Here is a 144,179-nt window from a genome sequence, read left to right as displayed (position 1 = left end):
CTAGGGGGATGGGGTTACTGCTGCTCGAAGAGCCAGGTCTTGAGTTGCCTCCGGAATGCGAGGTGGTCCTGGGTGGTCCTGAGGTTGGTGGGGAGGGAATTCCATGTCTTGGCCGCCAGGTAGGAGAAGGATTTCCCACCTGCCGTGGTGCGGCAGATGCGAGGGACGGCGGCGAGAGCGAGGTTGGCGGAGCGAAGTTGACGGGTGGGTGTGTAGAAACTGAGGCGGCGGTTGAGGTATTCGGGTCCCTTGTTGTGGAGGGCTTTGTGTGCGTGGGTGAGGAGTCGGAAGGTGATCCTTTTGTTGACGGGAAGCCAGTGCAAGTGTCTCAGGTGGGCGGAGATGTGGCTGTTGCGGGGTATGTCGAGGAGGAGGCGGGCAGAGGCGTTTTGAATTCGCTGCAGTCGTTTCTGGAGTTTAGCGGTGGTTCCTGCTTATAGGCTGTTGCCGTAGTCCAGGCGGCTCGGGACGAGGGCGTGGGACACTGTCTTTCTGGTGTCGGCGGGGATCCAATGGAAGATCTTTCGGAGCATGCGGAGGGTCAGGAAGCAGGAGGATGATACGGCGTTGACTTGTTTGGTCATGGTGAGAAGTGGGTCCAGGATGAATCCGAGGTTGCTTGCGTGGTCTGAGAGGGTTGGTGCAGTGCCAAGGGCCATGGGCCACCAGGAGTCGTCCCAGGCGGACGGGGTGTTTCCGAGGATGAGGACTTCCGTTTTGTCTGAGTTCAGTTTCAGACGGGTGAGTTTCATCCATTCTGCAAAGTCTTTCATTCCATCTTGCAGGTTGGTCTTGGCGCTGGTGGGGTCCTCGGTGAGGGAAAGTATCAGCTGAGTGTCGTCGGCGTAGGAGGTGATGATGATGTTGTGTTTGCGTACGATGTCGGCGAGGGGGCTCATGTAGACATTGAAGAAAGTCGGGCTGAGCGAGGAGCCTTGTGGGACGCCGCAGATGATCTCGGTGGGGTCTGAGCGGAAAGGTGGGAGGTAGACTCTTTGGGAGTGGTTGGAGAGGAAGGAGGTGATCCAGTCCAGGGCCTGTCCTTGGATCCCGGTGGAGCGGAGGCGGGATATTAGGGTTCGGTGGCAGACGGTGTCGAAGGCAGCCGAGAGGTCGAGGAGGATGAGGGCGACTGTTTCTCCGTTGTCCATCAGAGTTCTGATGTCGTCTGTGACTGAGATGAGGGCGGTTTCTGTGCTGTGATTGGCTCAGAATCCGGACTGAGAGGGGTCGAGTAGGTTGTTGTCTTCAAGGAAGTTGGTAAGTTGCTTGTTGACGGTCTTCTCTATGACTTTGGCAGGGAAGGGGAGGAGCGAGATGGGGTGGAAGTTCTTCAGGTCGCTGGGGTCCGCCGTAGGTTTCTTCAGTAGGACGTTGACTTCTGCGTGTTTCCAGGTCTCGGGGAAGGTGGCAGAAGCAAACGAGCTGTTGATGATGGTCTGGAGATGCGGGGCGATGATGACGTCGGCTTTGTTGAAGATGAAGTGTGGGCAGGGGTCCAGGGGGCACCGGAGTGGATGGAGTTCATGGTGGCTTTGGTCTCTTCCGTGTTGATGTGAGTCCAGGCGTTGAGGGTGATGGCTGGGGTTGTAGGATCTGTGGTGGTTGGCTGGGTCTGGTGTCCAAAGCTGTCATGTAGGTTGGTGATCTTACGATGGAAGAAGGTGGCGAGGGAGTTTAGAGGTCTTGTGAGGGCGTGATGGCGTTGGCGTTAGGGTTGGAGAGCTCTTTGACAATGTTGAAGAGTTCTTTGCTGTTGTGAGTGTTCTTGTCCAGTCTTTCTGTGAAGGAATTTCTTTTGGTGGCGCGGATCAGTTGGTGGTGTTTGCGGGTAGCGTTCTTGAGGGCAGCCATGTAGTCTGCGGTGTGGTCCTTGCGCCAGGCTTTCTCGAGGGTGCGGCAGGTTTTTTTAGATTCCTTGAGGGTGTCTGTGAACCAGAGAGGTTTTTTGGTGTTGGTCTGTCTTGGGAGGCGTCTGAGGGGAGCAAGGTTGTCTGCGCAGTTGGTGATCCAATGCGTGAGGCTGAGGGCTGCGTCGTTGGGGTCGGTGGAGAAGGTGGGTTGGTTGTCGCTGAGAGTGGAGAGAAGCTGTTCCGCGGGGATTTTGTTCCAATGTCGGCGTGGGATGGGTTGTGTGCGGAGGTGGCGAGTCTTGTGTCGGAAGGTGAAGTGGACACATCTGTGGTCGGTCCAGTGTATTGCGGAGGAGTGGCTGTAGGATACGTGGTTGCTGGCGGAGAAGATGGGGTCGAGCGTGTGTCTGGCGATGTGGGTGTGGGTGTTCACTAGTTGCTTGAGACCGAGGTTGGCGATGTCTTTCTTATGTGGACCTCGTTTAGAGTTCTTCATCATAAATTAATATAAACTTGAAACTTGTGTTCATAAAAAATTAAAGCAATTGCAGGTGTTAAATAACAATAAAGATCTCTCAATTGTTTCTCAGAATTCGGACTAAATCAATGTACAGGTAGTGCGTTCACTCTTTAAATGAAAAAGTACTTTAGTTCACGCACAGCTAAGCACAAAACATGAAATTGCAATCATACACAATCAAAAAGCCAGCCCACTCTAACACCACTGCTTCTACCACAGACTTGTGTAACAATGTCTCTGCATTGACACATTTTAAAACCTCTTCCTTCGATGTTCATCAAGGTTTAGACAGTATAGAACTCATTCATAATATATTTGCACAGGGTTCACAATGTAAACATTTTCCAAAGGTGTTTACATCAGAGTTCACAATAAAAACAATACCATTCTTATTATAATAGTTGGATGGTTCCCCCCTTTCTATTGCATTTGTCAAAACCACATCCTATTATATTAGTCAGAGGGTTCACAAAATAAAGTGTCTTTCACCTGTATTTGTCAGAGATGTTACAATGTAAAACCCCTTTTACAAGGTTTTCAAGGCAGCCCAAGCTGCTGCCACCCCACAGACAGGTTTCTGCCCCCCTGTTGCTTGAGCAGCTCAAGCCCAGGAAAGCAAAATAAAGAATTTACACCCTCTCCCTTTGGAAAATATGTGTTACAGCCTTGGGAGGGGTTGCCTCCCCAAGCCAGTGGTAATGCTTTGAAGGGCACATTTGGTGCACTGCTTTCATAAACCAGTCTACACCATTTTTAGGGACAACAGAGTCCGTGCTCTGGCACAAAACTGGACACAGGAAAGGGGAGGGACCACTCCCCTGTCCACCACCACCCCAGTGGTGGTGCTCAGATCTCCTCCAGGGGGTCCCTCGGCTTGGCCATCTTGGATTCAAGGTTGGCAGGGAACTCTGGGAGCATCTGAGTGGCTAGTGCAGGCAAGTGATGTCAGAGTCCCCTCCTGATAGGTGGTCACCCAGCTAGATGACCAGTCCCCCTTTCAGTGCTATTTATGGTCTCTCTCTTCAGTGGTTCCTCAGATTTGGCTTGCAAGACTCCAGCAGGATTTCTCTGCAACCTCCACTTTGACCTCTGACTAAAGAAACTGCATCTGGGTGCTCCGAGACCTGACAAGCTGCAACAAAGAAGCAAGACTATGCCTGCAACATTGTATCCATGGCTCCATCCAGCAACTGCAACATTTCCCTGGTCGTGCATCCTCTAAGGACAGCCAGTCTTCAGCCTGCACAAGAAAGAATAAGGAATCTTCCTTGGAGTGAAGAAGTCACTCCCCTGCAGCTGCAGGCACCAACTGTAATGACAACTGGCTGTGTGGATCCCCTCTCCTGCTGAGCCGTGTGGATCCTGCAACATGGTGGTGGACTGAAGTGGTTCTGATGGTCCTCTCTTCCAGCTGTCCAACGTGGGTGGAGGTAAGCCCTTGTTAGTGTCTTGCAGTGCCTTCTGAGCTCTGCATTCTTCTTCTTTTTTTCTAAGTGGGTGTTCTGGGGAATTTACAGTGAGTTACTTATGCTTTCCTGGTCGCTGGGGGGTGTTGTGGTACTTACCTTTGGGCTTTCCTAGTACTCCCAGCTCCCCTCTACATCCTACACTTACTTAGGTGAGGTACCAACTCCAGCATTCCGTTTCTTTAGTATATGGTTTGTGCTCCCCTAGGGCCATTATTCCCTACTGATATTTTCCCTATATTGCACTGTTTTCTAACTGTTTTTATGCCTATTTCTGCATGCTAGTGTATATAACTTGTGTATTACTTACCTCCTTTGGCATTTGGCATTTGTGTCACCAAAAAAAAGTACCTTTATTTTTGTACCACTGGGTGTTTTCTTTCATGTGTATAAAAATTCTGTGTGTGACTCCTGTGGTAGTGCGTGAGCTTTGCATGTCGCCTAGATAAGTCTTGGCTGCTCATCCACAGCTATCTATAGAGAGCCTGACTTCAATACACTGACTACACTACACTAATAAGTATACCTGGACCTGGTAAAAGGTTTAAGTAACTTGGGTATCCACCACACACCAGGCTAGCCTCCTACATTGGTGGTGCAGCGGTGGGATAAGCACCTGCAATTGCCTTATCACTCTGTCACCTAGTACTTTCCACAGGAAAGACCACTTCGTACCTAGAGGTATACATAGTACCTAGTGTAGAAAACTAGTCTCTAACGTTTAGGTAAGATAGGGTCTAGGCATAGCCCTTGCTCTAAACCTCTTTCAGACAGATTAGGATTTAGGTAGGTTAGGTACACCCTACACTATCCTAACACACACCAAGTCTGCAGCTGGACACACCTCTGATGTCATGGACTACCTATGAGAACCTGATCTCAAAGGAATTCAAGGGGTTGTGTGCAGAGAGAAAGTTAGACATGAGGAGGAGCCCTAATAAGAGTCTGCTCTTGGGACTTCTCCTCCAGGATGACCAAGACCAAGTTGGTGGTCAGGAGGAAGAGGAAGAAGAAGTAGGCCCTAACCTCTCTCAGGTAGAACATGACATTCTAGATCTGGGGGAGGGTACCTCAAAGGGGCTTAAGGTTCTTAGCAGACCCACTAGCATAGCTGTGAGTGGGAACGGAAGCCATACTGGTAGGTCCCTCTTTACATCCAGAGGCCAAGTAGAAAGGGTTACTAAGTCTAGGAATACCTCCACCTCTGTTCACTCTCATATCACTTCAGTGTCTGAGTGATCACACAGCACAACTCCAGGAGATGACTCTGAAGATAGGGAGCTCAGGAAACAGACTGGGGGAGGCCAGGCTGAGGCTGCAACAGCAACAGCAGCAGCTAGCCCTAGATAGGGAGGCCTTGGCAGTGGAGAGAGAAAGGCATGGGTTGGGGATAACAGCCAATGGTGGCAGCAGCTCAGGCTTCAGGGACCACATGCTCAAGGAGGATTCCTTTGATTCCCGAATCCTTCACAAAATTGTCGCCTCATACAAGGTGGGAGATGACATCTACAAGTGGTTGGCTGCACTTGAGAGGGCCTGTAAAGTTCAGAGGGCCCCTCAAAGGCAGTGGGTTTCTATCCTCTGGTTCTCCTTCTCTGGCAAGGGGAGGGATAGACTTCTCACTGTTAGAGAAGAGGATGCAGACAATTACACCATTCTCAAATCTGCACTCTTAGATGGTTTTGGTCTCACCATTGAGCAATACAGAAAAACGTTCAGGGAACCCAGAAAAGAGTCCTCATAGTATTGGGCAGACTTTGAAGACTGTTCTATGAAAGCTTTGGAGGGCTGGTTGAATGGCAGCAAAGTGTCTGACTATGAGAGAGTTTATTTTGAATAATTTTGTGTCTGATTTGTTGCAACAGTACTTGGTAGACCCAAATCTGACCTATCCCCGGAATTGGGAAAGAAGGCAGACAAATGGGTCAGAACAAGGGTGAGCAGAAAAGCCCACGCAGAGGGTGACAAAGCCAAGAAAAAGGACGCAGGTAAGTCTCATGGCAAGGGCAGGGACAAAAATGAAAAAGTCTTCATCAGGCCCACAGAACTCTTCTAGGGGTGTGTCTAAATCCTCTTCCAATGACGATCAGATCAAAAAGCCTTAGTTCCATGTCTGTAAAAACAAAGGCCATCCGGCAGGAGACAGCTCCTGTTCTAAGTAAAGCGCCAAACCTCCCACCATCTCAACCCCCACTCCTACAACTAGTGCCCCTAACATTAGCAGTTGTGGTGAGAAGACTAATACCGCTAATATTCAAAGGTGTAGCAGGGCTAATTCTTGGAAGTGTAGTGAAGGCTAGTTTAGTTAGGGAAACCACTAAGGCTGTTTTAGTCTCTGATGGTGGCATTGACATGGCATTGTTGCTTGTCCCCTTAATATGGATAAATACAAGTGACAACCCCTAATCAATGGTGGTCAGGCTGAGGCCTACAGGGACACAGGTGCCAGTGTCACCATGGTGACTGAAAAACTGGTCTTCCCTCAGCAACACCTACATGGTCATCAGTACCAAGTGACTGACACCCACAAGAATACTGTGAGCCACTCCATGGCAGTTGTTGATCTCAGCTGGGAGGGAGTGCAGGGGTTACTGGTCCTAAAAATGTTGTAGTGTTCACAGACCTACCTGTAGAATGTCTACTAGGGAACAACTTGGAGACTTCAGCTTGGGCTGAAGTAGTGTTGGAGGCCCATGCAGCAATGCAGGGCATTCCTGGGCATATCTTTGCTCTGACCAGGACTCAGGCCAAAAAGCAAAAAGATCAGGGGAACTTGGACCCTGGAAGTATGGACGAAGAGCTTCCCAAAAGCAGGGGTAGAAAGGGTAAGAAACGATCCCATATCCCTCCCTCCACTGATGAGTCCCCCTTTGAGGAGTAGGAATCTACTCCTTGGGCAGAATCTACACCTGAAGAACTCCAGGCTGGCACAGCTGAGCTCTTACGTGCAGGGGGGCCTGTCAGGGAAGAGTTAAATGTAGCTTAAAAGACCTGTCCCACACCTGAGGGATTGAGCCAGCAAGCTGTCAAACAAGAGACAGGGGATGTCAATGGCACCCACAAGGAGTACTGGGAAGACAACCTCCTGTATTCAGAGCCTAGGGAACCCAACCCTGGTGCCAACAGAAGATTGGTAGTGCAATACAGAGAGTTTGTGTTAACCTTGGCACATGACATTCTCCTAGTTAGTCACCTGGGCAAAAGCAAAACTTGGGACAAACTTGTCTCTCACTTTAACTATGAACACACAAAGGTGTTTGTACGCTCCTGTGTCACCTGTCAAGCCAGTGGCAGGGCAGGTGGCCCTCCAAATGCCCCCTTAAATCCACTTCCAGTGGTTGGGGTACCCTTTGAAAGGGTAGGGGTTGACATTGTTGGCCCCCTAGACCCTCCCACAGCTTCTGGAAACAGATTTATTTCAGTGGTGGTTGACCATGCCACCTGGTATCCAGAAGTCATACCTCGTAGGACCACTACAGCTCCTACAGTTGCCAAAGCCTTCCTGTGAATCTTTTCCAGGGTAGGTTTCCCAAAAGAGGTGGCAACTTCATGTCTGCATACTTGAAAACTATGTAGAAAGAGTGTGGTGTAACTTATAAATTCACCACCCCTTACCATCCCCAAACAAATGGGTTAAAACACTCAAAGGCATGATTATGAGACTCTCTGAAAAACTCAGAAGGAGATGGGGCGTCCTATTGCCTTGCCTCCTCTTTGCCTACAGGTAGGTACCCCAGATGGTAGTGGGCTACAGCTCCTTTGAACTCCTTAATGGTCACCCAGTTAAGGGTCCACTTGCTCTTGTGAAGGAGGGACGTGAACAACTTCTCAAGCCCCCTAAACAAGACATAGTGGATTATGTACTTGGACTCAGATTAAGGATGGCTGAATAAATGAAGATGGCCAGTAAAAACCTTCAGGCCAGCCAGGAATTGCAAAAGCACTGGCATGACCAGAAGGCTGTCCTAACTGTGTACCAACAAGAACGGAAAGTGTAGGACCTGGAGCCTGTGGCTCCCAGGGTACTCTGGGACAAATGGAGTAGACCACACACCATAGTGGAAAAGAAGGATGAGGTCACATATTTAGTAGACCTTTTCACTTCAAGAAGTTCCCTTGGGGCACTTTATGTGAACTGCCTAATGCCCTACTATAATAGGGCTGACTAAACCCTGCTTATTACCCCTGATGAGGGACAGGAAAAAAAAAGTGACCCTTTCCCTGGTCTCATCTCAAACTCTTCAGTTGATGTTTCAGTGGACTTGTGGATCTCATTGACACTAGCACTTGGGGTGGGTGTACCTCATTGAGTTCTACTTCATGGAATTCCGCCGAGTTGGTTTACAACTCCGTGGAATTCCGCAGAGTTCCGTGAGTGGTGGAGTGATGCCTGCCCTGGCTAGAAAGCATCCGATCTCAGAAGCGCCAAGAAGGATTGGCCCTGCTTAGCGCATCCAAGATTGGGTGCATTCAGGTCAGGGCAGGGCAGGCAGCAGCCAAAGCTGCCGTTTTCAGGCCTCTTATGTACCGACCTGCACTGTGTGTAGTGCACACAGGGCAGGCCAGTACACAAGAGGCCTGAAAGGGGAGCTTAGGCTGCAAGAGCTGCCGTTTCAGGCCTCTTGTGCACCGGCCAGCCCTTTGTGCACTGCACACTGCGCAGACCGGTGCACAAGGGGCTGTAATTGTCCCGGCCTGAAATCAGACCAGGGCTGTAAGCAGTGAAAGATGTCTTTTCAGGCCTCTTGTGCACCAGTGTGCACAGAACAAAAAAACGAGGACTTACCTAGGTCCTCCCAGGGGGTCCTCATTGCCAGTGGCCTGGCTCTCTGCTTCCCTTTGCCTCCTGCTTCCGGGATGCTGGCAGAGGGAGGCCTGGATCCGGAGCTGGAGGTAGTGAGCAGCTCCATCGCTGACGTCAGGCCGGATGTGCACTGCAGCCCAATTCTGGGCCACACAGTGCAAGCAGAGACTGTCCTTAAATGGGCTGCAATGTGTACATGGTGAGCTCTGCTCCGCTGTCAGGGCTAGCCGAGTTTTTTGTCAAACTCGATAATCCAAGTGGAGTACAGAGTGCTAAAAACTCTGTTAGCTCTGCCAGTGGAGGAGAGTTCACCACCCACTTATAGACAGCACCAACAGTAGCAAAGACACCGTTGCCATAATGAAAGATTTCATCATCCCCTAACAAGATCTCTTCAACAGGCTCTCTCAGTTCTTCTACTGCAAGGTAACCAGCATATATGAAATCTTGGACCCCCAAATGGACCCATCAGACCTTGCAACCATGATGTTGTGACATGGCTCACCCATCCTCCATAGACAAATTGATTCTACCCTGCAGTTCATTAACTCAGGGGCTCTATTGGTCCCTTGCACCAACTACGTCTTCAATAAAGGGTTAGAAGACATCAGCTCAGCCCTCATACCAAACTTGAATACCTCTGTCACAACAGTCATATACCCAGATGCCTGGAACTATGTCACAGTAATCCTGCTCAAAAAGTCACCTGCGAACTAAACAATGCTTGCCAACAGAGACCCATCTCCCTTCTACCATACCCAAAGTCCTGGAAAAGCTGATCAACAACTGCCTAGCCAGCCATTGCAACACACCCCAACTCCTCATCGCCACAAAGTCAGGATTCTGTCTAAACCACACCACAGAAACTGCACTCATTGCCTCAACAGATGACATTCATATGGTCTTGGACAGAGGAGACACAAAAGCCCTCATCTTCCTGAAGCTCTTTGTAGCCTTCGACACCATATCCCACCCTATCCACATAGATGTCTACATGAGTTTGAAATACAATCACTAGCACGCTGATAGATATGCACCTTCCCGACTAGAAGAACCCAATCAGTCAGCTGAGCGCTGTATTACTCCAACATCAGCAACATCACCTATGGGGTGTTACATGTATGATCCCACAGCCTGACCCTCTTCAACACATACATGATCCTGCTCGCACTCCCATAAGATCAATGTTCTGTCCTATGTTGATGAAACTCAACTAATCCCTCTCAGTAAAAATCTCCAACACTAAGACCAAGTTTGGTACTGTATTACCAAAATTGACAACTGGATGAAGACTTACTGTCTCAAACTGAACATCAACAAAAGAGAAGTGATTTTCAGAAATAACTCATCTCTCTGGAACTCCACCTGGTGGCTGGCTGAAGTCAGGCCCACACCCTCCCCCACAACCCAGACCAAGAACAGACAGCCACCTGAACGTGGTCATCCTAGTCAATGCCTCCACAGACTCCTGCTTTCATACTCTGAAAATGCTGAGGGAAATCTTTAAATGGCTCACCACTACAACCCATTAACAAGGCCTTCAGCACAAGCAACCTGGACCAAGGGAACACCCTTATAGCTGGTATCAGCAAGCAACTTACTTGGTGACTCCAAAGTATTCAGAAATTGGCAGCCCGGCTTACACTCAATCTTCCACACAAAACACATCAGACCACACCCTAAGGAGTTCCACTTGCTTTCAGTACACAAATATGCCGAATTTCAAACTTCTCACACACACTTTCAAAGCTCTACACAACACAGGCCCAGCTTATCTAAAAAATCAATCTCTTTCCACAAACCCACCAAGCATCTCTGTTCTGCCAGACTTCAGCTTACACAAATCCCATGCATATGCAGAGGCAGAGATGGGAGTCAGACCTTTTCCTACATCACTGCTAAAGTCTGGAATGACCTAGCAGTACATATCAGAGCTGCCTCTTTAATTCTGGAATTACATACAATACTGAAGAGTTGGACCTTTGAATTCAATCCCAGTCACCAGCGTTATGCCAGACCAGACTTGCTTCTGCTTACAGCATCAGGATAACCTCCCCAGGACACCTTTCCAGGATGTAGTGTGCGTTACAAATACAAACAACATAACATAATTTGCTCATTGTTGTCAGCAGCATTTCAGACATTTCTTTTCTACTATTCCATTCCATTTTCCTTGTGTGCACGCCTACATTTGTCTTCTACTCCCTTTTTGCTATTTCTTGGTAATAGAGTTGTACATATAAGATGGTATGTGATATAGGCTATGACGTCACCTTTAGATATCCCTTTACTGTAACACATTGTACTCTAGCTAGTATATGTAAAACTACAATGTACAACTTTCAAACATTTTTAATTTATCATTTATTTTCTCTACATGTATGCATAATGCGATTTATGTATTTTTAAGTAAAAAATAAGTTTAAAAACACTAAGGGCTTGATTTAGAGTTTGAGGGCAGGGGTTACTCCATCACATATGTGACAGATATTCCGTCCACTGTATTACAGTATTACGATCACATAACAGCCTATGGAGATTGTAATTTGGTAGATAGAATATCCATCACATTTGTGACGGAGTAACCCATCCACTAAACTGTAAATCAGGCCGTAAGATACAATTCAATTTCTGGTGTGCACTCTAAAAAAGGGGATATCTATGTGAAACCCAACAATCATGGTTTTCAAACAGGACTAGTCACCTGCCCAGAAAAATATAACACTAAGGGTGGGGCATATATTACCATGTACAGACATAAATAAATATACTATGTAAAGACATAGATGAAGAGGGACAGTCTATGACTATCCTGGTAAAATCAGTTCAACCTCCTGTTTAGTTAACCTTAGTAGTTCTGAAAAAACATATGAGACTCTGTCTCATTATAATTGTGTTAAGAATATAGAACATGTCATGCAAGAGTGCCCTGCCTTGTAGGTAATTTCTGGATGTTTTACTGACAAAAAGATAATCTTATTTTTAATGTCAGTTACAAGTGCATCTCCTTGCAAATGACCCTCTGTGATACTTTTCATCTCCCCTGGAAAGCAGGGGGAAATGTTTCAAAAATTTATATCGGAAAAGGCAAGTAATGATTTGTATTTGTTCTGCTATTAGGCCTTTCACTAACCATATTCTCAAAATAGCTGTGGTGTTTCATACATGGCATAAAACAATACATACTGTAACCACTTTACTGTACAAAACTCATCTCCTGAAATATTGAGTGGGTCAGTGGTAAAATTGTTCTGCCTTACCCAGACTGATGATCCACAAATGTAATGGCTCTACTCTTGTAGCTATATGCTAATAATGTGCGAATGATAAGGGAAAGGATCTTCTCACACTAAATGCTGTTTTGAGGTATACAATGGCCTTGTCCTTCTTGCTTGCAAATATTACTGTTCTCTGTTAAAAATTAGATGAGAAGTGGCTTACACAGAATATACAAAGGACTTTACCTTAGACAGCTATGCCTTCCACAAAGTACAATTTCATTTGACACACTTTGTATTAAAATGTGTACTGCTCATGAGAAAAACTGTGGCATTCTGTTTGGCTAAAATGGGGAGACTTTATTTAAATTATCAAAGTCCCCTTAAGTGTCAGATACTTCGAGTTTGTTATCAAAGTAAATGTTGTAATAAATCCCACAACTTACAATTTTTGTATTTAATATAACTAGTTCAGGTAAAGAGTTTTAAACTCTACTTGAAAAGTTGCCAACTTCAGTTCTGTAGTTCCCTTCTCTGATTCGCTAGCCTCTGGCAGCCTGGCCAGGCTGCCTTGGTGAGGTGTGAAGTGGCCTGGGCTGAACCCAAAGGAGGTGCCTGGGGGGGAGAACTACCTCAGCAAATGTGGAAGCAGGATGGGGATAGGGCTGCCAAACTGTTCTTCAAAGTCAGGGAAGGACATTTGAGGCAACCCAGCAACTCCCTCACATCCTGCGACCCCAGACAATGAGGTACCCTCTTGATTAGATTAGGAGAGTGAATGAGAGGGGTGTGTTTAGGATTTTTAGCCACACCAGTGGGTGGGCTCAGCCAGATGTAACCTCCAAAAAGCAGTTTGAGCCATGATGGATTTTTGAAGAATGTTGCTTCCTGGGATAGATTTTTGCCACACTTCCCAGGAAGAGTTTATCTTAGGGGGAGGGGCCATGCACCTGATTGGAGAACCAGGACCCCTTAATTCCACCCAAGAGCAAGGATAAATAAGGCAGAGCTACATCCACACCACAGATCCCTACCAGATCCCTACAAGGAAGAACGTCAGAAGAAGGACTGCCCTATTGGACCCCTGACCTGCACCTGGACACTGCATTCTGAAGGACTGCACCAGCTGCACACTTGGGCTTCACCACAAGAAGGACTTTGCCTGGCTTCAACTGGCTCAAGGAGTGACTCCCTGTTTGCTACAGGTGAAAAAATGTTAACTAGAGTCCCCTGCTTCAAATCCTGAAAAAAATGACCAGCTGACTACTGTCCAGTGGGCAATTTTGAGTTTGAGCCAGGTGCATTCTGTGACTTGTAGTCTGCACCCTCAAGGAGCAACTCAGAGCTTCTGGAACCTTGGGGTGAGCTGTGGACTCCAAAAGAGCCTTAAAATACCTTCTGGAAGAAGATCCAGATGTTTGGAGAACTTTTTGGAAAAAGCTTTATAGAGGGAGCGATCCACGCGGCAACTCTAGCCGGCTTGCCTCAACCGCAACCCGGCCTGACTTGCAGGTATGTCCCGCTGAAGAAAACCTCTGAAAAAGTGACTAAGTCTAAACGTAGAAAGTTGACTTGGACCTCCAGAGCAGGATATCTGAACAGGGCTCCAGGAACGTCAGATCAAGATTCAGGTTCGGCCAGGTCAAAATATTTTTATCTCGAAAAATAGTCTACGTCAGAATCAGCTGACGACTTCATCCCGCTGAAGAAAATCATCAAGAAAACGACTAAGTCCGAAGGTAAACTTTTGACTGGTTGTTGTCGCCGAGCAGGGCTCCATCGCGGTCGGCCTTAAGCTTTGACTTTGCCCTGGTCGGGGTGCGACCAGATGACCAGATTCGTGCTTTTTGTTTCTAGGCGCTAAAAAACACGAAGGCCCTCATTATGACATTGGCGGTAAGAGCCACTTACCGCCATGCTGACAGCCGCCAACATACTGCGGCGATATACTGCTACGGGTATATGACCTACACATAGCAATCCGCCACTATACAGACACACACACAAGTCCGCCAGACCAAGGGTCAGTGATAAAATGGCGGTACCAAAACCCACACTTTTACGCCAACAGAACTACACCCACAGCATTATGACCCACGAATCATCCCAGTGGACATTCAACCGTGGTAAACCATTGGCGGTACACACCGCCATGCACCATCGCCCATCCACCATCCATGCACCTCACAGCACACACCCCAACACATCACCCCACACAGCCTCACACACACCACTCACACTACATCCATGGCACCACAAAGACACCCCAGGTTCTCAGAGGAGGAGCTAAGGGTCATGGTGGAGGAAATCATCCGGGTAGAGCCACAGCTATTCGGATCACAGGTGCAGCAGACATCTATTGCAAGGAAGATGGAGCTATGGTGGAGAGTCATGGACGGGGTCAGTGCCATGGGACAGCACCCCAGAACAAGGGATAACATCAGGAAGCGGTGGAACGACCTATGGGGGAAGGTGCGTTCTGTGGTAGCAAGACACCAGATAGCTGTACAGAGGACTGGCGGTGGACCCCCACCTTCTCCCTCACAACTAACAACATGGGAAGAGCAAGTCTTGGTGATCATGCATCCTGAGGGCCTGGCAGGAGTAGTAGGAGGACTGGATTCTGGTAAGTCAAATCTCTATTACTATCACCCCCTACCTGCATGCCATCACATACCCCCAACCCTGCCCTCACCCCATCACTCCACCACCTCACATATACCCCACCATCACAACTCACCCATCCCAATACCAAGCCCTGCATGCAACAACAATGCATGGACACCTGTCACAGACCTGCATGGACACCCATCACCACAGCATGCAGACTAGTGACAATCACTTAGCCAACCAAATCACAACTCACACAAGCCAAAGCTGCCTTGCCAATAACAACCATAGAGGAAAACAGACCCATGCACACGATGACACACACAGAAACAATTACACTGCATTTACATCCCCACAGGACCCCTAGAACATCACCAGAGAGGAGGTGCCACCAACATGCAATCCCCCCCCGGAAGAGGCCCACAGTGATGACAGCAACTCTCAACGTCTGGATCTGGAAGACCAACCTGGCCCATTAGGGACCTCTGGAAAGTCAGTGACTCAGCCACATTCCCAAACCACCACAGAGCCTCCCCTCTCAGGAAACACCAGCACAGCACCCACCCAGCGGGCCCACCCCTCTGTCCCCAGGACATGTCAATCAGCAGTGTGTCCACCACTACAGGGACCCCAGGCAACCCCACAAACACAGGGACCTGGGATCAGTGGCAGTGGGCACACGGTTCAGGGGACAGAGGCACAGGACAACAGGGAAGCTGGGAGGACTGCTGTGCAACAGGGGGAGGACAGGACCAGGGAACAGACTCTCCATGAGGCACTCACCAACATCCTGGGAGCAGACCATCATTCCCAGGAGACCATGGGCCAGATACTGGCCAAGTTGCAGGAGACCCAGCGGCTGCAGGAGGGACAGTACCAGGGGATCAGGGAGGACCTAAGAGACATCCACACCACCCTGGTCACCATTGCAGGGGTGCTGGCTGACATAGCCAACACCATGAGGGAGGCAGTGGCACACCAACAGGCCCCTGCCACTAGCCACACCAAAGAACAGCCCTCCACCTCTGATGCTAGTGGACAGGAGGCCCCGCCACTGGAACGACAGGCCACCAGCACCCCACCCCCTGCAGAAGGTGAACCACTATGCAAAAGGTCCCTGCAATCCATGCAGGAGCCAGAGAACATTGCCAAGGCCCCCACCAGGAAATAGGACTCCCCTGATTGTCAACCTTGTGACCCACCCTGTCACCCTGTCCACCTTTAACTGACATTGCTCCACTTCCTATGCCCCCTTGGACAATGAATCTGTGATACCAATAGAATGGACTCTATCCTGCACAGTTCTCCGCCACCAATCCAGCCCATTGCACATCCTCATTTACTTCTCAGCACTGAAATAAACACCCTTGGAACTAATACAAGTATGGAGTCTGTCAATTGATTGAAATATGTATTAGTTTAACAAGCTGTAAATATAGCAATTTAAATGTACTGTAATATTTACAATTGTATGACCAGTAGTGGGCAGCAGTAAACACACCAGGAGCCAGAGTTGGGCACAGAGATCTGAAAATAGAGAAGCCAAAGGATACAGTAAGTGGTCATAGACATAAGGAAATCAGGCTGCCATGTTCAATGTCCAACACAAAACTGCAATGGAAGGTGAAGTTACAGTGTCTTACCTGTGTGTCACTGGAAGTACTGTTGAATTATTGTAGTTCTGCTGTCCACATCCTCTTCCTCTGCCTCCTCTTCGTCACTGTCCACAGGCTCCACCGCTGCCACATGACCATCCCCAGGCTCATCCTCCTGCAGAAAAGGCACCTGGCGTCTCAAGGCCAGGTTGTGCAACATGCAACATGCAACGATGATATGACACACCGTCCTGGGTGAGTAGTGCAGGGATACACCTGTCAGATGGAGGCACTGTCATCTGGCCTTCAGGAGGCCAAAGGTGCGCTGAATGATCCTCCTTGTTCGCACATGTGCCTCATTGTAATGTTCATCTGCCTTGGTCCTGGCATTCCTCACTGGGGTCAGTAACCATGAGAGGTTAGGGTAATCAGAGTCACCTGTAAATATCGAGGGAAATCTGTTAGCCACACACTCACCCTTAGGGCCAATACCACACCCATATACCTACATCAACTGGGTGGGGACCATAAGCTCACCTATTAGCCACACCCGGTGCCTCTGGAGATGAGACATCACATATGGGATGCTGCTATTCCTCAAGATAAAGGCATTATGCACAGAGACAGGATACTTTGCATTGACATGGGAGATGTACTGGTCTGCCAAACACACCATCTTCATATTCAGAGAGTGAAAGGTTTTTCGATTTCTGAACACCTGTTCATTTCTCCGGGGTGGGGGGGACAAAGGCAATATGTGTACCATCAATGGCATCAATGATGTTGAGGATATGTCCCAGTGCATAGAAGTCAGCCTTCACTGTGGCCAAATCCTCCACCTGTGGGAAAACGATGTAGCTGCGCATGTGTTTCATCAGGGCAGACAACACTCTCGTCAGAACATTTGAGAACATAGGCTGTGACATCCCTGATGCCATGGCCACTGTCGCTTGGAAGGAACCACTTGCCAGGAAATGGAGCACTGACAGGACCTGCACTAGAGGGGGATACGTGTGGGGTGGTGTATAGCTGAAATCAGGTCTGGCTCCAATTGGGCACACAGTTCTTAGATTGTGGCCCTATCAAGTCTGTAGGTTAGGATAATGTGCCTGTCCTCCATTGTCGCCAGGTCCACCAGGGGCCTGTACACGTTGGGATGTCTCCATCTCCTATTCATCCTCAGTGGTTGAACTCTAGGTTTAAAAATGTGAGTTGATGGTCATATTCAAACATATTCTCCGATTAATATGCAGTTTTTGCTCTACAGAAATAGTATGTGAACTTTTTTAAGTCAGTTGATGTGCCTCTGTCTGCTATGATGCAGTTAGTTGCCATGGCCTCTGCCCCTCTGAAATGGCGGCTACCTGACCTGTGAGGAGGGACAAGTGTAAATTATGTAATTCAGCTGGCGTTGTGCACCGTTGCGGTCAGCACTCGAGGACCGCCGTGCAACAACGCATTGGTTATCATTGGGGCATAGGGGTTCCAGGAGCCAATGGTGATGTAGGCTGGTGGTGACGGTGCGCACTGCCGCAGACGTGACAGCCATTTTCTATCTGTTCACTCACTTGCTAACTGACCTTCAACAGGAGAGGACCTACGCTGCAAGTGCTGCTGTGACTTGTGTCTGGAAGTGACCATGTCTCGAGTGTCTGGGGAAAGGTTCCCTGCTTTCACTTCGGAGGAGTTGGAGAGACTGGTGGATGGGGTCCTACCCCAGTACCCTTTACTTTATGGTCCTCCAGACCAACAGGTGAGTACACAGTGAGCATGATGCGTCGGGCATGAATATAAGGAGTGCTGTGTGTGTAAGCCTCACGAGGGGGGGTCCGAGGGGTCCTGGGCAGAGTGCTGCATGTATGGTGGTCAATGCATGTGCGTAAGGGGATGGGACGGATATGGTGGGCCATGAGTGTAACAGTCCGGACGGTATGACTAATACCTTTTGTTATGTATCTTTTTCTGCAGGTCAGCGCCCATCAGAAAAAGGGTATTTGGCATGGCATCACCAAGGAGGCGCGGACCCTGGGGGTCTTTGACAGGTGGAACACCCACTGCTGCAAACGGTGGGAGGACCTGCGCCACTGGGCAAGGAAAACGGCGGAGGCCCAGCTGGGGCTGGCCTCCCAACGAGGAAGGGGTGCCATGACGGCGGCCTATCCGGAGTTGGATGGGCGCTTGAAGGCATCACAGCAGCCACAAGGGAGGGAGTACAGATTCAGAATCATGACTTTGCGCGCACTAAGGAATTTACTGGGTGGGGGATTTGGGCTGTGGGTGCCCCTAGGCCAGGGAGAACATGGCAGGGTAGGTTCCATGATGGGCAAGCTCAGATGCACTCCAACCCAAACTATGTTAGTGGGCTTCTACTACTGGGCAGGGTCTTGTGGGTTTCAGGTGTGCAGCTAATGGCGTTAGGCATTGTACCCTATGGCCTGGTGACTAACATGGTAACTGGTAGTGCATGGCCTGGTGCATAGGGCTGTTCCCTGTGAGTGGTACATGCCAACGGTAGTGTTGTTGCTGGTATTGACCATGTGTATCCTCTGTCTCTCCCTCCCCCTTTTTGTTTTGTTACCCTGTCCTTGTGTGCATCAGCATCATTTAGTGGAGGAGCAGAGGCACCGGCGACCGAGGGAGCTGCATCCCACATGGGCCTGGAGGCCGAATCCACTGATGGTGAGGGCACCAGTGGGACGGAGGGCGAGGGGAGCTGCACCACAGAGACAGGAGGGGACAGTACTGACAGCGACTCCTCCTCCAATGGAAGCTCCCTGGTGGTGGCGGACACCTCTGTGCCCACCCCAACTACAGGTACAGCCGCCACTCCCCAGACCAGCACCACCCTCCCAGCAGCCCCTCAGCGTGCTTCCCGTGCCTGCTCACCCAGGAGGGTGGGTGGACATCTCCTTCGCCCCAGGTACCTCAGGCCCTGCCCCAGTTAGCCATGCTGCCCTCATTGAGGAGACTATTGAGCTCCTGAGATCCCTCTCTGTCAACCATAGTGAATGTCATCCAGGGTCTAGCAGGGCATTTGCAATGAACAAATGCATACCTGGAGGGCATTCACTCTGTTGTGGCGGCCCAACAGAGAGCATTCCAGGCTCTGACCAACTCACTGTTGGCAGCCATTGTCCCTGTCTCCAGCCTCCCCCTCCAACTTCTTCTACCCAGTCCCAATCCCCCCAACCCCAGCCTATCCCAAGCACACCTTCAGACCCGCATGCACCCAAATCAACACACAGAAGTGGCTCAGGCAAACACAAGCACCACACTTCATCCCACAGGCACTCACACAAGCACCTACCAGATGCAGGCACACCAACATCCGCTGCCTCCACTGTGTCCCCCCTCTTCCTCCTCATCCACCTCCCTCCCAGTTGTGTCTCCATTCACACCTGCATGCACTACATCCTCATCCACTACCTCCATAACCATCACACCTATCACTACACACCCCTCACTGGCAGGTACCACCCCCACATCCATGCACATGTCCCCTGTGTCTTCTCCCACTGTGTCTGTGACCCCTCCTCCCAAAGTACACAAACACAAGCACTCAGACACCCAACAGCCATCCACCTCACAATAGCGTCCAGCCCTATTCCCTACCCCTCACCCCATCCTTCACTTAGGGTCAGGGTGGCCAGAACCCAGCCGAGCACCTCAGCCACCAAGTCCACGGCCACTGTGGTTTCTGCAGCTACTGCAGGTGTGAGAGGCTCCAAGGAGGCACCCGTACCACAGCCAGTGTGCCAGCACCACCTGCTGAGGCCAAGAAGGGGCCGCCATCTAGCAAGGGCAAGAAGGGGACACCAGCCAGCAAGGGCAGGAAAGGTACACCAGCTGGCAGAAGCAAGGAGTCACCACCATCTGGTAAGGTCAGGAAGGGGCACACAACACCAGCCATGGCACTGCAGCTATCCAAGGCTGCAGGGGAGGGACTGGAGCATTCCCCCACCACTGCCAGCACCGCCACCTGCACCATGGTTAGCACCACCACCTGCCCACCGCCAGCATCTCCACCTGCCCTGCCACCAGCAGCACCACTGCCTGTAGCAGCAGCCCCAGTGGGCAGCCGTCTGCGGCTGCAGGAGAAGGGTTGGAGCATCCCCCCATCACTGTCAGCACCGCCACCTGCACCGTGGTCAGCACCACCACCTGCCAACCGTCAGCACCTCCACCTGCCCTGCCACCAGCAGCACCACTGCCAGCAGCAGCAGCAGCCTCAGTGGGCAGCTCTCCGAGGCTGCAGGGGAAGGGCTGGAGCCTACCCCCACCACTGCCAGCACCGCCACCTGCACTGCAGCCAGCACCGCCACCTGCCCTGCCGCCAGCACTGCCAACTCCCCCGCCGCCAGCAGCACCACTGCCAGCAGCAGCAGCCCCAATTAGCAGCCATCTGAGGCTGCAGGGGAAGGGCTGGAGCCTCCCCCCACCACTGCCAGCACCGCCACCTGCAGCGCAACTGCCATCCGTCACCGTCGGCGAGCAGTGCGTAGTCGTGACTACATGGGCTGCAGTGCGTCCTGGCCTCTGCAACACCTGTAAGTGTGACACACAGGTGAGAGACTGTGACCTTGCACCATCCAGGATGAAGCACACTGGGCACAAAGCCCCCTCCAGAACCAGTGGAAGAAGGCATCCACTCACCCCCTCCCTGGCAGGATGAAGCACACTGGGCACAAAGCCCCCTCAAGAACCAGTGGAAGAAGGCATCCACTCACCCCCTCCCTGGCAGGATGAAGCACACTGGGCACAAAGCCCCCTTAAATAACCAGTGGAAGAAGGCATCCACTCACCCCCTCCTTAGCAGGATGAAGCATACTGGGCACAAAGCCCCCTCCAGAAACAGTGGAAGAAGGCATCCACTCACCTCCTCCTTGGCAGGATGGAGCACACTGGGCACAAGGCCCCCTCCAGAACCAGTGGAGAAGCCATCCACTAGAGAGACTGTGGTTTGCACTCCCCAGGACCAAGCAGTGGGCAAACCACCCACTTAAGAGACTGTGGCCTTGCACTCCCCAGGACTAAGCAGAGGGAAAGCCACCCACTTGAGAGACTGTGGCTTTGCACTCCCTAGGATGAAGCAGTGGGCAAACCTCCCAGTAGAGAGACTGTGGCCTTGCACTCCACAGGACCAAGCAGTGGGCATAGAGCCCCCTCCAGGCCAGTGGCGCTGTACCATCTTCCGGCTGAGGTGCCCCACATCCCCCTGGGGTGCCTGTGTTTTTATGACCTGATGCCCCTGCAGTGTTCTCTCCGTATTGAGGCAGGAGTCAAGTGTGGCCTTGGCCTATGTGTTATGGCCCCATGGGTCACGGACATTTTGGAGTGGGCACTGTCCCTCCTTTTGTATATATTGTACATACTGTTTATTGATTTAAGTACGTATTCATCTAAAATTGTACTATTTCACTCATTTCAATCAATTCCTTTTGTCTTTGCGTTATTCCTGAGGGTTACGGAGTTTATATGTAATGTTGTTGCATCTGTTTGTGTTTTTTATGGTGTTGGGGGTGAGGGTGGGGATTGGGGTGTTGTGTGTTGCGCGTATGTGTCACTCTCTTTTTCCTCCCCCCTCCCTTGTGTGCCAGGTGCAGTACTCACTGTGATCGTCTTCACCAGCGTTCTTGTTCCTGGTATATGAGGAGGTACACCAGCATTGAAAAATGTGAGCTCGGTCTCCATGGGGTTGTGGTTCTTCCTTAAGTGTTGAGGGGTGAGTCGTTTCCCTTCAGAGTACTGTTTCCGCTGTGCTTTTTATGGCGCTGGTACAGCCCCAGAAAAGCTGGTGGATAGGTGTGTCATATTACTGTGGGCGGTACATTGTCTTCAGCCTGGCTGTTGGCGGTTACCACCGCGGTATTTGTTGCTACCGCTGTGGTAGTCAGAGTGTTAAAGTGGCTGTCTGTGTTGGCAGTTTCTGCCGTGGTCATAATTCCATTTTTTTTACCGCCGGCCTGTTGGTGGTATTACCGCCACTTTATCACAGACCGCCAGGGTTGTAATGTTTGCATAATTCTTTAAAAATTCAGATCTCCGGTTCCCTTAACCCTATTTCATTTGTTTTTTGGTCATTTTAAAGATAAATATATACTCTATTTTTATAAATTCATTTTTATTGTGTTTTGTGTTTTACTTATTTACTGTTTTGTGGTTTTTAAATGCTTTACACACTGGTCTCCTAAGTTAAGCCTTGCTGCTCGTCGTCAACCGACCAAGGGTTGAGATGGGTCTAATTTATTGAGACCTAACTGGACCGAAGTGGAGGTTAGTGGCCTGCTGTTAATTGTAGGTACTTACCTGCCCTTAACAATAATCAGATTTCCAATATCCAGTAGTATTTTTTACTTACTACAAAATCAATTCACAAGCGTTCAGATATCTCTGCTTCTGCTATCCTTTCTGCAGGTTGATTTCAATCACTTGTTCAGAGATCTCCCCAAATGTATGGGTACCCTTTTGTTGTAAATGTAGGAGGGATAGGGAGCACTTAGAAAATGGGTGATGTTTATGTAAATTTAAGACAAATTTTAGAAACTGACATGTTAATACAAAAAAAATCCACAAAAGTGTAAGACAATTGCTATTCCAAAAATACATGGCTAACTAGATCACAGCTCTAATGGAGACAAACCATGCTCAAATGCAGTCCAATTACTCAAGTCAAGCTCTACACGATCAAACACAACTACTACAGCAGGCTCCCTCAGAAAACAATGGTTTAAGTAAATAACACTTGAAACGTTAGGAAAAACTAAATTTATCTTTAGCCTCTAAATATATATTAACATTTTAACATAGTAATTAATTATCAGACATAACAAAACAGGGCTCCCAACACATGAACACACCTTCTAAAGCAAGTGGGAAGGAGTGCTGGTTAGTTCTATCCCACCCATCTACAGGTGAAACTCATTTCCACACTGACAAGCTGACCAGCCTTTTTGGGTTCACCTTGTTGGTGAATGTTTTTAAATCTCTGCCCCTCAATTTGAGGAACAATTAGTTGATTGGGAGATAATTTACAGGTAATGGATCAACAACTTTGGTACTTCCAGGGAAGCTGTCATTGTCAAATACAGGTTCTCTCCTGAAGTGACCCTTGACATGATTTCAGGCTAGGAGCATGAGCTAAATTCACCTACAGCCTACCCCCAGGGTACGTGTGCCCATGTCAACATATAAGCTGCACTTCATTTTATGGCCACTGGGCCTTTCTAGGTTGTCACTTCTGACCATGTGGACATCTCACAGGCAGGTCAATACTGATGCTTACATTGGGTTTTGAGATGTATCACCAGCACCAGTTAACTGCCATGTCATAGTCAATGATGGAAATTAAAAGGGTAGTAATAGAAGCCATCTTGTTTTCCCTCTTCCTTTATGTATTGGTGGCACTCAGTTGACCCAAACAGCACTTCAACTACAACATCAAACAGATACCTTTTCTGCAACAGACAGCCCTAGTACTCTATTAATGAGTGAGATAGCTGTAATGGCATGGGTGCCTTTAATGGAAGGACAAATGCTAATAGATATGTTACAACAACTCACACCAGGGCTGCATGTGCATCTGGGAGATTGCTGCTTAAATAATCACCTCTATGGCAAAAAAAGAAGCACACACACACAAAGACACCCACACACACACAAATGAGCCTTCATTGAATGCACTTTTGGTTTACTCACAGGCGATGCTTATTACACCCCAGAAGATGTATGCAAGATAGCAGTAGCCTATTGAGTGTTGCACAACATTTCCCATAGAGAAGTCACTCATGATCTAGGCCCACATGCAGGTTGCTGGAGTAGGGTACAGAACAGAAGTCAGGGTCTACAGGGGCATGATTGACTAGTTGCCTCAATTTTCACACTAGTTTCTATATTGGTTGCTGCATTATTACGGTTGGACAGTGTCTTGTCAATGATAAATGGTGGACTATTATACTATCCACAAATACCACAGTGAGACAATGGAGTAAAACTACCATAAAGTCACAATCAAACAAGCTGTGCTCTATTTATTAATACACTTGCCTTTCACTTTCACATTCATTTTATCTCATATACAAATATACATTAAACTAAGCTCATTCCTATAGTTTTCACAAGTATGTATATCATTAGAAGTTTTTACAAACATTATAAAACAGCTACTTTTAACATGAAACCACCTTAGTCTATGTTTTAGAGTCCTCCTCATGCAGGGTAGGCACCTCCTGATTTGGGACTGAGCCTTCTCCATACAGGATGGAGACCTAAATTCTTGGAATGGAGATGTCTGCCTAATACCAAAACTGGAAATTACATAAAGGCACACTAAGGACCTGATTACGTAACCTTGGGTTCCGCCCATCAGCACAGCAGGAAAGTTGTAATGGGCCTGGCAGGGAGGTAGAGAATATGGTGGCAGCCTTTCCGTCGGAAGTTCAGCGGAGTGGTCATCCCGTCTGCCGAACTCGTAATCAGGCCCTAGGTTTCTGGCCATTCTGAGCCATCCTCTCATAGTAAACATATTCTCCTCTATACTGCTGTTCTTTTGGGTATCTCAATTCCCAAAATGGCTGACAGAAAAGATTAGAGAGCCCCAAACTTTGCTCATAGGAACCAGACTTCATTTATGAAGGGAACATCCAAATATTTACCTCCATTCTATAGGGTTGCAGAGGTCCAGCTGAGCATTGCACTAGGGGTTAGATTTTGAGGTAAACTAGCACACTCTACAGTATAGTCACTGTCCACACCCACGGGGGGAGGTGTCATAAGTGATAAGAGTACCTTAAGTACTGGGCATGTATAAAGCCGCAGGGTGTACTTGGCCAGTCTAATAATATAAATGTGTATGTATTTTTAAAGTTATGTCCAGTTAGATGTCAAATCTAATGTTTTCCTATTATGTCCTGTTGTCTGTACCATATGTTGTCCTGGGAAACAGGAGGACTAAATGGTTGTTATTTGTTTGCATGTTTTTTTTAAATCACTTATATTTAAAAAGTAACAATGCATTGGCATAATGGAAAATTGTTATAAGCATAACATATTGAGTACTTATCCCATCAGCTACCAGAGTTTGAACATTGACTCATGTTACTTTTTATTTTGCTGACATCATTGTATGAAGGGTTGACATTTTGTAACTTTACTTTGCTATCCCACATTAAATTAATTCTTAAAAACACCAATAACAGCATGATAGGGGAACTCTTACCTGGATAGGATTGCTTGCCATGACCCAATCCTAACTATGTGACCCAATTCAACAAACGAAGTTCCTCATAGAAGGGATGGGATAATGTTTTTAAACTTATGGCTGATACTTAAAAACAAAGAGAGGGCATAAACAATGTGACAACATTAAAAGTTCACTTTAGCCATTAAAATGCAAAGGGTAATCAAGCTCTTAACACGTCCATCATTTTCATATTTAATGATATATTTATTTAGAAAGGATTGCTATGTATACAAATTGGTCTACATATGTAAATATTACTTAGTGATTTTGTCTTCATGCCTGGGAGAAAATGTTCCTTTTGGTGTGATGACCTCTATTTTTGGCTACATTTTATTAATTAATTTTAGCCTTTGCACACTAGGACACTGCTGTCCAGTGGTTTCTGTATGTGTTCTGACCCACTCCTGCATATAGAAATTGGCTAATCCTTGATTGGTTTATTTAATTTTTCTATGAGGCCATAATACAGAGCACGCAAATGCACACATGGCATGAAAAGGTAAGTGTCACCTGTGGACTTCAGCATTTATTAATATGTCATACACTAGTGTGACAAAGGAAAACATGGCTTCAGTCCTACCATTGTAGCATGAAAGTTGTTGTGTAAAACCTGCAGAGTGACCTGTTTAAATAACCCAATTTGAAAGGCAAAAACCTTCATTTTAAGTGTTAGTAGGCCACCCCTATGTGAGTCTGTAGAAAATTAATGTTACCATGTTACCATGTCCCTACAGTGACAAGGCCATACCATATATTCTCACTGTAGCAGGCCTAGCTATCCAATGCAGAAAATCAGAGCACAGATTAATAATCTAAGGGCTGACTTCACAAAGGTAATTTACGCAATTAAACATGTGAATTTATTAGTTGCATGCTACATTTGTGTCTCACACTAAAATTGTTTGCTAATATTAGAGTGGCATGGATTTTTATTTGTGATCTTTCCAAAGGACCTAATACCAAGTTTATTATCAAACTTTTCTCACATAAATTAAAGAGAGACTTCTTTAATTTGCTATTCTGATCACATTAAGATAGTTAGCCCAAAACAACACTTATGTTTAAAATTCATATAACATAATTGTAAGAAAGTTAGCTACCGGGATGGCGTAAGTTCAACCACAAGGACAAGGCTAAGGGTGGGTGTAACTCATGTAATTTCGTGAGGAATTTGTATGCAGAATTACCAAAATATTCTGCAAGATTATATGATATTATGCAAGATGAGTATTTATGGATTTAATGCTATTCTCTTAGCACAATCATGCCCCTTGCATTTAAAACAAACGTGAGAATGCATTTTTTGCCAAGAAATAGTGCTACAGAACATGTATCACTATTAATTGAATTAACATAATGGCTAGGGTTTCTAAATGCACCACACAAACAGAAACAAAATGGATCAATTGGAATACTCCAACTGCTGCCAATCCTCAGGATATACTATTTGAAAATGTTATGTTTAGTATAATTAAAATTAATTTATATTAGTCACAAATTAGATTATTATGGGTTGTCAGCCAAAATACCTTAAACAAAGAGAAGCATATTTAATTCTATAAAAAAGAGAAGAGGTTTCAGGGATGGCAGCTCTTCCTTGCTGCATATTAACCCCATATTTCATTTACAATATAATTTAAATGTATTTAAATTAACTAAAAATGTGTTTTATTATTAGGGATAAACAATGATTATTTAATAAAATGAAATATGATTTGGTTATGGCTAGGATTGGGCATAGAATGATTACAATGTTTGGTTAATTATAAATTAAATACATAATTATGGATATGACTAGGGTGCTGTCAGGGAGAGCTAACACATTTAATTAATTACAAAATAATTAAAATATTCAATTTTTTGGGTTCGTATTAGCATTAGGGGCAGAATGTAAAACAATAATAACTAATTTAATTCATTTAAAGGTGTTATTTTAGAATTAAGATTCGAGCAAAGCTATGGGCATTTAGGCCCTCATTACGACCCTGGCCAACGGTGCAATGATGGCGGTAGGACCGCAAACAGGCAGGCGGTAATTACCGCCCCATTATGACCACATGCCAAACCGCCAATGTACCACACCGTCCGCCACGGCAGTAATGACCGCCAAGCTGGAGACACCGGTCTCCAGCCCTGCGGCAGTCACTAGTCCATCGGCGGGATCATGACCCCACATACCGCCATTAATTTTGTGGAGTTTTGAACCGCCATGAAATCCATGGTGGTAGGCACTATTAGTGCCAGTGAATTCATTCTCTGACGCTGATTGGGGTCTCCCCCTACCCCTGCCCCTCCCCTGAGTCCACCCCCAACACCCACGACCCCACTACCACCCCCAAAGGTGGTAGGACCCCCTCCCCACCCCGACCCCCGTAGACCCTCCAAACATACCCCCACACGCATGCTCACACCACTCACACACATACACTCGCACATACATGCACACATGCACACATATAGACACAGAACACTTCCCCTACACACATCACACCTCCCGCATGCATACACACACTCACACACCCCCTCTAAACACTCACACTCACATCCCCATGCACGCACACATCACACAACACCCCCCACCCCCCTCCCCTGTCGGACGATCACCTTACCTGCTTCAGTGGTCCTCCGGGATGGAACGGGATCCATAGGGGCTGCTCCGCCGCATCACCCCGTCACCAGAACGCCACCACGCCGAATACTGGGACGTAATTCGGTAGGCGGTGTTCTGATGACGTGGCGGTGACGGTGCAGAAGCCTCAACTACACCGCTGACCGCCAGTATGGCTGCTGGCTGCTCTCTGTCCAAAAAAGGGCGGAGGGTCGCCAGTAGTCATAATTTGGTTGGCGTTAGACCGCCAACACTGGCGGTCTTCGGCTCGGCAGAACCTCAAAGGTCTTACCAAAAGACCGCTAAGGTTGAAAAGAGGGCCTTAATTTCCTAAATTAAATAAAATTAAAACAAAATATGGTAAGCATTCATGAGTTCTTAAAAATTAAATAAATAAAACCAATTTAACTTTGGTTAATGTTAAAGACTTGCAACTGAAGTTAAAATGCGTAAGAATTAGGTAGGGTAGGTACAGAGGGGACGTGGTAATGGTAATCAATGTAGTGTCAACATTGTATTTATTTGAATATCAATGTACTTGTTTTAGTGGTAAAAACATCCTACAACATTTCACATTTTTGTAATTTATTTTCAAAAACTTTTAATTAAACATTTTAGCAATTGCAGAAGTAGTCTAAGAGCAAACTTAAAGATATATCTAGTGAGAAGACCTGGATTAGGTGGGAGTTGCATTGAACATTTTAAAGGCTTTGATACAGAGTAGAAGCTGTTTTGTCACGTCTGAATTAAAACTTAAAACTACTGCTAATCCACCCCAAACAAACTTCTCAGGGGTAGTGGGGTACAGTGTGGACTATGCAAAAAGGATATCTTGCACATATTGTATTTCTGGCATTGTGATGTGGCCAGCTAAGTTATAAACTCAAACGGGGAGGTGCCCAGGTGTACAGGAGGGCAAATATCAAGGTGATGGGATTTGCATGAAACAATGTGTCATAGAGAGCCTTTACAAAAAAGAGCTTCAGAGCACACTGTCTGGGGGTGAGAAGCAGGTCAATTCCAGTTTGTTGACAAAGTTGAGAAGTGGCTTTCACTCATGAATGGAGTAACCTATGGCTTATTTGCTCCAGAAGGAGAGTGATCCAAAGCCAAAAATAAACATCAATATAGTGGTGCACCAACAAAGATCATAAAGGTGAAAAAGTCCAATTAAAAATGGTAGACTGTCTCCAATATTCCATTTCAAGGCAGTTGTTAAAACTTCATGATTCCACAATGTTGCAGTAAACCACACCGCAGCCATTTTGTTTACCACTGTGAGCTTCATCAGAACTGTGATATGACAACAGAAATATATACAATTAATACAAAATATGATAGCCATTGTGTATGCAAATAACTCACCCTCCATCTGTGTTCAGTAAATTTTTCCTATAGACATACAAAAATGTGCTGATTCAAAACCAGTTACAAACCATTACAAAACTTTATATAGGCATAACCAACAATTTGATTTACATGTTGTCGTTCTGTCCTACATATACCACAGACCACATATTTACTACAGCAAGGGAATAGATGCACATTGTAGAGGAAAGGTCATCACCCACCATTGACTCAGAATGGTTTTAATACAAGACCATCATTATAAGCATACAAAATTCTATCCATAAGTATCATCTTAGCACATTGCAAATTTTGCCCAAAATACTGCTATAATTTATGTCATACACAAAAGCATCCAGATAATATACAAAATGAATAATTCACACCATCCACATTTATATAGATGGTCAATCATTCATTTGGACACAACTATGTATGTTTCAATTTTCAGAAATATTGTCATCCGCATTAGAGGTCCCAATTGTATTTCAACTCAACATCCCACTCTTGTTTCCAGTGAGGTAAACCCCACAATGGGCATCTATTAAGTATAACAGTAACAACATAAATGTGCAAAGGTACACAAAAAGGAGAATCTTCTCAAAATACCCCCTCTTTTTCAAAAACTCAATACAAAATAAACAACTTCAGAAATTGAAAAAGTAACAGCTAAAGGAATTATAACCAACTTATAATTTTATACATTCAAAACCTGTGATGAGCTGTTCAGTTTATATGCACACCCACTGAGAAACAGCATCCGAAACACACCAAAGAGGAAAGACTCCCAACACTATCAATCTAGCCATTGTAAGAGCTGTTTCTTATGATACATCAAATTAGCCATCTAACTGAACAATGGACAGTTGCTCACAACACATCAAATTTGCCATGTGATGAGATGATGAAGAACGGTGTTACAATCATATCTGCCCCACTGTCAAGCACTTCCCAACACACCCAAGTGAAAATGGCCTGCAACATTGTATTAATGGTATGGCCTCACACCACCAGGAGCCATTCCCTTTAAACACTCATTGCAAAACTGCACCCCAAAAACACCAAGAAGAAAGGCTAAATAAATATAGCATCAGCCCAGCTAAACTAGAAACCATTACTTGTAGCACTGATTCAGTGACTGTAAGTAAGTGAAAGAGTGTTACTTTTAGCACATTGTATCAGCGATGTGATGAAACATTACAAAACGATGTTCAATATGTGTCTGCCTCTTTGCCGACCAGACCTAATTGAAAACTTCTTGTAACAATGTATACTCCAACCCAAATAAAGAATTGTTGTCCAAAGCACGTTCCAACTACAAAGTATGTCTTAATTGAAAACAGCTTATAACAATGTATCCTCCAAGCCAAATAAAAGGATGTTGCACAATCCAACTGCAAAGTGTGTCCCAAATCCAGCAGCACCCCTCCAGTTATTGTATCAGAGAAAAAATAAAATAAAAGATGTATCCCTGCACATATGAACTGCATAGCACATCTTAGTTATCATGCCATTTATTATTTATGCACTGCACCACTAATCATCCGAATCTGCACCAAAGCATTAAATTCTAAACTACCAGCATTATGCCATTATTAAAAGGCTCATCCCACCTAACAGTGCACCAATTAAATAGCCCACTATAATTTGTTAACACCAGACACCTGCATTCGAACCTGTAAGACACCTCCACTGTGCATAAGGTAATGGGTCCACTATCTTCGAAGGTCCCACCATTCGTGGCAACCCAACCAATATTTAAATTCAAAATCAAAATCATAATCCTAAGCTAAACAACTAAACTATTCAAAAACAATTTTGATTGAACCTTGCCAATGTGAAAAGAAACAGCATTGCAACATTCTTTGCATATCAAGCTCCATATAGTTCCCTGTTGTAGAACTCCATAAAAAAAGTCCATAACAAAATAACACCCCCATCATGTTGAACATAGGACATTGCTAAATCTTAGTACTGATTTACTGTGACCACTCATCCCTATGATTTGATGATATTAAGGAAATTCCTTCAAAAATGTAGAGATTTATAGTGTCCATCCTGAGCACACCTTTCAAATACAGGCACCCCACAACCCTGTTGGCAATACAAACAATGTTCAATATTGGGGTTTGGGCACCTTACAGAATATTTTATAGTCACAAAATGGGAGTTTATAAACTTCCACTGCACAGTACGTATCACAAATCGAATAACGGCATCCCATAGGAAGCCACCATAATCAATAATGAGGCCATCTTCCCATGCCAACGTACAGCACCAGACCAAATATACTCGGCCCCTTGAAGACCCATTTCTCCCACAATTTTATTTCCATTCCGATCATTAAAGTAAGTGCTCACTTCAGCGCAGGTAAATAGTTAAGATAAATGCATGTCAACAATTCTCCCTAAACAGTCATGAATAGCAGGGAATATAACCACAAAGATGTAATTTTAACATTGCAAATCATCATAATTTATTCAGCAATAACCCAAGCATTATGTTCCCCATTGTGGCACCGTAATGCATCACTGTGAAAGGGATACCTAAGCCCACAGGATCCCTCTTCAATCAGCTATCAGCAAAAATTCCTAACAGAACCCACCAAATTTCACAATCAATACAACCAGTTAGTCAAACTAAAAAGAATAATGCAACTCATTATCAATATTTTGGCACATTTCGATTGCTCTTCAGATGATAAATCCATCCTGCTTCCATGTGCCGTAACAGTAACTCTCTGTCCCCTGCTCTTTCACTAAATGGCATATGATCAGTTCCATGGAACCATATGTTACAATTATTTTCATGGTGCTTCATATAATGAGGAGTCATTAGATACTGTGTATCTCTATTCCTCAATGCCTGGACATGTTCCTGAAGACATGAGTTATGGGGCCTGATGGTACTGCCCATATATACCTTCTTACAGTCACAACCAATTACATATGTAACAAACGTAGTATTATAATTAATAATACATTGCCTGATCTCATAAGTCTATTCCGTGTTGTAATGGAATTGTTTTGTTTTATTTATACCCTACTGACAAGCAATGCAGTCATTCCATGTAAAAAAGCCCTTCAGTGGCTGGGGCAACCATGATATACCCTCCCTTAATGGGGGAATGAAACTAGAACATAACCAGTCCTTCAAGGTCCTACCCTTAGGAAAAATCATCTTGAGTTTGGGCAAATGTCATTCTTAATGCTGGGGATCTCCAGTGATAAATGTCTGTATTTACGCAGATTCCTTTGTATGTTATCTCTATGAATGGTGTACTTGATGATAAAGGCCAAATGGCTCTATTCATCACCCTCTTGTCTCTCCTTCTTTCTCACTTTACATCTCAAGTAACCTTCTGTATCTTATTTTCACTTTGCTATAAGATCTTTTCATCATAGCTCCTAGCTAAAAAACGTTCTTTCACTTTGTTAATATTTGGCAATAATATATTGGGTTTGCTGCAGTTCCACTGATTTGGACCATCCACCATAAGATGTGTTGTTTACCACACATCTGGGCTGAGCACTCACAGCATGCAAAATACTGTTGCAGGTGGTAGTCTCTCTGAACATGGTATTCTGTAGCATTCCATTTTCTATGTAACACTGAAGATCCAAGACATCAATTTTCCTCCTATTATAATTTATTTTATATTTAATAATCAATCTAAAACTAAAGGGTCTATTATTAAGAAATACATAATAGTCATTCAACTGTGCCTCTGACCCCTTCCACAACACTATGGTGGCATTAAGTTACCTCGAGCAACACAAAAGGAATATGGACAGAGTGTTGGAACTTTTCAAACACTCATCCCCAGTCACAAATCTGGGTTTAATCCATCGTTCTTTTGCTCACCATGCCACCCCAGTTTGGGTCCAGCCAAATGCACATCAATCTTGACCCTTTCCCCATGGGGACAGTCCAGCCCAAACTGCCAGGCTAGGTCCTCCCTGGACCGGAAACAAGCATCCTGGGACCCGTTTCAGGGTATAACTCTTCATCAGCCAGGCTAGCTTGAATCCAATGGCACAGAAAGTCAAGTTTCATGCACCACCCATAGGTCTTGGTGTGGAGTAGGCTATTTCACCTCAACATGGATGTTGTTCTGAGATTAGTGTGCCTGATATGAGTGTGCAGTCTAAATTATGAAATAGGGAGCATGTGTTAAATAGGTAATCTATGCAGGAATATGTGTGGTTGACACAGGAGTAGAAGTAGTCTTTCACATTAGGACTGAAATAGTGCCATGTCCCAATGATCTTCAGTTCAGTAATTCCCTTTTTTGAGGTGCAACAACATGGCTACCATTACCAATGAGTCAAAGAAGTCCAAGATCTATCCACCACCCTTTAAAAATGTGGCCAATCAAGGGTGGTGCATGAGTTGTATGGTAGTTTATTCCATTAGTGTTCGCCCAGGACAGATTAATTTAAACAACCAGTTGGGATGTGATACAGAACTCCACATAGGTCCATTCTGCAGGACTAAGACACTGGAAGGTTGCAAATAAGGACAGTTCGGAGGACTTAACCCCAGCCCTGGATCTGCTGTGAGGCCTCTGGCCTGCTGTCATTAGAGGGGAGATGTAAGGTGAATGAAGATTTCCAAGAATCTTTTTAGAGGCCTACAGGAAGGTTGAGGCTGGGGGGGACAGTACTATGTTAGTGGGAGGTGATGGGATGTCAGTTACCACCAGGGGCATCACATTGAGGATGGCAACAGGGTCAGCCGATGACCAAAGATGCATGGGGGGGTCTCCTGCTGCACCACCAGGCTACCTCCATGCAGGCACAGTCATTGAAGAGTTTTAAAGGGCAGTTTCAGAAATGAGCAGGCAGATGTTGGGGTCTAGAATAGCAAAAACTGCAGGTGTCATTACCTGAAGACTGTCTACAGGGTCCATGGCTTCCCCAGAGCCTCGTAATGACCTGGGAAATAAAGTTTCCCCCTCTGCAGAGAGTGCCACTTTGGTAGCCATGCACTTGGAACAAAACAATCAGAGGTGTTACCCTACTCCAATAGGGCATCCCAATGTGTTCATCAAATTTCCGAAGTGGGGCAGGAGGATTAGGATGTCATCACCTCTCAAAGGTCTGAGGGGTCCAAGAAGTCGATCATGGAGGCTCAACTGAGGCTGCGCTGATTCAGTAGGTCATCCACCAGAGCAATGGGGTCACTATGGGGCGCTGTCAGGGTCCAGTAAACGCTGCCCCAAGTGCCTCAATGCAGGCCTGCCACACTTACCTGAGGCCGCAGGCAGAGCCATCCCATTAGCAACATCCCAGGGCCAGGTCTTAATCTGCTACACAAGATGGCATCTGCACAACAGAATAATGTGAGATTGCTCCAAATCAAAGTAGCTCTAGCCCTGAGGTGCCCGCCTGGGGACATTGAATATGGTATGTGGGATCCTGATTCTCCAGGCAACAAAGTCTGGCCACTCACCTGGAGTGGGATAAATTCAGGCCCTGTTTGACAGCTTAAAATGTCAGATGTGGCTCTTTAGGGTGCTCTTGTGTTCAGGTCCCAGTTAGCTTCAGCTGCCTTCAAAAACAATTGTCGCCAACGCCACAGGTTCCAACCTCTGAGAGTCATGGTAAAAATGTTTTGGCGTTAGTCTTGTAACATACATTCAGGTCGTATTGGAGAGGAGTCATAGCACCCTTGTCTTACCACATTCCTGGATAAGTCACACCCTCTAACTTTTGTAATTTAAGAGCCACTGATGAGTTTTAAGATGATTAACTTTGTTCTAATATATAATATTGTAGTGTAGCCATTTTTAATGTAGCTTTCTGCGCATTTGCTTAATGTATTAGGCCTCTGTGCACTTTGCCCTAGATGCATTTTATTTAGCCTTGCACTGTTATTTTACAATAACCAGTTTCACTGTCTTGTTTTTATTTCCTTCTATCACACTGTTTAGCTTACTTAGCACTGTGTTCTCAAACAATACATTCTTGCTCGCTCTGTGCGTCAGTCAAGGATACAGTCTGGGACATTGCCGATAGACGTGGTAGAAGTTTAGTCTTTATGGTTCGTAGAAAGTACACATCCTTACGTAGGGACGTTTCTTAGAACACCAGCGTGTTAGTTGTAAAAACACTTTCTAGTCTGGGTACATATAAGAGGGAGATTCCGACCAGGAACCCACAACTAGATGCTGACTTTCAGACCCAGGACCTCCTCACATTCAGAAGGCTCCTCAAGACCTGGCTCTTCGACCGCTAATCCAGCAGCGCTCCCCCCCCCCCCCCCTCAGCGCCTCGAAACCCTGACGGGTACATAGCGCGCTCTATAAATACCATGATTGATTGATTGATTGACTGACTGCCCTGTTGCAGCTGCTAATCCAGATCACAGGCTTTTGCTCAGGTATGAGGGTTGATGTCCTCCCGGGGGAACCTGAAAGGCAGGCTTAGAGCTTCACATGCTGTGCTCAAAATATAACTTAGAGAGAACATAACTTAGTTGCAATATGATAGCCTTATTCTTATGTTTCACTCTCCTCGTTACTATTTCAACCTTACTGTATTGTATGGTTCTGGTTATTGCGGCTCGCGCCTTGTTATCTAAAATGCAGTCGTTTTATTAAACCAATCTTTAAAACTCAAACTGCCTTTGTCATTTATATTTGAGACCGCACTTTGTACGAGAGAACTGGTTGTGACCTGAGTGACCATGACTTCCCTGGGAAGCACTAAGATGTCATGCGCTCGGCTGCCCAATTGTCTCTTCCCTTTGGGAGAGATAAGGCACTGCTAGTTAGCCAGAGCATAACCCGGATTTAGGGTGACAAGAGTCCTTCACCGTGGGTCAGACGTAGTCCCCCACACTGCGAACGATCTTGCCGCCCAAATATCCAGTAGTCTCATTACGATAATGAGAGCATACGCGTCAATATTAATGGTTTAAAATATTGCATAAAATAAAGTAAACATTTGTTATTTAATTAATTCATTCATTCTAACTTACACTTCTTGTTAGTATTTATCTAAAGTACATAAGATGTAATGAACAGAAAGAGCAGAGCCCATTTAATGGCAATTATTAATTGCTGAAAATCAGGTTTGTTTCTCAATCACACACCTTAAATATTCCCTCTTTTAACAGTATAATTATGAAATATGCCATATTCGCTACTGGGCCTTTTCCCCCCGTGTTGAGCTCTGTTTTTGGCTATTTGGGGTAGTTTGTGCTTAGGACACCATAACCTTTTGTCCACATAAGCTATCCACCACAAACCTGTGGCCTTTTTCAATATTCTGAGGTTTGTAAAGGTACACAGAGTTTGTGGGTTCCCCTGGAGGAGACCAAGAAAGTAGCCAAAATAGAGCTAGAATTTGTTGCTTCTATAAAAAAATTGGGAAAAGTGCTGCAGAAGAAAGCATCTGTTTATTCCACTGTACATGGCATCAACAAAGGGTTTGCAGTGCTAAAATCACCATCTTCCCAGCTTTCAGGAACAGTCAGACTTAGATCAGAAAACCAGTTTTTTCAACACAGTTTTGGCATTTTACTGGGACACACCACATTTGTACTATTTTTGTGCTTTCATTCTCCTTCCTGTTGGTGACAAAAATGGGTGTAAAACCAGTGCTGGACCCCGGACAGCTAAACATTTACGAAAAGTAGACAAAATTCTGAATTTAGCAAGAGGTTATTCGTGGAGATCCTTTCAAGATTTTCCTACAGAAAGTAACAGCTGAAATTAAAAAATATTGAAATTGAGCTGAAAAAACCCAGCCATTTCTGTCTATGTTTTCTTCTGTCACTTTTTCCAGCTATGGTAAATTTTTTTAATTATATACCGTTACGTCTGCTGTTTGCTTCTGATTGCAGGAATATATAGGTTTTGTAGGTTCAACAGGAACCCAAGTTACCCAGAGCCAATAAATGAGCTGTACCTTGCAATGGGTTGATATTGTGTACCGGGTATACAGCAATTCATTTGGTAAAATATAAATTGTGAAAAATAGGTATCAAAGAAACCTATGTATTTCCAGAATGGGCACAAGATAAGGAGATAGGAAACCTAGCAAATATGTAAAAAAAATTAAATTAGACATCTAGGGGAATCCAGGATGAGGTGACTTATGGGGCTCTCACTTGATTCTGTCTCACAGAATCCTTTGCAAGCCTGAAAGGTTAATCAAAAAATACTTTTTTTTATAATTTCAGTCCTGCGAAGTACTGAGATCTGGGTGGAGCCACAAACTTCCTTCCACCAAGGCATTTCCCCAAGTCTTCCTATATAAATGGTACCTCACTTGTGTTGGTAGGCTTAGTGCCCACGACAGGAAATGCCCCAAACCAGAACGTGGACTCATCACATTTTTCCAATAAAAACAGCTGTGTTTTTTGTAAACTGCCTAGCTGTGGATTTTGGTCTTTATCTCAGCCAGAACCTAGGGATACCTACCAAGCCTAAGCTTTTTTGAAAATTAGACATCTAGAAGAATCCAGGATGGGGTGACTTGTGGGGCTCTCATAGGATTCTGTTTCCAAGAATCCTTTGCAAACCTGAACATTTGGCTAAAAACACCTTTTCCTCACATGTTGGTGGTGCAAAGTTCTGGGATCTGAGGGAAGCCACAATTCTCCCTCCCACCCAGCATTCCCCCAAGTCTCCCAAATAAAATGATACCTCACTTGTCTGGGTAGGCCCAGTGCCCGTGACAGGAAATGCCCCAAAACACAATGTGGACACATCACATTTCCCAAAGAAAACAGATGTGTTTTTTTAAAAGTGCCTAGCTGTGGATTTTGGCCTCTAGCTCAGCCAGGACCTAGAGAACCCTAACACATCTGAACATTTTTAGAAAGTAGACATCTAGGGGAATCCAGGATTGGGTGACTGGTCGGACTCTCAATGGGTTCTTTCACTCAGAATCCTTTGCAAACCTGAAAATTGGGCAAAAAAACATTCTTTCCTCACATTTCAGTGCTGCAAAGTTTTGGAATCTGAGGGGAACCAAAAAACATCCTTCCACTCAGCATTTCGCCAAGTCTCCCGATAAAAATGGTACCTCACTTGTGTGGGTATGCCAAGTGCCCATGACAGGAAAGCCCCCAAATCACTACGTGAACACATCACATTTTTCCAACAAAAAGATTTTTTTTTGCAAAGTGCCTAGCTGTGGATTTTGGTCTCTAGCTCAGCCAGAACCTAGAGAAACCTAGCAAAACTGTAACGTTTTGGAAAGTAAACACCTACGGAAATCCAGGTTGGAGTAATTTGTAGGGCTGTCACCTGGTTCTGTCACCCAGACTTCTTTGCAAACCTCAAAAGTGAGCTAAAAAACATTTTTTTCTCCATATTTTGGTGCTGCAAAGTTCTGGAATCTGAGGAGACCCACACATTTCCTTCCACCTGGCATTCCCCCAAGTCTCCTGATAAAAATGATGCCTCACTTGTGTGGGTAGGCCTGGTGCTTACAAAAGGAAATCCCCCAAAACATAATGCGAACACATCACATTTTTCCAACAAAAATGGATGTGTTTTTTGCAACGTGCCTAGCTGTGGATTTTGGCCTCTAGCTCAGCCACCTACGGAAACCTAGGAAACCTGTACATTTTTGGAAAGTAGACACATAGGGTAATCCAGGATGGGATGACTTGTGGGGCTCTCACTGCGTTCTGTCACCCAGAATCCTTTGCACACCTCAAAAGTGAGCTAAAAACACTTTTTCCTCACATTTTGGTGCTGCAAAGTTCTAGAATCTGAGGGAAGCCACAAACGTCCTTCCACAGGGCATTCCCCCAAGTCTCCTGATAAAATTGGTACCTCACTTGTGTGGTTAGGCCTAGTGCCAGCAACAGGAAATGCCCAAAGCGTACTGTGGCAAACGTGATAACCGAGATGAGTGTTCTAATTAGTCCTGGGATCTGGAACCATTTAGGGAAACCTACCAGACCCAGATGTTTCTTAAAAATAGACACCCAAGAGAGTCCACAGAGGTGTGGCTCATGTGAATTCTCCAAACTTTTTGTACACAGAAAACTCTGCAAATGTGAAATGTAAAAACAGTATTTTTCTATGCATTTACCCGATGTAAGCTGCAGGAATATGCATGGATCCACAAACATCTACTACCTAGCAGTCATCCAGTATGAGTGCAAGGTAGTTTTCTGCGCTAACCACCTTGTGCATACATTTCATTAAAATTAAAGCACAGCTATCGCCTGACTTTACTAATCCACTCATCTAAATACATATCTATCCTTTGCAGCAGGCAAATAAACCATCTGCGCTACTTTCAATACTACCACTACACAAAAGTCAGATCTCTTTCTATATAGAGAGAATCTATCTCTAGGGGGAAATTAAAAAAATATATATATAAATATATATATATATATATATATATATATATATATATATATATATATATATATATATATATATAGAGAGAGAGAGAGAGAGATAGAGAGAGTCTCTCTCTCTACATCACTTTGTTTTATACGTGTGCTTTCCTTGCTGCCAACCACGACCCCACGGCAAACCCATGTCAGGATGGCCAACCCCAATATTTTCAATTACCCCCGCCATTTTGATTTTTTTTTTTTTTTCAAAATCACATTTCTTTCCTGGGGGGGGCATGATCACAAAAGCACCGGAGGATTTTTAAAACCCCTCCCTGACATCAGTCACTAATCGTGGCCCACACTAGAGAGGGTGTGCGTGTGTGAGCCCTTGGCTGACACATGCACCCATGAGGTTAAGGAAGTTGTTGGTAAAACATGTGGGTAAAATAGTGAAATATAAACGTTTATTTGCAGAAAAAATGACCCACAGGCAGAGATGAGCAAATTCCATAAATGTTGTATCTTCATGAAGCTATGAAAATGTACAATTCCACCTACTTGCCCATTTCTGCATAAGCCAGTCTACACCGGTTCAGGGACCCCTCAGCCCTGCTCTGGCGCGAAACTGGACAAAGGAAAGGGGAGTAACCACTCCCCTGACCTACACCTCCCCTGGGAGGTGCCCAGAGCTCCTCCAGTGTGCTCCAGACCTCTGCCATCTTGGAAACAGAGGTGCTGCTGGCACACTGGACTGCTCTTGTTGGCCAGGGCCAGCAGGTGACGTCAGAGACTCCTTCTGATAGGCTCCTTCAGGTGTTGCTAGCCTATCCTCTCTCCTAAGTAGCCAAACCCTCTTTTCTGGCTATTTAGGGTCTCTGCTTTGGGGAATTCCTTAGATAACGAATGCAAGAGCTCATCAGAGTTCCTCTGCATCTCTCATTTCACCTTCTGCCAAGGAATCGACTGCTGACCGCGCTGGAAGCCTGCAAAACTGCAACAAAGTAGCAAAGACCACTACTGCAACATTGTAACGCTGATCCAGCCGCCTTCTCGACTGTTTTCCTGGTGGTGCATGCTGTGGGGGTAGTCTGCCTCCTCTCTGCACTAGAAGCTCCGAAGAAATCTCCCGTGGGTAGACAGAATCTTCCCCCTGCAACCGCAGGCACCAAAGAACTGCATTACCGGTCCTCTGGGTCTCCTCTAAGCACAAAGAGCGAGGTCCCTTGAACCCAGCAACTCTGTCCAAGTGACTCCGACAGTCCAGTGACTCTTCAGTCCAAGTTTGGTGGAGGTAAGTCCTTGCCTCCCCACGCCAGACTGCATTGCTGAGAACCATGGGCCTGATTCTAACTTTGGAGGACGGTGTTAAACCGTCCCAAAAGTGGCGGATATACCACCTACCGTATTACGAGTTCCATAGGATATAATGGACTCGTAATACGGTAGGTGGTATATCTGCCACTTTTGGGACGGTTTAACACCGTCCTCCAAAGTTAGAATCAGGCCCCATGTCTTTTGCAGCTACTCCGGCTCCTGTGCACTTTTCCAGGATTTCCTTTGTGCACAGCCAAGCCTGGGTCCACGGCACTCTAAGCTGCATTGCACGACCTCCTGAGTTGTCTTCCAGCGGCGTGGGACTCTCTTGTGCAACTTCGGGTGAGCACTGTTTCACGCCACTTTGTAGTGCCTGTTCTGGCACTTCTGCAGGTGCTGCCTGCTTCTGAGAGGGCTCCTTGTCTTGATGGACGCCTCCTCTGTCCCCTCACGCAATTGGCGACATCCTGGTCCCTCCTGGGCCACAGCAGCGTCAAAAAACCCTAACCGCAAGTTTTGTAGCTAGCAAGGCTTGTTTGCGGTCTTTTGGCAAGAAAACACTTTTGCACAACTTTTCACGACGTGTGACATCTATCCTCCAAAGGGGAAGTTTCTAGCCCTTTTCGTTCCTGCAGAATCCTCAGCTTCTACTGTCCAGTAGCAGCTTCTTTGCACCCACAGCTGGCATTTCCTGGGCATCTGCCCACTCTCGACTTGATCGTGACTTTTGGACTTGGTCCCCTTATTCCACAGGTACTCTAGTCTGGAAATCCATTGTTGTTGCATTGCTGGTGTTGGTCTTTCCTGCAGAATTCCCCTATCACGACTTCTGTGCTCTTTGGGGAACTTCAGTGCACTTTGCACTCACTTTCAGCGTCTTGGGGTGGGCTATTTTTCTAACCCTCACTGTTTTCTTACAGTCCCAGCGATCCTCTACAAGGTCACATAGGTTTGGGGTCCATTCGTGGTTCGCATTCCACTTTCAGAGTATATGGTTTGTGTTGCCCCTATCCCTATGTGCTCCCATTGCATCCTATCGTAACTATACATTGTTTGCACTGTTTTCTATTGCTATACTGCATATTTTTGGTATTGTGTACATATATCTTGTGTATATTTGCTATCCTCATACTGAGGGTACTCACTGAGATACTTTGGCATATTGTCATAAAAATAAAGTACCTTTTATTTTTAGTATATCTGTGTATTGTGTTTTCTTATGATATTGTGCAAGTGACACTAGTGGTACTGTAGGAGCTTCACTCGTCTCCTAGTTCAGCCTAAGCTGCTCTGCTAAGCTACCATTTTCTATCAGCCTAAGCTGCTAGACACCCCTATACACTAATAAGGGATACCTGGGCCTGGTGCAAGGTGTAAGTACCCCTTGGTACTCACTTCAAGCCAGTCCAGCCTCCTACATTGGTTGTGCAGCGGTGGGATAAGTACTTTGCAACTACTTACCACTTTTGTCATTGTACTTTTCATAAGAGAAAAATATACAAAAGAAGTTCAGTGTATGTACACCTAACCAAAAAGTTTTGCTTTTCTCCTTTCACTTCTTTGCTAAGTCTTGAAAAGTACCTCTAAACTTTCTAAAAAGTTCTTAAAAAAAAAAAAAAAGTTTTTTTCTGTCTTTCCAAAAGTTCTGAAAAACTTTTTTTTTCTCACTTTTTCTATCACTTAAACACTTTCTAAAATGTCTGGCACAGGCCAAACTGTTGATCTGTCCAAACTTGCTTATGATCACCTTAGCTGGAAAGGAGCAAGGAGTCTCTGCATAGAAAGAGGTTTAAGTGTAGGGAAGAATCCCTCTAGAGAACTGTTGGTTAATATGCTTGTTGAACAGGATAAGGCCAGAGGTGGCACTTCTGTTGAGAAATTAGCTGATGGTTCCCAATCTGACCCTGGGGCACCCCTAGCAAAAGATTTAGAAGGGAAACTTCCTAGCCTGCCCATTAGCAGACCACCTAGCATAGCTGGTACTGATGTAGAGTCACATCATAGTAATAGTGTTCCTTCTCATCATAGTAGAAGTGCTGTTTCTGTTAGCCAGGCTGTTAGAGTGCCATCTGTTAGGGTCAGGTCTCCTTCTGTTCATTCTCAGCATACTTCTGTTTCTAGACATGCCTCTCCCACCCACCCTGATGACAGAATGTTAGAAAGGGAACTCAATAGATTGAGAGTGGAACAATCCAGGCTGAAGCTCAAGAAGCAACAGCTGGATTTAGATAGGCAGTCCTTGGAAGTGGAAAGAGAAAGACAGAAATTGGGTTTAGAAACCCATGGTGGCAGCAGCTGTATTCCCCATAGTCATCCTGCAAGAGAGCATGATTCCAGGAATCTGCACAAGATAGTTCCCCCTTATAAGGAGGGGGATGACATTTACAAGTGGTTTGCTGCACTAGAGAGGGCCTGTGTTGTACAGGACGTCCCTCAAAGGCAGTGGGCTGCTATCCTATGGCTATCATTTAGTGGAAAGGGTAGGGATAGGCTCCTTACTGTGAAAGAAAGTGATGCCAATAATTTTGCAGTTCTTAAGAATGCACTCCTAGATGGTTATGGCTTAACCACTGAATAGTACAGGATGAAGTTCAGAGAAACCAAAAAGGAGTCTTCACAAGACTGGGTAGACTTTGTTGACCATTCAGTGAAGGCCTTGGAGGGGTGGTTACATGGCAGTAAATTTACTGATTATGAAAGCCTGTATAACTTAATCCTGAGAGAGCATATTCTTAATAATTGTGTGTCTGATTTGTTGCACCAGTACCTGGTGGACTCTGATCTGACCTCTCCCCAAGAATTGGGTAAGAAGGCAGACAAATGGGTCAGAACAAGGGTGAACAGAAAAGTTCATACAGGGGGTGACAAAGATGGCAAGAAGAAGGATGGTAAGTCTTCTGACAAGGGTGGGGATAAATCTAAAAATGAGTCTTCATCAGGCCCACAAAAACACTCTGGTGGGGGTGGTGGGCCCAAATCCCCTTCTAATCAAAACAAAGAAAAGAAACCATGGTGCTATTTATGTAAAATAAAAGGCCATTTGACAACAGATCCCAGTTGTCCAAAGAAAAGCACCAAGCCTCCCACCACTACAACCCCTACCTCTACACCTAGGGCCATATTTATACTCTGGTTGCGCCGAATTTGCGTCGTTTTTTTCGACGCAAATTCGACGCAGAACTAACGCCAACTAACGCCATATTTATACTGTGGCGTTAGACGCTTCGGGCGCCAAAGTGCCCGGAGTGTGCGTCATTTTTTAGCGTGAACCCCTTCCTTGCGTTAATGATATGCAAGGGAGGCGTTCCCGTCTTAAAAAATGACTCCCAGGCCTTTACGTGGTATTTATACTCCCGGGCAAAAGAGACGCCCGGGAGTGGGCGTGGCCAAAAACGGCGCATTTGCGCCGCTTTTTAACGCCTGGGTCAGGGATGGCGTTAAGGGACAAGTGGGCTCAAAATGAGCCCAGAGTGCCCTCCCCTGCCCCCAGGGACCCCCCCTGCCACCCTTGCCCACCCCAGGAGGACACCCAAGGACGGAGGGACCCATCCCATGGACATTAAGGTAAGTTCAGGTAAGTATTTTTTATTTTATTTTTTGTGGCATAGGGGGGCCTGATTTGTGCCCCCCTACATGCCACTATGCCCAATGACCATGCCCAGGGGACAGAAGTCCCCTGGGCATGGCCATTGGGCAAGGGGGCATGACTCCTATCTTTACAATGATAGGAGTCATGTTGATGGGGGATGGGCGTCGAAAAAAAATGGCGCAAGTCGGGTTACGACGATTTTTTCGACGTAACCTGACTTGCCCCATTTTAAGACGCCCATACGCCATTTTCCCCCTACGCCGGCGCTGTCTGGTGTACGTGGTTTTTTTCCACGCAAACCAGGCAGCGCCGGTCTGCTTGCGCCGGCTAACGCCATTCCATAAATACGGCGCCCGCATGGCGCTTCAGAATGGCGTTAGACGGCGCAAAATTTTTTGACGCTAAACTGCGTTAGCGCAGTTTAGCGTCAAAAAGTATAAATATGGGCCCTAGTGTCCCTACTAATAGCAGTGGTGGTGGGAGCAAACCTACTAATAGGCAATCCAAGGGAGTAGCTGGGCTCACTATTGGTAACTTAGTTGGGGTTGGTCTAATTAGGGAGACCACAGAGGCTGTGTTAGTCTCTGAGGGGGCTATTGATTTAGCCACCTTGGTTGCTTGTCCCCTTAACATGGATAAGTACAAGCAACTACCCCTAATAAATGGTGTTGAGGTTCAGGCCTACAGGGACACAGGTGCCAGTGTTACAATGGTAATAGAGAAACTGGTCCACCCTGAACAACACCTACTTGGTCACCAGTACCAAGTAACCGATGCTCATAACAACACCTTTAGCCACCCCATGGCTGTTGTGAATCTCAACTGGGGGGGGGGGGTTACTGGCCCAAAGAAAGTTGTGGTTGCCTCAGATTTACCTGTAGACTGTCTATTAGGAAATGATTTAGAGACATCAGCTTGGGCAGAAGTGGAGTTGGAGGCTCATGCAGCAATGCTGGGCATTCCAGGGCATATTTTTGCTTTGACCGGGGCTCAGGCCAAAAAGCAAAAAGGACAGGGTAATTTGGATCATGGAAGAATGGACGAAGTGCTCCCTAAAGCTAGGGTTAGTAAAGGTAAATCTCTACCTACTATCCCTCCCTCTACAGTGGATTCTACTTCTAAGGAAGAAGAATTTCCACCCTGTGCAGAACCTACACCAGAGGAGCTGGAAGCAGACACTGCTGAGCTTTTGGGTGAAGGGGGGCCTGCCAGGGAGGAGCTGAGTGTAGCACAGCATACCTGTCCCACACTAGAGGGTCTAAGGCAGCAAGCAAATGGGGATGTCAGTGACTCTCACAGAGTTTACTGGGAGGACAACCTCTTGTACACTGAAGCAAGGGATCCAAAACCTGGAGCTGCCAGGAGATTGGTGATTCCTCAGGAGTACAGAAAGTTCCTCCTAACTCTAGCCCACGACATTCCCTTAGCTGGACATTTGGGGCAAATGAAAACTTGGGAAGGCTTGTTCCCTTGTTTCATTGGCCTAGAATGTCAGAGGACACAAAGGAATTTTGTAAGTCCTGTGAAACCTGTCAAGCCAGTGGCAAGACAGGTGGCACTCCAAAGGCACCCCTTGTTCCACTGCCTGTGGTTGGGGTTCCCTTTGAAAGGGTAGGGGTTGACATAGTTGGCCCCCTTGACCCTCCTACTGCTTCAGGCAATAGGCTTATCTTGGTGGTAGTGGACCATGCCACCAGATATCCTGAAGCAATTCCTCTAAGGACCACTACAGCTCCTGCAGTGGCAAAGGCCCTCCTGGGAATCTTTTCCAGGGTGGGCTTCCCAAAAGAAGTGGTATCAGACAGGGGAAGCAATTTCATGTCTGCTTACTTAAAGGCCATGTGGAAGGAATGTGGTGTGACATACAAGTTCACCACACCCTATCATCCACAAACAAGTGGACTGGTGGAGAGATTTAACAAAACTCTCAAAGGCATGATTATGGGACTCCCTGAAAAACTCCGCAGGAGATGGGATATCCTGTTACCTTGCCTCCTTTTTGCTTACAGGGAGGTACCCCAAAAAGGAGTGGGCTTCAGCCCCTTTGAACTCCTATTTGGACACCCTGTGAGAGGTCCTCTAACACTTGTTAAGGAGGGTTGGGAACAACCTTTAAAAAGCTCTAAAGCAAGACATAGTGGACTATGTACTTGGCCTCAGATCAAGGATGGCTGAGTACATGAAAAAGGCCAGTAAAAACCTTCAGGCCAGCCAAGAGCTCCAAAAGCAATGGCATGACCAGAAGGCTGTTTTGGTTCAGTACCAACCAGGGCAGAAAGTGTGGGTCTTGGAGCCTGTGGCCCCAAGAGCACTCCAAGATAAATGGAGTGGACCCCACATAATTGTTGAAAAGAAGGGAGAAGTCACCTACTTAGTTGACTTAGGCACTGCCAGGAGTCCCCTTAGGCTCCATGTCAATCGCCTGAAACCCTACTATGACAGGGCTGATCTCACCCTGCTCATGGCAACAGATGAGGGACAGGAAGAAGAGAGTGACCCTCTCCCTGATCTCTTCTCTTCCACAGAACAAGATGCTCTAGTGGAAGGTGTAGTACTAGCAGATTGTCTTACTGCTGAGCAGAAAGACCACTGCATAAATCTCCTGGGTCAGTTTTCTGAACTCTTCTCTACTGTGCCAGGCACCACTTCTTGGTGTGAGCACACTATAGATACTGGAGCTTGTCTGTCAAAAGTAAGATCTATAGGCAGCCTGAACATGTCAGAGACTGCATAAAGCAAGAGGTGCAGAAAATGCTTGAACTGGGAGTGGTTGAGCACTCTGAAAGTCCATGGGCCTCTCCTGTGGTACTTGTACCAAAACCTCATTCCAAGGATGGAAAGAAGGAAATGCGGTTTTGTGTAGACTACAGAGGTCTCAACCAGGTATCCAAAACTGATGCTCACCCTATACCCAGGGCAGATGAGCTAATAGATACACTGGCATCTGCCAAGTATCTAAGCACTTTTGATTTGACTGCAGGGTATTGGCAGATCAAATTATCAGAAGATGCAAAAGCAAAAACTGCATTTTCAACCATTGGAGGCCATTACCAATTCACAGTAATGCCTTTTGGATTGAAAAATGCACCTGCCACTTTTCAAAGGTTGGTGAATACAGTCCTGCAAGGGCTGGAAGCTTTTAGTTCAGCATATCTAGATGATATAGCTGTCTTTAGCTCCAGCTGGGATGATCACCTGGTCCACCTATGGAAAGTTTTGGAGGCCCTGCAAAAGGCAGGCCTCACTATCAAGGCTTCAAAGTGCCAGATAGGGCAGGGGAAGGTGGTTTATCTGGGACACCTGGTAGGTGGAGAACAGATTGCACCACTTCAGGGGAAAATCCAAACTATTATAGATTGGGTTCCCCCTACTACTCAGACTCAGGTGATAGCCTTTTTAGGCCTCACTGGGTACTACAGGAGGTTCATAAAGAACTATGGCTCCATTGCAGCCCCTCTTAATGACCTCACATCTAAAAAAAATGCCTAAGAAGGTATTATGGACAGCAAACTGTCAGAAAGCTTTTGAGGAGCTGAAGCAGGCCATGTGCTCTGCACCTGTCCTGAAAAGCCCCTGTTACTCCAAAAAATTAATTGTCCAAACTGATGCATCTGAATTAGGGGTAGGGGCAGTGTTATCACAACTTAATTCTGAGGGCCAGGATCAACCTGTTGCTTTTATCAGCAGGAAGTTGACCCCTAGAGAAAAGCGTTGGTCTGGCATAGAGAGGGAGGCCTTTGCTGTGGTCTAGGCACTGAAGAAGTTGAGGCCATACCTGTTTGGCACTCACTTCATTGTTCAGACAGACCACAAACCTCTACTTTGGCTAAAACAAATGGAAGGTGAAAACCCTAAATTGTTGAGGTGGTCCATATCCCTACAGGGACAGGACTATACAGTGGAACATAGACCTGGGAGTACCTACTCCAATGCAGATGGACTCTCCAGATATTTCCACTTAGACAATGAAGACTCATCAGGTCATGGCTAGTCTTATTGTCCTTCGTTTGGGGGGGGGGGGTTGTGTAGGAAAGTACCATCTTGCCTGGCATGTTACCCCCACATTTCACTGTATATATGTTGTTTTAGTTGTATGTGTCACTGGGACCCTGCCAGCCAGGGCCCCAGTGCTCATAAGTGTGCCCTGTATGTATTACCTGTGTTATGACTAACTGTCTCACTGAGGCTCTGCTATCCAGAACCTCAGTGGTTATGCTCTCTCATTTCTTTCCAAATTGTCACTAACAGGCTAGTGACCAATTTCACCAATTTACATTGGCATACTGGAACACCCTTATAATTCCCTAGTATATGGTACTGAGGTACCCAGGGTAATTGGGGTTCCAGGGGATCCCTATGGGCTGCAGCATTTCTTTTGCCACCCATAGGGAGCTCTGACAATTCATACACAGGCCTGCCATTGCAGCCTGAGTGAAATAACGTCCACGTTATTTCACAGCCATTTACCACTGCACTTAAGTAACTTATAAGTCACCTATATGTCTAACCTTTACCTGGTAAAGGTTGGGTGCTAAGTTACTTAGTGTGAGGGCACCCTGACACTAGCCAAGGTGCCCCCACATTGTTCAGGGCAAATTCCCCAGACTTTGTGAGTGCGGGGACACCATTACACGCGTGCACTACACATAGGTCACTACCTATGTGTAGCTTCACAATGGTAACTCCGAATATGGCCATGTAACATGTCCATGATCATGGAATTGCCCCCTCTATGCCATCCTGGCATTGTTGGCACAATCCCATGATCCCACGGGTCTCTAGCACAGACCCGGGTACTGCCAAACTGCCTTTTCAGGGGTTTCACTGCAGCTGCTGCCAACCCCTCAGACAGGTTTCTGCCCTCCTGGGGTCCAGCCAGGCTTGGCCCAGGAAGGCAGAACAAAGGACTTCCTCAGAGAGAGGGTGTTACACACTCTCCTTAAGGAAAAAGGTGTTAAGGCAGGGGAGGAGTAGCCTCCCCCAGCCTCTGGAAATGCTTTCATGGGCACAGATGGTGCCCATTTCTGCATAAGCCAGTCTACACCAGTTCAGGGACCCCTCAGCCCTGCTCTGGCGCGAAACTGGACAAAGGAAAGGGGAGTGACCACTCCTCTGACCTGCACCTCCCCTGGGAGGTGCCCAGAGCTCCTCCAGTGTGCTCCAGACCTCTGCCATCTTGGAAACAGAGGTGCTGCTGGCACACTGGACTTCTCTGAGTGGCCAGGGCCAGCAGGTGACGTCAGAGACTCCTTCTGATAGGCTCCTTCAGGTGTTGCTAGCCTATCCTCTCTCCTAAGTAGCCAAACCCTCTTTTCTGGCTATTTAGGGTCTCTGCTTTCCTTAGAATAACTTAGATAACGAATGCAAGAGCTCATCAGAGTTCCTCTGCATCTCTCTCTTCACCTTCTGCCAAGGAATCGACTGCTGACCGCGCTGGAAGCCTGCAAAACTGCAACAAAGTAGCAAAGACGACTACTGAGACATTGTAACGCTGATCCAGCCGCCTTCTCAACTGTTTTCCTGGTGGTGCATGCTGTGGGGGTAGTCTGCCTCCTCTCTGCACTAGAAGCTCCGAAGAAATCTCCCGTGGGTCGACGGAATCTTCACCCTGCAACCGCAGGCACCAAACAACTGCATTACCGGTCCTCTGGGTCTCCTCTAAGCATGACGAGCGAGGTCCCTTGAATCCAGCAACTCTGTCCAAGTGACTCCCACAGTCCAGTGACTCTTCAGTCCAAGCTTGCTGGAGGTAAGTCCTTGCCTCCCCACGCCAGACTGCATTGCTGGGAACCGCGTCTTTTGCAGCTACTCTGGCTCCTGTGCACTTTTCCAGGATTTCCTTTGTGCACAGCCAAGCCTGGGTCCACGGCACTCTAACCTGCATTGCACGACCTCCTGAGTTGTCCTCCGGCGGCGTGGGACTCTCTTGTGCAACTTCAGGTGAGCACTGTTTCACGCCATATTGTAGTGCCTGTTCCGGCACTTCTGCGGGTGCTGCCTGCTTCTGAGAGGGCTCCTTGTCTTGCTGGACGCCCCCTCTGTCCCCTCACGCAATTGGCAACATCCTGGTCCCTCCTGGGCCACAGCAGCATCCAAAAACCATAACTGCAAGTTTTGCAGCTAGCAATGCTTGTTTGCGGTCTTTTGGCGGGAAAACACTTCTGCACGACTCTTCACGATGTGGGACATCCATCTTCCAAAGGGGAAGTTTCTAGCCTTTGTCGTTCCTACAGAATCCTCAGCTTCTACTGTCCAGTAGCAGCTTCTTTGCACCCACAGCTGGCATTTCCTGGGCATCTGCCCACTCTCGACTTGATCGTGACTTTTGGACTTGGTCCCCTTGTTCCACAGGTACTCTAGTCTGGAAATCCATCGTTGTTGCATTGCTGGTGTTGGTCTTTCCTGCAGAATTCCCCTATCACGACTTCCGTGCTCTTTGGGGAACTTCAGTGCACTTTGCACTCACTTTTCAGGGTCTTGGGGTGGGCTATTTTTCTAACCCTCACTGTTTTCTTACAGTCCCAGCGACCCTCTACAAGGTCACATAGGTTTGGGGTCCATTCGTGGTTCGCATTCCACTTTCAGAGTATATGGTTTGTGTTGCCCCTATCCCTATGTGCTCCCATTGCATCCTATTGTAACTATACATTGTTTGCACTGTTTTCTATTATTATACTGCATATTTTTGGTATTGTGTACATATATCTTGTGTATATTTGCTATCCTCATACTGAGGGTACTCACTGAGATACTTTGGCATATTGTCATAAAAATAAAGTACCTTTATTTTTAGTATATCCGTGTATTGTGTTTTCTTATGATATTGTGCAAGTGACACTAGTGGTACTGTAGGAGCTTCACTCGTCTCCTAGTTCAGCCTAAGCTGCTCTGCTAAGCTACGATTTTCTATCAGCCTAAGCTGCTAGACACCCCTATACACTAATAAGGATACCTGGGCCTGGTGCAAGGTGTAAGTACCCCTTGGTACTCACTACAAGCCAGTCCAGCCTCCTACAGGTGCTAATCCACTTCTGAGTAGTGTTGTGGGGGAAGGACATTGGTATGGCTGTGGAGTGTGACATTAGACAAAAGATGTCAAAATAGGTCTTCTTCGTACTGTGCCTCATACCATATATGAAAGAAAGGGGTCTGGCTAGAGCGTGTAAAATGAACTTTCCTTTGACTATTGAGTGAGCTTCCCAAACCAAGCTAACTTTCAGACTTTTCCTGTGATGTCACTTTTGGTTTAAATCATATAAAAAGGAAACATTGAGTGGTGTATGCATCACAGCTCACTCATCCTCTTATTTTTCATCACATTCATTGCTCACTTGTTACTTTTATTGTTCCTCATTCCCACTCCTTAAAACCACAATTGACTTTGGATCTCATTTTGGATGTCTTGGCTTTGCTCTTTTCTTTGCTGTGATGTCAGAGAGAGTCTGGTGCATTACCTATCTACTTGTACCTTAAATGTCATCTTCAACAAAGACCTACAAGATTGCTAAAGAGATTTAGGGGCATCTTTACAAGAATGTGGCGCATCAGCTCTGATGCGCCACTTTTATTGTGTAGTCTTGCACCCTCTACTGTCACAATGGTATTTACTGTACAGCACACCATCGCTCACGTTAGGACAGTAGCAACAACATTTTGTACACTATTGTGGCACTTTGTTGGACTAGTGTCAAAAATGTTGACGCTAGTCCAGCAAAGCTAAGGGAAGACTATAGGGAATAGTGGCAGCATCACTTTAATGCCTGCCCTGATGGAAAAAATAGTGCAGTGAAATCTTGTCAATTTCACTAAGCCATTTTTTGGGCCTCTGCAAAGGAATGTCCCCCTTGCATACATTATACCTGTTGCAGGTATAACTTGATGAAAGGAGTTACAAAGTGGTACAAGCATTGCACCACTTTGTAAATTAGGCGCATTGTGGGGGACTCCTTAACGCCACCTTAGCATCCAAAAAATGAACGCTAAGGTGGCACTAAGGTGTCACTAGGGGCACGTACATATGCCCCTTCGTGTCTTAGGGCTTTTTCTTCTAAATTGGGACTCGCATAAGATGATACCTTTGACATGTACTATTAAAAGTAAAGTGGCACTGTGGCTGCTGGGAGAAGTGTTCCTTTATCAAGCGATTTTTAGGGAAATTTGACAGAGCTTCACAGGGTACATCCTGTGACTCATTTGACAAATTAATCCCTTATTGCTATGTCAGGCGTGTCTGATTGATCACTGTACATTATTTGGTATGTGCAGCTGTACTTTTTGAGTGATGTTGGAATGATTTGCTTATTCGATGATTCTCACTTTTTGTGATACAGTTACAATGTATCGCTGTTGAGTACCCATCCACGAAGGCAGACTGCCATTTAGTATTATTTGATGTTGTCGATAATCAATGCTTAAAGATCTGAGTATGTGAAAACATTTTGGCACAAATATGCAATACCAGTTTATGCCTGTGGCGCAGTTATCTATTTATGGTCAAATGCAGAATAATGTACATGCCAAAACAGCATTATGAATGTGTGGAGGATTCTACTGTGGATACTTCTCTTCTCTTGGTTCCTTAAAATAGAGAGAGCTTCCAGTATCTGCTTAACATTTCATGGGCACACAGGCAATGGAAACCTTCTTTTCTACTGATTAGTTCATCATCGCACATACAGACTAGCTTCCAGCTCTGATCTTTTGGGTCCGCACTACATGCCAGCTCTAGACATTCTGCAGTTATTTCACCACCGTTGGTTCAGCATTGTAGAATCTGCCCTATCGATACTTTTATTTTACTAACTGGTTGCTCAATAAGCTGTTATCTATTGAGCTGAGGTCGTGTAACATGGATCTGAAAAAAATTCTAAGAACTCTTTCAGTAGCCATCAACATTCCCTCCTTTTTAAATGTGGCCTAATGGCGAGCCTTCCAGGGCCTCACTGTATCAGTAACCGCCCTTTTTATGGTATGATTCATCACCGTCAAAGGCGTAAATTGGGCCTCAGATTAAACTTCTGATTTAAACCTCAAATAATTACAGAAGTAATTGAAATATACATGCTACTTACGTTCTTAAGCCACACTCTAGACTATTTCTACAATATCTTCTTTTTCATAAACAGTACTGCTAGGGCAATTACAATCTCATGGATGCAAATGAAGTAAGGCTTCTCTGTCACTAGGACACTACCAAATTCGAGATACAAACAAGATAAAAATATTTAAGCTGACTATAAAGTAGGCCAAGAACCAAATGCAATATAAGCAACCAGGTTCCTGCCTACCCATATATTAAAGCAATGGACACTTCTTTAATGTACTGAAATGTTCAAGTCTGTTCAGTGTTGAGATTTGCTCAGTGGCATAATTTTCTTCCTAACAGGTCGGGGAATGCCAACGAATATACCAGTAATAACAGAGAGTATTACAGAGTGCCCAATGATTTTGAAGGCATATGTATGAATAGTAAAAGTTTGACGTAATCCATCTTGTAGATTGCTATATTTTGCTATTGATATTTTTCTAAATTACACAGAAAATATATTGGAAGACGTTTTAAGTGCAAATATCATAATTCTCTTTTCCTCTTCCCAGGAGGTATGATCTAGACAGGTGGTATTCCAGGAGGCACTCACAATCTACCTTTTCACTTCACTTTGTTTAACACCGCTGTTGAAGTCACTTCATTGTCCTTGCTTCCTCGCTTTCCTTTCACATATCCGAATACCACCTCATGCGCTCTGAAGTTGTTTTTCAACTGCATGTTATCAAGCAACAAATACAAATGCCTAAAGTTTCAGAGCAGTATTAGACAAAAGATCATCGTTTTCTCATGCTGAGGCTCTTGTGGTTCACGCCTATTTGTCCCTATTCATGTTAAATCTCTCTTGTGACTCCTTTGTCTAACTACCTGACTTCAGAGGACTTTCTTCGTAAGTATATTTGTATGCATCATTTGGTATTTCTAAGACATGCGCATAGCTGGCTAGCAGTGGAGCACTACACAGTGCAGAGAGTGAACCCCAGTGGGTTCATTGAGGTTGGAGAGCAGAGGGGGGAAGTAAAGCTAGTCCAAAGGGTAAAAAATCAGCATATCTGGGATCATCTTCCTGAGACTGATTTGGCTGCAGAAAGAGAGGGTATGCGCTTCCCCACACCCAGATCACATCTTAATATGAAAGAAAGGAACGCAACTTGTATTGTTATGCAAATGAGACATTCGAGACCATCTGTGTCATTCACTACATGGGATGTAGATAGCTGTGAAATCAACAGGTGGTATTTTGTTTCTCACTTAGAGGTGGGGCTGTAGCAGCCTTTAGGGGTGTTTCAAAAGAGAGAAAGTGACAGGAAATTAATGTGGGCTCTCCGACTACAATGGCTGTAGTGAAATTATTCAGATTCCCCTTAGGGCACTACAGAATTCCAAACAATTCTAAACACTTCTCAAACACACAATCCCACAGACTTGAGAGCAAAGGAAGCTAAATGGGAATACCAAACATCTAGAAAAATAATAGTTATAATCATTAAAAATAGATTTATACAACATGAATGATTCCACAATCTGTCTTTACACAATTATGCACCATATATATCACTGAGCATTTATGAAATTCACACATCATGCATTAATGTCCAGTGTAGATGGATTGTAATACACTTATTCGTTGACACGTTTTGGAGGGTTGCATATTTTATTTCCATCTTCTTGAGGACTAAAAACTATTTATCAATCATGAGCAGCATCCATACTGGAGCCTCTACTGATCCCTGCCCCCACTATATCTTCAAAAAGGCCAGTACTTTGATTGCACCCGAACTCTGCAAGACCATCAACTGCTCCCTAGAGTCAGCAACCTACCCAGAAGACTGGAAGCATGCTGAGATCCTGAAGAAACCCACAACCGACTCAACGGATCTCAAGAACTACTGCCCCATCTCGCTGCTGCCTTTCCCAGCTAAGGTCTCCAAGAATACAATCAACACTCAGCTACCTCAACACAACAAGGACAACAACTTCCTAGACATCTCCCAATCAAGATTCAGAAATAACTACAGCACCAAAACCACCCTGCTCACTGCCACAGATGACATCCACTCCCTACTCTACCGCGGACATACAGCAGCCCTCATCCTACTTCATGTAGCAGGCATATGGGGAAAGGCTCTTTGATGGACACACGCCTTCCTGACAGGAGGAACCCAGAAAGTCAGACTCCTGCCACACCTGTCAGAACCTACAGATATTAGCTGTGGAGTACTCCAAGGATCATCGCTGAGCCCCACACTGTTCAACGTCTACATGACCAAACAGGCCCCTATCATCAGGAACTACAGCATGAACATTGTCTCCTTAGCAGATGACACACAGCTGATGATCTCCCTGACCAAGAGATCCTCAACAACCAAGAAGAATTTCAGGGATGGGATTGAAGCAATCCCCACCTGGATGAGGGAGAGCTGCCTTAAGCTGACCTATGACAAAACCTGGATCCTCATCATGGGGCCTTCCTCCTTAGCCTGGGATGACTCCTGGTGGCTCTCAACACTGGGTAGGTCCCTCAGACCCACAGACCAATCACGTAACCTAGGTATCATCATCGACTCCGTCACCTCCGCCTGCTTCCACACACCCCAACTCCTACAAAAAAAACTTCAGATGGATACCAACCGATTGCCGAAAAACTGTGACACACACACTAATCATGAGCAGACTTGCCTATGGCAACGCCCTCTATGCCAGAACCGCCTAGAAGAACCTGAGCAAGCTGCAACAAATTCAGAATGCCACCGCTAGACTTTCCCAGTCAAGAGCACATCACAGAACACCTGAAAAACCTCCAGTGGATTACCGTCATGAAGAGGATACATTTCAAACTCCTCTTGCATGCCTACACAGACCCCAACAACAGTGGACCCAGCTACCTCAACCACTGCATCAACTGGTACTCCCCTTTCAAACCTCTCCATTCTTCTTAGCAATTACTCGCCACCACACCATGCATAAAGGAGTCCTCGACTAGAGGAAGATCTTTCACTTACCTGGCAGCAAAAAGTTGGAACACCTTACCCCTTCATCTCAGACAGTCGCTATCGCTGCCTCAGTTCAGGAAGGACCTCCAAACCTGGCTCTCCAACTGATCTCTGAGAACACAGCCCTCAGAACCTTGAGAACTTATGGGTGAGTAGTGTGGTTTAAAACATATGATTTGATTTGATTTATTCTTTTCCAATACTAAAATTGATTTGATAAAAAACATCTATAAACAAAGATAATTCATGTTCTATTACATTAATATGGCAAAAGAATATATGGTGTCTAGCAAGCAAGAAACTTAACGCAGGATAACATTTTAAAAAGAAATAGCACTTTTTGTTCAGTACATAGGATATAATTACACAAAACCAATTGTAATAGACATTGAACCCTATACCAGCTCTTAAAGTGTTTCTAAAAACAACAAATTAGTCCTTTTGCCAAATGTATAAGGTAGTCCATTGCTCAATCACTCAGCTCAAAAATCCTATCCAATACAGATAATTACACACCATCTCTTATGCCAATTATTAAATATTATCCCTGTATAATGTGAGTGAACTATCTTCTCTCACACCCACTGTACATATCCAGGGTTTCTCAAATTGAGCCATACATACTCACTATTTGTAGTGGAATAACATCATCCAACTCACACCTCCTTAAAATCCACTAGTGATCAAAAACAAAACTTACTCAAGATCAAACACAAGTCAAGTCATTAAGATCTAAAAAGCTAAATAGACACCCATTTTCCTTTTTGGATGATAGTCCATTCTCCTGCGTTCTAAGTTCCACTCACTGAACATCATTTAAAAAATGCTTTCCAACATTTCTATTTCCTCTCACCTTGTCCTCATCTTATAACTTCTTGCTGGGGTCCAATTTTACATTTATTTTCATTTTATTACCAAAAGCCTCCATTAATGAAAATTTACTCATGACATTTGCCCATTGGATTTCCAAAAGCTAAACACATCTGTGATCAGATTATATCCTTCTTGATGTGTTCATCTGTTAGAAACTGGGACTCTAGTTTACAGAGGTATGAACCCTGTCCAAGTAGGGATCACAATCCTAGTCAGGGTAAGTCAGATACACACCTTAAATTAACCGATTCTCATACTCTGGTAGCTTGGCACAAAGAAGACAGGTTTAATTTCAGAGGCAACATGTAAAGTATCTGTGCAAAACTAAAAATTACAGTAAGACAGTCAAACACACCAGTAAAAGGCTCTGCATGAATTTAGAACAAAAGAAAATATTTATTTGAGTAAAACAAGATTGAAACAATAAAAATCCAATAAGCAGAACTCAAGATATCAATTTTTAAAGAATACATTACAATATAGTGCTTCAGAGTCAATAGTGCTAAGAAGTTACTTGAGGTCACGCTAGAGTGGGGTAAACCCAAAGTTGAGGCTCACCGTGATGAAGTATAGGCTGGCTACAGGACACATGCAGGGTCTGCTGAAAAAGCATCTTGGATGGAGCCTACATCTGTATCGAAGACTCTATGAGTCGGTTCTGATCCTCGCAGCCAAGTAGATGCGTCATTGTTGAACCTAGCAGTCAGGCCCCTTGTTGGCATCAAACCCCTTTCAATACAGAAGATATGTAATTGAGCTGCTCAGTCAGGTCCAGTGTTGTTGTCGAAATGGCACTTCGTCGGCGTACAAGGGCACTTCATGGTTTCCGAGCAACACAACAGCCTCGATGTGCGGCTGATTTGATTAAGGAAAACAGCTGCAGAGTTCACTCCCAATGCTCAAGACTGAATTGACACTTCTTAGTAGGGCAGCAGTCAAAGTGGCAGAGTCCAACAGCTGAAGCAGTGCTGAGGGAATTTTTTGATGGCTCAGAGACTTCCAGAACTGGAGGCAAGCCAGCAAGCCCTTGGAGTCACTTGGTTCTGTAGAGGACATAGAGAGTTAAGTCCAGTCCTCACTCCCAGGCAAGAGGCAGCAGGCCAATGCAGCAATGCAGTTGAGCAGAGTGTCAGTCCCTACTGGCAGCACAGCAGTCCTTCTTCCTGGTAGAATGTCCTCAGAATCAGAAGTGTACTCACTTGGTGGGGTTTGGGGTCCAGCACTTATATCTAGTTGAGACTTTGAAGTGGGGGAGACATCAAAGAGAGGTCTTTCAAGTGTATAAAGTCCCTGCCCTTCGTTTATTGGGCCCATACCCTCTACAGGGGATTATGCAGCTCTTTGTATAAGGACAGGCACAGTCCTAATCCGGTGTAAGTGGCAGCTCCATCCTCCCACCTAGTCCAGGAAGGCCCATCGGCCTGGTGAGGGACCATCAGGATGTAAATGTCCCACCTCTTTTATGTATGACTATCTAGAGAGAATGCACAAAGCCCAGCTAGAACCCACCCCAGATGTGTATTCAGAGCCAGGGAAAGGCACAGACTCATTACAGTAAGAACATGCCAGCTTTGTACAAGTGGCAAGTACAGACTTCACCATAAGTTGTGATTTTAAATTGTGAGTCCAGAGAAACTCCAACTTTCTATCTTTTCCCAATTGGAATTTACACTTAAAGGCTGCTTCATGGTAACCGCAATGTTAACCTATGGGGCAGATAGGCCTTACAGTAATGAAAAATGTAATTAATAGTTCATCACCACAAAGACATGTTAAACTAAATGTACATGTCCAACTTTTTATATATACTGCACTCTGCAAGTAGGGCTTACTAGGGCCTACCTATGAGGTGACTTATATGTAATAAAAAGGAAGGTTTGGGCCTGGAAAGTGGGTGTACCTGCCAGGTTGAAATTGCAGATTAAAACTGCACACACAGGCTCTACAGTGACAGACCTGCAACATGTTCAAAGGGCTACTGTATTGGGTAGCATGATCAGTGTTGCAGGTCTACTAGTAGCATTTAACTTACACTGGGCACATATAGTGCACTTTACTTGGGATTTACAGATAAATGAAATATGGCAATTGTGGATAAGCCAATATCGCCATCTTTTAGTGTACAGAGCACTTGCTCTTTAGCCTTGGTTAGCAGTGGTAAAGTGCACTGAAATCTAAAGCCAGTAAAAATTAAGTCAAACAACAGGAGGTCAGGCAAAGATTCAGGGGAACCGTGCCAAGGAGGCAAGGGCTAACATCATTGTTAATTATTTCACCAATATAGGCAAACCAAAAATGTCTTAGTCCCACTACGAATTACCCAACATTGGGGTGCCTCAAAATTAAAATAATCCCAATCTCAAATTATGGTTGTTCCCAATAAACTATTGATTTTCTCTCTTCTAAATGACAGTGCAGTGTGGTTGTTGCCAATTCTGTTATGACAAAAGCCCTCAGACCTTTTTTGATTTGTGTGCTCCTCCTCATGGTAACTAAAGTTTTGCTCCTCCTTACAGGGTGTCCTCCTCCGCACAGTGTGTCCAAGTACTCCAAGCTAGCAATCAATTTAACCTGTTGTAGTGAAATTGTCTCCTGGAACACTGCTACATAATTTATACATCTGAAAGTGCAACTAAACCATGTTGCACCAAACATTAGATGCAAAAACTGCTACCACTTTCCTTCAGAGTTCATACAGCTCACATAATAGGTTTACCACCACATAATCATTCAAAAAAGAGAGCTGAGTGCTTCACAAGAATAAAATGTTGCTGGAGTGGAAAACATCCTCATACCTTACAGAGTTCTATTGAAGGAATTTTGTAAGGGGGAGAACATTTGTCCAACAGCTACCGAGATAACATTTGGCTGATCTGCGAGGAAAAAGGGGTTTAGTTGCTGCTTACTGGAGTATGCTCATGCAAGCCATATATCTGTTGTTAAGGGAAGAGATATCTGCTTGTTGATAACACTAGTAGACTTGTTAAAACTAAATGTTGTTTCAGTCGATCAATGTGAAGCCTGCATCTGAATCACTATATAAGCCAAAATAATTACTTATAACAGTAAAATCAATTCACAAATGATCAAAACACGACTCAACTGATCTAAGAACGTTGTTTAATAATTTAATCCAAAATTAATTTATACAAAATATGATATCTTGAACAAAGACATGATACACATAATTATAGGACAAATCGCATAGACTAATGCCCAACATTAATTAACACAGAAACTGATAAACTGTATAGTACTGTCACCAGTCAGTAATAAATAATGCATAGACTATCAGTTTTTAAATGAAATGCAGATCCACTCCCACAGTTCATCACAATGGTTGCGGTCAATGACTCTTAGTTGTCAATTTCAAGCACAACCTTGGTAGGGAGGATAAATAGCACCTTAATGGTCCTATTTTAAAGCTACCTATGAAATTGTTTCTACCTTCTACTACTGCCTGGTATTTGTCGCTGCGTTTTGCCACAGGGGCTCCTCCTGACTTGTAACTGGTGTACTTGTCATTGAGTATATGAGGGCTATTACGTTAGTTCCCTGTGTTTTGAGTGAAGCACTCAAGTAGTGAATACATTGAAAAATAACTTCATACCTTGGTTGAGGAAGACATTGGTTTAATTGCTTGAAATTAATTAAATAAAAAACACTGTTGCCCTAACCCCTGTGTGATGGTTAAAAAGTGGTTATTGAAACCTCAATACCTTAGTCTTACGTACAGGGATAGCTTTCAATGTGCCTGTCCTGATCGTCATGTGATAGCTGTAAGGAATTCATGCACCAATCAATCCAGTTAGAAATATGGAGAATACAGTTGCATTTCAGCATTCAAACTATAATTTTAAATTCACTCTTATTTGTTAATTTGGGTAGCGAAGTCTCAGTAGAAGAAGGTCAGTGTCTCAAGCGCATTCCGTGTCCAGCAACAGTCAAACTTACAAACAGCTGCTTTGATAGGGGGCGCATGATGTGATTGGTCAAATTTAATGGATTAGTCGGATAAAACCAGTAGGAGCCAAAGATTAACCTGTTGTAAAGATGTGATCATTGTGTAGAACGGCAGGCTCGCCAGTTAGATTATGGGAATGGTAGTTAGCCTATGCCAGTGAATGAATATTGTATGGGTTCCGAACCACCCTGTTGGATGTTAGTTATTTCCTGGGTCATTCGGTCACCTTTTTACAGACAACCCTTTTAATAGGGGGATTTAGATGGACACATGTCTTAATGTTGATCAGTACTCAAGAATGGTCTATATTAATCCCTTAAAAACAGCAGGAAAACTATATGTGCAAATTACATGTAAAATTAACTGTTCTGACATCTCATTGAATTCTGTTATTACTGTATTAAATCGCAGTATCAGAGATTCTTATTTCCTCAGTAATATGACTTCTGAATCCCCACCTTTTGGGTTAGAGGTGATGACTTCTAATATAGTCAATATTATGTTGATGGTACTATGCCCATGCATAGATAAATTTCTTACAAGTGAAAAAGTTAGTGTATTTCCCTGAATGTGGGACTTATGCTGTCTTTCACGTATGTCCTGGTTGTTTTTGCCAATGTATAACTTTCTGCAGGGACAAATGGTCCCATGAACAATCATCTTTGTCTTACAATTGGAAATCGATGCATATGTCCATTTCCTTGTGTTAGAATGATACACATATCCTCGAATGTTTTGATCCCATCAGGACAAGTCCCACATCTGATGCGTCCTTGAAGGGGTCACTTAATGTCCTTTTTAATATTGATTCAATGACTGTGTGCAGTTACCAGATAATTTCCTGATTTTTTTTAAAGCAAAAAGAGGTTTGTTATGTTTGCATTCTAGATTATTGACTATGTGCCAATTATGGTTATTTTTTTTTAACGGTTTGTGTTTGGACAGAAGATGCTTAGAGAAGGAGGACATATGTGCTTATCCGAACAGTGGTAGACTTGACGTTAAACTTTGTTTTAGTCTCCCAGTTCGAAGCCTGACTCTGAATCAGGTGTAAAGAAGGATAATCAGAATATTGCTCATCAGAAATCCAGGGTCCCAAACGTCCTGGACCCTTTGTTTCTATACTTTTAGTTATATTTCCTGAATGCATACACACCACAGAGTCTTGGTGCTATATGATATGCTAACCCACATATATGCTCTTAACAGGAGAGAATGAAAAATGTACAGATGAAAAAGATAACTTTTTAAAACCTTGCAAACAGTTGACGTGCTGGGTGAGGAATAGCATTTGCAATGGATACTGTTTCATTCTGTAGCTGCCACACAGAGAATACATTATCTCAAAAAGTTTTGGTCTTAGTGTTAGGACCCGTTAGCAGGAATGGACCTCTAGTGCAAAGAAATCTTAAGGCCGAAAAGCATCTGAACATGGTTGAAAGATAGGCAGGAGAAAGCCAGGGATTAGTCAATGTACAATACCCAATACTTTGAAAATAATTATTTTCTGCTAAGTAAACAATACAACGTGTAGAAATAGGATAGATATGTTCTTGTATCGAAGTGCCACTAACAGAATGAGCAGCTGTATTTTAGACTTCTTCTAAAAATCTTAGGAGTTTATCATGGTGTCCCAAGTGACTAGAATGTCCTTGGTCCAAGCAAGATGGCACAAAGGGCGTGACTACGGGGGTGAATTAGACGTTATCAACATAAGGCAACATTTTCCTTAATAAATTAAGTTGCCAGAAGTAGCGTAAAGCTACTTTAGTCACCTGTTGCTCTACCACATGGTCAGATGTGACATAGATTCCAAAGTTGGGTACTACTTTTACAGACCCAACCCAAGGAAAAGCCCATCATCTCGCACCAAATGGTAGGAGAAATATATGAGAAAGATTAGCAGGGGCAGTATAGAAACCTCAAGTACCCCACTGGAAGCTGATTAAGAAACAAATTTGTGGAAATAGAGGAAACAGTTTGAAAACTGGTCACTGACTTGTGCAAACCAGTGCAGCCACCTTAGACAGTTTTCTGACTCCATGAGATGAGAGTCAACACTCTTGAGGGCTCAGAACAAAGGCCTGCTCTTGGTGGAGGTGATAACACCTCGTCCAGGCAGGATGGACATTTCAGGGCTTGGAGCTTCTGCCTCCTTTGAAATATGACCTGGGCCACTCCAAATGGTAGAGAATGCCAACCCCCAGTTCCTAACCCCACTTTTGGTGGCAGGACTGGTGGGAAAATTTGTTAAATTATGATGAGTGCCCACTTCATGCCAGTTCTACCCCTAAGGTGAACAAGCTGAAGTGGACACTACTTTTTAAATTCATCTTGCTTGGAAGGAATTAGACCAATAGGGTTAGGGCTATGCCCACTTCCTAAAGGAAGTTGTCATAAGATGTGTTTAGTCACCCTGAAGGTGAATAGACCCTTGGCTACCACACAACACCCCTGTGATGCCCCTAAATTCAGTGTTTAGGTGGCATCCAAGAACTCATATTTCTGGTGACCTAGGAAGAGCCAGACACTACTGCGCCACACCAGCACAGAAGACTGCAGACACCAACTGACTTGAAACAAGCCCTACCAGCCTGTCTGCAGCCCTCAATGATTTTGCATCCAAAGATGACCAGTCCTGCAGCCCAGTGACCTCCAAAGACCTGGGAGGACTACCTGCATTCAACAAAGACACCCATCTAGCAGGACTAAGACCAAGGTCTCCTGTGGACAGCGGACCTGTCCAGAAGAAACAAACTTTAAAGAAAAGGAACTCTGCCCTAAGGAACTGCGGAACAGCACTCAGATCCACCTCTGCACTGAACACTTATGGCCCGAGTCCGAGTGGCCCACCAGTCCTGTGATTGTTCCCTAGCCATTCTGAGCCTGAGTCCACCATGAGTTAACCCCTGCCTTGAAGCCTGCAGCCTTAAACTGAAGACTCCCCCTGACTGCGACCACCAAGTCATCTGTTTTCCGACGTCAAAGGACACCCCTGCATCTGGAATCCCTGGACCTTGGGGAGCTGAATTGATGCTGTCTATGAGTCCTTCAACATCTTAACTTACCTGGGTAGCTGTGGGTTTTCTTCATTCAGCCTCCTAGCCTGAGCCTGCAGCCTTTTTCCAAAACCAACCTCCTCCATTGACTTGCATTGGGCACCCTTTGCTGTGTTGGCACCCTGCACCAGGCCGCCCTGTGCCGCTGAGGGTGTCAGTTTGGTGCTGCCTTGTGGCCCCTCCAGTGCTTCCTCAACCCCTGGAGCTCAACCCCTGACACCGCTTTACTCACCTGTGAGCAGCACATCTATGGTCACCCTCATTCTCTATTGGTTAACATTGGGTGCCCGATGCTGTGTTGGCACTCTGCACCCGTCTGCCCTTGTTTCGCGTAGGGTGTATGTTTGGTGCTGCCTTGTGGCCCCCCCTTTGTACTTACCTCAACCACGGAGATCGACCACTGACAACACTTTACTCACCTGTGAGCAGTGCATCTTTGTTCACCCCTAGTAGCCTTTGGTCAACATTGGGCACCTGATATGGAGTTTGACCTCTGCACCCAGCCATCCCTGTCCTTCTGTGGGTGGGCCCTTAGTACTGATTTGAACTCTGCCTGTTGTTGACTTAAAACTCCAGAGACTGTATTTGTAAGTCCAGTACTTACCTACAAAATTGCATTCATGTTTTCCTCTCATGTATTAACCTTGAAGACTGAAAATTGCACTGTTGATTAATAAAAATTAAAATTATTTTTAATTTAAAAACTACTTAACTTATAACAAAGTTCTTTTCTTCAAAGCATATATAAAAGCAAATGTCATTTTTCTAATTTGGTCTCAGATTTGTTCTTTGAATGTATGTCTCATTTATTGCCTCTGTGAGTAAATTAAATGCCTCACACCATTCCTTGATGAGCCTAACTGTTCAACCACACTACCACAAATAGAGCATTAGACCTACCTTTTTCTGTCTTTGAAAACCTTTGGGGATCCCCTGTGCTTTGTGCATGGTGTACTTCATTTTAGTGCACCATATGGAGAGCCAGCTTCCTACACTTGCAGATTGATTTATTTTAGTAACAAATACAAAACATGTGAGGCACCCCTAAGGTAGGCCCTATGTAGCCCATGGACAGGGTGCAGTGTATGTTAAAGGTGGGACATGTACTGAAATGTTTTACATGTCCTGACAGTGAAATACTGCCAGATTCGGTTTTCACTGTTTCAAGGCCTATCTCTATAACAGGTCAACTCCATAGGGAATCTACACTTGAATCATTTTTAAAAGCAGTCCCCACGTAAACCTATGAGAGAGATAGGCCTTGAAACAGTGAAAAAATAATTTGGCAGTATTTCACTGTCAGGACATATAAAACACATTAGTATATGTAAACATGGCTCAAACCAGCCACTGCAGTCTCTGTGTGTGCAGTGTTAAACTGCGAATTTGACTTGGTAAGTGTACCCACTTACCAGGCCAAAACCTTCCCTTTTTATACATGTAAGGAACCCCTAAGGCGGGCCCTAGGCAGCCCTGTAGGCAGAGTGCAGTGTATGTTAAAGGTGGGACTTGTACTGATGTGTGTTACATGTCCTAACAGTGAAATACTTCTAAATTCCGTCTTCATTGTTGCAAGGTATATGTCTTTCACAGGTTAACGTGGAGCTACCTTTAAATAACTTTAAATTGCAGAATCCCTTTGAGAGCAGATAGAAATATAGAGAATAGGGTCTCTGAGCTCAAAATTTAAAAATGCATCTTGTAGTGAAGTTGGTTTTTAGATTGTTAGTTTAAAAATGCCACTTCTAGAAAGTAGGCACTTTCTTGCTTAAACCATTATGTGATTCTGCCTGTTTGTGGATTACCTGTCTTGTTCAGTTTGACAGTTGGGCTGTTTGTGAATCCCCTCTAGACAGTGAGACAAAGGGAGCTGGGGAGTAGCCTGCATACCCTGATGAGCCATCTGTGCTAGAGTGGAGTTAACAGTGGTCACTTACACCTGAATGGGCTGTGCCTGCAATTTCACAGTGCAGTCTCCAACCCCCTGATGTGTGTCTGGGACCTGGCCTGGGCAAGGCAGGATCTAGTGAACAACAGAGACTTTCTTTTGAAGTTTGCCAAGAAAGGGGTATAAGTATTGGACCCAAAACCCCTAAAAATGAGATCACTTCTGGAACCAAGAGTATCCTCTGCCAAGGAGAAAAGCTGAAAAGCTGAGGAGGAGTGCTGCCCCTGCCTGTGACTGTTCTGTTGGGTTATCCTAAAGTTGCTGTTCCTGCCTGTGAAAGGGGACAAAGACTGGACTTTGTGGTATATTCCTGTTTCAGAAGAATCTCCAAGGGTTTGGACTGAGCTTGCCCTGTGCTCTGATGTCTTAGGGCCATCAAAGACTTCCTCTGCCAGCACCTGGACTCTCTGCTTAGACTCCTGCCCTGCCAAGTGGTGCCTAATTTAGTCCCTGGGCCCTGGAAAGGAGAAGCTGGTGGAACATCAAGAAGCAAATGAGCAAACCAACTTCGGATGACTCCAGACTGACAATGCTGGCGAACCCCATGACGCCGCCTGCAACAGAAGCTGTGGTTCTCGCTGAAGTGTGACAGCCCCACAGGCTGACGCCTCTGCAGCCTTGCTGAAGTCCATAACTCCATGGAAGTCTCCGCACCACGTTGTGACCGCTGGACATCAACTCTGCCAGAAGTGCGCAGATCCAACATTTTGCACCAATGCTGCTTCACCTCCACTGCTCCGCAGCAAGGTCCCAGCTCCACTTTGTGACACCTCCACTCTTTTGCCCTGTAGCATTTACACAAGGTACTATACCTAGGGGTCCATGTGATTCCATGGCTGGCACAATTGGCATCGAATTGTTGAGAACAACTCTGTCACAACGCTGTTATGTCACCTAATCAAAGCATTTGTGTTTCTAAGCACTATTTTTGTGTTTAATCTTTAAAAATTCATAATTTGACTTGTGTATTTTGGAGTTTTGTTATTTTGGTCTTGTTTTGTTCACATAAATATTGGCTATTGTTTTTACCTGGTGTTGAGTCGCTTTGTAGTGTTTTCACGATATTACTGTGTGTCATGGTACAAATACTTTACACATTGTCTCTGGGTTAAGAGTTTCTGCTTGTGCCAAGCTTCCAAGGGGGTGCGCGAGGGTTAACCACGTGTGTTTCTCCTTTGCCCTGACTAGAGTGAGGGTCCGTGCTTGGATAGGGGTCTAACTTTACTGCCAACCAAAGACCCTATTTCTAACATCTGTCATTTACAAATGTTTTGAAATTGTACTATGAAGTGCCATGTAGTAAATAGGTAATTATTTATTTATTTATATTTATTTCAGTGAGTAGATTTGGAACACCTAACTACCCAGAAAGGAGATGGTACACCATCAAGGACACAACCAACATGATCGCCTTCAAGACAGCCTTTAACCCTACCTCTACCACAGACAGTTGAGAGAATTCAAGAAAAAGGGCTTAGCCTCATGCATCAAATCAAGCTCCAATAACAGCAAATAACTCCTCAACATTATCAAAGAATTCTCCAACCCCTCAGCTGCAACAAAGATTATTACCCTCTCACAGGAACTCTATATGAAACCTCTGGCCAGCATCGTCAAAACCCACAGACTCAACATAATATCCTATGTTGACGACACACAACCCATCCTCTCCAAAGACACCACCAGAACCAAGACCAACTTACACAGCTGTATGACAGACGTTGACACATTGATGAATGGCAGCTGCCTTAAGCTCAACACAGACAAGACAGGGGTATTGATCTTTGGGTCCACATGGGATGCATCCTGATGGCCCTCAGAACTCAGCCCTCCTCCCACCCCCAATGACCAAGATAGGAACCTAGGTGTCATTCTGGACAACAAGTTATCCATGATGAGTCAGTTCAACTCTGTTTCCTCTTCTTGCTATTTCATTCTATGCATGCTTCGTCAGATATTCAACTGGCTACCCCAAAGCTCAAGATGCACAGGTCTCATCTCCAGCCGATTGGACTATGGCAACTCTCTCTCTGCAGGGATTGAGCTCATTTCCTCTGATAACTACAGACTATACAGAATTCCTCTGCAAGGCTTGTCCTGGATCTCCCTAGACAAATCCAGATCACCCCCTACCTCAGGGAACTCAACTGACTCCCTGTACAGAACAAATACCAGTTCAGGCTCCCAACCCATGCATACAAGGCCCTACACAACTGCAGACCCATCTACTTGAACCACCTCCTGAACTTCCATCAGCCCAAAAGACACTTCTGCTTTGCTTGCCTTTCTTTAACCCTCACACCCTACATCTGACATAACAGATGCAGAGGTCTCTCTTTCTCCTAGCTAGCAGCAAAGACATGGAACGAGCTACCCTTTCACCTCCGGACCTACCCATGTCTTCCAGAGTCCTGAAAGTCCCTGAAGGTCTGGTTATTCCGCTCATCAACTGGACCGTGCCTGCACCTCGATACCCCCATGGGTGACAAAAAGTGCTCTACAAATCTACTAACTGATTGATTGAACCCCGATTACGTTCATTTCATTTTGCAGTAAAAAAATACCCCTGATAATTTCACCCATGCAGAAATGTTTCAGGGGCTAATTCCCACTAAAAACCAGGACTTGCAATTTGTTTGTTGCAGAATGCACAAAACTCCACATGCTATGCCTGATTTCAGTGGAAACCATATAATAGTTAGTATGCATTGCAATCAATAAATTCACTGTCTTCCATGGCCCATGTAATTGACGTCTAAGAATCAGGTTTCTATGTTTGTTATATTTCAGCTAGTTGGAATTTTGTTCCCTCCAAATTTCTATTGAATGTCAGCCATCATTTTATTACAATTTGTATGGTACATCTTTGGCAAGATACTCTGAGTAGACCACTGTCTTTATCTCCTGTGGACTGTCAATGTTTTGGCAAGAATAAATCCACCTCAGTCATTAGTGGTCAGACTCTGGTGCCAAAATAAGGAAAAAAAGAACCTTTCTTGGCCATATACAATTTGCTTGAGGAAGTTCCCAACTACATTCATTCCAACTGATAGCCTCACAGCTTCAAAGAGCTGAAGAAAAGACAATTTACACATGAGGATAACTGTGTTTGTGCAGTCCAGTCATCATCATGATATACATAGTCTGATACTTTGAGCATATATATTCATTTCTCATTTAGAGATTAACATCTCTGAACCAAGCAGAGTAGGTTCCCTGTAGTCTCTCTAATAACAACATCTTTAGTGTGTAATAGACTGTTCTTTTCCTGGACCATGTAGGGTGTGGAGACTGTTGGCAGGGTTCTGTTTAGGCTCCAGTGGAGTATCATTTTAAACAACCGAAAATTCATGTTTTTAAAACACTTGACCACATGAAAGGCCAACAATAAACATAGGAAACTGGGCTGAAAAAGATAACTGAGGAGACCACAAAAAAGGTTAATTTTCTCTTAAGAAAAAAAATAATCTTTATCCCCTTTTCATGGCATGTTTCATCATAGGAAGATTTATCTCATCCCAGGACAAATGATACTGCTGTAGGCTCAACCAATATGTAAGACCCTTTTATATGAAAAGCAGGGCTAGGATCTGTATTGACACTCACACAATTTAAATTTGTTTACAGTCTGCCCCCCAATTAGATTTATTGAGGGGAAGCAGGCAAGATTAAAATAAATGAGTGAATGTTAAAAGGTAAGTATTCCCCCTATATCCATACATAATTAATGACTAAGTGCTCACATGTTTTAGCCATTTCTTTGAGCTGCTCAGAGTCTATGGTTTTCATCAGGACACATAATAAGACTACTGAACTCTAATCTCTAAAGCCACATATGATTCCTAGCTCAGGGAGTTGGAATTAACTAACACATATGCACAATGATCTTCCTTGCTTATAGCATATATCACGTTAGCATTGCTTGAGTTAATTTGTACAAAATAGTTTTCATGTAGGAAAAAATGTATAAAATACATTAGTGTTTAACACATCATGCATATAAACTCATGTGGTATCACTGCACACATTTAGTGAAGCACACCCATTCACCCGTCTAGCAAATTCCACAACCAATAACACAGAGAATCTAACTCATCCAATTTACTTAAAGTGGGTGTTGTACTTCTTACGGTACAAAAAAGAGTAATTCACTGTAGTCAGAATATTTCATGAAGTTGAATAATGAGAGTCAGGGAGGGCTACACTTGCCATAGAAGTGTAACTTACTTGGTCAACACGCAGGATGTTAAGGTTACCGGCCCACAGTGCACATACTCATCACCTCCAGTGGTTAGGCTACCAAAGGAGATAATTATAATGCCCACATGGTAGAACCTGCCAGTTTGAGTCCCACTGATGTCCTGTTCTGATCCTTGAGTCTTACCCAGTGCTGTTAGTGGGTGGGTAATGTGTTGGTAGCATACTATACCAGGGTCATGTCATAGGGACTAGTTGATCATTATCGTTTGTGCAGATACTTGTATTGTGAAATGCTGCCTGTTTAAAGACTGATGGAAAATGTTGAAGAATAATAAATATTAAAATACATATCCCTACAGCACGTACGATGGCCATGGACCAATTATGCAATATTTCAGTTTTTTTTTTTAGAAAATGTTCGGCCACAGAGGTAATGCAGTCAAAAGGTGGGACTCTGTTGAAAAGCTGGCTACTGTTCCCACCATTCATATATATCATCCTGTTTTAGAAGTTGAGTTTTTTTCTTTAACAAAATATACTAGTGGGCACTGATGTAGATGCAGTATGGTATGCAAATGAGAATTTCTGAGATTCAATTTATCTTTCAAAGTTGACAATTTGAACTATATTTTGGAAATGTAACTTTGCCAAAGGGATGTTACTGTTAGGACCATACTGAACCTGTAAACCAAGCGTTAATTTTGTCAACGACAGTACACTGTGAGTCATTTTCAGTGTATTAAATTATAATGAAATCTTTAGTAAGGGGGGTAGTATTTCTCTCACATATTATGGTGTTTCAATGTTCTTTGCTGTGGATACATACTTTTCTAGTGGTCATATCCACATACCTAAGTCCACACGCACAGGAATTCAGGTAGATTACACTGGTGGAGTTACAGTTGTATAAATAGTTCAGCACTCGTGGGAATTTAAACCTAGGTCAAGAATTTCCATAGTTTTGTGAGTTGGCACACATTACAGCTGCCACAGGAGAAACACCTGGTTACTTGTGGTAGATCCCACAAATCGTTTTCTTTGTCAGGAATGGGATTATATGGTCTCTTGTGGGCTAGTAATTCACGAAGTTTGGCACTGCTTTTGAAAGGGAACATGGATTGTTATTCATCGACAAAGGGACAGAGATAGAGAAAGTAATTTAATCCAATGGCTTTATGCCCAATATGAATTCCTAAAATTTGCACCTACTATTAGTAATCAAGAAATTACCTTTCGATTCCTAGAAATCTCTGCCATGAATTAACAATTAAATATTACTGTGCATCACTTAAGAACAGATAAAAACAGCCTCCTTTTCTTGGATAGATTGTAACTGAGAGTTATGCTGGAGAATTTACCAATTGGTCAGTTTCTGCATTTGTGCAGAAATTGTTCCTCCATTAGGGACGTTGACAAACAGGCAGATAAGCTATCTACTTCATTTCAGAATTGAAATTACCAAGTTGGTTCACAGAAGAGGTAAACAAAAAGAAAAAAGGCTAGAAATAACTCTGGAGAAGCCCTACAATAATCACATCCTAGGGCCTAGGAAGATTCCCTAATAAGTTTAGCACAATGAAAAAAAGCAGTTAATAAACATTGGCACATTTTGAATTTGATTACCGTCTATCATAAATATTTATTGATATAAACTGATGTCAAATTTTAAATTGACTCTGAATGGATTGGTATCTGTATTTATAACTTACTCTTCCAGGATGTGGACATAAAGACAAACCATACTAACTGCAAATTGATTTCTATGGTGGGTCCAGGGTTTTTTGAGAAGAGCGTGCCCTTGTTCTCAAGAGGTTTTTCAACAACCTAGTCCAAGTAAAATCTATAACAAAATATATTGGTTGGATGAAATCATATTCTCTTTTATGTTGTTGTTCTTCTATACCTCTGAGGGCTTTCTCCTAAAGAATCCTTGTACGTAAAGAGCCTGGGTCTGATTCCAAATGAAAGCATACACTTTAAGATAAGTATACAACTTTTTGCAACTCACAAATAATTTTTACGAATACATTTACGAGTGTGGAATCTCTGACAGGTTTAGGTATCTTTGGCAATGTGTAAAGTAAGGGATTCTTGGAGATTTTGCTACTAGAAAATAATCCTCATGTTTGGTGATCTATCTAGAGCCTTTGGTTCATCTGTCAAAGACTTTCTATCATTAAAGGTAAAACTCTGTAATTGCATGTATCATTGCATGTATCATTCAATAGTCTCAGACATTACCGTCTGTATGTACCTTGAGTTTGCAGGACTATTTCTCCTCCCTTATCTTCACGTTTTATATTTATATCAAGCATAGACTAAAGATCATCAAGAACTCGTTTCTCCTCTTTTGATATCCAATTGCTTTGATGCCAGTAGGTGACAGCCTGCAAAAATCATACAACCTCACCAGAAAGGTAGTTATAGTTGGATAAAACCAGGATTTGTTTTGAAGTTCAGTGTTGTTAACTTCTGGTTCACTGTTTTCAGTTTCCGCAAAGAATACTTTTAGTTGATTTTGCGAGAAAAAAAAAACCCAGCAATTCTGCTAATATGTTGAATTTGTTTGCCATTAATGTTGGTACAAAGCGGATCAAAGCCCTGGTTTATATATCGGTCAGTGGAATACATATGAGACTCACAATCGGGCCTGTGCTTTGCAGCTCGCTTGTAGCAATCAGTAGGACATGTCCCATATTATTCTGCCATTGATTTCTTCCCGTTTATCCTTTTGATCTTTTTTCCTCTCGTCTACGGCCTCTTGCCCATCCTACAAGACACCTGTTTGTAATATAATACTGGGGATGTATAGTAAAATCAAACTTAAAGACTGGATATAGGTATGCTCTCCAGGAAAACCTATTTGTTATCACCTATTTGTAATCTGTCTAGGGATGAAGGAGGTGAAATATAGAATAAGACCTCCTACCATATGTATTCCTTAACCAACTTCTTTCGCGTGTTGTTGCAATGCAGTTTGGAGGTCCCCAAATAATCTTCTCTCTTCAGTAAATAATAACGTACCTCATTGAATACATAATTATTGGTCTATATAGATAAGTGGGCTAGGCACAACTAAGCAGACTGTGGCCCTCATTCTGACCTTGGCGGTCTTTTCGCAAGACCGCCGAGTTACCGCCGCGGTGAAGACCGCCGACCGTGGCGGTATGCCGCTGTGCGCATTCTGACCGCTGGGAGCGTTCCGCCGGAAAACCGCCAGCAGCCACACTGGCGGTCGGCGGGAAAGTGGAGACTGGTCAACCTCCACCGCCACGCCAGCAGAACACCGCCCACAGAATTACGACCCACATTTCTGTGTGGCGGTCTTCTGTTGGCGGTCTTCTGTTGGCGGTCACCTCCCCATGGCTCCCGTCGCCTCCCGGAGGACCAACGCACAAGGTAAGTTGACCGTCCGTGAGGGGAGGGGGTGGGGGGGTGTTGTGTGATGTGGGCGTGCATGGGGGTGTGCGTGTGAATGTGTAGAGGGGGTGTGTGAGTGCGTGTATGCGGGCGGGGGGTGCTGCTGTGTCTATGGGTAATGTGTGCTGTTCGGCAGGTGCGCATGTCTGCATGTATGTGTGCGGGTATGTGTCCCCGTTGTGTATGTGTGTGTAGGGGGTGTGTATATGTGCATGTTGGGGGTGTGTGCATGTCGGGGTGCATGTATGTGCATGTCGGGGTGGGGGTGGGGAGGGGGTTCGTACCACCTCTGGGGGGTGGCAGGGGGGTGGAGGGTGTGGGGGGAGGACTCGGGTGGGTAGTGGGGGGTGGGGGAGACCCCTATCAGTGCCAGGGAAGGAATTCCCTGGCCCCGATAGTGCTTACCGCCATGGTTCGCACGGCGGTTCCCACCCGCAAGAAACCGCGGCGGTAGGCAGGGTCATAATACCCTTGGCGGTCTTGGGACGACCGCCGGGCCGGAGTGCGCAAACTCCAGCCCCGCGGTCATGACCGCCGTGGCGGTCGGAGTGGAGAAGTGGCGGTCGGTCGCGGCGGGGACCGCCGCGGTCAGAATGCCATTTTTAATACCGCCGGTCTGTTCGCGGTCCGACCGCCGTCTCTCCGCCGACCGCCAGGGTCAGAATGAGGGCCTGTGTGTCTCCGACATCTCGCTCTTACTATTTTTAGTCACAAATACAAGTGGAAGTTCACTTCTGCTATTTTCAGTTACCAGTACAAGTAACTACTGAGATCTCTGAGAGATCATCCTTCATCTGTTGAAAAGTAAGAAATAGTTTCCGATTCAGTGGTGGGTAACAGTTTCCTCCTCGCTCTTTTAAACAGAGCGCCCAATAAAGCCACTTTTTCAAGAATTTTTTTCTTCCAATAAAGCTTCCTATTGTTGATTATTTTAAATGCTAATTAAACTTGGCGAATATCTATGTGATTTCAGGTGCAAAATAATTTTCCCTCTCACTCTCTCTTCATATAGTTTATACATGATTGATGGGTTTTTTTAATTTATTTTTTTATTGTAGGTCAAATCATTTCACGCAAATATATACAATGTGACCAGCTATTTTATCGTTAAGAATTCAATTTATTTTAAAGTAATCGAGCACAACCTGAATGAGCATGCTTTGAAAATACGCTGCAAATTATACCTTAAAATCCCGTTGAATTGAAACCGACGAATGTGTATTAATTAGCACTTAACATAGTTACCACTTCAGGATTTAAATTCTAAAAAAATTCGATTGAAGTAAGTATACCTCATTTCCCACCGTCCATGAAGTGTTCGTTTCTTATGTCCTGGAACGCAATGGAAGATAGTTTCCCCGGGTTTCATATGTCATTATTTAGCTCGAACAGCTTTGATTTCAAATTTGATTTTGATTTTCATGAAAATTTCCGTTTTATAAATGGGTAGCCTTTGTAATTTAAAAATGGTTATTCAACATTTACCATTAATAAGCACAACTTCATCAGCGCTATATTTAGGAACCACCTTTTATAGCCACATTACTATCATTGGAAAATGGCAAGGTATTTAAATGTCAAGCAATATTCTTTAAACTTCAATTACAATATTTACAGCTGTGCCATGTCTTGATTAAGGATGAATGAAAAATACTGTTTCCGTTTGCTGTATAACTCTCGTGGCACAAACTGACATTTTCCTTTTATTCCTGCTTTAAGTTTGATATTCTGATCACTCGCGAGCAGAATGGAAAGGGCATTTTTCCCTGAAAAAAACGAATTTGTGCTTACATTATGCACTTGCAGCATGAGGATGACACTGAGTGATACCCTAGAATTATGATGTATGTATTTCTCTGACACAGTGAAACCACTGACCAGATTCCTCTGTTAAATATAAGGTTATATGGACTTTAGTAATAATTCACATAATAGATAGAATAGCAACGTTTATTATATCACACTGGCTGCCATATAATTGAAGCTATGGACCTTTGCAAATAATACATGTTATTATTATTGTTTCCTAATTGAAAATTGAACTCAGTAGGTCAAAGGGTCGAGTCAGCCCTCTTTTGATTCAAACCTTAACAAAGAGACAGCAGCTTAGTCACTGGGCTGTTTAAAAGGGATACGGAAACTAATGCCAGTGACAACGCTGCGTGTTTAACACATCATATATTACTTGCATCCCATTAATCTTGCACCACATTTAGCACAGGTTAGCAGCAGGGTAGGGACATTGTCAGTAAGTCAGAGATTTGTATCGCAAAGACCTGGCCTGGGCATTACTCGTGTGCTGTTTGGCAGACGTTAGAGATAGAAACCTGGTGATGATGGAAGCAAATAGAGTAGTACTTGGGGGGGACCACATGGAACGCTTATGCAAGGTGTAGCATATCATCATCTGCATTGTTGGAATTGTAGAATGTTAAGTGTTTTTTGGTTAGTAGCCTAAGTAGAGGGACTGGAAATTTAGTGTTTGCGCATAGAATTATTCATCTTAGGTCGACTGCGTTTGTTAATTTGATTTTAGAGGAGTACCATGTCTACTAAACTGTAAGTTTGCTTGCTTTATTGATAGACAGGAATATGTGGTTCCACTGGTGGGGCTCCTGCTTCCTTTGTGTAGAAAGCCTTAGACTAACAACTCCCCAGATAATGTGCCATCAATATTAGTTCTTTCCTCTTTATGATCACTAGGAAAAGCCTGGCCATCCCAAACATAAAATAGTGAAAATGGCTCCACCCAATGGGAGAAAACTCTAAGGGCCATAGGTACGAACACTTTTTCCCATAGACACAGAAAGGGTAAAAACACTCTGGCCCCAAGTGTCAGGACCATTAGTTTTTCAAAATCAAATTATTACTTCTGTTTTTAAAAAAACAAAAACATTTGCTGAGTGGCCACATGAAACATGGCACAGATCCTTTTGAGTAGCTGTACTTGTACTGTATGTCTGTCCTTCATTTTGCTAGGAGCACACCTCTGTTTGTTTTTGTATGACTGCGGTGTGAATACTCTCTGCAAACCTACTGATGAAGAGTTGTTTCAGAATAGTAACCTGGATCGCCTTGCCCAGTCATAGTAAATGGTGACCTCAAAATTTTAGTAACACAAAAGAATGATGGACGGAGTGCTGAAACTTTTCAATCACTTACGCCCAGTCACAGATTTAGGTTTAATCTATTGTTCTTTTGCTCACCGTGCCACCCCAGTTTGGACCCATCCCCATGTATAACAGTCCTAACCCTGCTCTGCATGGGAATAGTCCAGCCCAAACTGCGAGGCCAGGTCCTCTCTGGACTGGAAACAAGAATTCTGGGACCTGTTTAGGGATATCACCCCTCATCAGCCAGACTAGCTTAAATCAATTCGCACAGTGAGCAAGGGGCTCACATCTGGGCATACCCTGGCCACTTAGGGTGAACATTCGTGCTCCTGGTCAGCAAATAGGGGGGCTTTCGATCCCTAGACTTTCACTTTCCCTCCTAATCTTTATAGTTTCTTAGGTGTGAAATACTATGACCTGTGAAAGTCACATGAACTTTACACCATGAGGCTTTTACTGACTTTATAATTAATCTCACTGCACATGACAAAGTGGGAAAGGATACAATAAAAAATACAAAAATTAATCAAAATATTAATGACACACCTGAGACTTTCTAAGATGGATAGATAAAAGAATTGAGCATTTCAAAAGAGTGATTGTAATTGTATGAGCTGTTTACTCAATAAATCTGTTGACTCAGCTGAATCTGTTGCATTCTCTTCACTCATTTTTCTGGAAAACTACAAGCTAGCACACTGGTTTTCAACAATGACAGCACATCCACTCCAATGATACAGTTGTCCCAAGGGAGTTGTACATCGAACTTTGAGGAGACAACGGTTAACTGCATCTAACATGGAATGGGGTAAGTTGGCCTTCATTTTCTCCATCTTTTATTTCATTATTTTAAGGGCATTGACAAGTGTCTTTCTTAAACTTCCTATCCATTTCCTTTTTTCTACTTTCCCCTCTCCTCTGTTCATTCTGTTTTTACTGCTGAATAATGAAACTGAGTTGCTCAGCCTTCCTCATTTTTTCCATTGCCTTCTCTGTGAAAAGCCTCAACTCTAAAAACGGGGTTACCAGAAAGAATAAAATGGTTGTGGTAGGTGAAATAGAAATGGCTGTGGACAGCAGGCTTAAGGGAAAGGTTAGTGATTGTTCACACAGAGGCCCTGTGGCACCCTAACTAGGTCGGAGGATAATAGTCTATTAAAAAAGATCCTTCTTGAATACATTTTCATAAAAATGTCCCTACATTTTTACATACACCTTATATTTTTGACCTTATCTTGTCAGTTATATATAAACTTGATTCTTTTTATTTGTTAGATTTGCTTTCTTTTTTAATGGATGAGAGGATTTTCAACTTGGCTATCTTTTTCTTTTCTCCCATAACTGCCTTATCTTCCAAGACATATGGTGGTGCATGCACCATTGTCCACTCTCTCTTGTCTGAAAGAGCATGTGCATTTACTTGAGCAGCGATGTTGCAAAAAATGGTCATTCTGAGGGAGAGGCATGCAGAAAACTCCAGTGCTTACACTGCAGGCTTACCATGTGTAGGCACCTGTGAATTACTTTTATATCGGTGCTCACAAATCAGTGATGTCAGTGTGCCATAAGATGCACTGACATCACAGATCCCGCTGTACGGTGCCACAAGGAGCAATTAAGGGCAGCTCAACGTATGTCTGATGAGATAGCTCTCCCGAAGCTACCACCTTTTAGTTTCAGTAGGGAATGCTGGAAAGGGAAGAGTTTCCCCCTTTCCAGTGATGCCTCTTTCACGTAGATCCCACCTTTTGGGTCGCATGTGCATCATGATCTATAAGCAAGAATTGCAATAGAGTGCAAAGATCTGTTTTTTGGGGGAAAGGAACCACACATGGGTACCTTTTCTGGTGCTGCCTAAGGTTTTTCTGACTCCCCCAGACAGCCCAGTAAAAAATGGTATATGTTTCAGCAGGTGAAAGAAAAATTTGAAATCCACTTTAAAAGGCTGGAGAGCGCTCATCCATTGCCCACAATATATGCTATGCTGGGTGAAAATGAAATGTCAGTGGTGCAATAAATGAACAGTGGCTGAAGTGGGATGACACACTCTCATGTACTATGGTACGTAGAAGTTAAATGTGAGTGGCTAAATAACTGATAATTTTCTTAAGCGAGGTCATACATTGCCCCTTAAAGTGTGCAGTTTTGATGTAAGTAAGGTGTGAATGGCATGATAACTGATCAGTGATTGAAGAGGACTGACTCACTGCCCTATGCTGTGGTGGGTCGAAGCAGAGTGGCAAGGTGTGCCCATGTCTAACTTCATTGTGAATCAGCCACATTCTGTTCTTTCACAAGGAGCATTTTGTCTCCCAAATACGTTTTTCCTGGCATCGGGGCAAAGTATGCAAGTATATTATTTTGCCTTATTGGCTGTTATACAACTTTAAATACATATTGCATTCTTTTTCTCCTTTAACTTCTTCTGGGCAGTTCCTTGCGCCACAATGAGGTCTCAGATAAGTACTTTTTCCATTTTGAGACTGTGGTTGTGATCACACTTTGCTACACTCACTCACCTAGCAGTGCATTGCATTCTTTCATTTCATAGCAGACACACTGTATTCATTTCTACCAGGACTCCTGAATTCTACCTTGGCCAGAAAGTTTTTGATAAAAAACAGAGATAATGTTCCAGCTTTTCACTCAAATAATGGAGAAGAGCTCTAAGGCAGCATCTAATAACTAGACAGCATCTGAGAAAGAGGTTTAGGGAGAAGATTCTGGCAGTGTTTTTTTCAGTCAAAATTCAATCAGATGGTGACATGCCTTCCAGCAATTTTGAGAAACATGGCATGGCAGTCACTTCACTAGCACAATCTGTGCAGATGAGAGACAGGGGAAGGTAGTCCCAATTCAGAGTGCAGTTAGGTACAGGGATGACCACAGGCAGACTGCTTACTTGGTATCCTCCTAATTTTGCTCAGTCACAGATTTCCCCAGTCACTGCAGATGCTGGAGGTAATGACAATACTGCATATTTCTTTTCTATTCACTACTTTCATCTTTTTGTGGATTAATTTTTACTTGAAGAAACTGAACACCGAATGAAAATTGTATACCAAGCATTTTCTGTGAGAGAATGTATGCACTTTGGGGCAGACCTGTGGACTTCCACTTCATTTGGGGGGTTGAAAACATGCCTGGGCTAAATGCTCAACATAGGAACAATGCAAAAACTAAAAGTAGAGTCCTAATGGTCTTCTTTTATGATCTGGACAATAGTCAGCTTCCTACAGGTCAATACCAGGGAAATAATATATTGGTCTACAAAGCATTGATTTTATATAAAGGGCACTACTGTTCAGGCAGTACATACTGTGCATAACAAATTGGATTAAGAATTGGTGTGGGTGAATACCCCTCTCAAGGAATAGTCAAAACCTTCGTCAGGGTGAACCTTTATAGTCACTAACTTAAATCAAGGAGAACACAAGCTTAACAGCAATGTGTAAAGCATTTCTGTACTACCTAAACAATAATAAAATCAGAATATCAAGCAATAAAAATGGCAAACTAAATTAAAAAAATAGAGTACATTCTAATAACAGTTATAACATAACAAATGGCAAAAATCCAATTAAGGCATTCAAAAAAATGAATTTTTAAAGTTTATACTAAGGCCCACATTTCAAATTTGTCGGTAAGTGCCCCCTACCGCTGCAGCGATGGGCACCAAAAGACTTAAATCTGTCCACCATAATATGACCACAGCTGGATTTCCACCACAAGAAGGGTGGAAATCTGGCTGTGGCCATGCTGGCAGATGGTGTTAAGGTGGCACTGCTACCACCATCAGCTCCACACCAGTAGACCATCACCAGCCATATTATGAAAAATAATATGGCCTGGCGGTGTTATGCTGGCGGGCACTTCTAGTGGTAGCAGCGTCCCGTCCTGTCCCCTGCTGGAAGACCCCCCAGATTCAGGTAAGTCCGGTTTCCGACAGGGGAGGGGGTGGTGGGTATTGTCTGTGCGTGTGGGTGTGTGTGCATGACTGTGTGAGTGTGTGCATGCATGCGTATGAGTGAGTAGTGTTGCTTGCGTGTGTGTGTGCATGCGTGAGAATGCATTTTAATGAATGGAAAAGTGAATGCATGTCTGCATGTAAGTTTGGATGTGTGTACAGTTGTGTGCATGAATGAATGGATGCATGCATGAATGAATGTGTGTATGCCTGTGTGAGTGAGTGTGTTAATGGGTGGTGTGTGCCTGCATGTGTGCATGTATGGGGGTGGATTGGAAGGGGAAGGCGTGGATGGATGTGGGGTAGGGGGTTGTATGGGGAGTGTTTGGGGGTTGTATTGGGAGTTTTTGTGGGGTGGGACTCCTACCAGTGACAGGGAAGGAATTCCCTGTCACTGGTTGGGCCTACCGCCATAGTTTTCATGGCATTACGAACTCTACAAAAACCATGGCGGTAGGCAGGGTCACAATGCCACCAGCGGGACAGTAGCGGCCGCTGGGTTAGAGATTGTTATCCCCAGCCCGGCGGCTGCTACCACCATTGCGGTCAATGTGGTACATTGGCGGGTTGGCTTCAGCCAACCCGCCAATGTCATAATGTACTGCCAGCCTGTTAAAGGTACTACTGCAACATTTCCACCAACCGCCGGGGTCATCATGACCCCCTAAGTGCCAATGTGGGTCCAGTAGACACAATAGACCGAGACATAGGTGCGATTTCAGGCTAAACACAATGAAGCATGGGTCAGATACACAAAGCAGGTTTGACCCGGCTGAAGGTTTTTACCTTGGGACTTAGGCCTTTAATACAACATTGGCAGTAAATCCCACTTACTGCCGTGCATAAGACTGCCAACACACTGCTGCGGCGGTGGAATTCCGCTACAGCTATTACGACCCACAGCTCGGAATCCACCAAAATCTAGACACCCACACAAGGCGGCCACACCAAAGGCCAGTGATAAACTGGCGATAAAACCTCCACCGTCACACCAACAGGAATAGGCCCACACTATCACTACCCACGAATCCACGCAGTGGTCTTTCAACTGCGGTATTCCATTGGCGGTACACACCGCCACGCTCATAATACACACACATTTACAAAACACAACCACATTGGACAATTCGAAATACACACACCTGATACACATACACACACCATTCCCACACACCCAATACAATATAAAACACACACCCACATCACCCACAAACCCTTACTACCAAAAATTTAGAACGAAGCACAGAGAGAGACACCACCATCAACAAACTAGCATCCACAGGCACACAACACCATCACTCACACAACATCTATGCACCTCCCACAACACACAACACACACAAACACATCCGCTCACACATCACAACACACACCACCTCACACATCACCCACACCACCCCATGGCACCGAAAAGACACCCCTGGTTCTCTGAGGAGGAGCTCAGGGTCATGGTGGAGGAAATCATCCTGGTAGTGCCACAGCTATTCGGATCACAGGTGCAGCACACCTCCATTGCAAGGAAGATGGAGCTATGGCGCTGATTGTTCGACAGGGTCAACGCAGTGGGACAGCATCCAAGAACACGGGATGACATCATTAAGAGGTGGAACGACCTACGGGGGAAGGTGCGTTCCATGGTCTCAAGATACCAGATTGCAGTTCAGAGGACTAGCGGCGGACCCCCACCTCCTCCCCCACAACTAACAACATGGGAGGAGCAGGTCTTGGCTATGCTGCATCCTGAGGGCTTCGCAGGAGTAGCTGGAGGAATGGACTCTGGTAAGTCAAATCTTAACTATTACATCCCCCACCCTACCTGCATGCTATCACATACCCCCACCCTCACCCCCATCACTCCAATACCTCACTGATGTCCCACTATCACAAACCACCCATCCCAACACCAAGCCCTGCATGCAACACCAAAGTATGGACACCCATCACTAAAGCATGTCCACTAGACATACCCACACAGATCCCCAAACCAAATATAACACAAGGTCCTAGACAAGAATGTAAGCGCTGGGGTACATGGTGTGATGCTATTAATTTTGTTTGACCAATGACTTTGTGTTTCACCACTGCGCATATTAGTTGCTCAATGTTCACCAGTAGCACATTATGGGGGTGATTCTAACCCTGGCGGTCGGTGTTAAAGCGGCGGCCAACCCGCCAACAGGCTGGCGGTAAAAAATATGGGATTCTGAGCCTGGCGGGAACCGCCAACACAGACAGCCACCTTAACACTCCGACCGCCACGGCGGTACAAACAAACAGCGCGGCGGTCACCGCCAACAGACAGGCGGCAGACAATGTACCGCCCACACTATTCCAACTCACCAATCCGCCACCTTTTCCGGGGCGGGAGCACCGCCGATAAAAACACGGCAGAAACAGACTACGGACGGGAAAACGCTCACCACTACGCACTCCAGGAGGAAGGAGGACAGCATGGAACCCGAATTAAACATCCTACCTGCTCTCGTCTACCTTCTCATCTACCACGAGTACGAAGTCCGGCGCAGACGACAACGGTGAGTACTGCACCTACGACACACGGGAGGGGGAGGACGAAAGGTTACGGCCACACACATATGCGACCCCCCCCCCAACTATGTACTCACCAATGCAGCGCACCAAGTCACAGTGACACCACCCAAACACCCCTGAAAAATGCTAGGACATAATCATATTTGGAATAAATATTTATGTACCAAAAAGCTCCAGAAAATTAGCGTACAACCATGAAATATATCCACAACAAAACTAATGACACACACATCAGTGTATAACTGAAGTACCAAGTCCTGCAGAACCTACGATTTCAGCATGTCCGTGGGCCAAAGACTTGAGAAACAAGGGCAAAGCCCACACAGGAGACCTGAGTCCTTTGGAGAGAACACTGCAGGGGCATCAGATGTAAAAACTACAAGCACCTCAGGGGGAAGGGAAGGGGGGGGCACCACAGCCACATGAGTCCACGACGCCAGATCCACGAGGAGCCACCATGCCCACTGGACCATCCTGGGGAGTGCAAAGCCACAGTCTCTCAATGTCTCTACAGTGGGTGGGCTGCCCACTGGGCCATCCTGGGGAGTGCAAAGCCACAGTCTCTCAATGTCTCTACAGTGGGTGGGCTGCCCACTGGGCCATCCTGGGGAGTGCAAAGCCACAGTCTCTCAATGTCTCTACAGTGGGTGGGCTGCCCACTGGGCCATCCTGGGGAGTGCAAAGCCACAGTCTCTCAATGTCTCTACAGTGGGTGGGCTGCCCACTGGGCCATCCTGGGGAGTGCAAAGCCACAGTCTCTCAATGTCTCTACAGTGGGTGGGCTGCCCACTGGGCCATCCTGGGGAGTGCAAAGCCACAGTCTCTCAATGTCTCTACAGTGGGTGGGCTGCCCACTGGACCATCCTGGGGAGTGCAAAGCCACAGTCCATCAGGTGGATGACAGTCTCCACTGGTCAAGGAGGAGGCATGGTGGGCACAGTGAACCATAAACGGTGCTTGCGACGGCGGTGCCCAGCGGAGCGGTGCTTGAGAGGAAGGGCCCAGCGGAGCGGTGCTTGAGACGGCGGGGCCCAGCGGAGCGGTGCTTGAGACGGCGGGGCCCAGCGGAGCGGTGCTTGAGAAGAAGGGCCCAGCGGAGCGGTGCTTGAGAAGAAGGGCCCAGCGGAGCGGTGCTTGAGAAGAAGGGCCCAGCGGAGCGGTGCTTGAGACGGCGGGGCCCAGCGGAGCGGTGCTTGAGAAGAAGGGCCCAGCGGAGCGGTGCTTGAGAAGAAGGGCCCAGCGGAGCGGTGCTTGAGACGGCGGGGCCCAGCGGAGCGGTGCTTGAGAAGAAGGGCCCAGCGGAGCGGTGCTTGAGACGGCGGGGCCCAGCGGAGCGGTGCTTGAGAAGAAGGGCCCAGCGGAGCGGTGCTTGAGACGGCGGGGCCCAGCGGAGCGGTGCTTGAGAAGAAGGGCCCAGCGGAGCGGTGCTTGAGACGGCGGGGCCCAGCGGAGCGGTGCTTGAGAAGAAGGGCCCAGCGGAGCGGTGCTTGAGAAGAAGGGCCCAGCGGAGCGGTGCTTGAGACGGCGGGGCCCAGCGGAGCGGTGCTTGAGAAGAAGGGCCCAGCGGAGCGGTGCTTGAGACGGCGGGGCCCAGCGGAGCGGTGCTTGAGAAGAAGGGCCCAGCGGAGCGGTGCTTGAGACGGCGGTGCCCAGTGGAGCGGTGCTTGAGACGGCGGGGCCCTGTTCAGCGGTGCTCTTCTCCACGGCGGGCCCTGTTCAGCGGTGCTCTTCTCCACCGCGGGCCCTGTTCAGCGGTGCCTATCTCCACGGCGGGGCCCTGTTCAGCGGTGCTCTTCTCCACCGCGGGCCCTGTTCAGCGGTGCCTATCTCCACGGCGGGGCCCTGTTCAGCGGTGCTCTTCTCCACCACGGGCCCTGTTCAGCGGTGCCTATCTCCACGGCGGGGCCCTGTTCAGCGGTGCTCTTCTGCCCCGCGGGCCCTGTTCAGCGGTGCTCTTCTCCACGGCGGGCCCTGTTCAGCGGTGCTCTTCTGCACCGCGGGCCCTGTTCAGCGGTGCTCATCCAGCAGGTCAAGGGAGCCAGACCTGGCCTCGACTCCCTGCTCAGTCGCCCTCAGACCGTGACGTTTCTGGACCCTTCGGGGACGGACTCCTGGCCTCCTTAGTGTCCTCCTTCCCAGCTGGGATGTGGCATGTGGGGTCCACCTTCTCCGCGCTCCTGCTGCCCTTCCGCTCCTTTGATGGGGCTCTCGGGCCCTTGCCTCCCCCAGATGGTGTGGGTGGTGAAGTGGCCGCACATTGCTCCTTGGGGGCAGCCCTGTCGGTCCTCGCACGGCGGTCCTTGGTTTTGCGGGTCCTCTTGCAGGGGGGGGGGGCTGGACGTGTCCTTGCTGCAGCTCGATGTGTCACTGCTGGCAAAGGGTGGGCTCCAGAACCCAGGAACAACAGTGACACCCGAAGCTGGGCTGGTGGTGGCTGCGGTGCTCTTGGGACTCTTTGAAGATGGATGGGGGAGGTCATCGGGGGGAAAGAGGTTAAGTTTAGCCAGGAAAAGTTTTTTAGGGCCAAGGTAAAGGGTAGGAGAAGTGGAGATGGAAGTGGAGGTACAGGAGGTGGTTGTAGGAGAGTCAGGTGTGCTGTCATTGGGTGAAGGTGCTGGTGCTGTAGGCTGTCGTGAGGTGGATGGCTGTTGGGTGGGTGGCTGCCTGCGTTTGTGTGTCTTGGAAGAGGGGGTGACAGACACAGTGGGAGAGGACACAGGGGACGTGTACATGGCAGTGGGGGTGGTGACTGCACGAGTGTGGACTGTACTGGAGGGTGAGGTGGTGATGGAAGCACTGGCTGATGTTGGGGTGCATGCAGGTGTGAGTGTAGACGTCACAGGGAGGGAGCAGGGAGACGAGGAGGAGGGGGACACAGGGGTGGCAGTGGCTGTTGGCATGTCTGCATCTGGGTGTTGCTCGGGTGAGTGTTTGCGGGATCTGTGGTGCTTGTGTTTGGATGAGCTGCTCTTGGGTGTTGAGGTGTGTGCAGGCTGGTCTGATGGTGTGGATGGGATAGGCTGAGGAACAGGAGACAGAGACAGGCTGGAGGCAGTCAGAAGAGGGAGGCTGGAAACAGGGACAATGGCTGCCGTCAGTGCTGAGGCCAGAGCAGTGAACGCTCGTTGATGGGCAGCCTGACCCGAATGAATGCCCTCCAGGTACGCATTGCTCTGTTGCACCTCCCTTTGCACAACCTGGATGGCATTCAAAAGGGTCGTCTGCCCAACAATGAGCTTCCTTACCAGGTCAATGAGCTCCGCACTGAGGGCAGCAGGGGCAACAGGGGCAGGGGCTGAGGTGCCTGGGGCGAAGGAGATGCGCGCCTTCCTGGGCGAACCGGCACGGAGCGAAGACTGAGGGGCTGCTGGGAGGGCGGGGCTGGTGCACTGGGTGGCAGCTGTACCTGTAGAGGCGGGGGGCACGGATGTTGCCGCCACCCCTAGGGATCTCCCATCCGAGGACGTGTCGCTTTCGCTGCTCTCACCAGCGGTCCCCATCGTGGTGCTCCCCTCGCCCTCCGGATCACTGGTGCCCTCGGTGTCTGTTCCTGGGCCCACCGGGGCCTTGTGTCCTGCAGCTCCCTCGTGCTCCGATGCCATATCTCCTCCGCCTGATGATGCTAATGCACACATGCACAAGAAGATGAAGAGAAAGGGTGGGGGGAGAAAAAAGAAGACCAGGTTGAGTGCATGCAATGTCAACACCGTTGGCGGAGAGGACAGACACAGGTGCCTAATGCACTAAGCCGCGCATTCGGGGTACACTACTCAGTACTACTGACTAAGACAACAGGCCAAGAGACGTCAAACGCGCACATGGGAGATGCTGGACCTTCAATGGCTGTACTTGTCACCCTACCGAGGTGGGGGCCGGGGGCACAGGGCCATGCCTAAGGGAGAGAACTACACTACAGAAAGCGCCCTGGCCTAATGTCACCCACAGCCCTCCTCCCCCACCCAGACGCCTCCACTGCGCAGAAAGATAGGAGAATGTGCTGATACTCACCCCCTTGTGTCTGCTGTGATGTCTTAAAGCGCCCATCCAATTCAGGGTAGGCCACCGCCAGGATCCGCGACATCAGGGGGGTCATGGTGCGACTGGCACCCCTCCTAGGTTGGGAGGCCATCCCCAGCAGTGTTTCTGCAGTCTTCCTTGTTCCGCGGCGGATGTCCTCCCACCTCTTGCGGCAGTGGGTGCCCCGTCTGTTGTGGACCCCCAAGGTCCGGACTTCCTTGGCGATGGCACGCCAAATGTCGATCTTCTGATGGGCGCTGACCTATTAGACATGTACAGGGTGGAAAGGAGGAACTCATCAATGACCTGCATGTTAGATGTAATTGGCCCCCCCCCCACCCACTTTGCCATATGGCACATGCTCTCATCTGTCGGGCGTTGCACTCCTCATTCGCCCCCCACCCCACCAACTTACATCCACCCCAATCCACACAGGCATAGCCCATTCCATTAGCACCCGGTGTACTCACTTGTTGGTCTGGAGGACCGTAGAGTAGCGCATACTGGGGGAGGACCCCATCCACGAGCTTGTCCAACTCTTCAGACGTGAAGGCAGGGGCCCTTTCCCCAGTCGCAGCAGCCATTGTATCTTCCAGACCGAGGTCACAGCAGCACTTGCAGTATAGGTCCTCTCCTGTGGATGATCAGGTCTCGAGTGATTAAGCAGATAGAAAATGGCGGTCACGTCCGCGGCGGTGCGTACCGCGGCGGTGCGTACCGCGACCGCCGGCGCACTTCGTTATTGGCTCCTAAAACCCATAGGCTTCAATGTTAACCAATGCGGCTTTGCACCGCGGTCTGCGACCACCTACCGCCACGGTGTGCCCCGCCAGCGCATTGACCTCACATCCCATTGTCCCACTTCACAGGTCAGGCAGCCGCCATTTCAAGGGCCCACATGGCTTAATTTTGACTGCGACACACAGGCCTAGGCCTTGCATTGCCACACATACACGCCTTTCAACCCATTGCCATTCTTTAACTGTGCAAGCTGTCTGTACGTACCTGTGTTTTGGCTGACTCTGTGCTCCATGTTGTCCTTCCTAGGCACCGTCCGCTGGGACTTGTGATGAGAAGGAGGAATCCTCGCGTGTACCGACCGCTGGTGGACCTGTCGACAATGGAAGAACGCCATATAATACTTCGATACAGACTTGACCGTGCCACTATCCATGAACTGTGTGCCCAGCTGGAGCCAGCCCTGATGTCCCCCATCCGCCAACCCACAGGGATTCCCCCTCTGGTGCAGGTTTTGTCAGTCCTCCATTTTTTGGCCAGTGGGTCATTCCAGACCACAGTGGCCATGTCATCTGGAATGTCTCAGCCTATGTTTTCTAAGATTTTGAGCAGAGTGTTGTCTGCCCTGATAAAACTCATGCGGAGCTACATCATTTTCCCCGAGGAGGGTGACTTGCCTACAGTGAAGGGTGATTTCTCTGCCCTTGGACACATCCCCAACATCATTGGTGCCATTGATGGGACCCATGTGGCTTTGGTACCCCCAAAAGACGATGAGCAGGTGTTCCGAAACAGAAAAAATTATCATTCGATGAATGTCCAGGTGGTCTGTTTGGCTGACCAGTACATCTCCCATGTAAATGCCAAGTTCCCAGGGTCAGTGCATGACACGTATGTGATGCGAAATAGCAGCATCCCCTATGTGATGGAGCAGCTACAGAGACAACGTGTGTGGCTAATAGGTGACTCTGGTTACCCCAACCTGCCGTGGCTACTGACCCCAGTAAGGAATCCCCGGACAAGGGCAGAGGAACGCTACAATGAGGCCCATGGGCGTACTAGGAGGGTGATTGAGCGAACCTTTGGACTCCTGAAGGCCAGGTTTAGGTGCCTGCATATGACTGGTGGATCCCTAATGTACTCACCAAAGAAGGTGTGCCATATCATCGTGGCATGCTGTATGCTTCACAACCTGGCTTTGCGACGCCAGGTGCCTTTCCTGCAGGAGGATGGTCCAGATGGTGGTGTTGTAGAAGCCGTGGAGCCTGTGGAGAGTGAAGAGGAGGAAGACTCAGAGGACGACACAGACAATAGGGATAGAGTGATACAACAGTAATTCCAGTGACACCCAGGTAAGAATCACCCACGCCATTTCCCAATTGCTTCTAGCCTCCTGCATCTGTACTTTCTGTAGTTCCCCACAGATGTTTTTCAGTAATTTTTGCCTTTCCCTTCCCTTCTCAGTGCTGTCTGACTCAGTACCTGACTTCTGCTTGGTTCGCCCATGAAATACAGCGTATTGACATTGGTATGTTGTCATGACTAATTGACAGAACAGAAATTGAACAGTAATATGTAATACATTTGTTAATAAGACAGCATGACTCAAAACAGATTATTGTGCAAAATGTGATTTATTTACAGTGCTAGATATCGGTACATGTGATTCTAAGGGTGATGGGTGGGGGTGGAGGAATATCCATGGCAGAGTCCAGTTCTCAGTCTCACAGGTGCATTGTTCTTTTGCCTGGGGAAGGATGGAGCATAGGCAGTTCATGGTTGGACAGGGTGGCAATGTGGGACAGTGGGAAGAGTTCAGGGGGTATGTCCTGCTGGCGGGGGTCTTGACATCCTACTCTGTCTTTTTCTTTGGTCTCAGGCTCCTCTTACGGGGTGGTTGTTCTTCAGCAGGAGGTGGGGTTCTGGGGGGCTGTCGAGGTGTTGGGACCTCCTGTCCACTAGCGCCGGCGGAGGTGGTAGGCTGTTCCTGGTCCGGCCTAGTGACAGGGGCCCTGTGTGGTGCACCATGGTCCCGCAACGCGTCCTCTATCCTGTGGAGGGCCAGGACGATGGTCCCCATTGCGGTCCCGATGATTCTCAGCTCCTCCCTGAACCCCATGTAGCATTCTTCCTGCTGTGCCTGGATCTCAGTGAACCTGGCCAGTACCGTCGCCATCGTTTCTTGGGAGTGGTGGTAGGCTGCCATGATGGTGGTGAGGGCCTCTTGGAGAGTGGGTTCCCTGGGCCTCTCCTCCCCCCCCTGTCACACAAACAGCCCTCCGAGCTGCCCGGTTTCCCCCGGCCTCTGTCCCCTGGCCGGTGTGCCCGCTCCCACTGCCCCCAGGTCCCTGTTGTTGTTGGGGTGTTGGGTTAGCCTGGGTGCCCTGTAGTGGCGGACACACCGCTGATTGAGCTGTCCTAGAGACAGAGGCATGGGCCCGCTGGGTGGGAGCTGTGCTGGTGTCGGCAGAGGGGGTCGGGTCTGGTGTGGCCTGTAGCTGCCTGAGGGGAACCGACTGCCCAGAGGTCCCCGATGGTCCGGGCTGGTCATCAGGTTCACTGTCGACAGAGCTGCTATCCTCAGTGTGGGCCTGTTCCGGTGGTGGGATGGACACTTCTGGACCCTCCTGGCTGGTGTGTTGTCGTTCGGGTCCTGCATGGGGTAAGAGAGTTTGGTTATTGTTTCTGTGTGTGCAATAGCGTGCGTGTTATGGGTGCCCTTGTTCCCCAGTTCAGGCATTCCCTTGAGGGAGGTGTTGTGAGGGTATTTAGTGGGGGGGAGGGGTTAGTGCAGTGGTCATGCATAGGTGATGGGTGCCCATGATTTGTGTTGGCATGCAGGAGTTGGTGTTGGGATGGGTGGGTTGTGCTGGTGAGACATTGTCAGGGAGGATATGTGCTGGGGGGTTGGGGGTGAGGGTGGGGGTGTGGGTTGGCATGCTGGTGGGGTGGGGGGGATATAGTAGTTGAGATGGGACTTACCAGAGTCCATTCCTCCGGCTACTCCAGCGAGGCCCTGAGGATGCAGGATGGTCAAGACCTCTTGCTCCCACGATGTAAATTCGGGAGGGGTGGGTGGGGGTCCGCCGCCAGTCTTCTGGACCGCGATGTTGTGCCTGGAGACCATCGATCGGACCTTTCCCCGTAGGTCGTTCCATCTTTTGCGGATGTCCTCCCTATTCCTGGGATGCTGTCCCACCGCGTTGACCCTGTCCACGATCCGCTGCCATAGCTCCGCCTTCCTGGCTATACTGGTGTGCTGCACCTGCGAGCCGAAGAGCTGGGGTTCCACTCTTAGGATTTCCTCCACCATGACCCGGAGTTCTTGGTCCGAAAAGCGTGGGTGCCTTTGGGGTGCCATGGGGTGGTGTGGGTGAGGTGTGGGGTGGTGTATGTGATGATGAGTATGTTGGTGTGTGGTCCTTTGTGCTACTATGTGGTGTGTGTGATGGTGTAGTGTGCCTCAGTGTGTCTTGCTATGGATTGTCTGCTGTGTCTCTCTCTCCTTCTCTCAGTAATTATGGTCGCAGGGGTTTGTGGGTGATGTGGGTGTGTGTTTTATAGTTGGTTGATTGTGTGGGAGTGGTGTGTGTATGTGTATCAGGTGTGTGTATTTCAAATTGTCCAATGTGGCTGTGTTTTGGTGATGTGTGTGTATTCTGACCGCGGCGGTGTGTACCGCCAATGGAATACCGCGTTTGAATGACCGCCGTGTGGATTCGTGGGTCGTAATGGCATGGGCGTATTTCTGTTGGCGTGACGTTGGAGGTTTGGTCATCTCCAGTTTATCGCTGCCCGCCGATGTGGCGGGCTGCAGTGGAGGACGGATTTTTGGAGGTTTGGCCGTTGTGGGTCAGAATGACCGTGGCGGTTGACAGCGGCCGCGGCGGTGTTATGGCGGTCTTATGACCGGCGGTAAGGGCATTTTACCGCCGAGGTCAGAATCACCCCCTATTATATGTTTTGTTCAGCCTAGCCGCCTATTGGCTTTGATATGGCATTAGCCATTATTTTCTGTATTCAGTTCAGCCGCCTATTGGCTTTGACATTATATTAGACATTGCATTTTGTATTCAACTTAGCTGCCTATTGGCTTTGACATGATATTAGACATTGCATTTTGTATTCAGCTCAGCTGCCTATTGGCTTTGACATGATATTAGACATTACAGTTTTGTTAGAAATTGGGTTTTTGTTTGGCAGTCAGGTTACCCCCTGTCCAAGCAAAAGCCCTCACTCTAGTCAGGGTAAGTCACACACAATCCAAGATTATCCTGTGCCCACCCTCTGGTAGCTTGGCACGAGCAGTCAGGCTTAACTTAGAAGGCAATGTGTAATAGAATATTTTATCAGGATAATTGTAGGTCAAAAAGAATAAAGTTGCAATGGGAAATTGTAGAGATATCACTAAAAAGTGATACAAAGTGTCTTAAGTCTTTAGAATATAAACAAAGTCTCTTTCAAGCACAAGTACCTGGTTTAGCGTGGAAAAATCTCCTCAGAGGGCCACAAGGGAAGAGGTGCGTGGAAAAAGGGTGTGTGCGTCGATTTCTCCCCAGCACACCCGGACTTGCGTCGTTATTTTCCACGCGGGGAAGTCGGGCGTCGTTTTCTGGCGTGCGGACAGTCTCTTTCTGTGGATCGCGGGGATTACCAGATGTCTCGAGTCTGTGCGTGGATTTTCCTGCTTGTTCTCCGGCTGCGCGTCGGTCTGCGGGGCCGTTCGTCGAAATTACGATCTCACGGCAGGCGTCGCGTCGATTTCTCCTCTAGACTTCGATCTGCGGGGCTGCGCGTTGAAATTACGATCTCACGGCAGGCGTCGCGCCGATTTCTCCTCTAGAGGTCGGGCGGCGTTGTCCTTGCGAGGCCGTGCGTCGGATCTTCGATCGTCCCAAGAGCGTCGCGTCGATCAGCGTCGGTGTGCGGCGATTTTCTTGCCGCGAAACAAGCTGTGCGTCGAAATTTTCGGCGCACGCAGCGTCCAAGTAAAAGAGAGAAGTCTTTTTGGTCCTGAGACTTCAGTGAACAGGAGGCAAGCTCTATCCAACCCCTTGGAGAGCACTTTCACAGCCAGACAAGAGTTCAGCAAGGCAGCAGGGCAACAGCAAGGCAGCAGTCCTTTGTAGAAAGCAGGCAGGTGAGTCCTTTGAGCAGCCAGGCAGTTCTTCTTGGCAGGATGTAGTTTCTGGTTCAGGTTTCTTCTCCAGCAAGTGTCTGATGAGGTAGGGCAGAGGCCCTGTTTTATACCCAAATGTGCCTTTGAAGTGGGGGAGACTTCAAAGAGTGGCTAAGAAGTGCACCAGGTCCCCTTTCAGTTCAATCCTGTCTGCCAGGGTCCCAGTAGGGTGTGTGGCAGTCCTTTGTGTGAGGGCAGGCCCTCCACCCTCCCAGCCCCGGAAGACCCCTTTAAAATGCAGATGTATGCAAGTGAGGCTGAGTACCCTGTGTTTGGGGTGTGTCTGAGTGAATGCACAAGGGGCTGTCAACCAAGCCCAGCCAGACGTGGATTGTAAGGCACAGAAGGATTTAAGTGCAAAGAAATGCTCACTTTCTAAAAGTGGCATTTCTAGAATAGTAATATTAAATCCGACTTCACCAGTCAGTAGGATTTTGTATTACCATTCTGGCCATACTAAATATGACCTTCCTGCTCCTTTCAGATCAGCAGCTGCCACTTCACCAGGGTATGAGGGCAGCCCCAATGTTAGCCTATGAAGGGAGCAGGCCTCACAGTAGTGTGAAAACGAATTTAGGAGTTTTACACTACCAGGACATATAACTACACAGGTACATGTCCTGCCTTTTACCTACACAGCACCCTGCCTTAGGGGTTACCTAGGGCACACCTTAAGGGTGACTTATATGTAGAAAAAGGGGAGTTCTAGGCTTGGCAAGAACTTTTAAATGCCAAGTCGATGTGGCAGCGAAACTGCACCCACAGGCCTTGCAATGGCAGGCCTGAGACAAGGAAAAGGGGCTACTTAAGTGGGTGGCACAACCAGTGCTGCTGGCCCACTAGTAGCATTTAATTTACCAGCCCTATGCACATAAAGTGCACCTTACTAGGGACTTATAAGTAAATTAATAGTCCAATCAGGTATGATTCCAGGTTACCATGTTTTAGGGGAGAGAGCATATGCACTTTAGCCCTGGTTAGCAGGGGCAAAGTGCACAGATTCTATAAACCAGCAAAAACAGTGTCCAAAAAGTGGAGGGAGGCAGGCAAAAAGTTAGGGGTGACTACCCTAAGGCTGGCAGGTCTAACATGTGTCCCCCCCAGCTGAAAGTGGAGAGAGCTACCCGACCTCCTGGGAGCTCTCATCGCTAAGGCGGAAGTACCTGGAGAGACCATCAGAATTGGCGTGGTCAACCCCTGGGCGATGTTCCACCGTAAAGTCCATCCCCTGTAGGGAAATGGACCACCTCAAGAGTTTTGGATTCTCACCCCTCATCTGCATGAGCCATCTGAGGGGCCTGTGGTCTGTCTGAACCCAGAAGTGAGTCCCAAACAGGTAGGGTCTTAGCTTCTTCAGTGCCCAGACCACAGCAAAAGCTTCTCTCTCAATAGCACTCCACCTCTGTTCCCGTGGTAATAGCCTTCTGCTAATAAAGACTACCGGTTGATCTCTGCCCTCCTCATTCAGCTGTGCTAGAACTGCCCCTATGCCATGCTCTGAAGCGTCTGTCTGCACGATAAATTCCTGGGAGTAGTCAGGGGCCATGAGTACGGGGGCCGTGCACATGGCTTCCTTCAGGGCGTCAAAGGCTTTCTGACAAGCCTCTGTCCAATTCACCAACCTAGGTTGTTTCTTGGAAGTGAGTTCTGTCAAGGGGGTTACAATGGTACCATAGCCCTTGACAAATCTGCGGTAGTATCCTGTGAGGCCTAGAAAGGCTCTCACCTCAGTCTGCGTTCGCGGTGGTTGCCAGGCCTTGATAGTTTCAATCTTGGCCTGGAGTGGCTGCACCTTGCCACCACCCACTAGCTGTCCCAAGTACACCACGGAACCCTGCCCAATCTGGCACTTACTGGCCTTGATGGTCAGGCCTGCCTGTTGCAGGGCCTGAAGCACCTCCTTGAGGTGCAGCAGGTGTTCCTCCCAGCTGGAACTGTAGACAGCTATGTCATCCAGGTAGGCTGCACAGAAGGCATCCTTGCCAGCTAGGACCCCGTTAACCAACCGTTGGAAGGTAGCGGGGGCATTTTTCAACCCAAACGGCATCACCCGGAACTGGTAATGGCCATCAGGGGTTGAGAATGCGGATCTTTCCTTGGCCCCCTCAGTCAGGGCGATCTGCCAGTACCCTGAAGTAAGATCAAACGTACTCAGGAACTTGGCAGCGCCTAGCCTGTCCACGAGCTCATCAGCTCGGGGGATGGGGTGAGCATCAGTCCATGTGACTGAGTTGAGACCCCGGTAGTCTACACAGAACCGGAGTTCTGGCTTCGCACCTGGGGCAGTAGCCTTAGGGACCAACACCACTGGGCTGGCCCAGGGACTACTGGATTTCTCGATGACCCCTAGAGTCAACATCTTGGAGACCTCCTCCTTGATGCTGGCCTTCACCTTATCCGACAACCTGTAAATTTTGTTCTTCACAGGGAGACTGTCACCAGTGTCAATATCATGAACTTAGAGGTGGGTCAGTCCAGGAGTAAGGGAGAACAGGGGGGAGAACTGCTCCAACAGTTCATAGCAGTCTCCTTTCTGGTTTAGAGTTAGGGAGTCAGACACAATGACCCCGCTTACTGACCCATCACCTTCTTGGGCAGAGAGGAGGTCGGGGAGAGGTTCACTCTCCTCTTCCGTTCCTTCATCTGTGACCAGAAGCATGTTGATCTCCGACCTCTCAAAATGAGCTTTTAGTCGGTTCACATGGAGCACCCTTAGGGGATTCCTAGGGGTTTGGAGGTCCACTAGGTAAGTGGCCTCCCCTTTCCTCTCCTTTATTTCAAATGGGCCAGACCAGCGGTCCTGGAGAGCTCTGGGCTCTACTGGCTCCATTACCCACACTTTGTCTCCAGGTTGAAACTCTAACAGGGTGGCCTTCTGGTCATACCAGTGTTTCATTACCTCTTGACTAGCCTCAAGGTTACTTTGGGCCCCTTTCCAGAAGCGGGTCATCTGGTTGCGGAGGGCCAACATATAGCTGACCACATCCTGAGGGGGTGTCTTTGGAGCTTTCTCCAATCCCTCCTGGACAATGCTTAAGGGTCCCCTGACAGGGTACCCGTAGAGAAGCTCAAAGGGACTGAACCCTACCCCCCTCTGGGGGACCTCTCTGTAAGCAAAGAGAAGGCATGGTAAGAGGACGTCCCACTTACGCCTCATGGCCTCAGGGAGGCCACCAATCATGCCTTTCAGGGTCTTGTTGAATCTCTCCACAAGACCATTAGACTGGGGGTGATAGGGGGTGGTGAACTTGTAAGTTACACCACACGCATCCCACAGAGACTTCATGTATGCAGACATGAAGTTAGTGCCTCTGTCAGACACTATTTCCTTGGGGAATCCCACACGGGTAAATATCCCCATCAGGGTTCTGGCCACCACCGGTGCAGTTACGATCCTCAGAGGGATTGCCTCTGGGTAACGGGTGGCATGGTCCACCAAAACCAGGATGAACCTGTTGCTTAAGGCAGTTTTGGGGTCCAAGGGACCAACAATGTCGATGCCCATCCTTTCAAAGGGGGTGCCAACGACAGGAAGTGGAATCAGGGGGGTTTTAACCCTTTTTCCTGCTTTACCACTGGCCTGGCAGGTAGGACAAGATCTGCAGAACTTGTCTGAGTGTGTCCTCATTTTGGGCCAATAAAAGTGGGTGACAAGCCTGTTAAAGGTCTTGCCCTGCCCCAAATGTCCTGCCAGGGGAATGTCGTGAGCCAGACCCAGTAGGAAGGTTCGGTAACATTGAGGGACCACCAGCATACGTGCTGCCCCAAAGGCCGGAACCTTAGGCTCACTGTAGAGGAGATCATTCTTCCAATATAGGTGGTGATTGCCAGAGGCGTCGCCTGCTGCCTGGTTTGAGGCTTGTTTCCTCAAACCTTCCAGAGTGGGACATTCTTTCTGCGCCTTGCAGAATTCCTCCCTGGTGGGTCCACCCTCAACTTGCCAGCCAGCAAGCTCAGGTAAGTCACCTAGGGCGGCAATGTCTTCCCCAGTTGGCTCGGGAGCCTCCTCCTCAGGAGCTCCGTCAGCCACTGTGGGAACTTCTGGGGCCGGTTTCCCGCGCCCCTGGTCCCTCCTCCTGGCAGCTCTCTGGCCATCGTTCCAGGCTCCAGATGCCCTTGACTTCCCTCTCGGTCAGCCATGGACCGTGTGGTCATGCAGACCCACTCAGGTAACCCTAACATCTCCAGGTGAGACCTGAGCTCCACTTCTTTCCAAGCAGTGTGCTCAACATCATTGCCTAACAGACAATCTACAGGCATGGCAGGACTCACAGCTACTTTCAGAGTACCAGAGACCCCCCCCCACTCAAAGGGAACCAGAGCCACCGGTAGGTGACTCTCGCGATTGTCAGCGACTCTGACCTGGTGGAATGTATTAGGTACTATCTGCTCTGTTGACACCAGCTGACTCTTGATAGTAGTCATACTGGCTCCTGTGTCACGCAGAGCCTCCACCTTCTGCCCATCAATGGTGACCCACTGCCGGTACTTGGAAGTATTTTTGGGCATGTGGGCCTGGGGCACCATTTCTCCTTCTCCCAGGGTCACTAGGGAAATCTCTACCTGCTCCCCAAAGCTACTTGGGTCCATCTCCCCCCCGAGCGCTACAATAGTCAACCCAGGTGCCTGTCCGGTAGTGGACGGTGCCCTCTTAGGGCACTGTGGATCGCCTTTGTAGTGACCATACTGGTAACACTCCATGCATTTGGGGCTAGATCTCCCTGACTTATCATATGTCCCTGGCTTTTTCCCAAATTTGGAAAAGGAAGGGTTGCCACCCCCTCCCTGGGAATTCTTTTGGGGGCCTTTGGAGAGTTCCTTATCTGCAAGTTTATCTCCCCCCTCTTTCTTCTGTTGGGAACCCTGACCACCTTTGTGGGAGTCCCCCCAGGTACCTTCTTGGACACTCTGGTGCTAACCCAGAGGTCCGCCTCCTCAGCAAGCTTCCTGGGATCAGTCAGCTTACTATCCACTAGGTGCTGGCGCAACTCTGTATAAGTAGTATTAAGCATATGCTCTCTCAGAATCAAGTCATATAAACCTTTATAATCTGCTACTTTGTTGCCCCGCACCCATCCATTCAGTGCCTTACTGGAGAAATCAAAGAAATCTACCCATGTTTGTGTGGTTTGTTTGGTGCTGTCCCTGAACCTCTGACGGTATCCCTCAGGGGTCAGCCCAAACTTGGCAAGTAAAGTGGCTTTCTGAAGTGGGTATGTGTTTTGATCAGGTTCATCCAATGTGAGAAGTGTGTCCCTCCCCAATGGCGGCACATAACCCCACATAGCTACCCCCCATTGCCCTTCAGGAACCTCATGAGCCCTTAGTGCAACTTCATAAGCAGCTAACCATTTATCTATGTCATCTCCCACCACAAAACTGGGCACCACATTTTTGGGTATACAAACCTTCTTTTCTCCAGCAGGTCCTGTCTGTATGCTGCCACCATTATTGCTGGATTCAGACTGTCTTGCCTTGATCTCCAGCTCCTTGAGACTCAGTTCATGAGCCAACAATAGTTTCTTTTCAGCCAAAGCTCTTTCAGCTTCCACCTGTTTGGCTGCTCTTTCAGCTTCCGCTTGTTTGGCTGCCCTTTCAGCTTCTGCTTGAATCTGTTTGGCTGTTCTTTCAGCTTCAATCTGTTTGGCTGCTCTTTCAGCCTCAGCTTGTTTGGCTTCTCTCTCTGCCCTCCTCTCCTCCTGTTGAGCCTCAATTTTCAGTTTTGCCATTTGCAATTGGAACTCCCTTTCCTCTCTCCTTTCCTCTGCGGTCAGGCTTTACATAGAGACACTGCTCCCTGGTCTGGAAGGGAGCACAATTGCAGTGGTAACACCATCCACTGATAGTGAAAATTCCTCTGAGGGGCCATGTTCTGGCTCCTCTTCCTCATCATCCTCTAAATGGGCTTCTGCCCAGGCCCTCAGCGCCACTTGAAAGTCCTTCTTTCTGGAGGCCCCTTGGGTGGGTACCCTCAATGCCCTGCAGAATCCTCTTAGTTGCTTGACCGTATATGCATCCAACTGGACTAGGTCAAAGTCCCCTGTCTGAGACCCAGTCAGAGACATGTTGAGTGAGGATTTAGTTTTTGAAAATTGTCAGGAAAGAAATCGGGTTTTCAAAAAGAGATAAAAACCAAGTTGACCTTCAACTGTGGGTAGGTAGTGAAATACTTAGCTACTGTATGTCACTGCACAAATACAAGTCCTATCCTCACCGCTGATCACCAATGTTAGAAATGGGGTTTTTGGTTGGCAGTCAGGTTACCCCCTGTCCAAGCAAAAGCCCTCACTCTAGTCAGGGTAAGTCACACACAATCCAAGATTATCCTGTGCCCACCCTCTGGTAGCTTGGCACGAGCATTCAGGCTTAACTTAGAAGGCAATGTGTAAAGTATTTGTGCAATAAATCATACAATACCACCATATAGCACCACAAAAATACACCACACAGTGTTTAGAAAAATATAGAATATTTTATCAGGATAATTGTAGGTCAAAAAGAATAAAGTTGCAATGGGAAATTGTAGAGATATCACTGAAAAGTGATACAAAGTGTCTTAAGTCTTTAGAATATAAACAAAGTCTCTTTCAAGCACAAGTACCTGGTTTAGTGTGGAAAAATCTCCTCAGAGGGCCACAAGGGAAGAGGTGCGTGGAAAAATGGTGTGTGCGTCGATTTCTCCCCAGCACACCCGGACTTGCGTCGTTATTTTCCACGCGGGGAAGTCGGGTGTCGTTTTCCGGCGCGCGGACAGTCTCTTTCTGTGGATCGCGGGGATTACCAGATGTCCCGGGTCTGTGCGTGGATTTTCCTGCTTGTTCTCCGGCTGCGCGTCGGTCTGCGGGGCTGTGCGTCGAAATTACGATCTCACGGCAGGCGTCGCGTCGATTTCTCCTCTAGACTTCGATCTGCGGGGCTGCGTGTTGAAATTACGATCTCACGGCAGGCGTTGCGTCGATTTCTCCTCTAGAGGTCGGGCGGCGTTGTCCTTGCGAGGCCGTGCGTCGGATCTTCGATCGTCCCAAGAGCGTCGCATCGATCAGCGTCAGTGTGCAGCGTTTTTCTTGCCGCGAAACAAGCTGTGCGTCGATATTTTCAGCGCACGGAGCGTCCAAGTAAAAGAGAGAAGTCTTTTTGGTCCTGAGACTTCAGTGAACATGAGGCAAGCTCTATCCAAGCCCTTGGAGAGCACTTTCACAGTCAGACAAGAGTTCAGCAAGGCAGCAGGGCAACAGCAAGGCAGCAGTCCTTTGTAGAAAGCAGGCAGGTGAGTCCTTTGAGCAGCCAGGCAGTACTTCTTGGCAGGATGTAGTTTCTGGTTCAGGTTTCTTCTCCAGCAAGTGTCTGATGAGGTAGGGCAGAGGCCCTGTTTTACACCCAAATGTGCCTTTGAAGTGGGGGAGACTTCAAAGAGTGGCTAAGAAGAGCACCAGGTCCCCTTTCAGTTCAATCCTGTCTGCCAGGGTCCCAGTAGGGGGTGTGGCAGTCCTTTGTATGAGGGCAGGCCCTCCACCCTCCCAGCCCCGGAAGACCCATTCAAAATGCAGATGTATGCAAGTGAGGCTGAGTACCCTGTGTTTGGGGTGTGTCTGAGTGAATGCACAAGGGGCTGTCAACCAAGCCCAGCCAGACGTGGATTGTAAGGCACAGAAGTATTTAAGTGCAAAGAAATGCTCACTTTCTAAAAGTGGCATTTCTAGAATAGTAATATTAAATCCGACTTCACCAGTCAGTAGGATTTTGTATTACCATTCTGGCCATACTAAATATGACCTTCCTGCTCCTTTCAGATCAGCAGCTGCCACTTCACCAGGGTATGAGGGCAGCCCCAATGTTAGCCTATGAAGGGAGCAGGCCTCACAGTAGTGTGAAAACGAATTTAGGAGTTTTACACTACCAGGACATATAACTACACAGGTACATGTCCTGCCTTTTACCTACACAGCACCCTGCCTTAGGGGTTACCTAGGGCACACCTTAAGGGTGACTTATATGTAGAAAAAGGGGAGTTCTAGGCTTGGCAAGAACTTTTAAATGCCAAATCGATGTGGCAGGGAAACTGCACCCACAGGCCTTGCAATGGCAGGCCTGAGACAAGGAAAAGGGGCTACTTAAGTGGGTGGCACAACCAGTGCTGCTGGCCCACTAGTAGCATTTAATTTACCAGCCCTATGCACATAAAGTGCACCTTACCAGGGACTTATAAGTAAATTAATAGTCCAATCAGGTATGATTCCAGGTTACCATGTTTTAGGGGAGAGAGCATATGCACTTTAGCCCTGGTTAGCAGGGGTAAAGTGCGCAGAGTCTATAAACCAGCAAAAACAGTGTCCAAAAAGTGGAGGGAGGCAGGCAAAAAGTTAGGGGTGACTACCCTAAGGCTGTCAGGTCTAACAATTTTGTATTCAGCTCAGCTGCCCATTGGCTTTGACATGACATTAGACATTACATTTGATATTTAGGTTAGCTGCCTATTGCCTTTAACGTGGAGTTAGACATTGCAGTTGAGAATCCAAGCTGTATTTTTCCAAGCTATGTGTTTTTCCACAAGATGAACCAAACTGTTTTTCTCACACCAGACTAGACCTGATAAGAGAGAGTACATTTGGTGTTTTCCTTTCTGCTCAGGCTTGGGAGGAGGAGCAGTCTAGGAGATCTGGCCAGTCTCCAAAGGCTTGCGTAGTTTTCCCGAGTCTGAGAGGAGGGGGCACGCTTTTGAAAGGATGGCTCGGGGCTTCAGAGAATTAGATTGGAATCTGCTTGACTTCGGGCTGGAACTTGGTGCCAGTTGCCAGTCTCCCGTGTGGGTAGATAATCTCTTTCTCGCAGTTGACCGGAGTCATCAACTTGCAGACCCCAGAAAGATGAAGCTGTGAATAGACCTTACACAGTGAAGTATTTGATTGTATATGCTTTGCATTAAATATATAACCTGCTGTGTACATTGCAACTGAGATATATTTTGTTTTAATGCTGTGACTACTTTTGTGCTTGAAATCTAATAATTCGTCGCTCAAGAGCTTGTGGGTGGGGAAGAATTAACAACAATAAAGGTCTTCTTTGAACTCAGAAGTGCATTCTTGATATGTTCTGTAAGCTCTGATACGAGATAAGATGGAAAGCAGAACACATGGTCACCCACCAATTGCACACGATAGCACACACAGATGCAATAATCATGCCTTTACACCCCTGCAGAACCCCTACCCAAAGTCACCGGACAGGACGATCCAGACATGTCCACTCCCCCACAGAAGAGGCCCACAGTGATGACAGCAGCTCTGTCCAACTGGATCTAGATGACCAGCCCGGCCCATCTGGGACCTCAGGACAGTCAGTTCCCCACACACTGGCACATGCCACCACAGAGCCTCCCCCGCAGGAAACACAAGCACAGCACCCAGCCAGCAGGCCCATACCTCTGTCCCCAGGACACATCAAGCAGCAGTGTGTCCACCACTACAGGGAACCCAGGCAACCCCACTAACCCAAGAACATCAGGGACCTGGGGGCAGTGGGCACATGGTTCAGGGGACAGAGGCACAGGAAAATAGGGGAACTGGGAGGACTGCTGTGCGACAGGGGGATGACAGGCCCAGGGAACCCACTCTCCACAAGGCCCTCTTCAACATCATGGGAGCGTACCATCATTCCCAGGAGACGATGGCAACAGCCAAGTTTCAGGAGACCCAGCGGCTGCAGGAGAAACAGTATCTGGGGATCAGGGAGGACTTGAAGTCCATTAACACCACCCTGGTCACCATTGTAGGGGTGCTGAAGGACCTTGTGAACACCAGGAGGGACACTGTGGCACAACACGGGGCCCCTGACACTAGCCTTGATGATGAACTGCCCACCACTTCTGCCGGCGTTAGTGGACAGGAGGCACCGCCACAGGACCACGACACCAGCACCCCACCCCCTGCAGATAAAGAACCACCCCGCAAACGGTCCCTGAGATCCAGGACAAAGACAGAGAACATTGCCCAGACCCCCACCAAGCAATGAGACCACCCTGAATGTCATCCTTCTGTCCCACTTCATCACCCTGTCCATCTTTAAACTGCCTTAGCTCCACTTCCTATGCCCCTTTGGACAATGCACCTGTGAGACAAATAACTGGACTCTGCCATGGACATTCCTCTACCATCACCCCTGACCATTTTGCAACCCCCTCCACTAATTTGCACTTAAATAAACACCCTTGAATCACAAAACAATCTGGAGTCAGTCTGTGCTTTCAAAAATGTGTATTTGCAATAACTGAGGAAAATAGCAATGTCCATTGTATTTTCAACATACCTATGTCACACAGCTCTAGTTCATGAGGTAACATAGCAGAGGTCACACAGTGGGGCCCACATCTGTAAAATGGAAAGGCAAAGTGACAGGTCAGGGTCCATACACTGGGTGAAAGTGACAGACATATTATAGGTCTAACAATAGTATGAGATGTAGGAGGCAGTGATGTCTTCTTGCTGGATCAGGTTGTTTCTGTTGTTAATATCCTCTTCTTCTGCCTACTCTTCTTCACTGTCTACAGGCTCCACAGCTGCCACAAGACCTCCTTCTGGACCATCCTCCTGCAGAAAAGGCACCTGTCATCGCAAAGCCAAGTTGTGCAGCACACAGCAGGCCACGATGATCTGGCACACCTTCTTTGGTGAGTAGTACAGAGAACCACCTGTCATATGGAGCCACCGGAACCTGGCCTTCAGGAGGCCGAAGGTTCTTTCTATAATCCTCCTAGTTTGCTCATGTGCCTCATTGTAGCGTTCCTCTGCCCTTGTCCTGGGATTTCTCACTGGGGTCAGTAGCCAAGACAGGTTGGGGTACCCAGAGTCACCTGCAAATGTCGAGGGACAACTGTTAGACACACACTAACCTGAAGGGACAACCCCAGACAACTATTCACACTGTATAAGGTCCTTGTCCTCACCTATTAGCCACACACCGTGCCTCTGGAGTTGCCCCATCACATAAGGGATGCTGCTATTCCTCAGAATGTAAGCGTCATGTAGTGAGCCAGGAAATTTGGCATTCACATGGGAGATGTACTGGTCGGCCAAACACACCATCTGCACATTCATTGAATGGTAGCTCTTCCTGTTTCTGTACACCTCTTCACTCCTGCGGGGGGTGCCAGGGCCACATATGTCCCATCTATGGAACCTATGATGTTGGGGATATGTCCCAGGGCATAGAAGTCACATTTCACTGTGGGCAAATCCTCCACCTGAGGGAAAATGATGTAGCTGCGCATGTGTTTCAGCAGAGCAAACAACACTCTGGACAACATGTTAGAGAACATAGGCTGGGACATTCCTGATGCAATGGCCACTATTGTTTGAAAGGACCCACTTGCCAGGAAATGGAGTACTGACAGGACCTGCACTAGAGGGGGGATTTCTGTGGGATGGCAGATAGCTGACATCAGGTCTCTCTCCAACTGGGCACACAGTTCCTGGACTGTAGCACAATCAAGTCTGTAGGTGACTATTACATGTCTCTCTTCCATTGTTGACAGGTTCACCAGTGGTCTACACAGGAGGATGCCGCCATCTCCTCACCTGCCTCAGAAGACTTGCCCTATGGACCAGAACAGCGAGCACAGAGTCAGCCAACACTGAGGTAGTAAAAAAAGAATTTATTGCACACATTTGTCAATCCGCTATGTGCCTGTCACTGTGTGTATGCAAGGCCTACATATGTGTGACGTATTTAAAACTAATGCCATGTGGCCCCCTGAAATGGCGGCTGCCTGACCTGTAATGTGGGACAAGGGGATATGAGGTAACTGCACTGGCGTTGTACACCATCGCGGTAGGCGGTCGAAGACCGCAGCCCAATCCTGCACTGGTTAACATTGGGCCCTATGAGTCCCAGAAGCCAATGACGATGTACGCTGGCGGTGACGGTACGCATCGCCGTGGACGTGACCACCATTTTCAGTCTGTTCATTCAATTGATACCTGACGTTCGACAGGAGAGGACCTACACTGCAAGTGCTGCTGTGACCTGTGTCTGGAAGCGACGATGGCTCATGTGTCTGGGGAAAGGACCCCTGCCTTCACTTCGGAGGAGTTGCAGAAGTTAGTGGATGGGGTCCTCCCCCAGTACACGCTACTTTACGGTCCTCCAGACAAACAGGTGAGTACACTGTGAGCATGCTGTATGGGCAATGCCTGTTTGGAGTGGTGTGGATGGAAGATACTGGGGGGGGGGGATTGAGGCCTTCATGAGCGGACGGTGAGTGTATGTGTGTGAGGGCAAGGATAGGAACGTGGGACAATGACTGTGATGGTCCAGATGGTTACATGTTTTCCATTTTCCTATTCCTCTAGGTCAGCGCCCACCAGAAGAAGGATATTTGGCGTGACATCGCAAAGGACGTCCCGCCCTGGGGGTCCACCACAGAACGAGCACCCACTGCCGTAAAAGATGGGAGGACATTTGCCGCTGGAGCAAGAAGACAGTGGAGGCCCAGCTGGGGATGGCCTCCCAACGTGGGAGGGGTGCCCGTTGCACCATGACCCCCCTGATGTTCCGGATACTTGTGGTGGCATATCCAGAGTTGGATGGGTGCTTGAGGGCATCACAGCAGCCACAAGGGGGTGAGTACCGTCACATCCATCTGACTCTGCGTGCATTACGAGGTATATGGTTGGGGGAGTTGGGCAGAGGGTTACCCTAGGCCAGGGCGAGCTTTGTAGGCAAGCACCCTTTGTGAGGCAGGCTATGTGGTACCCCAACCCCACCAGTGGTAAGAGCCATCTACACCTAGCCATGTATTTGTGTGTATGTTGTTGTGGGTGAGGGTGAGGATGGGGGTGTTGTGAGTGTGTGTCATTCTCTTTTCCCTCCCCCCTCCCCTGTGTTGTAGGTGCAGTACTCACTGTGGTCTTCACCACCGTCTTTCGTGCTCCTGGTAGAGCAGCAGGAATAGTATTGCAGAGAGTATTTGGAGTTCTGGCTCCATGGCGTCCTGGTTCCTCGTGGGTTATGTAGAGGTGAGTGTTTTCCCTTCCAAGTCCTGTTTCTGCCATGTTTTTGTTTGCATTGAATCCGCCCCGGAAAAGGTGGTGGATTGGCCTGTCATAATAGTGTAGGCGTTACATTGTCTTCCGCCTGTCTGTTGGCGGTGACCGCCTCTGTGTTTGTTTCTACCACCGTGGTGGTCGGAGTGTTAAAGTGTCTGTCTATGTTGGCGGTTTCCGCCATGGTCGTGATTTCATTTTTTTTACCGCCGGCCTGTTGCCGGTCTTACCGCCGCTTTAACACCGACCGCCAGGGTTGTAAAGGGGGCCTTGGTCCCAAAAATGGAATTCAAAATCTTGCAGTAAGACCAAGGTGGAAAGCTCTGTCTGAGGAGGTCTCTTGACACCGGATTGCAGTTGGAAGAGGTCCCAGTGAAGCCATTGGTTTATGGTGGAAAAGCTTTGAATTTTGGGCCAAGACAAGTTCCCTAATAAGTCTGATTCATCTTTGGCCCCTTCGCTCTGTCAAGATTCAAACATATGGACCTAATGTCTTTTTCAGATCTCAGAACATCTAGCAGGGCAAGGCTGCAGGCTGTATTCAATGAAGTCTTCATGAGGTCAGATACCTTTTAGCCAAGGTACCATTGATTTGGATATCCTGCTATGACGAGACGCCATGAGTAGGAAAGTTTAAATTTCACTCCAAGGGATGTCCTTTCACCAGTTGGATACTTTTGGTGCCTTTGCTCAGTCAAGATTATTCCTGTGTGGCAAGGCTGTTGGTTGTATCTGAGGAGGGCTCCACGAGGCCAGATGCCTTCTTGCTAAGGTCCCACTGAATTGGATTTGCTGATAAGGAGATTCTTCATGTGGGAGAAATGTGTTTCTTAATCCCAGTGCCAATGTTTGTTGAATGGATTTGGTTGGCACGTTGGTTCTGGTCCTATGGACTTCTTTATGTCCAAAACAAAAAGTTTCTATGTCCTCTGTTTTCAGGGGAAGAAGAAGGCTAGCCAGTCACAGCCACGAGTTCCAGGACCTCAGGAACAGCACTTGAGAGGTCAGGACTCACTCAAGCAGAGGCCACCAGCAGGGTCCAGCTCAGGTCCAGTTGCTACTGCTCATCTGGAAGTTGCTGGAAAAGGCCTCCCATAGCTTTTTATATCTATGTAGCCAAAGGGGCTGCTGCTGCTGGCAGTGGTGCTGGTGGCGGTGCAGGTGGCGGTGCAGGTGGCGGTGCTGGTGGCAGTGGAGGCAGTGGTGGGGGGAGGCTCCAGCCCTTCCCTTGCAGCCTTGGATGGCTGAAGTGCCATGGTTGGTGTTGGGGGCTCAGATTCAGTACCAGCACCAGGCCTCCTGTCCTTGCCATTGTGGTACTGAAAATTCTGGACCCGTGTTATAAACATCGTCGTATCACAACGATTTTGGTATCAGCAGACCGGGAATGATTAGAATAGTATGCACAAGCATTGTATTCATATTCGGGTAACGAAATCACCCGAATATCAGAGTTTCCGTCCTGAACCCTCGTGTTCCATTTAAACGACAGCCATTTTGTGATTGCACTCACATAAGCCAATGTCTAATGCTGAAAACAATTCTGAAGGACACGTACACCTTTGCTGACTCCTCTGTGACCTGGGCAAGCCTACTCCACTGCCTGAAGCCAAACCTGTTCGGCCAGTTTCTTTCCCAGTGGCCGAATGAGATTAGTATCAAGGCACAACACATCATAAACCTTTCATCACACAAAAACCATGCCTAATCTTACACACACCTGTCCCTGTTTCTTTCTTTATGACTTGCTTTACAAGGAGGAGGTGCCCGTTTATATTGGGGGTCCGTCGATATCTGATGAAAGTACTAAGCCTTGCCGGGTAATTGATTGAGGGCTGGACAAACTGAAATATGGGCTTGTCATCATAAACCTGCTATTTCTTTGTAGTGAAAATATGTGAATGGTCAACTGTAATCCTGTTAAAACCCCAAAGGCTACTCACATGTTGCCTCTCTAGCTTTTCTCATTTGTTTAGGAATGTGACTGGTACAGGCCCCTTGCATGCCTAGGGCATAATAAATGATATAAAAGGTCTGAGCTAAGACCATTTCTGGAGACTGCCTCTTTCAGTTGCTATAGGTCAGCTTCTGGGAGACGTAGTCTCACTCATTTGAGTTTAATAAAGATGTCTTTTCATATTTCAGCTTCTTTGCCATGTTCTTTGTTATATTACCCTGAGAATGAAAATCTCTAGTACTACACCATCTGGTGGTGCCTCCTTGCCAGCTGGTGGTGCCTCCTTGCCATCTGGTGGTGTCTCCTTGCCCTTGCCAGCTGGTGGTGCCTCCTTGCCCTTGCCAGCTGGTGGTGGCTCCTTGCCCTTCCCCTTGGCAGCTGATGAAGGCACACTGCCAGTGCTAATGGGTGTTTCCTTGGAGCTTCTCACACCTGCAGTAGCTGCTGAAACTACAGTGGCCATGGACTGGGTGGCTGAGGTGCTAGCCTGGGTTCTGGCCACCCTGGCCTGACGTGAAGGACGGGGGAATATTCTTAGGGACACTGGGGTGGAAAGAGGGTGATGGTTTGGGAGTGGAGGAAGAGGGAGTGGTTTTAGGAGGTGTCTGTCTGCTGTGTTTGGGTGCAGATGCATGGACTGGATGCTGTTGTGAGGTGGATGGCTGTTGGGTGTTTGAGTGCTTGTGTTTGTGAACTTAAGGAGGAGGGGGCACAGACACGGCACAGACACAGTGGGAGAGGACACAGGGGACATGAGCATGGATGTGGGGATGGTGACTGCCAGTGAGGGGTGTGTAGTGATAGGTGTGATGGTGATGGAGGCAGTTGGTGTGGATGTAGTGCATGCAGGTGTGAGTGTAGACGCTACTGGGAGGGAGGTGGATGATGCAATGGAGGGAGACACAGCAGAGGCAGTGGATGTTGGTGTGTCTACATCTGGATGGTGTTTGTGTGAGTGCCTGTGGGGTGATGTGTGGTGCTTGTCGTTTGCCTGAGCCACTCCTGTGTGTTGTTTTTGGTGGATGCTGGTCTGAATGGGGGGGAGGCTAGAGACAGGAACAATGGCTGCCATCAGGGAGGAGGCCAGAGCCTGGAATGATGGGCCGCCACGCCACAGTGAATGCCCTCCAGGAATGCATTTGTATGTTGCAAATGCCCTGCCAGCTCTGGGTAGCATTCATTATGGTTGACTGCCCAACAGAGATGGATCGCAAGAGGTCAATATGCTCCTCACTCAGGGCAGCAGGGCTAACTCGAAGGAGATGCCCACCCTCCTGGGTGAGCGGGTACGGGACACTCGCTGAGGAGCTGCTGGGAGGGCGGTGCTGGTACTGGGGCTGGCGGCTGTACCTGTAGTTGGGGTGGCCACAGAGCTGTCCGCCACCACTAGAGAGCTTCCATTGGAGAAGGTATCACTTTCAGAACTGTCCCCTCCTGTCTCCACCATGGTGCTCCCCTTGCCCTCTGTCCCACTGGTGCCCTGACCGTTGGTGGATTCGGCCTCATGGGCCCTGTGGGATGCAGCTCCCCCCGTCGCCGGAGTCTCTGCTCCTCTGCCAGATGATGCTAATGCACATAAGGACAGGATGACAAAACAAACAGGGGGGGAAGAGACAGAGGATACACTTGGTCAATGGCAGCAACAACACCACTGTTGGCATACACAACACACAGGGAACAGCCCTACGCAATAGGCAATGCACTACCAGTCACAGTGCTATTCACCATGCCATGGACAGTAATACCTAACACAGTTGCAGCATACCTGAGACCCACAGAGCCCTGCATAGTAGTGGATGCCCACTAGCTTGGTTGGAAGTGGAGTTCATCAGCCCCTGCCCAACATGGAACCTACCCTGCAATGTCCGGCCTGGCCTAGGGGCATCAACAGGCGCACATCCTACACTCGGAGACCACCCCACCACGCGCAAGTAGTATGTTGGGAAACTGTACTCACACCCTTGTGGCTGCTGTGATGCCCTCAAGCGCCCATCCAGCTCCAGATAGGCCATCGCCTGTATGCGGAACATCAGGGGGGTCAGGGTTCGACGGGCACCCCTTCCTCTTTGGGAGGCCATCCCCAGGTGGGACCCTGCTGTCTTTCATGCCCAGCATCTCAGATCCTCCCACCGTTTGCAACAGTGGGTGCTCCGCCAGCCGTATACACCCAGGGTCCGCACATCCTTGGCGATGGCATGCCATATACCTTTTTTTCTGATGGGCGCTATCCTGCAGAGGAAATACACATAGAAAAAGGGTATCAATCATACCGTCTGGCCTGTTACACTTATGGCCCACCATATTCCTCCCATCCCCTTACACACATACGTTGCCCACCATACATGCAGCATGCTGGCCAGGACCGCTCAACCATCCCCCCTTACACGAGGCCCTCACATACAGCACTCCATGCATTCATCCCCCATGCATCGTGCTCACAGTTTTTTCACCTGTTGATCTGGAGGCCCAAACAGCATTCGATACTGGGGTAGGCCCCCATAGACCAGTCTCTCCAACTCGGCTGCGGTGAAGGCAGGGGCCCTTTCCCCAGTGACACAAGCCATGGTCGGTTCCAGACACAGGTCACAGCAGCACTTGCAGTGTAGGTCCTCTCCTGTTGAAGGTCAGGTAGCAAGTGAGTGAGTACCATCACCACTAGCGTACATCACCATTGGCTACTGTAACCCATAGGGCTCAATGACAACCAATGAGGAGTTGCACAGCTGTACTTTGACCGCCTCCCGCAACGGCGCACAACTGCAGCGGCATTACCTCATTTCCACCTGTCCATCCACACAGGATAGGCGCCCGCCATTTCAGGGGGAGGTAGGCCATGGCACCTAACTGCGTCACAGCACAAATAGGCACCATATGGGCCCATACATCAACACACTGTTTCTGCCACAACATGCAATGCACTGTACATTTAGGAAATGTTGAAAACTGATTAGTTGCTCATCATTTTGCCCCCTAGAATACAACTGCTGAGGATGAATAGGAGATTGAGACATCCCCCGTGTACAGGCCCCTGGTGGACTTGGCAACAATGGAGGACAGGCACATTATCCTCACCTACAGACTTGATGGCCACAATCCAACAGCTGTGTGCCCAATTGGAGCCAGACCTGATCTCTGCTATCCATCACCCCACTGGGATCCCACCTCTTGTGCAAGTCTGATCTGTGCTCCATTTCTTGACAACTGACTCCTTCCAAGTGACAGTGGGCTTGGCAGCAGGAATGTTTCACCCAATGTTCTCAATAGTGCTGACCAGAGAGTTGTCTGCTCTGATGAAGCACATGCACAGCTACATTGTTTTCCCCCAGGTGGAGGATTTGCCCACAGTGAAAGCTGACTTCTATGCAATGGGACATATCCCCACATTATTGGGGCAATTGATGGTACACATATTGCATTTGTCCCCCACTGGGGAGAAATGAACAGGTGTTCAGAACTCAAAAGAGCTTTCACTCGATGAATGTGCAGACAGTGTGCCTGGTGGACCAGTACATCTCCCACGTGAATGCAAAGTATCCTGGGTCTGTGCATGATGCCTTTATCCTGAGGAATAGCAGCACCCAATATGTGATGGCTCAACTCCAGAGGCACAGGGTGTGGCTAATAGGTAAGCCCATGGTCCCCAACCAGTATATGTTGGTGTATGGGAATCGGGTTGGCCCTAAGGGTTAGTGTCTGGCTAACAGGTATCCCTCAGTATTTGACTCTGGTTACACCAACCTTGCATGGCTACTGACCCCAGTGAGGAATCCCAGGACAAGGGCAGAGGAATGTTATAATGAGGCACATGGGCGAACAAGAAGAATTATAGAGTGAGCCTTTGGCCTCCTGAAGGCCGGGTGTCAATGCCTCCTGTAACAGGTGGTTCCCTGTGCTACTCACCCAAGAAGGTGTGCCAGATCATCGTGGCATGTCGCCTGTTGCACAACCTTGCCTTACGTCGCCAGGTATCTTTTCTGCAGGAGAATGAGGCTGGAGGTGGGCATGTGGCAGCGGTGGAGCCTGTGGATAGTGACAAAGATGAGGCAGAGGATGAGGATGTGGACAATAGAACAGCAATCATTCAACAGTACTTCCAGTGACACACAGGTAAGACACTGTAACTTCACCTTCCATTGCAGTTTTGTATTGTAAATTTTCATTGGTAGGCTGATATTCTCACTACTATGGACACTTACTGTACCCTTTGACATGTCTATTTACAGATATCTGTGCCCCACTCTGGCTCCTGGTGTATTGACTGCAGCAAACTATAGGTCATACCTATGTATACATTACTGTACAGTTGAATTGCAATGTCTTTAGATTGTTAAACGAATACATAGTTCATTCACTTGACAGACTCAATACTTGTATTTTTTACAAGGATATTTATTCATGTGCTAATAAGTGGATGGGGTATTGCTATAGGCTTCGGGTGGTGAAGGAGACTCCAGGTAAGAGTTCCAGTCTATTTGTATCACAGGTGCATTGTCCAGGGGGGCATAGGAAGTGGAGCAATGGCAGTTCAAGATGGAAAGGATGAAATAGTGGGACACAAGGGTGACAATCAGGACAGTCTTATTTCCTGGCGAAGGTCTTGGCAATGTTCTATGGCTTCTGCATGGATCGCAGGGACCATTTGTGGGGTGGTTCTCCTTCTGCAGGGGGTGGGGTGCTGGTGGCCTGTTGGTCCTGTTGCAGAGCTTCCTGTCCACTTGCGTCAGCGGTGGTGGAGGGCTGTTTATCGGTTTGATCAACAAATGTCAAGGCACTTGTGAATCAATAAGAGTCTGAAGTCCATATCCATGTACAGTAGAATCCACTTCCAAACAGTCAAATACAGCGTGGACCGAGTAAAGTTCAGCAAGAATCCAGTTTATTGTTGAAGTCTGATGACAGAAAACAGCCAACACGTGTTTCGTCTTAAGAGAAGATACTCTCTATGACTTCCTCAGGGCTGCAAAAAATATAATTGTGACCAGTATTAAATAAAACAACTGTTTGGAAGAGGATTCTACTGTACATGGATATATACTTCAGACTCTTATTGATTCACGAGTGCCTTGACATTTGTTGATCAGGTTTTGTTTTTCTATTGAGAAACTTAGGAGGAGTGGTAGGACCCTCCGGCCAGGAGCACCGTGACCTTGATTTATTTGTTCACAAAATAACTTGGTGATTCATTGTGTGCGCCGAATCCTATAAACTGTCTTCCCTCTGTTCATCAGTTTGGCTAGTGTCAGGGGCCCGTTGGTGTGCCATTGCCTCCCTCATGGTGTTGGCCATGTCTGCCAGCACTCCTGCAATGGTGACCAGGGTGGTCTGGATGTCACTCAAATCCTCCCTGATCTCTAGGTATTGTCCCTCCTGCAGCCGCTGGGTCTCCTGCAACTTGTCCAGTATCTGGCCCATCATCTCCTGGGAATGGTGGTATGCTCCAAGGATGTTGGAGAGTGCCTTGTTGAGAGTTGGTTCCCTGGGCCAGTCCTTCCCTTGTCACACAGCAGTCCTCCCAGCTTCCCTGTTGTCCTGCGCCTCTGTCCCCTGAAATGTGTGCCCACTGCCACTGACCCCAGGTCCCTGATCGTCCTGTGTTTGTGGTGTGCCTTGGGGTCCCTGTAGTGGTGGACACATTTCTGATTGACGTGCCCTGGGGACAGAGGTATGAGCCACCCGGCTGGGTGCTATGGTGGTGTTTCCTGAGGTGGGAGGCTCTGTGGTGGTATGGGACTGTGCCTGGGTAACCGACTGTCCAGAGTCCCTGTTGGGCCAGGTTGGTCATCCTAATCTAGGTGTGCAGAGCTCCTGTCATCACTGGGGCCTCTTCTGGGGGGGGACTGGATGTTGCTGGCACCACCTCTCCTGTGACGTTGTGTGGTGGACCTGTGGGGATGTAAATGCAGTGTTATTGTTTCTGCGTGTGACATCTTGTGCCTGGGTGTGTTGGCCTCCATGGTTGTGATTGCCCTGTCAGCTTTGTTTTGTGTGAGTAGGCATTTTGTGGGCTAGGTGATTCTCTCTAGTATGCATGCTGTGGTGATGGGTGTCCATGCAGGGCGGTGAGTGGTGTCCATGCATTGGTGGTGCATGCAGTGCTGGATACTGGGATGTGTGGGTTGTGATGGTGGGGTGTATGGGAGGTGGTGGGGTGATGGGGTAAGGGTAGGTGTGGGGGTATGTGATGGCATGCAGGTAGGCGGGTGATAGGAATAGAGATTTGACTTACCAGGGTCCAGTCCTCCTGCTACTCCTGCCAGACCCTCAGGATGCAGTATTGCCAAGACTTGCTCCTTTCATGTTGTTAGTTGTGGGGGAGGAGGTGGGTGTCCACCGCCAGTCCTCTGTACTGGTATCTGGTGTCTTGCAACCAAGGAACGCACCTTTCCCCGTAGGTCATTCCACCTCTTCCTGATGTCATTCCTTGTTCTGTGGTGCTGTCCCACGGCGTTGACCTTGTCCATGATTAATCTTCCTAGCGATAGATGCCTGCTGCACCTGTGATCCAAATAGATGTGGCTCTACCCGGATGATTTCCTCCACCATGACCCTTAGCACCTCCTCTGAGAACATGGGGTGTCTTTGTGGTGCCATGGGTGTAGTGTGAGTGGCATGTGTGAGGGTGTGTGGGGTGATGTGTTGGGGTGTGTGCTGTGAGGTGCGTGGATGGTGTATGGGTGATGGTGTTCTGTGGCCCTGGCTGTGTGGGTTCTCTTGCTGTATCTTTCACTACCGGCAATTTTTGTTAGTTGTAAAGGGATGTGGGTAATGTGTGTGTGTTTTGTAGTGGTGTGGGTGTTTGGGTGTGGTGTGTTTATGTGTGTCAGTTATGTGTAGTTTAAATTGTCCAATGTGGTGTTGTTTTGTATGTGTGTGCATTTTGAGCGCGGTGGTACGTACCGCCAATGGTTTACCGCGTTGAATGTTCGCTGCGGTGATTTGTGGGTCATAATATCCTGGGCATAGTTCTGTTGGCGTAACGGTGTGGGATTGGATACCTCAAGTTTATCACGGACCTTTGGGTTGGCAGACTTGTGTGTGTGTCCATGTAGTGACAGATTGCTATGTGTGTGTCATATTATGGGTAGCGGTATACCGCCGCGGTGGTGGTATGTTGGTGGCAGTCAGCATGGCGGTAAGCGGGACTTACCGCCAATGTCATAATATGTTTCAACGTCAAAGATCACACTATTAATAAATAAAACGTGGAAGCTTAGGGGTATAACTATATATATGTTTAACCTTCTTAAAATGCTTTGTAGCCAAAAAACAGTCTCCCCTTCTATTGCCTATATGTGTATCCTCTTGAAAATGTATATTTCCAATAGGTTAAAATAGATTTTTGTCATACTATTATCAACCCTTTCCTCTCCTTGTAATGCCTGATTCCACAGCCATATTGTGAGCTTTCAATGTTAAAGATTTATAATTACCAACATGATACCAACAAGCAGGTGAGACATTTGTTAATATCTGCACACTGTCAGAACTTGTACAAAAGGAAAAATATTCTTATTTAGCTAAAGGTATGTAGAAATTCATTACTGGCCCAATGAATTACCAAAGTCTCTCATTTTTTCACATTCCTTTTTTATCTGAGTGATCTGACCAGCATCATCACAGCAGGATCAGGAGCAAAAAGAAAGATCCTCAGCTCAGAGGTGAGCAAAACACTCCACTCTGTCACTGGGTAAAAGAAAGCAATTACCATCAGGAATAGTGCAGCCAACCAGAGACTAAAAGATATGTCTCCAAAAGATTCTAGGTAGTGGCTGAATGTTCAACTAATGAGTTAGTGGATGTGTACATGACCAGACAGGGGGAGAAAGTTCATGGGTCTTCACCAAACCAACCTGTAGTGTCCCAAGAGAAGACCCCAATATCCTCTGAGCCTACACCCAGCCTCTCCATAGCTCCTGAGCACCCCATTCCATCCGGTCTCCAGATGCAACCCCTGCTCATGCTTTCCCTCCTTATCCCTGTGTCACCCAGAAGAACTTGAGTTGATCAAAACCTCTGCTCCCTACACCTGACACCCCTCTAGTCCTGCCCAATCCCTTCCCCTGGAATGTTCTTCAGTGGGTGCTCTCAAGAAGTCCTTGCTGCCAATGGTAGAGCTACAGGTGGCACTCTCTCAAGACATGCTGGACTGTAATGGGGAAGTCTGGATGATCCGAGTGATGCTAGGTAGGAACTTATTGACAGCAGCTGTTATGTTGTGTATACCTCCCCAATCCATACCAGCCCCATGCTATGAGGATTTCTAACGTGTGTGGCTACCCAAAGGCTTTCCTGTGCTGGTTGAGACATGCATTGCTCTGAAACAAGGGCTGGAAGGTGGAAGGGCTTTAGTAGGGGTAGGCCCATAAGCATTTTCCTGACCCAAGGCTTATTGGCTAGGCATCTTAATTGCTCTAGAATTTTGGAATAAGACATAAAAAGGACCTGCTATCCCTTCTGGCCTAGTATATTCTGGGCACCTTCAGGAGTTGACCTGCAGCGGATCTTATTGCCCTGGTAAAGGTGTAGGGGGTCATGAGTGCCCTGATCCTAGGGGGTCCTTTGGAGTTAAGCTCTCTATATGCCATTCAGATTCTTATACATGTTTTCCTTCCCTCAAGGGGAAGCCAGTGTAGAGATGCCAGGGTCTTGTTTGCTGCAGAAAATTTTGGGATCCTGTGTCAGATCCTTGCTGCCACAGCTTGGACAACCTGGAGCCTTTTGATTACATATTTGGGGGAGCGAATGTAGAGGGAGCTCCCATAGGCCAACCAGCAGAGAACAACAGATCGGACGACAATTTTTTTGGACACACTCGTGATAACATCCAGGATTTTGTGGAGTGTTCTGATAGGTGCCGAAGCAAGTTGCTGCAAGTTTCTTTGCCTGTGCATCCATGGAAAGGGACTTGTCCAGCCACATCTTGAGGCTTTTAATGGGGGAAAAAGGATTGGGTAGATTTCCAAGGTACTCTGTCCAGTGTATAGGATGTTGGCAATCTGGTCTGTTCGCTAGGATGACCACAAGATTAAATAATGGACAGAATGTTGAAGCTTTTCAAACATTCACCCCAGTCACGGTCTCATGCTCACTGCGCCACTGGATTAAAGCTAACCAAGCTAATGATGGGTGATACCCCAAAACCTGTCCCAGGGTGCTTGTTTCTGGTTCAGGGACGCCCTGGCCTGGCAGTTCGGGCTGGACTGTTCCCATCGGGAGCAGGGTCAAGACTGATTGGCATATGGCTGGGTCCAAACTGGGGTGGCATGGTTGATGAAACATGATGAATTAAACCCAGTTCTTTGTGACCATGGGTGAATGTTTGCATTGTTTAGCATTCCGTCCATCACATGTTCTTTTTGCTTTTGTCCCTCGAATCATCAGCTCTGTTTTTTCCCAATTCAATTGAAGCAGCAGTTCATCATCCTCTTGGATACTTTTTCCACCAAGCAGGGAGACAAATGAGGGTACTGTGAGCCTGTCCCAGTAGTGATGGAAACAAATAATTGTGTGTCGTCGGCATATGGGACTATTAATGGCCAGAACTCCTGAAAAATGTCAGCCAATGGTTACACGTACAGGCTAAAAAAGTGTGGGGCTGAGGACCATGCCATGCAGGACCCCACACCTCTGGGTAAGACATCAGGGTAGCATGAATACTCACAAACTTGAACAGATCTGTCCTTCAAAAAGGAGGTGAGACTATTACAAGTGACATGCTCCATTCCAGCTTCACCAGATCTGTGTGTAATTATCTCATGATCAACTGTGTTGAACACTGCACGCAGGTCCAGGAACATATTCGAAGCTGTTTCTCCCTGATCCAACAGCATTTTTAGCCCCTCAGTTACAGCAGGGAGGGCAGTTTCTGTACTGTGTTATATACAAAATCCCATCTGAGAGGTGAGCAGGAGGTGAAAAGAAGACAATATTTGGTTGTCATGTTTTTCCAGCATCTTCCCTATGACTGGGAGCAGGGAGATTGGCCTATAATTCTCTGGGCATGTTGGGTCGAAGTAGTTTTTTTGGCAAGGGCTTCACAACCCCATGTTTCCACTTTGAAGATACTATTCCAGTGGAGGGAGTGGAAAGAGTTCCAATATAATGGGGAAGATAGCTGGCACGCCTTGTGATAGTGTGGGAGTGTGGGGTCCAGTGGGGAACCTGATTTGACCTTGCTGAGTAGTGCAGATACTCTAATATTGGTGATGAGGGTAGGGATGATAAGCAGATGGGAGATGTGTTTTGTGTATGATACTATGATGGGAGAGCGTTTACAGTTTTTGTTCTTTTGTAGTGACGGAGAGATATCAGATATTTTGTGCTGAGAGAATGTTACAAATTTGTTGCAGCTCGCTATTGTAAGGTTAGGGAGAGTGTTTCCAGTTATTGGAGTGATAAGGGATTTCACAATTTTAAAGAGTTCCCTTGGGGCTTTCGATGCCTGGGTCATTTTGGCTTCATAGCAGGACACTTTTTACTTACTATATGGGAGTTCCTAATTGCAGTCCGAGAGCCATTTTTAGGAAGAAACCTCAAAGATTTTCTTCCAATTCCTTTCTGGCTTCTTACATTCTTTTTTCAAGGAAATAAGGTGGGCGGTAAGCCAGAGTGTGGATTTTTCTTTTTGACCCCTTTTGATCTTGGAGATTGGGATGCTTTTGTTAAGAGACTAGATAATCAATTCTTCAAATTTGGTGTTGGCAGAATGAGAGTTGTCACCTAAGGTTGGTTTGGTCAAGGCTAGGGATGAGGTCCATACCTCTGTATTAAGTTTATACACCTGGGGTAGATTCTTGGAGTATGTTTAGTACCAGACGTGGGTGCATTATTGTCAAGCATAAAAGGAATTAAATAATGATCTTTCCATGACTCGTGGGGGGGGACGTTTTACAGTGATTTTAAGGTCATTGCTAAAGACCGGGTCAAGGAGGTGTCTTGTGTCATGTGTAGGACCTTTAACTCTTTGCATTAATTGCCCTGCTGCGAATGAGTTGTTGGTCTCCTCACAATGGACATTGAAGTCTTCCAGAAGAGTAATATTTGTTTTTTCAATTGCCGGGCTGCCCATTAGGTCTGGGAGGACCATGGCAGAAGTGGAGCATGGTCCTGGGGGTCTATTGATTAATACCCCTGAAAAAGTGCATGTGAGAGACAGATTTATGATAAACAAGAGATTCTCACATTCGGGGATGGGTAGGGGGTTGGACATGCATCTGTAAGAATCTTTTGGAATTATTGCAATGCCACCACCCACTTTATTCACACAATCCTTTCTGCACATATAATACCCAGCGGGATGTGCTTGATTAATATCAGGTGTGGCATTCTCATGAATCCAAGTTTTCATGAGGAATATGGCTTCTGGCTGTTCGTCCTCTGTCAATATTGACAACTCTATTTTATGGCATGGAAGGGACCTTCAGTTACTTAGGAACATGTTCTAACACCTGTTCTCCATGGAGAATTCTGATCTGTCTTCCTTGGTTGTATTCAGGGAGAAACTGCATGTTGGACCATTCCCTGCTCTCTAGGTTTAAAGGAGGAAAAAAGTGTGTGGAAGGTGGATGTATGTAGCTGGGCAGGGTTTCTGGGCCCTGCTCTCATTCGGGCATGGATGGGCACAGAGGGGCTTGTCTTTGGCGCATGCCTTCAGTGTGCCATCAGTACATCCGATCCCCAGCCATCATTTAAGGGTGAGGGCCAATTCATCCACTAGAGTGCCGACCTGCATGGCATCTCTGTGGTAGGTGTGTGCTTAAATAGAAAGTGCTTGGTATGATACGGTATCTTTGCCTCACTCCCCCTTCATTTGCAGTGATACCTGAAATATTTAAAATGTAAAACACAGTAATTAGTGTCAGTTTTAAAAATGTCCCCCTTCACAGTGCAGAGCTAGTCTCTGTAGGAGGCTGGCTTGGTGTGTGGTGGATACCCAAGGTACTTACACCTTATACCAGGTCCAGGTATACCTTATAAGGCTTTTCTAGGGGATTTGCAAAGCTCACACAATACCACTCTAGTCAAACAGTACTCACACACATGAAAGAAAACACTCAGGCCCTCATTACGACCCTGGCGGTATAGAACCGCCAGGGCCGCGGCACGCGGGAGCACCGCCGACAAGCCGGCGGTGCTCCAATGGGCATTCCGACCGCGGCGGTAAAGCCGCGGTCGGACCGGCAACACTGGCGGTCTCCCGCCAGTGTACCGCCGCCCATTGGAATCCTCCAAGGCGGCGCAACTAGCTGCGCCGCCGAGGGGATTCCGACCCCCCCTACCGCCATCCAGTTCCCGGCGGTTCTCCCGCCGGGAACCGGATGGCGGTAGGGGGGGTCGCGGGGCCCCTGGGGGCCCCTGCAGTGCCCATGCCAATGGCATGGGCACTGCAGGGGCCCCCGTAAGAGGGCCCCGCTAGTATTTCACTGTCTGCATAGCAGACAGTGAAATACGCGACGGGTGCCGTAGCACCCGTCGCACCTTCCCACTCCGCCGGCTCGATTACGAGCCGGCTTCATGGTGGGAAGGTCGTTTTCCCCTGGGCTGGCGGGCGGCCTTTCGGCGGCCGCCCGTCAGCCCAGGGGAAAAGTCAAAATACCCGCCGCGGTCTTGCGACCGCGGTACGGTATTTTGACGGCGGGACTTTGGCGGGCGGCGGAAAGGTCCGAATGAGGGCCTCAGTGTTACAAAAATTTGAGGTACATTATTTTGGTGACACAAATACCAAAAATACCATAGAGACTATACTCCCTTAGGAGGTAAGTAGTTCACAAATTATATTCACTAGTATGCAGAAATAGGCATAAATACAGTTTGAAAACAGTGCAATTATTGAAAATCACAATAGAGAGAAATAGCCCTAGGGGGAGCACAAAACATATATTATAAAATGAATTTGAGAGTCGGTCCCCCACCTAGGTAAGTGGAGTGTGTAAAGGGGAGCTGGGAGTACTAGGAAAGCCCCCAGTGACAAGGAAAGCAGGAGTAAGTAACTGTAAATTCACCAGAACACCCACTTAGCAAGAAAGAAGAATTATGCAAAGCCCAGAAGAGACTGCAAGACACCAACAGTGGATTCCTGGACAAGAGGACAAGTGGAAGAAGGGGACCAAGTCCAACAAGTACAGGAGAGTCCAAGGAGGGTAGGAGACCCTACCCACCAGACTGAAGGTGCAAGACATGAGTCAACAGTGATGAAGGAGAGGCAGTACTGCACCCAAGAAGATGATGTCGAGTTGCTGGAGGATGCAGGCGATGTCCCACGCCGGAAGGAGGGTTGCAGTTGGGTTTGCGATTTCGGATTCCACCAACAAGCCTGGGCACATGCAAAAATTGCACTTAGCTGAAAGTGGCGCTGCCCGGGACCAGGAAGGACCAGGTGGACTCTACACAGGAGGGGTAGTCAGAGGGAACCCTGAGTAACACAGAGAACCCACAGAAGCACAGGCAGCACCCACAGAAGTCTCACAGGATGGAGACATAAAAGTAAAAAAAGGAGCCCATGCTGCATTATGAAAAGTGATCCTGTGCATTGCAGGATGGAGAGCTGGGGGCTATAGCTTCAAGATGCCTGAAGATCCCTTGGGAAAGATGCCAACAAACCTTGGCAGCTGTAAGGACGTGATGCATGGGAGTTCTGTCCTGCGTGGGCAGGCAAGTGCTTACCTCCACCCAATTTGTGCAGCTGGAAGAGAGGATCACCAGGACCATTTCAGTCTACCACCCGTGTTGCAGGATCCATGCAGCTCAGCAGGAGAGGGGACCCACGCAGCCGGTCTCCATTGCAGTTGGTGCCTGCAGATACAGGGACTGACTCCTTCACCCCAGGGGAGATTCCTTCTTCTTTCTAGTGCAGACTGAAGACGGGCTGTCCTCAGAGGATGCAGAACTGGGGAAATGCTGCAGTTGCTGGAAGGAGCCGTGGATACAATGTTGCAAGAGGCATCTTGCTTTTTTGTTGCAGATTGTCCTGTCCTGAAGTGTCCAGATGCAGTTTCTTCGGTAAGAAGTTGAAGTGGAGGGTGCAGAGGAATTCTGTTGGAGTCTTGCAAAACCAAATCTGAGGAACCACCCAAGAGAGAGACCCTAAATAGTCCTGAAAGAAGGATTGGTCACCTAGCTGGATGACTACCTATCGGGAGGGGGGCTGACATCACCTGCTGGCACTGGTCACTCAGATGTTCCCAGAGTTTCCTGCCAAACTTGAATCCAAGATGGCAAAACCCAGGGACCATCTGGAGGAGCTCTGAGCACCACACCAGGGGTGGTGATTGACATGAGAGTGGTCACTCCCCTTTCCTTTGTCCAGTTTCATGCCAGAGCAGGGACTGGGGTCTCTGAACTGGTGTAGACTGGTTTATGCAAGGAGGGAACCAAATGTGCCCTTCAAGGCATTGCAAGTGGCTCGGGGAGGCTACCAACCCCCAAGCCTGAAACACCTATTTTCAAAGGGAGAGGGTGTAACACCCCTCTCACAAAGGAAATCCTTTGTTCTGCCTTCCTCGGCTTGAGATGCTCAAGCAGCAGGAAGGCAGAAACATGTCTGTGAAGTGGCAGCAGCGGGGGCTGCCTGGAAAACCTCAAAAGCCTGTAATAGCAATACTGAGGGTCCTCTAAGAAGCCACCAGAGTTTATGGAATCATACAACATATGCTTGCAAAAGCCTGGGGGTATGATTTCAGCATGTTTGATACCAAACATGCCTATGTTCAGAGTTACCATTATGTAGCTGGACATAGGTATTGACCTATGTCCCGTACACATGTAAAATGGCATTCCCACACTCACGAAGTCTAGGAAAATTGGCCCGGAGCTTGTGGGGTACATCTGCTAGTGCAGGGCTGCCCTCATACACAGGTACTTTGCACCCTGCCCTCTGGGCTAGAAGACCTGCCATAGGGGTGACTTATAAGTGACCTTGTGCAGTGAAAAGTGTTAGTGAGAGGGTGCTTGCATCTTTTCACACGGGCTGCAATGGCAGTCCTGCAGAACCCTTTTCTTGGGCTCCCTATGGATGACAAAATATATTCTGCAGGCCATAGGATCGCCTGGAACCCCAATGCCCTCGGTACCTAAGTACCATATTCTAAGGACTTATAGTGCGGCACAAGTGTGCTAATTGTGGCATGAAATACGGAGTTTGGGAGAGAGAGCATAATCACTGTGGTCATGGTTAGCAGGATCCCAGTGAACACAGTCAAACACACTGACATCAGCCAGCCATTTTATGTCCACAACAGAGGAAAAACTCCATATTGTAGTTAAAATGGAGGGGGTGGCCAGTAACTTTTACCCCAAGCCAGGACCCTGAGCCAGACATACTTTCTGGCTTAAATGTCTGACTTTATTATAATTTTGAGATTTGATCCCTTATGGACTATGTAAGTTTTGTTTCCCATTTACATATACACTGGTTCCCTGGACACTTCCTATGTGTTTTTTTCCCAAACCCCTCAACGTTAGCATTTTTTCTCTGAATCAAGGCTACATTGTCATTTCTTTTGGCCCCTTTTCTTGAACAGTTTTTCACTTTCCCAATCTATATGTTTTCTTGTTTCAAATTTTTTGTTTTACCCTCCAGGAAGACCTTCATCAAGCTGAATCATGAATAACTTTCCCTTTACAGCCTCCTCTCATCTTGCAATTGTTGCAGTGTGCCCCACAACTCAAACTTCCTCCCCCCATGCAGTCAAGGAGTCTGTGATCTCCTACCATAAGGCTGCTTTCCGGGTTCCTCTGAGGGACAATGGGGACACACCATATATGTTCATATAGAATTTAACAAAAGATTTTACTACAAAGGATTTGCTTCCTAAGTGAAATTTCTCATCCTCTTCAAAACAGACAGCGTCTTTCAGGCAGAAAAATAAAGAGATGGTATGGACAGATTTATGTGCCTATACGGAAATGGGATGTTAGATGTATTTGATTTATTTCAGGCGTATATATTTTCCGATTCACCACCATGTGTTGTTCTCCTAAATTCCATGTGGAGGTCTCTGTCCTGTGTGCACAGATTTCACAACGTGTGCGGTGATCTTTTATTCACTACCATGCAGAGTCTTCTCCCTGAGTATAGAGATCCTGTTTGATGCAAAATACAATTGTAAATTACAATCATTTAGACTATAATGCCTAAACTGGAGTGGCAAAGCCATGTAAGACTACACTTTTGTTACTTTTTGTGAGTAGCTAAACATAGTAAAGTTACTCCAAAGTGTAAACGTAAATTACACATAGAAATTACTCACAAATGTAAGTTATCTTTGTGCATAGCCCCTTCAGTTTCAGCCCCAAATGTCAGTTCATGGATACATACTTTCTATGGCCCATTACTTGAGTTACTGTATATATTTGTAAATTATTTCATTTAAAATGGAAAGGAGGCCAATAATCCAATACCTTTTATTTCTAATTTAGAATTAAACCTTTGCTTTACTCAGTTTAGTAAAGAGGAGAGCATTTGTCTTGCTTTTAACTAATTACCTCCTTTTCCCTCTGGTATAACATGGCTGATGTTCTGTCCACCGTATCTCAAGTGCATTATAGTCAGTGCTGCACATAAGAGTCAACAGGACATGCATAATCTTTTGAGTACTGTGTCTGCCACACACTAAGTTCCTTTTTCTTTCTGGATGGAACTTTTAGGGGACATAGGAGTCTGCCCCAGCAAGGAACAGGTCACAAGTTCAACCTCAGGCATCTCCAACTTATTACACACACAGGAAAGTGTAGAATTTACAGCAGTGAGTGTGTTGAAGACACATGAAAGACAAGTCTTCCTGAGCCTAAGCAGGCTGTCACAGGGAGGTGTTAGTAAACAATAACTATACACATGCACACTACTAGTCAGGACTAAGAGTGAGACAAACACATGGAGAGATACTCAAACTTAGTGTAGGCTTGGTTTCATAGAGATCTTGTGTAGGTAGAAAGCAGATGGTTAAGGTAGGAGTGACACATAATGACACCACCAACCCATTCTGTAATTGTCTGGCGGTATGCATTCAGTAGGAATATGTGTGGCTCTTAGCTGAAAATATTTATGACTATTGTATGTCAGTAAGCGTGGGTGTTCACTGGTGTTATGTGTGGGTGTTGGCTGGCCTGAGGTGTGTTTGTATGTAATTTGGCAGATGACTAGCAGGGTAGGACTCACAGTTGGCAGTGTCCAGAAACTATAGCAGAGTTGGTAGAAATCTTTGATGTCCCTGAAACTTCAGCCCAGGAGACAAGTCAGCAAGCCCTTGGAGTCACTTTTCCTCTGGGGATGTAGATATGAAGGTCCAGACCTTCTTAATTCAGCATACTAAGAGTCGCTTTTGCAGCACAGCAGTCCTTCTTCCTGGCAGAATGTCCTTAGGTCCAGAAGTGTACTGATTTGGTTGTGTCTGGGGTACAGCACTTATACCCAGCTGTTCCTTTGAAGTGGAGGAGACTTCAAAGAGAAGCCTTTGAAGGGCACAAAGTCCCTGTCCTTCTTTCCCTGGCTCCAGACACTTCAGGACCCAGCCTATTGAGGTGTAAGTTTCAGCTTTTCCCTCCCATCCCATACAGGATGACTCATCAAGATGTTAATGGCCCGAACAGGATGTGGATGACCCATCAGGCACACCTAGCTTCCTTTGGGCCTGATTACAACTTTGGCGGAGGGAGTTAATCCGACCCAAATGTGACTGATATCCCGCCCGCCGTATTACGAGTCCATTATATCCTATGGAACTCGTAATATGTTGGACAGGATGTCCGTCACATTTCAGACAGTTTAACCCCCTCCGCCAAAGTTGTAATCAGGCCATTTGTGTGTGGCTGTCTAGGAGGTATGCACAGGAGCCTAGCTGTCACCTACCCAATGCGTATTTAGAGACAGCCAGAAGCACTGAATGGTTAAAGTAAAAAAATGCTAACTTTCTAAAAGTGGAATTTTCAGACTTTCAACTTAAAGTTCAACCTTACCATCAGTAGTTAGCTTGCTTTTTGATCAGAAAAAGCCCTTCAGTAGTTTTGGAGTTATTAAAGGAAAAACAAGCAAACTCTTTGTGGATCCACTAGCAGGGGTTTGCCGGAACCGTGGGGAAAACAAGTTCCTGATTGGCTGGCCGCAACCTGAAATTAAAGTTGCAGCTGCCATTTTCTTTCTCAAATTGGGCTGTGGGGAGGAAGAAACACCAAAAAATTGACATAAGTGGTCAGCATACAGGTATCCTGACTCCCACTGGAGTGATGGAGTTGTCACTGAGGGACTATTCCTGAACAAAAAATGCCCATTTCTTTTACATTTGGCCTATCCAGTGTAACCTTGTAAAGGATCAGTCAAAACCTGCAGTGCACGGCCAAATGCTGTGCATGCCGTGGGCTTGAGTGCATGTGGGGGTTGGCTGCAGGGCTTGGTGGTGGGTGTATTAGCGTTTGGTAATTAGATACTACTTTAGATTAAAAAGTTCATGGTAATTTACTGAAAAAACCAAAGGTTACAGAGACGTTATAATTCGTTTGACGTTTTACCTATACCAAACCATAGAAATTCAGCAGTTATAGTTATACGTATCTGAAGAAACTATAACTCATGCTGTTAGGTAACTTTAGGCTATGAGTTATAGTTTCTTAACATAGGTATAGTTAGAAATACAACTATAACTGCTGATTTTCTATGGTTCTATATGAGTAAAATGTCAACCTAAAAATAACGTTCTTGCAACCTTTGTTTTTTCAGTAAACAGCTCATTAAACATAACAAAACCACTATATCACTTTCAAATTATAAAGTACTTTGAATACATTGCATTAAAGTCAATAATTATTTAAAAAACATATTTTTGTTTTATTTTGTTTGATATTCTCGTAAAATTATATTTTTGAAATAATATTTTTTAATTTTACATTATAAGTATAGGATCACAATATGTTTGCTAACAATTTATGTGACTTTACAATTTTGGGCCTCATTACAAGTTTGGTGGTCCTAGGACAACAGGCTAGTGGAAAAGACTACCAAATTATGACCATGGTGGTGTTCACAACAGAATACAACCAAAGCACCACTGGCACTTCCACTGTGGTCTGGCCGCCATGGACGACAGTAGCCACCTGTAGGCCAGCATAGACCATGTTTCCACCAGGCAGATTACGAGGTTGCACGCCGCCAAGGTTTCTGCCATGGTCACACCATCATGGAAACCAAGGTAGAAACGAACTTCAGAAATGGAGACACCCACCTTCAGAAAGCCATACTCGTCCAGAGCCTCCATGGAACCAGAACAATACATCATCCCTCTGCTCCTGCTCACCCTAAGACTCCGGATTCATCGACGACGACAGCAATCATAAGTACACACACACTCACCTTTTATTGTTATATATTGACATTTTAAAAAACACCCACACAACATACAATTGGGAAGGGGGTGTAATGGTGACCTCACATGTAACAACACACTGATACCCATACTCCCGAACAGCCATGCACACAACCGCATATAAACACTACCGATGCTACGGCAATCACCCCCCCCACACACACACATCACAAACACACACAGGTACACAAAGAAACACTGCACAGGTCCATTCCCACACAGTACCATAAAATACCACACCATGTCACAACTGCAACACAACTGCACCATCCCCAATCTGTAGGCAGGGACCCACATGAGACACTACCCAGGGACACATCACACATACAACACAACCTACAAAAAACAGGTAATGAACACACACATTTACACAACCATGCTACTTACCAATCAACATACACAGGACATCGTATTTCACATACCATCTACAAAACACACACACAGTCAAAGTACACAAAGCCACACAACAAAGCAACAAACACATGTCAACACAAACATTGCTCAGTACCACCACAACAAAATGTGTCGAACATATACATGTCCACCACACACCCTAGCACTGTGAGGCAAAAGCACTGCACACAACCTCAGAAACTGGCTAAACAACACTGGTAGTACAAGCACCAGCACCGCACAACCATAAATACACACACACAACTAATGTCAGCAAGGAACAACTTCCAACTAGGGAAAAAAAAGCATGCCAAACATTTAACCACCAAACCAACAACAGGTTGGCTGAAATATATTAAATAAGTGGAAATGTCCACGTCAAATGCCATATGGCAGTCCATATAAAAATTGTCTATGCACACAGTGCACATTTGTGTGCCCTGAACTTGATTCCTGACTGCCATGTAACCTCCACAGGCAGGGCATAAAGGGGGCAGGCAAGCACCTCAGGGTTTATCGGGGGTGGTGGTGGAAGGGGGGTATGGGCTTAGGCTTGGGAGGAGAGGTTCAGGATTAGGCTTGTGAGGGGGTTTAGGTTTAGGCTTAAGGGAGGGTTGGACCTTCTTGGGAGGGGCAAATTTCTTGGTGGGGGGCATGGGCACTGGCAGAAGGTAGGGGAGACTTTTGGGGTGGAAAAGGCAGACTTTGGGAGGGAAAAAGAACATTTAGGGGTGTAATGGGGTAGAGGAGTAGGAAAAAGGGAGATTTATTTGACACATGGGGACAGTCATAGCAAAAGGGTTTGGGTGTGGGTGTGGAGGGAGAGGGAGTAGTTGTCTGAGGTGTTGGTGTACATATCTTGGGTGCATGTGTATGGGTGGTATGCTCGTGGGTGGTGGGTGTATGTTGGGTGGGTGGGTAGGGCGTTTATGTGTCTTGGGCTGAGGGGGGTGGAGGTGCCGGGAGATGCCATGGTGAGTGGGTGTCTGTTGGGGTGGTGACTGCAGGTATGATGGATATGCTGCATGTAGGAGTGTCAGTGGTTGTGGTGTCTGCAGGGTGGATGTCTGAGGGTCTGCTGTGATGCTGTCTGTGGGGAGCATAGGTGTGGTCGCTGGATCTATGAATGTTGGTTGTGGCTGTTGCTGTGTCTGTAGGTAGATGGTGCTTGTGTGCATGCCAGTGGTGTGTCTTGTGGTGCTTATGTTTGTCTGAGATACCCTTGGATGTTGAGGCAGGTGCATGTATGTCTGTCTGTGTGCTTTGGCTGGGTCGGGAAAGAGGGGCTTGAGATTGTGAAGATGGACGTGGTGGGGGGACCGGAGACAAAGGGTGACTTGCTGCCATCAATGTGGAGGCCAGAGCCTGAAAGGATCTCTGTAGGCCAGCCAGTGCACAATTAATGCCCTCCAGGAAAGCATTAATCTGTTTTATCTGAGTTGTCAGTCCCTGGATGGCATTCATGATGGTCGACTGACCCACAGAGATGGAGCTCAGGAGGTCAATAGCCTTCTCACTGAGGGCAGCAGGGATGACAGGGGCTGGGGCAGAGGTGCCGCAGCGAAGGAGATGCCCACCTTCTGGGGTGAGCAGGCATGGTCAATTGGTGGGGGAGCTACAGGGAGGTAGGTGGTAGTGAGGGGGGTGGCAGACAGAGATGGTGCTGGTGTGGTCCCAGATGGGTCCACCACCACCAGAGAATGTCCTTTGTAGGAGGATTCTGAAGATGAAGACGTGGATCTTGTCTCCCTAATGGCACTCAACCTTGCCCTTTGGACAACTGGGTTCCTTGGTGTCAGTGGTATCATGACTTTGGGTCCTGTGGCCAGCAGTTTCCACACTTTTCTTTGCCCTGTCTTCGCCTGCTGATGCTGATGCTGAGAAACAGAGAGAAAGGTAGGCTTATCACATTCTTTTCATACACTGAGATCACACTATACACAACACTAACATCACATATATGTGTGATACACTTCCAAGTAGAAACTGTTTTGAGCCAACATCATGTCACAACAACATACATTCCACAACCCTATATGACAACAATGTCACCCTCCACATAAGCCACCTATCTGAAAACAAAATCACCATCCCAACAGTACAGTTATGACACAAACAATTCCTGCACAAGATGAATTGACAACATGGAAATGGGTCCATGTACACAGCATCACTGTCAACCAACAAACCAGCAATGAGAATGGTGGTGAACATTGATGTCCACATTACACATACTCCAAATCTACACATGATAAGTGCATTACCAGATGTAATGCTACTTGAAAGTTAGCTCATCAAATGCCAATAACAAGACTGCATGTTGCTTAGAAATCACATACATCACATGTCACTGTATTGATTACCTTCACAATGGAAAATAGATCAGATGCTCCTATTCCATTTGGCATATCCAAATGTGGAACTTAATAGACTCCAAACACATCTCATCAACACATGTATCACCGGTTTTGTTGAAATGTTTGATACAGACTTTGTGGACCTACTCATCTCAGTCATTCTTACCTAGCAAACAAAGTCAAGTACACTCATGGGGCCTACTTAGCACACAGGAATTAGCCACAGACAATGCCAGGGAGTATACCAACACCTTAAATACAATGGACACTTGACATGTGCATGAAGGCCACATACAGTTCAAATTATCATGATGAGTGGCGCCATCAAAATGACATTATTTAAATACCAACATCACTATCCACACTTCAGAGTTGAGTAACCTTACAACTTTAGAATAAAGTTCCACCGACATAAAACAACATCTAATGTAATCATGGTTGAGACATACACCTAGAGCTAAGCCATTTGACTGACAACATATATCATTCCACAAACAAGTGATTGTCAACTACAACACCTTCAAAACAACGAAGTCAGTGCAAATTTAAGTTTGCATACTAAAAACCTTCAAAACAGATTCTGAGTAGCGAATGTAAGTGTGCCAAAGTCGAATCACAAAGCTGAAAACTGGTAGAAATTACCAATGGACACCTGATATCGGCTAAAAACTGTGTATATTGTACCTATATAGAGGATGTCCCACCCTATATAACATGCCCACAGAACATTGGCAAAGGGAAAGGAAATAGCAGGGTTGCCACTTACCTTCACAGTAACTTGTACATGATACAAATAGTCTGAATTCCCATGTTAATGATATGTCTTGTACTAGGAATGTAGTAATACCACCACGCTTTTCAGCATGTTGGATGTCCATTCTGACTAAACATCAGAGGTGCCAAGGTATATACTACACTAAACAATAGGAGAAACCTCCTCACACCTCTGAGCAATTTTTGCAACTATGCCATGTGAAATCTCAGATAGAGATCACACCCTCACATGAACTTGACATTTATTACACAGCTCATGGATAGTTGGACTGGTACTCACCTGTCAGACCTGATGTTGCATATAGAGCTAGATCCAGAGGCATCGGAATGGACAGAGGCCAAATACCTGGTCAACTTTCCAACAGTATATTCGGAGCCTGGATCAGTAGGTGGGAAGGATGACCCAGCAGGGTACATATAGAGCAATATAGTGGTACACATATGACAAAGTCACATGTGCATCACCACATGCTTTTATACAATAGGGTCAACATCAGTGAGTATAATGTCCCTATACACAATAGAATGTCCATACCTGTATATCTATGTTATAAACCAAACATCTGGGTGTTCCTAGGAGACCCTTTACCTTTAAGACTTACCTCATTGTCATGGCTTAAATACTTACACATCATATACTGAACTGACAGAGGGACGTAAATGTGTCTAGTTAGTACTTACCCCCTTGTGGGTGCTGTGCTGCCCTCAAACACCCATCCAACTCAGGGTAGGCCAATGCCAAAATGCAGGACATTAGGGGGGACATGGTCCAATGGGCACCTCTCCCTACTTGGGAGGACAACCCCAGTTGGGCCTCTGCAGTCTTCCAGGCCCAGCATCTCAGGTCTTCCCATTGTTTCCTGCAGTGGGTGCTCCACTGGCTGTAGACCCCCAGGGTATGTGCTTGCTTGGCGATGTCACACCAGATTTCCTTTTTCTGATGGGCGTTCACCTTCATGAATGACATAGACAAGAAGAAAAAGGTATGCCCACATGCACCATCCCATTACAAGTGGTGAAAATAATTTCAGTCATAGCAAGTGATAGACTTGGCATCCTTGGAGTGGTCTCCCCTAACTTTTTGCCTCTGCTTCCCAGGTTGTTAATGTGTGCTGGACTCTGTTTTTTCTGTTTTTGATACTCTGGGCACTTTACCACTGCTAACCAGTGCTAAAGTGCAGGTGCTCCTGTGTAAAATGTGTATGTAATTGGCTATCCCCGATTGGCATATTTGATTTACCAGTAAGTCTCTAGTAAGGTGCACTAGAGGTGCCAACGGACAGTAAATCAAATGCTACTAATGGGCCTGCAGCACTGGTTGTGCCATCCACATTAGTAGTCCTGTAAACATGGCTCAGACCTGCCACTGCAGTGTCTGTAGGTGCAGTTTTAAACTGACAATTCGACTTGGCCCCTTGCCATGCCTAAACCTTCCCTTTTTGTACATGAAAGACAGCCCTAAGGTTGGCCATAGTTAGCCCCATTGGCAGGCTGCAGTGTATGTTAAAGGTGGGGCATGGTGTGATTTACATGTCCTAACAGTGAACTACTGCTAAATTCTGTTTTCACAGTTGCAAGGCCTTTCTCTCTCATAGGTTAACATGGGTGGTGACTTTAAAATTATTAAAGTTCAGATTCCCTTTCAGAGCTAAATAGAAATATGGAGATTGGGGTCTCTGAACTTACAATTTAAAAAACACCTTTTAGTGAAGTTGGTTTTTAGATTGTTAGTTTGAAAATGCCACTTTTAGTAAGTAGGCATTATCTTGCTTAAACCATTCTGTGACTCAGCCTGTTTGTGGATTCCCTGTCTGGGTCAGTTTGACAGTTGAGCTGTTTGTGAATCCCCTCTACATTGTGAGACAAAGGGAGCTGGGGTGTATTTTGCATATCCTGATGAGCCATCTGTGCTAGAGTGGAGGGGGAGTGGTCACTTACACCTGAATGGGCTGTGCCTGCCCTCTCACAATGCAGTCTCCAACCCCCTGGTGTGTGGCTGGGGCCTGCCCAGGGCAAGGCAGGATCTTGCAAACAAGAGAGACTCCCCTTTGAAACTTACCAACTTTAAAGGTAGAAAAGGGTATAACTATTGGACCCAAAACCTCTGAAAATTAGATCACTTTGGGAATCAAGAGGAACCTATGCCAAGGAGAAGAGCTGAGGAGAAGTGCTGCCCCTGCCTGTGACTGTGCTTTATTAGTCTAGCCTGCAGTTGCTGCTTCTGCCTGTGAAAGGGGACAAAGACTGGACTTTGCTGTGAATTCCTCCTTGAGAGGTATCTCCAAGGGCTTGGAGTAGAGCTTTCCTCCTGTTTTGAAGCCTCAGAGATAGCAAAGGCTTCACCATCCAGTTTTGAGTCTAAATGCTGTGGACTCTAGCTTGCCAGAGGGTGTCATTCCAGTTCGTGGGCCCCTAGATGCTGCTGCATGGAAACAGCGACGCTGCCTGCCCTGAAGCCGTGGACCTCACAGAAGCACAACGACCCCAATGACTCCGCAGGCCTCATCTTGCCGCTGATCCCACACGACCTCACTGAGATTGGAGTGTCGTAAGTCTGACGTCCATGACATCCAATGCCATCTCAGCACCTGCGGCCCTGTAACGTCATTGCAACCCCGTGAGATCGCCCCGCAGTATCGTAACTTCACCAGACTTCGTATCTGCTGGCACCAAGTGACCAACACCTCACAATCGACATCGCTTCACCTCCACCGCTCTGCAATAAGGACCCGATGCCTCTTCGCAACGCCTCTGCTCCTCTGCCCCGTAGCACCAGGACCAGTGCCTCAGCAGATCCAGTGACGCCTAACTCCCTGACTCCATGCACCGGCCTGTTTTCTACTTGTTACAAAGGTACTGTACTTTGGGGTCCGTATGACTCCGTAAATGGTGCCAGTAGCATTGTATTGTGGGAAACAACTCCATCACAACACTGCTTAATTCCCTCTTGCAGCATTTTGTCCTCAGGGTAGTGTTGATGTCCTTAGCACCCCTGCAACAGAAGTCAGGATGCAATTTTGGGCCTTCCACTGCTGCATGGTTACTTGGTAGTTGACCTTCTGCAGCTGTTGGATTTCCCCCATCATGGTGAGTACCTGGCCCCTCAGGTTTTGGGAAGTTTGGTAGGCTCCCAAAACTTGGGAAAAGTTGTCCTGATCAACACTGTCCCTTTGAGCCACCATCATCTGGCCCACACCATCCCTCCCACATACCCTACCCTCATGTACCTGTGCTCATGGCACAGTATGCCCACTTCCACTCATAGCAGGACCATCGTTGACAGGTGACAAGAGGTGACTCAGGTACCTGTACTGGGAGGCACACAATGGTAGAGACTGTCTTTGGGACACAGCTTTGGGGGCGATTGGTTGCCTGTGATGTTGATGCAACAGGGCTGGGAGGGTCCATGTGGGTAGGGTGAGGTTGACAGTTGTAGACTGACTAGGTGTCCCTGATAGGCCAGCTTCATCAACAGTGTCCAAACATCTAGGGGTGTTGTCCTCAATGGGGCCTTCATCCGGAGGGGATGAGGCAGTCTCTGGCGCCCTCTCTATGGTGACATTGTCAAGGTTACCTTTGCGAAAAATGGAACACACAGTTTGTGTGAGTGATGCAACAAGTTATATTTAAATTTGTATACTAGTGATTTGTGAGATGCATACACTGCCTATAAATGATCCCCTGAAATGACAAAGACAGCTGCTACCAATTATTAGAATAAAGTGAGAGTCAGGTTTTTCAATTTGATACACCATGCTCAAAGCTATTTGACTATGTTGGTAGTTCAATGACTGCTGATACCCTCTTCTGTTGTCTGTCTAATGACATGAGTGATTACATTTGTTGCCGAGTAAAGTGTATACCATCATGTATCCAAATGAAAATTGAACAATGCACAATGGTGTTGGCAGACAGTATAGGAGTTAGCAGTTGACATAGGCCTCTATCTGGGTGTACTGCAAGCGCATCCAGTTTGGCATCTAGGTTTGCACCCCTGCTGAGTCAATGTCAATCTTAGGAAACTTTCTCTACAGGCAGTTGCCACTCATCTGTAGCTGTGTTTTGCTATTAATCATAGTGGAAGTGGACTATTGCATTGTTGTCATTGCCATAAATTGTTTCATAGTGGAACATTCATGATGGGTTGCATTACTAGTCAGTTTCACATGCAAGACATCTCAAATGTATTGCACTGTATTTGTTATCCTAATGGCGGAATAGTGCCTTCTGGGAGTTGTAGTGCTGTCATTTCTCAGTACTTCACATGCCTTTTTTAAGGACTGTGGACCCATGTAAGTTTATTAGACATGTGGCATGCCAGAGAGTGGTATTTGTACATTTGGCAAAGAGGGTGGTGGGTGGTTTGGTAATTGAGGTGGGGAAAGGTGGTGAGGGAGCATGAAATACATATTCAAGTGGTGTGTAAAAGTACAGCCATTGGAGTTGGTATGACTAGCAATATGGCAACATACATACTAATGATTTTGAAGATCAAACTCAGAGTTGCATAGAAAAGTTTTCCAATGTTGTTTTAACAATGGATTCTATGGATTCTGTAATGCACTTGAAAACAGAGTTTATCAAGGGGCCTTTGTGTGAAGAACTCGTAGATGGCTGAAGTATAACATTTATGGCAGATTTGGGAGCTCCTGTTACAATTTTGGCAGATATTACTTATTTCAAGTGTTGGTTAGATTCTAATGTTTTGGAACAGCCTCATACAAGTCCTAAAGCAATTGGTGAGCAGGATATTGAACTCCTTGGATTCTTCTGTTCAACTGTAGAGATTTTGTAGAGATGCACATATACAAATATATACGTCGCGGTTAATCGGATAGATATTGTGGGATGGAAAGATTTAGCAAGGCTTGGCATTATTCTACGTCCTGGACATGACATTCCTATTGTTTTTGGAGATATACCTGCTAATGGAAGTGATGTTTCTTTATCTCTAGTTTCTGCAGATGGAGTGTTTGAGCAATTGAAATATCAGTTTCCCAAAGTTTTTGCAGATAAGTTTGGAACTGTTGGAAGCTTTGAGTATTGTATTAAATTAAAAAATGAGCTATACCCATAGTTCATAAGGTCAGGCCTGTACCCTTGAGCATTAGGCAACATTTGAAGGAGTTATTAAATAGGTTGGTATCAGAGAGAATAATTATGCCTACCTATTCTTCTGAGTGGGTTTCTCCCATTGTTCTCACAAAAAAGAGGTCTGGAGATATTTGGCTTTGTGTTGATTTAAGATCTCAACAGAAATATTTTTATAGATTGTCATCCTTTTCCCCACATTCAAGAAGTGGTGACAAGCATAGGTAAATCTAAGTTTTTTCTACATTCAGCTTACCATCAAATAGCACTGAGTAAAGTTTCTAACCACTTACTACTTTTGTCACACCTTTTGGTGCATTTAAGTATTGCAGATTACTATTTAGTCTAGCATCTGCTGCTAGTGTTTTCCAAAAGATGATGGGCACTTTATTTGGGGCAATTGACATTGTTCAAACAATCCAAGATGATATATTGGCTCATACTGAGAGAGTTGAGGAACATATTCAGGCTTTGAAGAGGGTATTTGTTGGTTTACAATAACGTGGCATGACAGTCAAGTCAGAGAAGTGCAAATTCATGCTGAAAAAAATTGAATATTTGGGGCATATAATTTCTGTAGATGGTATAAAACCCAAATCTTGTAATTTATAGGCAATCATAAATGCTCCACCTCCAGCTGACAAAGATGCTCTACATTTGTTTCAGGCTTTGCGTTGATAGTTCAACCTTTGAGATTGCTGCTTAAAAAAGGCAACAAATTTGAGTGGGACAGTCAAGCAGCTGATGCCTTTCAGAATATTAAAGAGGTAGTTTTGTCAGCTCCTGCTCTTAAGCCCTTTGTCTCATTGGCCAAGTCTTTTATAACTGTTGATGCCAATCTTAAGGGGATTGGTGCTGTGTTTGGCCAGTGGGTTAATGGGTAGGAAAATACTGTTGCTATCGCTTCAATATCTCTTACAGATGCAGAGAGTAATTGTAGCACAATTAAAAAAAGGCCTTGGCGTGTGCATGGGCAGTGCAAAAATGTAAATCATAAATTTGGGGTGCCGGTTGTGATCTGTACACTGATCACAAACCTTTAGTGTACCTTCTTTGTGGCAATGGTTTGGGTAAAGCAGCTGCTCGCTTGGTGCGTTTGCTTTCTGAGTTGCAGGAGTATAATCTTAATGTGAAATATGTACAAGGAGGGAAAAATACTTGTGAGACTGTCTTTCACGCATGCCAATGCAGCATTCTGATGATGCTACTGCAGACCATGATACGGAGCGTATTGTGGGTTTAGTGGATGCTGTTTCAGCGTGTGATGGCATTATTACAAAGTATGATTGGAGTTTGGCCATGTCTAAAGATGAAGTGTTGACACAGGTTTTGCACTTCATTAAAAATGGATGGCCTTTTGAAAAGAATCTCAATGGTGAGTTAAGAACTTTTAATCAAATTGCTATGGAATTGTCATGTGAGAATGGTATATGCATGAGGGGTGGATCATGTGTTCCACCCAGTGATCTGAGAATACAGATTATCAAAATTACACATGAGGGGCATTTAGGCCTTTCTGCTATGTGCAAAAAGTTTAACGGAGTTTATTGGTGGCCCAGTATGGACAAACAGGTAACAAATTTTGTGGACAACTGTTGTCACTATGTTGTTTCAGATAAACATTGGAAGTGTAATTTCAAACCTTTGTGTAATGTTCCTTTTCCTGACAAAGCATGGGATAAATTATCCTTAGATTTTTTGGGGGCCTTTTCATGTATTGCCTAAATCAATGAAATATTTAATTGTTGTAATTGATTACTTTTCCAAATGGATTTATTATTCATTCGCAGAGTTTGCTGATTCAGAATCAGTAATTTATTTTCTGGAGAAACTGTTCTTAATTGAAGGTTCTCCGTCTTTGATTGTTACAAACAATGGGGTGCATGTTACATCAAAACAAATGGCATATTTTATGAAAAGAATTAATGTAAAGCATTCTCAAGTTGCTCTATCCAGCCCATCGTCAAATGGTCTGGTAGAAAGGGCCAACAACATTTTAAAGAAGAGAATTCAAACAGCTATGGCTGCCATGTAGATGTCTTGTGTTTTCTTAAGAGGAAAATGTGGGTTTATCTCACTATACCTCAGTCTACTACAGGGCTGTCTCCTTTTACTCTTCTTAGAGGCAGGGAGGCAAGAACCAATTTGCTTCTTCTTTGGTTGACTCACAGTGAAGTGAATAAAACTAAATGTTTGCGTGGAATTGATTGGAGCAAATTACAAAACAGAGTTTTAGAAAAACAAAGGTTGAAAAAGTGCAACTATGATCTCCGAAATAATGTTAAAGACGTACCAATCAATGTACAGGATTATGTTTTCATCAGAAAACCACAGAGAGTCTTAAAGGAGAATCTAAGTTTTCTTTACCTGTGAAAGTTATCAAGGCTAATAAGACTTCTCTTTTGTTGGAAAGAAAGGGATGGTGGAATAGGAACAGTGTAGTGCCTATTTCTGCTTTGCAAGTTAAAATTTACAGAAGAGTATATTCTGACAGGGATTTTCACATTAACACTGATAGCATGATTTCATCAGATCCATCTATTGGTGCTAGCAAGAACATAATCACTGACATTCCAGAGTTGCAAGACTCGTTTCATTATGATTATGATGAGGGGACAACTAGTGCTTTTAATACTCAAGAAATGTGTGCTAATAAAGAAAGAGATTTTGTTGCGCTGCATACTCGCAACAATCGTTCGGTTAGATTACAATATAAATTCTCTGATTTTGTTTTGAGTTTATTTATCATAGTTACAGTTTATTTATTTTGTTGTAAGGAAAGGAGATGATGTAATACTGTATTAAAAGTTTCACATGTTTATGCTTGAACAGTAATTATGGAATCCTCATAGCGTCAGCACTGTCTAAGATTCTAGAGCATCCATGTTGGCAGTTGTTCACGGACAGCAGTCTTTGAAGGCAGTTGAGGCTGTCGTGGGTCCACCACAGTGAAGAAACTGGATTAACTTGGAAACTCGTCTGGGTGTTCTCATTTCAACTAACACTTTTTTAAGCTTCACCTACACTACTCTTCATACACCATCTCATTCTGAAAGTTGAAGCAAACCCCCTACGTCCTCTTCCCACTTGTAAAACATGGCTGACCAACAATGCCCTTCCTTCTCCCGGACTGCTGGACTACTTTGCAGGAAACACAAACCCAGCTTTTAAACTTGCTTTTGTATAGTCTCTATACATTCTACAGTAATCAACACGCACTGTATTAACTTGTCACAGTTTCACTGCTTGCCATCATGTTGCAGCATATTTTGACTATGTAAACATGCTTGCACTATTCTAATAAGCTATTACGTAAAGGACTTCTCAATTAACACAAAACACTTAATCAAAATTTGGAACAGGATTTCGAAGCCTGTGCAAGCAGAAGTGTGCACAGTGGCCTAATTTGAAGTTTTAAGATAAACACTGCAACCGTGCAATTTTCCCATCCCTCGTTTCAGAAGATCATACCTGCCAAATGTTTGGACGAAAATTCCCCCAAAAAAACACCATGCTGAATTCATTGTGTTAGTCACATGTTGCATGTTATGTCTCAGTTCCATGTAGAAAACTCAAATTTAGAAGTATTTACTGCACCCGGTAAATATCTCACCCTTAGCTAATGTCTTTTCAATTTTACATTTTACACAACTATTCTGATCATCTTACATTCATGGTCCTAATATTCCCTTAGTTTTTTCTGGTCTCTCTTACTCAGTCAAAGAGAAATCATGTGCTTCATTGTATGCAACCTGGTTGAATTTATGATTAATATCCAAACATAAACATTTGGTATACTGACGTGCCTCTTTTCCTTTGGTTTTATGCTAATGATGCACTACCTTCAGCAAACTTTAGAAGAAGTAGCTGGTAGACCAAAAGAGAATAATGGGCAAAATATTTACACCTCATTTTAAAGAAATGCTTATTCCAAATTTCAATGCCAGTAAACATTTCCTCTTGTTGTCAACCCTTTATAACTAGCCAACTGATGACTGTGCCAAGTTTGACCAAGTATATATTGTTAGAAAATCAATGTTTCCACACCTATTACCACACATTTCCCACATTCTCTGCAATATTCTGAGGAAAATATCTGCAACATTTCCTATAATGCTGATGTGAGTTGAAACAATCATGAATGAATAAAATGCCTTCTGTATAGCAGGAACACCTATTTCACAGGAAGCACCCCAGTACTGACCAGAAGGTAATTCATAGGGATCCTACAAATAGCTGATTCGGAATCACACAAAGAAATACTCCCACTGGTGTCCAATATGGACTCACCCCTAATAGACTGACCACTATGGTCATATTTAGAAATGCCAACCTTCTTCTGACTATCAAAATGGGTATAAATGTCCTCCACTTTCTTGCGAAAATGCTCAGAGAGATGGTCATACAAAGATCGTGAAGTCATAATTTTGTGTTTATTGGTGGTTGGGAATAGGAAAAATCTAGTAATTTTAAACATATCCATTTCCCTATTATTATATTTATCAATGTGACTTGCCAGAGCCTCCACTCCTTCTCATACAATATTTTTTTCAGAACTCTTTCAGGGCCACTTTATGTGCAGCCTTGGCTTTCTCATCATACTGCTTCCTCTGTTTCCTAGGGGAAAACCAGGGTTCAGAAGGTTGTTGTCTTTTAGTTAACTGTACTTAAGGAGACTAGGTTTCCAATAACCTGTAATAAGGATGTATTGAAAGTCAAAACTTAACTTTCCAAATTTTCGGTCAGTCTAATCTAAGAGTTGCCTATGGCCTCTGATAGATTAGCTTGCTTGGTATCTCTCAACAGACCTCCTCTGAAAAACAGCAAAATTGGCACCAAGAAGTGATAGGACTGTGCAAGCAGTGGTGGTTTGTCTGCTGCTCTGTTGGGGCAATTGGAAAACACCTGATCAGGTTTGTGGCCCAAAGTATCTGTGGGACCACTCACTGTTTGTTTAGGATTTAGATCTATCATGAACTCCATCAATGCACTAGCCATGTTACAGGCAAGATGATCTATACGGACACTGAAACCTCCCAGCATCATGAAATTGGAAAACTGCAACAAGAATGGTGAGATTGTGTTAGATAATACCTCACCACGATGTTCCCCATACATTGGCAGAAGATACATTAGTGCTCCTGAAAAAGAAAAAATATGTGACATATTGATAGAGAATATCAGCCACTCTGCCTCACCCAACCCATCCAATATCTTCATTGTGTAGGCAAAGCATGATTGGTAAATCACGGCAACCTCTCCTCCCTTTGAATTTCCCAAACTAAGTGGAGAATGGAATAACCATCCAATATGGCTTGGGCAATGTCTGGAATGGAAGATGCCCCTAACCATGTCTCACTAAAGAATAACACATTCCACAATCCCCTAATGTTGAGCACATTTCTTATTAGTCAGACTGGCCTTCATATGGGTTTTACTTCTCAATAATCTTTCTGGCCCAGGCCTTTAGTCCCTTCTCTTTCTCATTAACCCTTACTTTGCATTATAGCAGCTGGATTTTATATTGGCATTCATGGTATTTGAAAGCGCTAACTCTATCAAGAGTATTTAGGCAATTCCTGCATCCCTTTCATGACCCAGGTAGATGTACCCCCTATCTTCTAAAGACAGTCCTCACATTTATTTTTCTAGGTGAATGGGTAATGTGTCTGGTGCTGGCCACAATCCAGATGTGGATAGGGGTAGATGGGTTTGCCTTTGACACCCCAGCAGCCTCTTTGCACCACAGAAAACATTCAGGGCCATATTTATACTCCGTTTGCGCCGGATTAGCGTCATTTTTTTTTACGCAAATTCGACGCAAAACGAACTCCATATTTATACTCTGGCGTTAGACGCGTCTAGCACCAAAGTCCATGGAGTTTGCGTCATTTTTTAGCGTGGACACCTACTTTGCGTTAATGATATGCAAGGTAGGCGTTCCCGTCTAAAAAATTTACACCGAGGCATGTGCGCCCGGGAGTGGGCGGGTCAAAAAAATGACGTCCAGCCGCTTTTGCGTCGTTTTTTAGCGCCTGGTCAGGGCAGGCGTTAAGGGACCTGTGGGCTCGGAAGGAGCCCAGAGGTGCCCTCCCATACCTCCAGGGACCCCCCCTGTCACCCTTGCCCACCCCAGGAGGACGCCCAAGGATGGAGGGACCCATCCCAGGGAACATAAGGTAAGTTCAGGTAAGTAATTTTTTTTTTTTTTGTGGCATAGGGGGGCCTGATTTGTGCCCCACTACATGCCACTATGTCCAATGGCCATGCCCAGGGAAAAGAAGTCCCATGGGCATGGCCATTGGGCAAGGGGGCATGACTCCTGTCTTTGCTAAGACAGGAGTCATTTCAATGGGGATTGGGAGTAAAAAAAAATGGCGCAAATCGGGTTGAGGCGAAAATTTTGCCTCAGCCTGACTTGCCCCATTTTTTGGCGCCCAAGCTCCATATTCCCCTACGCCGGCGCTGCCTGGTGTACGTCATTTTTTTTGACGCACACCAGCCAGCTCCGCTGGCTAACGCCGGCTAACGTAATTGAATAAATACGGCGCCCGCATGGCACTTCAGAATGGCGTTAGATTTTTTGACGCAGTTGTGCGTCGAAAAGTATAAATATGTCCCTCAATGAGAAAGTCACTTTGCTTGCCTGGTCTGTTTTCCAAACACTAGACCATTAAAGTTCAAGCTGGTGCTTCTAGCTGCGGGCCAAATTGGCTGATTAAAAGTACATTTGTTACACCCCTTTCAGCAAATGACCAAGTATTTTCCCTCAAATCAAAGCCCCCAATAATAAACAGTGTTAGAAATTCGGTCTCTAGTTGGCAGATATTTGATGCCCAAGTAGGGACCACAATCCTAGTTGCACCCTCTGGTAGCTTGACACAGAGCAGTCAGGCTAAACTAAAGAGGCAATGTGTAAAGTATTTGTGCACACACACACACAGTAACACAGTGAAAACATCACAAAATTACTCCACACCAGTTTAGAAAAATAGCCAATATTTATCAAAATAGTCAAAGAAAATGATAAAAATGCAACATATACAATGCAAGTTATTAATTTTCAAAGATTAGATCAAACTGCAGTGCTTAGAAGACAACAGCTTCAACTGGAACAATCTGGTTGTGCTGTACTGGGGCAAATTCAAATGTGTAGTCCAACCACGATTGGGAAGGCCGCTTACAGGAATCATGCACACCAACTGGCAGTACCTTTGCGGCGTCGATGCTTGGTGACAATGTGTTGATGCCGAGGAGGTGATGCATCATGCTTGCAAGCCATGCATTGTTTCCTGATCACTTGACATCAGTAATGTGTAAGGTTCAGAAGTGACGAGTACTGGTTCTGATGTGTTGGCACTGTGTCAACCAAGCCGTACTGAGTTGTAAGTCGGGGTCATTGCATCATGCAGTCGGCAAGCAGTGTCCATGGCTTCAGTGCAGGCAGAGGCAAAAGCGGCGTTTCTACTGCGAGATGCATCGGTTTCAGGTGGTGCACTGGTATTGTTGCATCAGGTCTTGTGCTGCAGTACCACACTCACCTCCAAGGATCCAGGGCTGAATTTGGCACCACTTGGCAGAGCAGGTCTCACAGCATAGGAGCCCAGGTGTTGGGAGCAAGATGCAGGTGAAGTCTTTTATATCCCTGAGACTTCAGAAACAGGAGGCAAGC

Source organism: Pleurodeles waltl, chromosome 8 (genome assembly GCF_031143425.1).
Source record: "Pleurodeles waltl isolate 20211129_DDA chromosome 8, aPleWal1.hap1.20221129, whole genome shotgun sequence".
NCBI lineage: Eukaryota > Metazoa > Chordata > Amphibia > Caudata > Salamandridae > Pleurodeles > Pleurodeles waltl.
Note: the sequence above shows the minus strand (reverse complement) of the source record.